Here is a 144179-nt window from a genome sequence, read left to right as displayed (position 1 = left end):
CGGTCTAGAGCAGAGGTCAGGAGAAACTATGTAAGAATCACTTGTTTCAAACACCATAGAGATATGGCAGAGGGGCCAAGAGCAGAAGCCCTCAAGGCAGCACTTGCTTGTCCCTGCGTTGCCGGTCATGAGCCTCTATTGGTGGCCCTCACTCCTGCCTGTCAAGTTGACAGTCTCTCAACTGCCAAACACAGAGCAGGCTAGTTCCCCGCCTGGCCCTACCAGGACCTTGAGATCTGTTCATTTCTGTTTCTCTGCTAGCCCTTCCCCCACGTGGTTCGGTAATTCTTTAGGAGGTCCCACGTACAGACATATGCAAGGTGGCAACTTACTACTGCTAAGGGATGAAGTAAAGAGGAAAGACTGCTGGAGTGTGTCAGGTGCCAGGCAAGAGCTGGCAAGGGCCTTCCCTGTCCCTCACAACCACATTGGACAGGTGTAGTTCCCTCGGCAGTGAGATGTGACAAACCATGTAAAAAGTTGTCTCTAGGTGCTCCAGCTAGAGACTTGGCATCCAGGCGTTTTACTGAGGAATAGCCATGCTATCATCCGGCGGATGGCCATGATATCATCTGATTCCGACATTGCACTGTCTCAGGAGAGCCTGCAGCAGCGGAAGCTGCATGGTCAGAGAAGGACGAGAACTCACTCCAAACCCAAGTTCTAGAGGTCAGCCCAGGGTCAGCTTCACAAGCGGCCTTCCTAAAAGCAGAGGACCTGGGTCTGCTGTGGTCACTCCCTTCTGTACTGTTTCCAAAGTTGCTCTGCCCAGTCACCTCGGCGTGTCGGCTCTTGGCCTTGGCTCGCTAGAGAAACACTGGCCTGGGTCCTCAAGTGTTCTGCTTTGGGAAACGGTCTGGCCTTACACTGACAGCGGGGTCACTCACTGTGTGCTTCTGTCTCTTATCGGGATGACTTGGCCTTCTTGCTCCCATCACCCTGATCTGTCAGTTCTCCTGCATCAGCAGCTTTCCCATTCTTTGTTTCTCAGATCCTGGGATGCTGAAGCTGCCCACAGGCCGGGCAGGCTCGGACCTGTACCACTGCGTGGGAGAAGCCCTAGGTGTAGCTGTCATTTTAAGCCTGCATTTCAACACTTCAAACTTGATGCAGCATTGGGAACCTGGCTGTGGGATTTGAACCTGTTGGCTCTCACTGCTCGTCTGGTTCTGTCTTATTCTCTCTGTGTTTTCTGCTTTGAGGCTTGGCTGCTTGGCTTCAGGAATCTCACATGATCACAGTGTTTTTCACCTTCTTACTTCTTGGGCAGATCTGCAGCTAGCCTGCCCCTCTCACCACACCACCAGTGCCCACCTGTCCTAAAACTGTGTCTCCAGGAAGTACTCAGGCTTCCTGGGGCCTCTTCTCAGGGTGGCTGTCACATCGTATCTGCGATAGATTGGGTGTGTCCTTCTACTCCTACCTTGAATTGAGTCACATTTGTGTGTAGATGACTCAATAGTCTTTTTTTTTTTTCCCCAACAAACTCCCTGTTCTGTGGTCCTTGCTGGGGCTTTTAGCAGACTGGTGAAAGAGGACTTGACTTGACCCTGACAGTGTGTAAAACAGGCTGGTTGTTTGTGGTCTTGGGACACAGCTTCACTCAATATACCTGTGTCTCAGGGATGTCGCCTACCCAGGGGGGAATGGAGAAGGCAAGAAATGTGGAATCCCCTTTGCCTCCCCAAACTGGCTAGTTGTCATAGACTCTGCTCTCCTTCTAGTTGTGTCCTTAAATAGCTCTTGGGGACAAGATCTTCATTGGCTTGGAGTAGAATTGTAAGCTTCACCTACTCCTGCTTTAAGGGCCACAAGAAGAGACGTGTTATGGAGAATTTGCGGCGTGACTTCGGACCGCCTCAGGCAAGAAGCAAGTGTCTGACCTTGGCTGATGCTTAGGCCCATGAGCTATTTTGAGTGGAATAGTAGTGGAAGCCATGTAGAATATGAAACTGATTCTTTTTTTTTTTTTTAAATTTAGGTAGCTGCAGCAACTGGCCATACAGTAGTATTGGTGGACCAAACGGAAGACATCCTGGCAAAATCCAAGAAGGGAATTGAGGAGAGTCTAAAGAGGATGGCAAAGAAGAAGTTCACAGAAAACCCTAAGGTAAGTTCTTATCAGTGGCTAAGGCCATTCCTCTGACGGCTCCACCTTTGTGTGTGTGTCTGTGTGTCTGTGTGGCTTCACCTCATTGTATGCTTGTGTCTAATTGCCTGAGGGGGTCCCTGCAGGTGTCAGGCGGTGACTTGGATCCCTGAGCAGAGATAAGAAAATCTGGTGCAGACTGGCTTTGTCAACCCGGATCAAAGCCAGGTGGGCCGTTGTCAGCACATTTAAAACACTGGACAATCTGGTGAAAGATTTCCAGGTGACAGTCAGCCCAATGCACCATGAAGCTTAAGTTGTGACTACATACAAACTCTTTCACAAAGTACACGTGACCACGAGGGTGGGATCTGTAAGCCAAAGTCTTAGGATCCAGTGTGGGCTCTGACGACAGCATAGAGGTCAGCAGGCCATGAAGTACATGTGACATCTCCCCCTAAGGGTGGGTTAGGGAGGGAAGAGTCTGGGATAATCATTTTGAAGAATTTGGGTGAGGTCTGCCTCTAGCAAAAGCTGGGTGAGGTCTGCTTCCACAGAGACGGGTAAAGATTGCCAGGCCATAACAACTTCTACTCTCAGCTTTCTGGGTGGAATGCAGGTATTTAATGTTGTCTCCTCCACTGAGGAGCCACCCCTGCCTGATTGGCATTCCTGTTCTCTTGGTGTGTTTCTCTGTGGTAAGGACCTCTGGCCTCCAATGGCCTTACAGTTTTTATTGTGGTCTGTATTACATATGCAACTTAAGTTTTGCCATTTTAACCACTTAGTGTTTTCTTGCGTATATAATGAGTTCTACCTTCTGTTACAATGTTTTTCTACACAGACACAGTGAATTTTGATCCTGCTTGCTCCATTACACTCTCTTACCTCCGCTTTTAGCACTTTTAAATTCGGTGACACCGGTTATATTTGTGCGTGTAATATTCTAATGCTGTTTCATGATTTTGACCAGAAACTGTATTCATTAACTCACTCCAGCCCCTCCCCCCAGTAAACAAATGTCCATCACTGCTGCGTTTGTCCACGAGCTAACCTTGGCCTGGTGTCTAGAAGCACACGATGCTCTTGTCTCTCCACGGGGAGGCTGGGAGCTTTCCCGTCTCAGTTCCCAGTGACTTCTGTTGGCTCTGGGTGTGTTGGTCTCTCGGGCCTCCCCCCTGACTCAGCAGGGCCTGTCCCCTTGCCTGCAGGGCTCAGTGAACACTCTCTTCTCCTTCTTGTCTGCCCAGGCTGGAGATGAGTTTGTGGAGAAGACCCTGAGCTGCCTTTCAACCAGCACCGATGCGGCATCCGTGGTGCACAGCACAGACCTGGTGGTGGAGGCCATTGTGGAGAACCTGAAGCTGAAGAACGAGCTGTTCCAGAGGCTGGACAAGTTCGCTGCAGAGTACATAGCTGAATTTTTTTTTTTTTTGGTTGGCTTCTGAAAGCTCCTTCTCTGACTCTTGAGCCTCCCTTCCCGACAGTAGGCCTGCCTCTCTGCTACCTAACACTTCTCTGTCTTAGTTAGGGCTTCTACTGTTGTGAAGAGACACCATGGCAGTGATAACTCTTGTAGAGGAAATATTTACTTGGGGCTGGCTTGCAGTTCAGAGGGTTGGTCCATTATCATCATGGCGGGAAGCCTGGTGGCCTGCAATCATGTGGTGCTGCACAGGTTCCTGAAAGTTTTATATCAGGATCTTCAGACAGCAGGAAGAGGGAGCCACGAGGCGTGGCTTGACCATTTGAAACCTCAGAGCCCCCTCCTCCCAGTGAGCTTTGACACACCTTTTCCTCTAAGGCCACACCTCCAATAATCCACTCTCTTTGAGTGTATAGGGGCTGTTTGCATTCAAACCTCTGCCATTCTGGATCCTGAGAGGGGCAGGAGCAAAAGGGACCTCAGGCTGCGGTAGGCACAATGAGAACAGACTCTCTGGAGGCAGCTTTCGTGAGACAGCTCATTTAATGTGGGGAACAAAGGCTACTTAAACCTTTGGACAGTGGGTAGCCGCTTTTGGGGTGGGCCTGGGCCAGAACTCTAGAGATGTCTCTTTTAAATAAGGAGGAATTCCAGGTGCCATTGGACGTGACCTTATAAGGCAAGAGGCAGTTCAACCTGGCTACTGGGCTGTGTGACCTCCACCAGGGGGCAAACTGTGAGGGCACAGGGCTATGTGCACGGGGACAGACACAGGCAGGACAGAGAGGAGGAGATTTCCAGGCTTGGACTCGCCTCAACCCCACTCTTGCTCTGGGCCGGCTCACCACAGCTCCATGGCTCCCTGGACCCCCCAGCCTCCGTCACCTCTTTGCAGAACTACTGGGTTTCATCCTGTGTTCCTTGTGCACATGAGGGGTATAACTGCCCATGTCCAGTGTCACACCTGTGTGTTTCCTGCAGTCATTGTGGGACACGGGGAAAGTCTTTTTTTTTTAAAAACAGATTTATTTATTTATTATATGTAAGTACACTGTAGCTGTCCTCAGACACTCCAGGAGAGAGCATCAGATCTCGTTACGGATGGTTGTGAGCCACCATGTGGTTGCTGGGATTTTGAACTCAGGACCTTTGGAAGAGCAGTCGGTGCTCTTAACCGCTGAGCCATCTCACCAGCCCCGGGGGAAAGTCTTAAATAAATGCCTGCTGGGGAGTTCAGAGCGGACCAGACAGAAGGCAAAGCGCCTTTGTGCCATTTTGAACACTTTTCTGTTTTCAATTTTATTTGGGTTTAATTGGAACCCGCTTGAGGGCATTCAGTGAACACCAGGCTTCCTGGGAAGGACAGCAGGAAAGGCAGCCATAGCAGGGTCATGGAGGAGTTGCCAGGCTTGTAAAATGGTACATAGGTAACACTGTAGGGTCACACTCTAGGACCGCCTCTTAGTGTTTGACTCTTAGCTTTTGGCAGTTATGATGACTGGCTGGTTCACTGCCGCGTGCTTATGCCCACGTGATGTGTCTATGGCCCATGGCCGACTTGGCCACACTTCCCTTCTTGGTTAGACTGGAATGGAGTAAAGTTACAAGCAAAAGTCATTTTTAGGGAAGCACCGGTGACCCGTGGCTGAAGGAAACACTTGCACATCAGCTTATGGGGCTGTAAACCCTCAGGTGTGTGTCCTGGTGACCTTCTTGTCCCCTGTACAGCACTCTGCTGGTCATGTGCATTTAGCGCTTCAGAAACAGGACAAAGAGGACACCTGGTACTGGGGTTTGTCTCTCAAGTCAGCACAGAGCCTGGGAAGGCCATCAAACCAAGGCCAGTAACAACAACGTGACTTCACTGTTCTCCTGAAGCAGTCTGACCTTGATGCGAGGTCACCTAGTGGCAGTGAGCATCCAACGCCCCCTGGTGTCAGTGGAGGGTAAGGAGAGGATGGGGGAGGGGCAGTCGGGAGGCTAGGCCAGCTCTACCTTACCTGGGGATGGCCCAAAGTTTCCAGCCTGTGACTGAAGGGTCTTGAGGTAGAAGATTTCAAAGACCTTCCCAGTTGGTACCTTGGATTTTTAAAAAGCCCGCCCCAGAGGTTGGATCTGTTAGTGCCTGACCTTAAGCCTCGGATACCTTCGTCCCTTACCTACCTACCCACTTAGTCTACACACACACACCAAAGACGGTCTTCTTCTGTAGTCCAAGGTGACAACCTCCAACCCACAATCCTGCCTCAGCCACCCAGGTACTAGGTGTATATGTGTATTTGGATACTCACAGGCGTCTCTCTTTTCCAAATTACTGATTTCTTTTTGCCCCAGCTGGTTTCTTCCTGCCAGCCCCTGACTTTGGTCAGCAACCCTAGAGAGAATATGGTCAGTAGGGGCCACTGTCCTTGGGTAGTAGGACCAGATCCAACTGTGCTAAAGGGCATCCTACTGGTTTGTAAGTTATCCACAAGGTGGCGCTGTAGGAACGGGATTTGCCTTGGTGCCTTTGGCAGCCTCACTTTATTTCTGGTCTTAGCAGATGAAGTTTTGAGAAGAGAATTGGATTTGGTCTCTGACAGTATGTGATTTGCAAGTTGATAAGTTAAGGTTCTATATGCATAAAATAAGACAAGTGTGTTTTCAGGATAGCCTGTAAAACGGAGGTCTGTGAACATGTGTTTTGTGTGTGTGTGTGTGTGTGTGTGTGTGTGTGTACTCTTCTGTCCCAGGTTGTCTGAGACTAAACTTCCCTTTCGGCCATGTTCAAAGCCTGTGTCTTCATTTCCATTCTTGTCTAATGACCAGGTTAAAGCTCTGCACTAGAGGGGGAACTGTTCTATGCTCCTGGGGGCGCAGCTGTGTTTCTCTGAGGATTGTTTACAGTTTCAAGTGTCTGATCACTTCACTGTGCCACGTCTGGTAGATGTGGGGATTTAAATAGAAAACGCAGTCGCTTGGTTTCAGCCTCTCCTGTTGCTGCACCTTCTGACTGACTTCCTCAGCGGGACATGCGGTGGGGTGGGGAGTGGTGGTAGGTCTGCCTCGGGCACCGGGATGATACGGTGCCGTGATGCTGACAATGGGCTCCCGTGTTTCTTCTCTCCACAGACACACCATCTTTGCCAGCAACACGTCTTCTTTGCAGATCACAAACATAGCCAATGCCACCACCAGACAAGACCGATTTGCTGGCCTCCACTTTTTCAACCCCGTGCCTATGATGAAGCTTGTGGAGGTCAGTGGGCATCTGGTCCTGATGTTGCGTGACACGTAACCGGAACCTGGAAGGTCGATACAAAAAAAAAAGCCCCCTTTGTATATCGGTTGTCACAATTGTCCTCTTCAGGAGAGGAAGAAAGGGCAGCTCTTATCTTGGAAGGCTCCTCTACTTTGTTTTTTGTTTTGTTTTGTTTTGTTTTTTTTATGTGCCTGTGTCAGGGCCAATGACAGTGCTGACAGGGACATCAGACTGGGAGGAACACGAGGTCACTGACATGATGAGAGAGACAGGGGAGACCCATACACCTTCATACCGTCTTGCTGAGGTCAGCTTGCTCCATGCTGGAGATACGCAGGTCTTCTCTGACATGGGGTTCTAGCTCGCCTGTCACTCCTGGTGGGAATTCTGGTCCCATGCAGCAGCCCTTCACTACTGTCTCAGCGAGGCACAGTTCCATGCTGTGATCAGAGCTATTAAAAGCAGCTTCCTGCAGTCTTGAGCCTCCTGACCTCAAAGGCGAGTGGTAGAGAGTAGGGGCCAGGCAGGGCTTGCCGGCCTTCCTGTTTGGATTGCTTCTGCTCTCTTGCTGGGAAGCTCAGTGGAGGGAGATGGAGTCAGGATAGACAGTTGGCACCTAACATGTGGTGGCTTGCCCTTTATAGGGGTTAATTAGAGGGTCTCTGGGAGCGACTGCCATTAAAGCAGCATTTGGTCTGAGGTTGGGGAGTTATTGCCGTGCGAAGTGTGGGGGACGCTGTGCTGTGGAGCCAGGCAAACTTCCAGACACTGGCTGGGGCTGCCCTCAGGCTTGTTGATGGCTGCCCTCTCTGTTAGCCCTTTGCCTTCTGTCTCCCGCACTGCTGATGCCCACCATAAGTGTGTTTTATCAGTTCTGGCCTCTCCATATCCACTTTTTTTCTCAAGTGGCTGGTCCAGTCTTTCTGCAGTGGGAATTTTCCTGTCCTGTGACCTTGTTCCTCTGGTCTTCTAGGCTTCTGCTGAAGAAGTAGAAAATGGGCTGGAAAGATGGCTCAGTGGTTAGGAGCACGGGCTACTCTTCCAAAGGACCTGGGTTCAATTCCCATCACGCACACGACAGTTGACTGTAATTCTAGTCCCAAGGGATACCACAGTGTCTTTGGCCTGTTGGGCCAGGCATACGGGCAGGCAAAACACCTATCTACCTAAACTGGATATTTATAAAGAGGGTGAGCAGTGGGAAGAAGAGTCGTGGGAGGTAGAAGATGCAGTTTGCCCTTGCGCAGCAAAGGTAGAGGTGTTTATTCAGCTCTCAGTGATCCGTCGGTTGTAGTTACTGGGTGACGCGTGTTTGCGTTCTGCACACAGTACGCATTCTGTAGTGCTACTGAGAAGCGCCTGAGTTGTTTCTCCTTCGTCTTCTTGAGAAATGTAATGCATTGGTTAACAGGTAATGCTTAGCAAACGTTATCATTTTCTAGAAAATATTCGATACTATTGAGTATTTATAGTTTTTAATTAATTTTTATTAGTTCTCTGAGAATTTCATAGGATGCGTTTTGATCATATTTCACTTCCCCCACCTTACGCACCCCCCCCTCGTCCCTGACAACCCCTTCCAGGCCCAGCCCCTTTCCTCTCCTCCCAATGGATGTTGTAGCCTCCTTTTAGTAAATGAGATCCATCAAGTGCATGGACTCTTTGGTGTGTGGCTTCCCGCTGGAGCATAATTGACTTATGGGGGTTGGGGGGGGGGCACTGCACCTCAGCTAGGGGTAAGACTTCCTGCCCAGCTCTGCCCTCCAGGACCCAGGCTGGAAAAAAAAAAAGGAAAGCATTCCTCTCCAAGGAACCCACTCCGAGGCACCTTGAGGGGCCCGAGAGCTGGGGCATCTGGGTGGGAGGGAGCAGGTGGCATGGTGAGACCGGTACTCAACTAGGAATCCAGATGACTGTGGCTTAGGCACATCACCCCTCATCTGCAGCAGAGGCAGGTCCCATGCAGAGAACCTTAAGAGCAGCCCCCTTAAGAACAGCCCCCCCCATCCTCCCCAAGACCTCTCCACACACGCTCACACGGACACATACTGCACGAGCTTCCATTAACAGACAGGAAGCAGAGCTGGGGTTTCCTGGGCTCCTTCTCCCACTAGGCGCCATGCTCGGCACGCTACCCCTAGTCTGTCTTTACTCAGCCCCCTGATGTGGACAGAGTGGTTTTAATGTCACTTTAGTCTCATGAAACATGTCCAGTGTCCCATGCCAATAAGGGCAGTGAGCGGTCTAGCCGGGATTTGCCTCTAAGACATCTGGACCACTGAAATGCCCGCAAGACTTCCCTCGCCCCGCCCAGCAATGCGTACTTGAATTCTAACCCTGGGTTTGTGCATTCTGCGAACTCCAGTGTCTTGCGTGGACTTTTGCGACAGCACTCTGCTTCTGGCTTGAGACACCTACTGTGCTAAAACCAAAGGCTTTTTTTGTTTGTTTGTTTTTTGTTTTGTTTTGGCGTAGAGCCTTTGATTCAGTTTCCTTGCACCATTGTGCTTCTCTGTTCCCTCCAGCCATGATCCTTTCTTTGTATTTCCAGGTCATCAAAACACCGATGACCAGCCAGAAGACATTTGAATCTCTGGTGGACTTTTGTAAAACCTTAGGAAAGCATCCTGTCTCTTGCAAGGTAAAGTGTGGGGGGTAATGTTTGGGTCTGTTTTCCGTTACTATAGTAAAATAACTGAGGCAGGTAACTATGAAGGTGGGGCGGGTGAAGTGTTACTTGGCTTCGAGGGCATGTTGCCAGCCAGCATCAGTTGAGCTCTGGGGAAAAGCGTGCTCTAATAAACACATCAACCAGTAGTGCTCCTGTGTACTTTCAAGTAACGAACTACACATGGTTGGGTGTGTGTCCTGCTGCAAACAGCTGGAGACACTATAGACCCCCCCTTGCTGCATCTAGAACATGTAACATGCTGAACATTAGGATGGCCGTGACTTGAGCTTTCTCCTGGGCCGATGGTACAGTTGGATGCCCTCTGTCCCTAAGAGGAACATTTTGTTACCCAGTATATAGCTATATCCACTATCTGTTACAGAAGTATTTCTGATCCTTGATCTTTGTGGCTGCATATATTATTTGGAAATCCCTCCTCAAAAGCTTGAGTAACTCACTCAGAGAGGCTCCCAGAAGGCCTCACTCGGGATATCACACTCTCTTGGCCCTAAAGTTACTGCCTGCTGCCCTGATGAATGTGCGGGTCCAGGAGAACCCCAACTTTGTGAACTTCCACGTCACCCCCACCCCAGGCACTGCCTTCTTACGCTGCTGTGCTTTGTAATACAATCACTATTTTCTATCTTAATAGAGAAGCAGTAGGAGAACACGCCCACTGGTGTGACTAAACTAAAATATTCAGGTGATTTAAAAGAACAAGACAAAACTAGGTGTTGTTTTGTTTTGTTTTGTTTTGTTTTGTTTTGTTTTAAGAAGACTCCCTTCCTGACGTGTGTCCTGAACCCATGAGTCAGCTCTCTTTAGCTACTGGGCCCTCTACTGCCTAATGGCTTGTTCAGAGAACAAAACTACCCTTTGGTTTTTGCTTTGTTTTGCTGGTTTTGTTTGTTTTTGTTTTGGAGATTCAGTATAATACTGAAGTCAAACTTCAGAATACTTTAGAAAGCAAACGAGCGACATCAACCACAACGGTGAGATGTCACGATGACCTATTTGTCAAGCTCCGGACAGTGCAGTGCTCGTGAGCACAGAAAGGCTGTGAGGTCAGGCTAACTAGCTGGGCATCTCTGCCCTGTGGAGATAGTGGCAGGCCCTGTCTTAGGTATGCTGAAGTGAAGGGCCATTTGGACCCTGTTGCCACGGTGGCCAGTTTGTGTGTCGTGCGGTTGGGTTAGCTTAAAGGTACCCAGAGATGTCCCAAGGGTGGCTCCGGGGAGCCTGGCAGTGCCACTCCTTGGTGGAGTGCGTAAGACTGGAGCGACTCCTGACAGGGAAGAGGAGGGCAGGAGAGGGAAGATGCCTTACAAGACAGAGTAAAGAGACTTCAGAACACATTTCAGAGATGGGGATGACAGAAGCGGGGCCGCGGAATCCGGGGTAAGAAGGAGAGGTTCATACCGAACAAAAGGTAGAGCTCAGTGAAGCCCCTTACTGTCTTTCTCTGCCCTGCAACAGGACACTCCTGGATTCATCGTGAACCGACTCTTGGTGCCATACCTCATTGAGGCCGTCAGGCTACACGAGCGAGGTACCTGTCCCAGGCCAGGCGAAGGCCTGCAGCTCTTGGGCTATGCACAGGAGGTGTGGGCTGTGCAGAGCCTGGGAAGGGGCTTCTGCCTTCTAGCTCTGAAGGACTAAGCTCAGCTTTGCCCTGGCTTTAGGAATTTTTATCACTGGGTTCCCAGGGTCCCAGACCTCCCTGTGAGCCTCTGACACAGTCCAGCAGCAACTTCATCGATGATGCAGATCTTCACCCCTGCACTTCTGCCATTAGTTAACAGTTTACTATGGGGAGGGTGGATGGGGAGGTGACTCGGCTGTTGAGATGTGCACTGCTCTTCCATAGGGCCCAGGATTGCTTCCCAGGGTTCATGTTGGGCAGCTCTCAGCTTATGCACACACATACAAGATGCATGTTACACACACACACACACACACACACACACACACACACACACTACTAATAGTAAGTGTTTCTTGCTTTTGAAATAGATAGTAATGGAAAAGTTACCAGGAATGGGAAGTGAATGGCAGGGATAATACATGGTAAAGCCGTGGTCCGGATTGAAAAAAATCAGGAAGAATTGGTTTACACCTCATGATCTGACATGTGCTCCTTCTCCTAAAAAATTATTTGTGTGTGTGTGCTCATGTGTATGTATGTGTATTGTGTGTGTGTGTGTGTGTTTATGTGCTTGTGTATATGTGTATTGTGTACGTGTGTGTGTGTGTGTGTGTGTGTGTGTGTGTGAGTGTGTGATATACACCTGCATATCATGTCATGGCACATGTGTGCAGATGAGAAGACAGCTTTGTGGGGTTTGTTCTCGCCCATCTTTGTTCAGATTCTGAGGGTCAAACCCAGTCTCCCAGCTTGCATGGTACCTGCGTGCTTTTACCTGCTGAGCCATCTGCCTGGCCCTACACTGTCCCCTTCGAAGGTTGATAGAAAATGACTTTGCCAGATATAGAATCAGAACCCTTGAGACGTGGTCCCTGTAATGTGAGGATGGATGCACACTCTCCCTGCCTGACTCTCCCTGTTTCTGACGGGGAGAGTGTGACGTCTACACTGCAGGCAGACAAGCTACAGGGACCCGGTAAATGCAATCGCTGCTGTCGGTGTGAGTGACTTTGTTACAAATACTCTCAAGAGTGACATTTTCCAAACAGGGCATTTACACCAACTCTCCCCAGCAGATGAAAGCACGTTTGCCTCCTCGAAACCGGCTTTAAATATTAAACTGGCCTCCCTGCTTTATGGAAGCCGTCACCTACTTTTACTCCAAGATCAAACCAATGCTTCTATGTTTACCTTCAACAAATGTGCCCGATCACACCTCAGAGAAAATCTGTGGCATTTTGGCCTACCCTGAAGACATTTGGCTCCCCTCCCTCCTCCCTCCCTCCCTCCCTCCCTCTCTCCCTTAAGTGTAATGTTTCAGAATGTAGCGCCCCTTCATGGTGTTTTCCCTCTGAAACACCCTGTCCTGTGACACCACTCCCAAGTGCCAAGTATCTGGTGCTAAGTTGAAGACCATTTTCTTCATGTCCGTTGTCCCTCGGTGTTACCAGCCACCTTCTGTGCTGCCTCAGGAAAGGCAGGACCTGGCCCCCCAGGGGATGCTCTCAGTTTGCTCTTGCTGTTTCTCTGGGTGGCCTGTGGCCTTTCTCCGTTGTACATTTCTGGATCCTGTGTCAGAACATGGGTCTGTCCTGGAGTTGCTGAGTGTCATGTGGGTGCGTTTGCAGATCTTACCCTGTGGTCTGGACTCCAGTGTAATGTCCTCTTATAACGTCCCTTTGTCACTGGGTATTCAGTTGGCCAACTCTGAGGCGTGCTGAGACACATGCCCACTTTTTTGGGTTCTGCGTTTTCATTGAAGCCTTTAGATACCCCCTCTGTTGGTTGCTACCTGTCACCTTTGATCCCTCGATGTCAACGGTGTTCCTCTTCTCTCCCAGCCCCACCTCCTCCTACCAGGCCACCATACTGAGGCTCGGCCACACAGCTATCCTGGTCACTACATGCTTTCTCGGGTCTGTCTCCTACACCATGCTCGCCAAGAAAGTGGAGGACCCTGTTCCCTCTTTTTGTCCGTGTTCCCGGCTGGTGCGCTGGCTTTGTTCCCTGGCTCCTTTAGGGAGAATCTTTCTGTCCCGGCTTGTGTGTGTTTGTCCCTGCAGTTTGGTAAATGCTGTTTTGGTGGTAGAGCCGTCTGATGGTAGAAGGATGTCTGGGAGACTGAGCAGCTGCCGAATATCATGAGTGCCCACTGCACCTCTCGCACCCTGTGTAGAAAGTCTGAGCTCTGACAGCCTCCTGCAGTAGGCCTGCTTTTCACAGCGGTGTGCTGTCCCTGGCATCATCACTTGATGGGTACGGTGACGCCCCAGCTCTGAGGGCAGAGTAGCGTAGGCTTGGGAAGCTGTCGGCCCTGTCCTGAGCTCGCTCAGCTCTGAAAGGTCAGCGAGGGCGTGTGGTCAGCTCTCCTTAGGACGGCTGTGCTGTAGTAGCCTGGGATGTCATGAACTCACCTTCTTGTCACTGTAGGGTGTCCTAGGCACGCATACAAAGTGCCCACCCCCAAACTCCATACTTACCCTGGCTGGAGATAAATAGAACACTCTTCCGTAACTTGTGTACAAGCCCTGGCTGGGAACTCTTCTACCTCACCCTAAGATTCTGCCATCACCTCCATGTACATCATTCCATCAGAGCCCCAATGCTGTCCCTGAGCTCTAAACTGGGCATAATCCGCCATTGCTCTCTCTGATAGCTCTCCTAAGGGCCGTTTGCCTCCCTCCCCTATGGCACGCCACATCTGACTTCCCAGCTGTCGTCTTTCCTGGGGCATGATCAGAGTCCTCATCTTCATGTCCCCAACAGCTCACTCCAGACAGAGTGGGGATTTAGCCGCCTGTCAGGAAGGAGGGTCTGTCTGGCAGGGCTCCGCTCCTTGCTGGTTGGTCCTTGTAGCTGGAGCTTGTAGCTGGTAATGTTGAGACTGACCGGCAGGTGGTGCCAGAGATTTAGACAAGGACTCAACGGTGGCTGCAGGTCCCTGGTCTCTAGCCCCAAGCCTCCAGCCATCTAGGTTTGGAGGGTTTTGTTGTTGTTGTTGTTGTTGTTGTTGTTTTGTTTTGTTTTGTTTTGTTTTGTTTTTTGAGGAAACTTCACCTCATTGTCCTGAGTAAAGTTCAGGGCCACAGTATGTACTCAGGGGAGGTAAAGAGAGTGAAGCGGAGGTCTGTGTGGCTTTTTTGTTTGTTTTTTAAATGGAAGGGCCACCAGGTTCTCAGACAAGTACTGGGCATTGCAGGAATTTAGGTTTAAAGCATGCTATGTGTAACTCCCTCTTGGCCAACGTTTTGTATCTGTTGCTTTTCTATATTTTTCTCTTTGCCTATTTACTCTGATTTGCTTACGATTTTTTTTTAATTGTGTTGACTTTGTATAAGAGTACTGATTTTAAAAAAATACTTTGTGCCGTTCAATAATTTTGGAAATAGTAATAATTTTCAAGTGAGGATCTGAATTGGGAATTATAGTCTTGCCTTTGGCTCTGACTATGGGTTTGATTAAATGACTTTAGGTTAGGTTAGAAGCTGTTAGATTTCTGTCCCCGGGCCGTGTGCATTCTTTTGAGGGGACACTGCCTTTTTAAATGAGCTGTCAGTGTGGCTCTGACAGCTGTGGAGAGACACAGCGATGATGGGTGTTCTGGCTCTTGGGCCTAGCTGCTTCTGTTTCATGCGCTGCAGGGTGGGGTTGGGGGGTGGGGCGTGGGGGAGAGGTTCTGATTGGAGCCATGTGACAGAAGCCTAGAATAAGGCTAAGGCTTGAAGGTATAGGAGGGCTACTGTTCCAGGCCCAGGCCACGGCTTGCAGGAAGCAGACCTGGAGCAGGAGCCTGTAAGGGGGTTACGTCTGGCATCTGGAGGCCACTTTAGCATCGCGCGTCTCCACATCCTGAACAATGTGTGTGCGAGCTGTGGAGTTAGAGCCCGGTCTGTACTGCGCGTACCGGCTCATGTCCTCTGCGCATGTGCTGTAGTGTCTGTCTCCAGTGCCCTTCCAGCTTCCTTTGGGAGTCTCTGCACCCTTCAGAACCCCGGCCTCAGAGGCAGAGGACTGAGCTGGTGAAGTCTGAGTGCTTCTGTTCATCTTTGCCTGCACATCGTGAGCTGGTTTGGATGCTGCAGTGCTTGCCCCCCACCCCCACCCTGTTATGTCACCAGTAGCTTGAACACTTTGCCCATGTCTCATTGCAAGTGTCTAGTGGCCGGTACATAATAGATCTAATACTTCAGTGACGGAACACTTGCTTAGCATGCGCGTGACCCTGGGTTTGATGCCTCACCCTGCCGGGGGCTCAGGAGGGAGAATGGGGTGTTGGAGACCACGGGTGAGGTTCATGTGTGTGACTATTTTTTTAAGGCCCACTACCTTAAATTCAAAGTGTGATTTCTTAGAGGCTTCTAATTCCAATTTCTTAAAGATTTATTTATTTATTTATTTATTTATTTATTTATAGTATCTCTTAGAATAACAGGAAGGAGCTGGGCATTGTAGATGAATACTTGTGAAAACTGCTCTCAGTAATGCACAGCAAGTGGAGCATGGTGGCTCTGTCTGGGCTGTCCTTACGCGGGTGCCTTGACTGTGAATACAGCCCCAGTACAACATTCCTTTGTAAAACAGGAAATTAAAAAACAAAACAAAACATATGCAACACAAACAGAAACCTAAGCATGTGTGAGTTTTTATGTGTGCATATATATATATATGTGTGTGTGTGTGTGTGTGTGTGTGTGTTTGCACATGTGTGTATATGTGCTTATGTTTGTATGTATGTGTGCATATATGTACATGTATGAGTGTATATGTATATATTTATATGTGTATATGTTTGTACGTGTGTACATGTATGTGGGGTGGGTGTATAGTTATGAAGCCCATTTATAAAAGAACACTCTCTAGTATTAAATGACATTTTTGTGAAGGACTCTAGACTTGGCAAATCTGAAGCTGTGAGGGAGGCAGTGCTCCCAGGGCCAGGCTGCTCACTCCAGGAACTGCGCAGCAGAGTCTAGAAGGTTCCTCATTCGTTGCAGTTGATTTGAAAAGCTTAGGACCAGTGTAGCCTGTGATCTGGGACAGAAATCTTACCCACAGCAGCAACATGGGCTTTTGGACATTTTCTGATGTGTGTGTTATACAACCTTGGAGGTTCTAGAGGTGACTTAGGGATGGGGAGAGATGGAGAAAGGTGGTGGAGACTCGGGGCTCTTGTCTCTGCAGGCGATGCGTCTAAGGAAGACATCGATACAGCGATGAAGCTGGGAGCTGGGTATCCCATGGGTCCGTTTGAGCTTCTTGACTATGTTGGACTGGATACTACAAAGTTCATCTTGGACGGTAGGTTTTAAACCTCCTCTTTGTTTTCCCCACTGGGTTGAATTGGTCTCTTAGAACTATAAGTTGTAATGTCAGTTAAGAAATAATTACAATGAACCTTGAGACTTGTCAAAGTCCTGCCTTACCTAGTCCATTTCGAGTTACTGTGACCAAATGCTTGAGGTAGGATACTTTATAAAGGAAACAAATGAGTTGTGTGTCTTTTGGTTCTGATAGCTAGAGATGCTCCAAATGACAAGATGATGCCCCTGGCTTTGTCCCAATGTGGCAGAGAGACTAAGAAGCAAAACAGCTGAATACAGAAGGGTCTTAGGAGTGGGTATAGGATGACCCTGGTTTGTAACTGTCTAACCTCTCAAAAGTAATCTAGTCACTAGACTTGACCCATCTCTGAGAAAATTCTAAGCCCACTTGTGTGGGGAGAGCCCTGTGAGTACCTTTCCAGGCCCCAACACTTGAAGGATCCGCTATACGTGGAATCAAGATTTCAACACATCAGCCTTTGGAGAACAAAGCAAGTCCAGCCATAACAGCAGGATAGAGATTCACACTAATGGACAGCCTAGAAGGAGCAAGATGGCCTGTTGTTGTTCAGCAGGGCATCTGTTTTTAACCTTTCATTTGGATCCAACTATAGATCTATAGGGTTCTATGCACCCTTCAGTTCCCCTCCAATAGGTGTATCTTGAATAACCACAGTGCAAAACAAGAGTCAGGATATTGACAGTGGTACACTTGTGTCACACCGTCGTGAGCCAATGTGTGTTACCTCCATTGAAAGCAAGCTGTTCAGAGATGGAGTTTTAAGCATCGTGGGTTTTGGAGACAGCACAAGAATAATTATTAAGCTGGAATTCTGAAGTCAAATGTATTATACTGCTCCAGTATTTCACCAAAACCTTTAAATATTGGGGGAGGAAAAGGGTTGTTTTAGTTGACTTAGAAAATTTAAAATTATATGAGGCTGCAAACTACCTACGGGAACAACCTAGGACTTAGCTTGGATGTGGAAAACTCTTTTCAGTTTCTGTTTGTGCTCTTAGGTCTTTGCCTTGGTTTGCAGGGAGTCCTGTGTGACAGGGAGCCCTCCAGTGGAGCTAGGCTTCTAGTAGCAAGCCTGCTATAGAGTCAATGTTGGCTGTACCCGTGCAGCCTGCCTGGTGCCTCTGCCATGTTGGCCTGCATGGATTCTGTGCCCCAGGCATGCCCTGAGAAGATCAGAACCTAAGTGAACCTGTGCCCTTTCTCTCAACAGGGTGGCATGAAATGGAGCCAGAGAACCCCTTATTTCAGCCCAGTCCTTCCATGAATAATCTGGTGGCCCAGAAGAAGCTGGGCAAGAAGACCGGAGAAGGATTTTACAAATACAAGTGACACTTCCCCCAGCAACACCTCCAGCCAGCCATGGGACAAGGATGAGCAAGCCCTGGGCAGGTGGTACCGAGGCTTGCCAGGGGCGGCTCAGTGGGCCCTCCCTTGCAGTCTCTCTGAAGTAATCTTTTGACTAGTTGCAGTCATGGGGTTCTTCCACTGAAATGGAATTCTCTAGTTTAGTCTGTTCTCTGACTTTTTCTGAAAAAAAATTACACCCTTGGTGCCTTGGAGCAACATCTTTTTTTTTTTTTTTCCTGAACCTTGCCACTTTTTGTAAAAAGCGTTGCTTAGACTCATTCCCTCAGGTCTTCTGAAAATGAGTATTCTATGTTTATCGGTGTTGAACCCCAGGGGCAGGAGCCACGGGGCCTACAGATGCACCCAAGGGCAGCAGCCAGTAGGACGTGAGGTCTTGCCTGCCTGGGAACATTTGCAGCCTGCAGCCTCGAGCCTTAGCCTACATTCTGGGCCTGACAGGAAATGTTCTGTCTTTCTTTACCCCACACCAGGACTCCTGGAGTGGTGGGCAAATACCTGTGAGCTTGTTTTTTGGGGGAAAGGCCTATCTTTGAGGCCATTCAGATCTTAACCATCACTGTCCGTCCTTCTTGTTTCTTCCGGTGAAATCTGTGCTACCAAGTGCCTATGAATTGACTCTACTAAAATGAAATCTTTTAATTTGTAAACATTGGAATCGGAATAAATAAACTTATATAACTTAAAAGCATAAAATCCTTAAGTAATTATAAACATGGGCCTGTCTTCTCTGAACTCTGGCTGGTACTGAAGTGACAGCACGGGAGGGAGAGAAAGGTGGGGGGCGTGTGTGTGTGTGTGTGTGTGTGTGTGTGTGTGTGTGTGTGTGTGTGTGTGTGAGAGAGAGACAGATCTGTGTTTGGCCCTTCCACGTTCCTTACCAGTAAAATAGTCATAAGGGCACAAAGAGCGGTTTTTAAGAACATCTGTTTCTTCTTTGCCAACAAAGTCAAACAACGTAACATAAGATTCTTTTAATCATTGGGTTGACAGAGTGTCTTCCATGATAGAATGTGGAATTGGAAAGACATCTGAAGCCCTGATGTCCAGTGGCTTCATTAGCAGAGAGCTTAAGGGATGAGTCCAAGGTCATCAGATATTCAGTACCAGGTTCCGGATTAGATCTAGATTTTTGATGGTATAGACAAAAGAATGAGTCTGAACATGCAGATCTCAGCTCTCAGATAGCTCTTCCCCAGAACAGGTAGGTAATTGTAGGTCATAGTTTCATCCTGACGTTCTTGTTTTTCTCTTTCCTCTTTTGTGTGTGCTAAGAGAGAACCTACACATTTTCAATGCTCTGAGTGGATGACAGAGTGAGAGAGTGCACGCTGAGATGCATTTCTGCCTAGCAGCACACGAGAACCTGGCTGGCCTTGCACAGTGCCTGGTCCCGGGAGGGAAGCGGCTCAGGGAGTCTGCCTCGCCGTTTCTAGGTCACCTGTGGCCTCACAGCTCTGCTTGTTCTCAGGCTAGCTCGTAACCGTTGCTGTGACCTCTGGCCCACAGGCTTCAGTTTGTCACCCTCTAACCAGAGTCTACAGAGGATGTGGGCACTCATCCTGAAAATGGCCCAACTCTTTCTTAGCCAGTAAGTTTCAGGAAAGAGCGAATGCTCAATAGTGCAACTGTTGGCTTCCAGGGTGGGCAGGAGCAGAGCGCTGTTTCTGGAGGGTGCTTTTAAATGCACTTGGATCCTTCAACTCCTTTGCCATTGTATAATATCTTTCCCATGCATTCTGTCCTGGGGGACTGACCAGGAGGGACCTGGAGTCTTCTCTTCTCCAATTAGCACTTGGGGAGTGGTCTCCTGTGCCCTTCCATGGCTCTGCCTGAAAATCAACCTTAGTAGGACTCCCATCCCTGAGCTGTCTTATCTTGCTTTTGGTCACCCTTGTTGGGGGTGAGCCTTGGTTCTCAGCTTCTAAAGTTGCCTCCTAATGGTAGTATGTGGATCTTTCATAGCATTTGATAATCAATACAGTGTTTTAGGTTTTTAAAAAAATTTCCTTCCACAACCCCTCCATGACATTAATTCCGCCAACAGAAGTGAAAATTTCAAAGGAAATTCTTTGATTATTTTGCAAACATGTTACAGAACCAAACCTACCGTCTTTTAATGTCCATGAGATTTATTGTTATTGTTAATAACAGCAACTGAGGGGGGGCATTGTTTAATTTACTGACACGTGGTCTGAGGTCTGTTTCTAGGGAACTGTTGATTGATGTAGCGGGGGGTCACGGGGAAGCAGGTGTTGACCCCGAGAAATGCTGGTGTCAGCCAAGTGTGCGGTAGTCCACGCCTGTAATCCCTGAACTTGGGAGGTGGAGACAGGATGATTGTGAATTCAAGACTGATGTGGGCCATCCTACAAAGCCACTCAAAACCTTTTATAAAGGGATTCGTCACTGGGTTCGGCCAGGTGGTTAAGCCTGGCTAAGGTCAGCTTCCAGGAACTCGTTTGAGATCGGGCTGCCTGCAACTGAAGAAAGTAAAATCAGCACGTGAGGGATGGCTGACACACCAGTGCACGCTGGTGGTGCTCGCTCATGGTGAGTTAAGCTGTTCATACACGTGACATGGGCCTTTGTTTGAACCACCTTAATTTTAATCCCCTTAACATTTCAACCTAAGTAACTTAAGTCTATTAAAAATACAAGGTGTGGCTGTAATTCCACGGGGAAATTTTTCTTGCTAACAAGCATTGGGGCAACATAAATAGTAATCTAAAAACACTTGCGTGATGGCATCATTGTTATGGTCCCTCTTATTCCCCACCTGGGGACAGAGACTCGCGTGTCCTGAGCTGATTTCAGATTCCAGATGGAGCCCAGGATAACCTTGAACCTTGATCTTACTGCCTCCCTAGCCCTTTGGGTGCTGGGAACCGAACCCAGGACATACTGTGTGCCTCACAAGCACTCTGCCAGCTGAGCTATAACACCATACTTTGAAAAAACCCACTTGGTGGTGTCCTTTTTTTTTTTTTTTTTTTTGGCTTTTTTGAGACAGGGTTTCTCTGTATAGCCCTGGCTGTCCTGGAACTCACTGTGTAGACCAGGCTGGCCTCGAACTCAGAGATCCGCCTGCCTCTGCCTTCCAAGTGCTGTTTGGGATTAAAGGTGTGCGCCACCACTGCCCAGCTCTATTTTTTTTAATGATGTGGTTGTCATGATCACAGGGTTTCCCCACCTGTCTTGTCACCTTTTCTTAGTTACCCTGTTGAGATGACAAAGCACGGTTTCACCATGGATGATAGAGTGCTGTCGGGGGCACCGATGGTGGGTTTTATTTGCACCCACCAGTTGGAGCTGTTGGAGGATTGTCAGTTCTCTTCATGCCATGGGCTTTGAAAGGACCCCAATGGCTTGTGGTCTTCAGCCTCACTTTGCCTGAGTAACCCGGAGGTGTTCTTATCTCCATGTTCTGGGTAAGGCGGACATGGAGTCGGAACCTCTCCGTGGGGATGCTGATGGTCAGATCTCAAAGGATGATGCTTGTCTTATGGAGTGCAAAAAGACCCACTGCAGAGGAAGCCATGGGGTTACTTTATACCTAGGGAGTGAGCTACTGGGCTTCCTGGCTCCTAATCGATTTCCACAGCTACCAGGGAAGGGCTGGAGGAAGAAAGAGTAGCTGTCATTTAGGTGAGTTACATTTTACATGTAGGGAGTAGATGGCATGCTTTAAGACCGCACGGGGAGGTTGAATGAAGCTTTCTCAAGCGTCTAGACTTGCATGCAAATGAGGTAGCCCGTGAACTTTACCCTACTGTGATATGGTTTTATTTCTTTAAAATGTTCTATGTGTTTTATGTGTGTGAGTGTTGCGTGCGTGCCTTCGGAGGCAGGAAGAGGGTGCAGTTACCCTGCATCCGGGTGTACAGATGCTTAGGAGTCGCCCTGTTGCCCAGAATCAAACTCTGGTCTTCTTGGTCTTCTGCAAGAGTGGATGCTCTCAACTGCTGGGTGGTCTCTCCTCATCCGCACACATCCGTTGCGTTTTTAGACAACACCGGATGGGCTGCTGAGGAGTTCATGGGGGCAGAACTGTGGAGTCCCCAGTAGGCATATTCAAACAAAGGAGGGACAGCAGGATTGTTCACACTAACTCAGGCTGATGGTGACTTGTATTTGGGGGGGATTTGACACTGTAACTGCTTGAAACAGAAGTCTACGTGTGGAAAGGGAAACCTCCAGGTCAGAGTGCTGGTTCAGGCCTTTGGGGTCCTCGGAGACTGTGGGGTTCAGACGCTGTCTCCAGGTCTTGGTAAGATGCTTCAACCTCATTGTTGTAGGTGCCTTTGCTGGGACGTCCTGCCAAAGTCATGTCCTGTTCTCAGGTGAACAGGAATTATGGGAAAGCCTCCAGTAACTGCCTTTGTTGGCCTCACAGAAGCAGCCGTTGACTCAGAATTACCAGGTAGAGATGCTGGAACAAAACAAAACCAGGAGGGGCTGGACAGATGGCTCAGCAGTTAAGAGCACTGATTGCACTTCTGGAGGTCCTGAGTTCAAATCCCAGCAACCACATGGTGGCTCACAACCATCTGTAATGAGATCTGATGCCCTCTGGGGTGTCTGAAGACTTCTACAGTGTACTCATATATAATAAATAAATAAATCTTAAGAAATAAGGAGAAAACTGAGTTTTCTATATAGGGAGGTTTGGGTGACTGAACTGTCCTGCCTCGTTTGGGGTCCGTCAGTTCTGAGAGCCCTCAGCCTCCCTCTTAAAGCTGTGGAGAGGCAGGCTGAGAGACTCTTCCCTCTACCCAGAGACTTACAGTAGGACCAAAGGAGACAGTAAAGAGGCTCTTGCCCTGGGTCACAGTCTCTGCTGCAGTTAGAGCCTAGGTTTTACCCATACTTAGTTGGAAGACCAGCTTCTCTTCCTCATGTGGCCTCGTGGTGGATCTTTGAAGTTCCGTCTGCAACAATCACAGGCCTAAGGGAAGCTTGCTAATACCTACAACCTTTACTTGTTTTTGAGATGGGGCCTTTCTGTGTGGCCCTGGCTGGTCTCAATCCTATTATGTAGACGAGGCTAACCTGCTCTGGGCAGTCTTCCTGCCTTTACCTCCTGAGATTGCCGTGTGCAGCTCACCTGTCTCTATGCACTTTCTTAAGTCTTGGGTGAGCACAGCTAGGTCGGGGATGGCTCTGCTGGACGAGCAATGCTTGGCACCCTTGTATTAGGACCAAAAGGATTCCAAATGTGGAGGTCAGGGGGCAGCAGCTCACAGAGGTGATCTGTAGTTACAGTAGCTTCCTCCTCTTCTGAGAGAGACTCTATATATCCCACAGTTTGTGGTAACATTTGATATCACACATCTCTATTGGCTGAAGACCTCATCTCATGATAGTCTGAGATGCTAGTCTATCAAGGGGAGTGTGGGAAGGAAGGAGAGAGGGAGGGAGGGAGGGAGAGGAAGAGCGAGAGAGAGAGAGAGAGAGAGAGAGAGAGAGAGAGAAAGAGAGAGGGGGGGATGAATATGAATGAGAATCTCAAGAGTCATTGTGAGAAACTTTGAGGTTAAAAGTGAGGGACAAGGGGCTGGAGAGATGGCTCCGTGGTTAAGAGCATTGGCTGCTCTTCCAGAGGTCCTGAGTTCAATTCCCAGCAACAACATGGTGGGGGAAAAAAGTAAGGGACAAGAGGGGATGAGAGGAAGGGAGGGAGGGAGGGAGGGAGGGAGGGAGGGAGGGAGAGAAAGACAGAGAGACAGAGACAGAGACAGAGACTGAGTGGTTCAGTGATCTAAGTGCTGCAGTGGACCCATCTTGGTTCCTAGCTCCCACGTCAGGCCACTCACAGCTGCCTGTAACAGCAGCTCCAGAGGACGCCATCTACTGGCCTCCACTGGGCATTGCATGCATGGGTACAAACCCACACACATCCAGGCAGGCTTAATTAAAAAAAAAAATCTTTTAAGGCCACCTGATGTGTGTGGATGCTCGAGGCCACAGACGGAGGGACAGTCTCCGCTAACTGGAACCTGAGGAAGGTGGCAAGTGTAGCCTGGATGGCAGATGCCAGCAAGTGTCGAGAATAGGCAGGTCATCCACAGTGCACCTCTGGACTGTGTTAAGCTCCCCAAGTAAACACCACACAGACCTCGCCTTGTGAGGTACAGGTTGGGCAAGCCAGACCCGGAGACGCTTGTTAAACAGCACTGAATGAAGAAGAAAACGATGATGCTGGAGAGATGGCCTGCTGGCTAGGAGCACTTGCTGCTCTAACAGAGGACCTAGGGTTGGTTCCTTGCACCAACATGGTGGCTCACAACCTCTGTAACTCTAGTTCCTAGCAGTCTGATTCCCTGTTCTGACTTTCAAGGGCACCAGGCATACACATGGTACATACATGCATACGTACATACATGCATACATACATACATATGTATGTACATGCAGGCAAAACACTTATATCAGGACACATAAAATAGTAATAGAGCCTTAAAAGCCAGGGACAACGATAACTAGGCCAGCTTGTGGGGCTTTCTGTTCAGTTACCTCATCTGCCCTTTTTGTCATGGAGAAAACATCACAGCATAAACTATAACTCAGCAATGCCACTGACGCCAGATTCTGTGAGAAAGGTTGAAAATGTCTGCTCCACTAATTCTTTTTTTTTTTAGAATTAATTTTTTTATTAGGTATTTTCCTCATTTACATTTCCAATGCTATCCAAAAAGTCTCCAATACACTCCCCCCCCCCCACTCCCCCTTTTTGGCCCTGGCGTTCCCCTGTACTGGGGCATATAAAGTTTGCGTGTCCAATGTGCCTCTCTTTCCAGTGATGGCCGACTAGGCCATCTTTTGATACATATGCAGCTAGAGTCAAGAGCTCTGGGGTACTGGTTAGTTCATATTGTTGTTCCACCTATAGGGTTGCAGATCCCTTTAGCTCCTTGGGTACTTTCTCTAGCTCCTCCATTGGGGGCCCTGTGATCCATCCAATAGCTGACTGTGAGCATCCACTTCTGTGTTTGCTAGGCCCCGTGCTCCACTAATTCTGCCATGACTGCGAAGAGACACTGGAGATGACGTGGGGCCACATCTGCAATTCATGTGTGCTGGTCTCCTTCCCATCTGTCCACGTGTGTTTTCTGCCATCATCTCCCACACATCTAATACGAAGATAAATCGATTTCGCTATTAACATCTCAATCTAGATTCAGCAAACTATTTCATCTGTAACCTCAGCACTGGGGAGGTGGAGGCAGGAGGATCGTGAGTTTTGAGGCTAACTTGGGAGCACCTAGTAAGATCCTGCCTAAAAAAACTATGCTGTGGGCCAGCAGACAGCTCGGTGTGTAAAGGTTGCCAACCAAGCCTGGTAACCAGAGTTTAATACCCCGGGTCCACATGGCAGAAGGCGAAAGCTTTTACAAGTTGTCCTCTGGCCTCCCCACAGACCTGTGGCATTCACAGCCATGCAAACACATGCAAAATAAACAGTTACAAGACACACAGATGTTGAGATTTAGTGAATGCACCCACCAGAGTAGGTGACGAATATACCAGCGCCACCTCCCCTTCGTCAAAATGCCAGACCGTTCTTGAGTTCAACACAGGCTGGTTAAGGGCCCCTTAATGCTACCCTGACGAGGACTGTGCACCAGCGTTTTATGGCCACGGTCGATACAGTCGGGACATTTTTACAGTGGGCTGAAACATATTTTCTAACAATTATATTTCAAGGGGAAGTCCATTTCACAAACTTTTACGGGGAGGGGGGGTTCAGGCACCGCTCTGGGCTCTAAGTGCTGAGATTTTGGGTGTGTGTCAATGTGCCTGGCTGACTCCTTAGTACATACACCCTCACGGTGATCCACAGACATGGCAATGAAGGTGTAGCATCATTTCTTCCATAAAGACAAACAAGTAACCACCTCTTCGACTTGGGCTCTTGAGCATATAAGTTAAAGTTCTGTATTGCTATTGCGTATCATGGTCCGCATGGTTATCCTTCTTCATTCTCTCTGAGGATGATGGCGTTTGTTCTTTAAGCAGCAGCGTGAGTTTAAAACAGCGGCTTCCAGGATACCTGAGAAACCCAATGGCATCTTTATCATACTCTACAGGAATTTAGGATCTCGTTCTAGTACTACTTAGAAGTTCAGCTACTCACAACTCCTACTTGAAAGCAGTTCAGGATCATGAGTAGAGGTAGCCAGGGACAGCTCTTAAAACCTCCTGAAGCCTGGAATAGTGGTGTCCCCTGGAGGTCCCAAGTTTGACTACCACTCACTAATGTCATATTAACTCTTTTGCATAAAGTCTTTTCCTGCGCTGTGGGAAGTTTGCTATACTATTGCTGTGTGCTGCGAAGTTACATTTTCCCTGCTGTTGGGATTATCCCATTATCTTACTCCTAAAGGAAAGCCGCACAGATGTCTCAGTGTTGCTCAGCAGAGTTTTCTACATTGTTGCAGCCTTAGACCCGAGCTGTGGAACCTGAGCTGACAGCCATAGTCATGAAACAGTTGGAAGGTCCCTCCCAACTGGACAGGTATTGCCGGTAACCCTGACAACCAAACCAACCGAAACAGGAGGGAAACACCCATTTCCAAGGATGGCTGTGCCAACTGTGACTTCAGGCAAGGCGAGGCTCCCAGAAAGGCTGTGCTCTGTGTTAGCTGCAGGGCAGGGAGACACATCACTTCAAAGATCAAACACAAGTGGCCAGAAGGATCTCTCCAGCCACAGGCAACTTCTGTAATCTGTCTCTTGGAGCAGGGAGATACAAGACTCACCTTCCCTAGGACAAATGCCCCCAGAAAGCAGGTTGGCAAATGACTGCAAATGAGCCTTACCCTTAGCTATATCTTTGATGAACATATTTCCCAGACTCGGAAGAGTTCCCATCTTCCTCCCCCCAGAAAAGTAGACCGCCATGTTTGCTTTCGTAGCTAACTCGCCAGCTGATCACCACGGCAGTCAGACGGAGCGCCCTGAACCACGGATGTTAAGGAGATGATCCCTGAATGGAGGGCTGAATATTAAACCTTTAGAACAAGTAGGACCCCGGAACATAATACGGTTTTTTTCCCTGGTTCAAGTTTAGGATTGAATGAAGAGGAATTGGAAAGGTTCCAGAGGATAGTAATGAAAATGATTAAAGGCCTCATGATGAAAGCCGCCAGGACTCGGGATTACTTAGCCTGGAGAAGAAAAATTTGAGGGGTGATTTAGTGGCAATCTTCAAGTGCAGCACGTGGAGGGTTATTACAAGCATGGGAGCCAGCTGTTGCCCAGCTGTAAGAACGGTGAATCTCAGTAAGGGATTTCAGTTAGCCAGTGACACCAAACTCTAGAGTGAAAGGCCTTGAGAGACCTTCTGCAAAATCAGATAGCAACTCGTCCTAGTCTAAGGAGGGGTAGTGGGGGAGGGGGTTATGGGCTATCCCTAAACACTGAGAAAGTTTGGACTCTGAGGAGCTGGACCACCGGGTGGATGACCTCGTTCACCACTTGGGCCCCCAAGGTTTTGGGGATCCTCGGGTTGAGATCCACTGAGTTCTGAAGAGGGAAGGCACTACGTGAGCCTCTCTACACCAGCCCGAGTGGAGCCTGTGACGTGTGGGAAGAAAGCCACTACTGCAAGGCTCTGGTGTCTCCCTTCTGACTGTGCTTCGCATCTGTGCCTGGCACAGGAGAGAGGATGCTGAGGTCTGCAGGCCTGGGAGGCAGGGGTTGCCCTGTGCACTCACAGGGGCTGCTCCTGGGCCCCACCGAGTCCTGGCCTCGGGTTCAGTTCACCACCAACTCGCAATTATGAGCAAATTTATTCTTAATAAAATGACACTTTTAAAAAAATGTTTTATTACAAAGCTTCTTTTTAAAAAATGCTCAGCACGTTAACTCAAACTGGAATGACAAACGTTAAGATGACAAGTTTGGGGCAGAGGCTGTGCCTTGCTATTTAAAAAAAAAAAAATAACAGGTGCGTCAATGCTCATTTTAACAACTGGCATAAATTCCCACTAATCGGCTAATAAAAACAGATACAAACACAGAACATTTAAAGAAAGAACAATTCAAGTGCTGGGCTTTTTACAGGAGTGAAAAGAAAGAGATTAAAAAAATGAACTGCAAACGGGTTCGCTCAAAGGAGATGTTAAGATCTGTTGTTATTTAAAAAAAAATCAGAAACTAAGTGAGACGGGCTGCCAAATGTGACCACCAACAGGAGTGGGTTTGGCTATCTCTTTAGCTTCATCAGACACTTCACAGGGCAGAGGCCACTGTGTGTCACAGAGAAGCCATTTACTGGACAAGATCTCTCAGGACAAAAGAAAAAAGGAAAAAAAAAAGAAAGAAAAGAAAAAAGAAAAAAACGTAAAAGGCTTCTTTTCATCTTGTTTTTATTTCAAACTCTTTCAGACCTATGAATTTCACTTAAAAGCTCAGAGCTAGCAAAAATATACAAGGAAAATAAAAATTAAAAAAAAAGTAAATTTAAAAATTCCAAGTTAAAAAAAAAGAAGAAGAAGAAGAAGCAAACACACACTTGATCCTTTTGTACTGTTAAATAAAAATTTGGATAGGAAAATGAAGACAGGAGCGAGAGGAGTCTTCCACAATTCTCACACCAGGATACCCGCTCTGGTCGCTGGCTTTCTAGTTGCACGTGACAAGGCAAACACAGCCAAGGTCCTGTCTGTCCTTGCGGAAGGGTGACAGGTCAGCACAGAAGATGCTGGAGGATCGCACAGAGACCGGAGGCAGTGCCGCTCAGTGGGCAGGGCCTGCTAGCCTTCTCACGGGCTGAAAAAAAAATTTTTTTTTCTTTTTCCGAAACAACCGTTTTCGGCTTTCTTTTTGGAAGTCGGCGCTTGCAGTAGACGACAGAAGGAAGAGGTGGCAGTGACTGTGTCTTCGGGTCAGCGCTAGCAGTGACCTCAGGGTAAGGTTGCTGTCAGTGTTCCTTGGGGTCAGCCGGGCAAGCTGTGGAGACAGTCTGGGGTTTCAACAAGCTTCCATCTCCAGAAGAGGGCCTGGGGTCGCTGCCTTGGCTTTGCACGTTGGGAAGGAGCTTCTCTTACCACCTCGAGAGGGAACAAATGAGATGCCATTAGTGTGAAGCTGCCGGAGACAGGCCATAGAAGACTGTGCCTTCTGCTAACAGGCAGCAATGTCTGACCTAGACATTTACCTTACCCATTTCCTTATGTGCATGTTGGCTAAAAATGGATTGCCGGGTGCCAACCAAAAAACCCTGAAATATACCCCAGGATAGGTACTTTTCCTTGGCTTTTATATGTATGCACAGAGTTATGGCATGCATTGAGAGAGTTAGGTCTTAGTCAAACAAACAACAAAACCATGTTTGAAAAAAAAAAAAAAAAACATCAATAGAAAGAGCCAGACAGGAACTGGAGAGGTGAGCAGAAGCCAGGCCAGGAGGGGGCCTGAAGGACTACTGCTGGTTTTAGTTCACTGCAGAGAGCCATGGCAGGATTCTACACAGGACCAGGATATTCCAAACGGCCAGCGTGCTGCAAACTCTCATTCAACAAGCCCGACACACCCAGGATATACTGTTCATTATTACGGTCCAAGGGGGTGGGGACCCCTCCATTTCCACCTAATTCTCAAGACGACTCCCTCCATACACATGAAGACATTTACTGTTTGTCTCGAATGAATCACTCTGCAAGCAATTTAAAACAACGGATGCTTTTCAAAACCAAGACTCCCTAGTCCCCAAAGTCTTAGTGACCTGAGATTTTACCAGTTGATTAAAGGTCAAATGAGACGCCATGACCAATGGAGGCAGAGGAAACCAAAGGCATGGTCAGTTCCTTCACGCCAGGCCGCACTAGTCCCCATGGCTTTGAACCTGAGGCAGAGGTGAAGAAACCCTGCGTCCCATCCGGAACCTGTGACAGCCTCAGATGAAGCCAGCTCTCTGTGTTTGTGGTTGCTCTATCCCCCTTTACAAGTAGACCATTCCTCTAAAAGATTAATTCTAAGTGGTGGGCTCCTTCGGCTCTCACTGAGGAGGGAAAGGAATTGGAACATCAGACGACCTGAAAGAAGCTGTGACCATGGGAAAAAGTGGGTGGCCAAGCGCCTTCCGTAGGATTTTGGTGCGAACTAGAAGAGGGCTCGTGGAGAATGACACAGACGACTGATGCTCCCTCCACAGCTAGCCCCACCCACAAACACCTGATCCAAACTGTGAAGCAACTATATCCACTGAGTTGCTACGGAGAAATAAAACAAACTGAGAAAACCGGGAAGAAACCATTGAAATGCTAGAATTGTGAAGTCTCCAAAGATTTAAAATTCCTACTGTGCAAAGCTAACCTTTTCCTACTAAACAGAACACACTGTTTGGTTGCAGATCTTTGTTATGAACTGAGCAACCTGTCAGTCCTTCACACGGGAGGATCAAAGGGCTAAAAGAGGCAAGGCCTTCCTAATGAGAGGAACCGGACTGGAGTCGGGCCTGGGCCTGGGCCCAGAGGTCCTTGTTTATTTTGCACTTTTGCATGAAGGATGTTCAAAGGCTCGGGCCAAGCTGCTCTTCCTGGGCAGTTTCCCTCTGAGTCTGTGACGGGAAAATATTGTTTCCTAAGAAGGTATGGCCTTGAAGTCCTAGGCTGCTGGCCCAGGCCAGGCTGCTGGGGATTAGAGCTGAATGACCACAGGGAGCGGAGGATGTCTTCTACCATGGCAGGCAACCTGTCCGTCTGCTGGGACCTGTCCCCAACCCCAGCTGTAGGAACCCTTGCTTTGACTCTAATTCTACATCAGAGACACAGCCCTTCTCCTGCCTGCCTGTCTTACCTACAGGCCCCGCTCTTCCTCGAGTCTGGACTTGGCCTCAGTTATCACAGTCAAGTCAAACAAACATGGCTGCCTAGAGAGTCATGTTCCTCACAGACAGAATCTCCTCATCTGTCCTACACGCGCACGGTGTGGCTGTCCTTGCTTCACTATTGTGTTGCCCTGTAACTGTCCCCGACAAGTTGGCTATCCTCAGAGGTCCCCTGCATGGCAGCCCACCACCCTGGGGTTGCATTCCTGATGGGAAACTGTCCTGAAATGGGGCTCTAAGCGTGTTGTTTTACAGATACAAAAATGAGTCAAATCAAGATCCGTTTGAAGGAACCAAGTTCCCGAGATGGGAGACTTGCCACGGTCTGCAGTGGGGCTGGGCTGCTGGCTGGAAAGGGACAGGGCTCCACCCACTGAAGCCTTCCTGGGCAATCAAGGCAGCGATTACCAAGCCCCTAGCATCAAAGGGAGCCAGCGGCTCCCTTACAGATGTTAAGGCCAGTGTCCTGCCATGTGGCCACTTGTATAGAGCAGACACTAGCACAAAATACAATGCCCCACACACCCTGTCCACAGCTGCCTTCCTTAAACAACTTCCAGTCTGACTGACCACCTGTCTACTCAAGTGGTACCAAGACCTCATCTGGCTTATGAGGAGCCTGAATGGCAAGGGCAAACCATGAAGGCTCCTGGCAGATGAACTGTACCGACCCCTAGAGACTGGGTCTCTGGTACAAAACCAAGAGGGATGGAGGAGAGGGGCAGGCAGGAGGAGGGTCCAACTCTATGAAAACGTATGCGGAATTCTATTTAAGGCCTGGAGCTATAGGCAGTCCAGCCCCTTCTCCCATCTACCTTCTCATGGGAAAAGCTGGTACCCCTGTCCACCTGGGCTTCACCAGCTATATACGCTAAGACAGGGGTAGCAAGGAGGGTCTCTAGGGACAAAATGCAAACTCTTGTATTCTTGACAAGAATACAAGAACTGGTAAGCAACCAAAAGCACTGAATCGGGACCCCTCCAAACTCTTCCCATCACCCCACCCCACCCCACTTCTGCCTAAATGGCACCAGGCATTACACCTCAGGAAGTAAGACCTGAATATGTATTCTGTTATGACATCATCTTTGGGGAGAGGGTATTAGACATTAGTTTTGTGAGGGGTGAAAAGAAGTTTTAACTGCAAGAACCGCCTTGTGGCAACACGCCACACCCCTCGCGCCAACGGCTTTCTGCCTGTTAAGGCAGGGCGTGGACTCCTCTGTTGGGCAATCTGATGTGTGTGTGGACGGTAGCTGTGTAGGATTCAGGGCAGGAGGCAAGCATGGAAGAGCCGCCAGGCCTGTCTTTCTGCAGAGGAGACTGAGTAGCCCAAGGTGACCCCTGTAGCCAATCTCCAAACACTCTGCTTCTCTATTGCCTTCGCCTAACTGACTTCAAGGTGACTGTGCATGTCGCCTGCCGGGAGCCTGGCGCTGGGGAAAACCTTCATACAACGTTTCATACCACTGCGACGATGCTGTGACGTCTCACGTATTCGTAGAGGAGGAAATCAAGCCTCAGGGAGGCGCTGTGCTCAACACCCCCTCCTACCACCATGCTTTGCAACGACACCACCATTCTCTTTAACCTTCCCGCCTTCTCTCTGTCCATCACCAGGCGACAGCGCCTTTATCCTGACAATGTGTCCCACGTCTAGAATACCGTAGCTTTGCCTAACCCAAGATGCCACGCTGTTCGAGAACAAACCAGTAAAGAGGCCTGAGCTCAGTCAGCCAGTAAAGAAATCCCAATGCCCTCCCGAGAATCTGCTCTAACCTGGCGGGCGAGCCTGGCTGTGGGTCCTTGGCTTTGACACAACCTGGGGTTTGGGAAAGGGAGAAATGGAAATGTGTGGTCAGCGAGCTTGACACTGAGTTTTGTTTCTACAGCCTTAGTTCCACCCTGAGGACGACTGCATCCCTGACCACAGAGCTGTGGGAGGGAGTCAGGAAGGGGGCCAGAGCCCTGGCTTAGGACTCAGATTAAACCCAGGCAGGATATTAGCATACAGCTTTTTCCTTGTGTTAGCCAACACTGCGACCAGCTAAACAACTTTGGATCAAGGTGATGGAGGCGGACCTGGGATCCATTAGCAATGGCTGCGGGGCAGTCTGCCTTCAATCTAGTCATACAGACCCGCCTGACCCGTGAGGTCACATGTCCTGTGGGAGGCCACAGCTCCAGGGACTGCTGGGTCTACAATCTGCAGACCCAGACATTTAGGGCATGCTCTATATCGGTGGTTCTCAACCTTCCTAAAGCTGCGACCCATTCATTAATACAGTTTTTTTGTGTTGCGGTGAGCCCTAACCATAAGATTATTCTGTTGCAACTTGATAAGTGTAAATCTGCTACTGTTATGAATTGTAATGCAAGTATCTGAAACACCAGATATCTGATATTCAACCTCTGTAAAAGGGTCTTTTGACCCCAGAGGGGTCACGACCCACAGGTTGAGAACCGCCGCTCTAGAGACCAGTTCTGAATTAAGGGAACATATTCCTGTCGCCAGAAACACACCTTTAAATACCTAGTCCACATTTCTCTCATCCTGACAGGTCACCCAGAGAGGGAAGAGGCTAACTTTGTATAAAAATGAGGTGACAGGTTGCACGTCTGCTTCCTCTCAGCTCTAACACTGGGGCTTGTGAAGCAGTTCACGGAGTGCGGAGAAGTGACGGGACACTCGGGATAAGATACCCACAGCACACAGGCCTGAGTCAGGCTGCGATCCAGGCCTCGAATTCATGATCTTCCTCTATTCAGACAATCGCCGGCGGGCCCCAGGCCCCAGTTCCTCATCTGTGAGAAGCAGATCCGGCCTGACCGTGCTCCCAGTGCACGGAGGGACGAAGGAGCACGAGTTACATGAGTTAAGAGTTCCGGGTGTTCTCAAAGGGACAGTGAGCCTCAGCGACTGCCTGGGACTAAAAGTGCATGCGTGAACTCCACCATGTGGCTCAGCAGGAAGTGTGGAAGGGCAACAGCCTGGGGCTCCTCAACGCTGCCCCCCAAGGCTAAGAATGTAGGATACATAGACCATGAACTCGAGGACTAAGGCTACGCAGGCTGGCCAGCCAAACGACACCATTTATGAAATGAAGAGCAACCGGATATTTCTGGGTACAGAATGTCTTTTCAAAAGACTTGGTAGCCAAGAACTACCAAGGGAAATGTGTGGTCAGCGAGCTTGAACTGGGGTGTTTTGGACACTCAGAATTTACCAAAGAACTTATCAACTATCAATTCGGAGCGGAATTAAAACCAAAACCGAGAGCAATCTTGCTTTGGACTTTTCTATCACGTGGTGTATGAAGGAACCAAGTCTCTCTGCTAGAGCTCCAGGTATGGAGAGCAGTGGCGAGTTCGTCTCAAAGGAGCCACAGGGATGCTGGGAAATTCACGCACAAACCCCAGAACATTGTGCATCCATCTACACAGTACCCTGGCCCTTTACTTTTGACTCCTGATTATTCAAATAAAGTTCACTTTTCAATTCTTCAGTCCCCCACCACGTGGCAGAACGCACACACTCCTGACAGAGAGGCGTCATTCCATATTGCAAGGACAGTCACAGAAAAGCCAGAGGCAGCAATTTAGACATTTCATATATTGCTTGGGGACATTTACAGTAGTGCCAAACCATCACACTCCTTGTGACACATGCAATACAGTACGCTCTGTAGCGTGTCGGCCTGAAGTACTAAGAAATTTTAGTGCACCATGCTGAAGACAGGGTTATACTTAAGGTGGTTTTTTTAAACATATATTTTATGTATACGGGTGTCTGACTGCATGCATGTCTCCTGGCGCATGACAGAGGCTAAAAGAAGATGCCAGATCCCTTCCCCAAGAACTGGAGTTTCAGGTGTTGCTGAGCAGCCATGTAGACACTGAGAATCGAACTCAGCTCCCCAGGGTGACCCTGCACCCTAAACTGTTGGATCATCTCCCCAGCTTCCTTAAATCCTTTATATATATTAAAAAAAGAGTCCATGTTTGGAGCTGTGGGTGTTTCACAGTGGTAGAGTCTATTGTCTTAAGAGTTTCTGTTGATGTAATAAAACACCATGACCAAAAGCAACCTGGGGAGGGAAGGGTTAATTCCATCTTCCACTGCCCAGCCCACCGTCCTGGGAAGTGAGGGAAGGAGCTGGAAGTTCTGCTTAGTAGCTTGCTCCTCCTGACTTGTTCAGTCTGTTTCCAGGACCAACTGCCCAGGGTGGCCCCACCCACAATGGGCTGGGACCTCCCCCATCAATATCCAATTAGAAAAATGTTCCTCAGGTATGCCTCCAGGCAATCTTAAGGAAGCATTTTCTCAGTGGTGAGTCCCTTTTCTCAGATACCTCTAGCCTGTGCCAAGCTGACAAAAAAGAAAACTAACCAGGCTTCCTAGAGTGCACACAGTCCTAGGTAAGGTTTAGCCATAGTACCACACAGAAACTCTATCCATGTTTTGACAGTTAAGGGGATAGGACTTGAAGTGTCAGAAGGTGGCACTTCCATAGCTCCAGGTACCCCAGTGAGAAAAGGACTCTATTAAAATGTGTCTAAAGCAATTCCTTATTCGATATTATTTTAGTGCGTAGGTGAAATTGCAACTCAATCCATAAGTATTGGGGCTAGATATCACTTAATCACAAGGGAGGTTCAGTGAGTTCCCTGTGCATCTTCATGCCCAGTTAAATATATTAAATATTTAATTCTAGTATGTGGTGCTTTGTCCGCATGTCTGTGTGTGTGCCTGGTACCGCAGAGGCAGGAAGGGGCTCTGGATGCTCAGGGACTGGAGTTGCAGATGGCTGTGAACTTTCAGGTTGGTTCTGGGAATTGATCTCGGTCCCTGAGCCTCTGGAAGAGCAGCCATCTCCACTGGCTCCTTGGCTAGGTTCTAGTTGCAGCAGCTGACCAGTGGATCTGGCTGCTAGCTGAGTTCTTCTTTCCTGTTCTCTGGCCCAGCAGTAAGATCGCCCTCGGTTCCACTGGATGGTTACATAAGTCAAATGCAAGCTGTTTTGGTACAGTTGTCCCTTGGTATCCACAAAGGGTCCTTTGCAGTCAGACATGCAATGGCGCATATCTGCATATAACTTATGCATGCTCTTCCTGTGCTTTAAACCATCTCAGGCCCACTTCCAATGCAGAACTGGATTCAAGTGTCATGCAAAGGTTGTTTCTCTGGAATGTTTAGGGGACAGCATGACAGGAAGACACGATTGTCACACGGTCAGCCCCACTGGGCACAGGTGAGAAGGAAGATGATGCTCAAGGTTGGAGAGGCCCACTGCAGGACAGTCCCACCTGTTATCACTCTCCAAGTGAGTGCAGCGCTAAAGGTGCCAGAAACCCAAGTTTTGCTTTTTAGAACTTTCTGAAATTTGCCCTGAGAGTCATTAATCCACAGGTATTCCCTCCTACCTCCCTGCTCTGGATGCCTAGAGATCTGACCATGCCTTTCAATTATGCAAAAAGCATCCTGTCACACAAATGACTATGGTGGTTCAAACGAGCAAAGTCTTCCATAGTCTGAGCATCGAAACTCTCAGTCCCCACTTAGTGGGGCTGTTTGGGGAGGCTTAGGAGGTGTGGTATTCTTGGAGGAAGTATGTCACTGGGGGGGGGGGGGCTTCCAGAGTTCTAGATCACTTGGCCCTCAGCTTCCTGCCTCTGCCCTCTTGCTTGCCACTTTCTGCCACATATCCCTGCCATGGTGGAACCACCATCAACCCAAATAAACTCTTCTATAAGTTGCCATGGTTACAACGTTTTATTATAGCAACAGAAAGCAGCTGAGACGCTGACCAGGGGTGTTCTAGACATGGGGGCCGGCTTTGAAAACCTATCGTTCACACAGCAGCCACTATAGCCACACTGACCGTCTCTATGTCAAAACTGTGTGGCCAAGCCTGTCCCAGGGCTGGACTTCCTGAGGGACATGACAGTCAAGAGTGCTGCATCACGGATCCTCTAAGAGGTTTCCACTCATCTGTGACAGCCATTTGCAAAAGAGGAAAGTCATAGGTAGGCCATTCCTTCAGAATGGACAAGCCAGAGACGGGAGCTGTGGAAGAGAGCCCTTTCCAGGCACCAAGATCTCCGGCTTCAAGCAAAGTCTGCTGGGAATTTCAGGCAAGACAGATGCAGCTAGCAGCCCCTTGCCTAGGATCTAAACACTGCACTATGAAGGGAGGCAGGAGGCAGCCTCCGCTAGGGGGCGCCGCTGAGCACAGAGCGACTGTGTGCCTGGGAGATGCTAACTCCAGCTGGGTGGGTACTGCACAGTGACCATGACACCTGACCTCTCCAGACACTTGTTTCCCAGAGTCTTTAACTTCCGCTTCGTACCTTCTGCTTGTAACAATTCCTTGTCAGGTGCTTCCTGTGTGTGTGTGTGTCACAGATGAAAAAGGAGACATCGGGTTGCATATTTTCACTTTCTAGGTCCAGGCAAGAGTCTTCTCTGCTTTGAGACTCTAAACACGTGTTAGGATTTCTCAAGCTGCCTTGAATTTCCCTCTAATGTCACCATATCACAAAAAAAGAAAAAGAAAAAGAAAAACAGAAGTCTGTCTTTGTTTTCTAACTAAACCCCCATCCAGAGGACACCCAGAGACTTGGACACCTAGTGAGGTTGGCCTCATGTGCGCTTGTGCGTAGGATTAGGAGCAAAGATTAGGAAAAAGGCTCAAAGATGCCAGAGTGAGCCTCAAACTATATGGGAAGTAAATGCTTTTGAAAAGACTACTGAGAACGCCTGAGCACTCACTTCCCACCTTGCAGAGGACAGCTGAAGCTGGGGCTGAACGCAGGCTCCCCCCAAACCCTCTGGGCTCTGCCTTCTGGCTCCGTAGCTGGGAGGGTTCTGTGGGAGGAATCACAGGACCCAGGAGCCCTGAGCCTTTAAATGCCATCATCAAACAGAAGCCAGAAACATGGTTTTTTTTTTTTCCCCCAACATAAATCCAAAGCACTGCGCAATTAACTCCTGTAGCCTGTACAGTACTTGCAATTACTTCTCCCACACAGCTCCTGGCCCCAGGGCAGTGAAGGCTGAAGGTTCTACTTAGTGATAAACACACTCCTTCATTTAGTTAGCAAGTCTCTGAGATAAAGACTAAGTCAGAGCCAAATGGGGGTGGGGTGGGTGTGAGGGGGCTGCGTGCGCATCTGCATCTATCTTCAGGTGAACTTCTGTGCCTTTAGCCAGAGGAGTTTTCCGCTGCTAAAAGTATCTTGCTTCTACTTTTAAATTAGTTTGGGGATACTATATAATCAGAGAGACACTACATCCAAACCGTGTGTCTGGAAAATTTTGGCTCTGGGGTTTGTTATACTACACCAAACACTAATAAACTTGTTCACAGGGTTGGTTTTTAATGAATGAACTCGAGTGATCAATTTTCCCGATGTTTCACAAATTCTGATCCTATGCTCACTTTCTCACCCATCTTGACTGAACCAGGAAGAGAGAAAAGTCAGGTCTTTCATAATAATGTCTGACTACCGACAAGCGGTTGAGGTGTTGTAGGTTCCAAATCAAACCCACATCAAAGCCCTAGAAACTCCCAGGAAAATGAAGGGAGCTCCCTGCCCTTCCCCAGCCCAAGAGGCAGCACTAGGACACTGCCAGGAACCTGCTCAGATTTACCGATTTATTTGACAGACTCTTCATTTTTATCTAACATGCTAACTCACAGCACTAGTCATATTCGTTTATAGTTAGCCATCTTGAGCCTACAGCTTCTCATACTGGAAACCCCTCTGGGAAGGGGTTTCCAGTATGAGGTCTCGCTCACCAAGTAGCCCCCTCCCCAGGCACAGTCCTTACCCTGCGGGAGTCACCCTTACAGGTGGCTTGCAGGATACATCACAAGTGCCTGTGACAGACACTGGCCTTCTCGCAGACAGAAAGGAGTGGTACAGTCCCCTTCCCGAGGCCCTGGGCTCTCTCAGCTTCCTGATAAAGGACGGTGAGTCCAAAACAGGACAGGATCTGCATTTGGCTTGCACAGAAGAACCCTCAGGAATTGCTTTCACTGACCCTGTTTCCAGTCTGGACAACAGCTGATCAACAGCTGTTTCAGAGTGAATTTGCATATGGAATTCTCACACATAGTCATTTTGGTCGGTTCACCGTCTCCTCTCCAACTTCTACATGTGGCTTGAAGAGGCCACACAGGGAACAACCCCCAACCTCCAACCCACCCCCAAAACATGGAAGCATAAAATATAATTCATGCATTTTAAGGAGTGGAGGCACAGTGTTTAAAGAGCCTTTTATAGCATCAGAGCTGTATTTTCAGAGGTGTGAACTCGAAAGATCAGTCTCGCTTAACAGGAATTTAATGAAACAGTCTACGTTAGAACCGACCAATGGAATGGAAGAGAGGCAGAAACAAACCCATGAATCCACAGACAACGGAGTCTTGACAAAGATTCCATAGACATATGTTGAAGGAATGACAACTACTTTAAGCAATGGGGGAGGGAAAACTGAATACGCACACCTCAAAGGTTGAAACTTGCCACCAAAGTCCTATTCTATGTAAGGCCTGAAACTTTGAAACTACTAAAGGCAAACATAAAGAGATTGCCACAAGCACTGATCTCAGAACAGGCCTGCAGGATACAGAGAGAAAAGAACTGTACACCGTATTTCGTTGAATTAAGAAAGCTTTAGCAAAGGAGGTGACCTGCACGCCGAAGAAAAAAAAAATCCTTGCCAACTACTAACCTGAGAGGGGTTAACATCTACAATATATTAAAAACAAAGAAGCCCTCTGGGGTCCTGTGAGGGGCACGGTAGGTTAAGAGGCTCTGAGTTGGGTTTTCGGCATCCACATGAGGTGGCGCACATCTGGCTCTAACTCCTGCTAAAGGGACTCAGCGCCCTCTTCTGGTATCCCTGGGCACTGCACTCATACACACAACAACCACCACCCCACTTCGTGGACAAATTTTAAAAGTGACTTGAAAACAAACAAAACCCCTCAAAGACACAACAACAACAACAAAGAAGCAAGCAACACATTTCACTCATGGGTAAATTATATGAACAGATACTTTTGAGAAAATGTCCAGGCTGGTGAGATGGCTCAGCAGGTAAGAGCACCCGACTGCTCTTCCAAAGATCCTGAGTTCAAATCCCAGCAACCACATGGTGGCTCACAACCATCCGTAATGAGATCTGACTCCCTCTTCTGGTGTGTCTGAAGACAGCTACAGTGTACTTACATATAAAAAATAAATCTTTTTTTAAAAAGAAAGAAACAAAGAAAGAAAGAAAGAAAGAAAGAAAGAAAGAAAGAAAGAAAGAAAGAAAGAAAATGTCCAACATCTTAGCTATCCAGGAAATGCAAGTTAAGAGTACACTGAGAATCTATCTCAGCCAGGTCAGAATGGCCACAGTACACAGAACACACACTAGTCATGGCACATCCATGGGGGATAGGAACTTTTGCATACTGCTGGTAGGAAAGTAAGTCAGTGTGACCATCCAGAGGTCAATATATGTTGATTTCCAAAAAAACTAAAGGTAGAGCCAGGCAGTGGTGGCGCACGCCTTTAATCCCAGCACTTAGGAGGCAGAGGCAGAGACAGGTGGATTTCTGAGTTCGAGACCAGCCTGGTCTACAGAGTGAGTTCCAGGACCGCCAGGACTATACAGAGAAACCCTGTCTGGAAAAATAAAAACAAAAACAACCCTAAAGGTTGACAGACTGTATAGCCTGGCTTCTGAGTGCACACCCAGACATACCACAGACATGCCCCCCACATCCATGATTCTAGAGTGTATGTTCACAATGGCCAGAAGCAGCCCAAGGGCTTGGCAACAAATGAATTAGATAAACAGATGTACCCAGTGGAGTACTATTTAGCTATAAAGAATATTGAAATTGAGTCATTTGTAGAAAAAGTGGAATAAACCTGGGGTGGTTATGTTTAGGCAAAATAATCCAGACCCAGACAAAACAATGAGTTTTCTCTCAAATGTGGAAGGTAGAAGTTGTGTAAATAGCGTGAAAGTGGAGAAGAAAAACGACCTGGGGAGGAAGGAGAGAGGAGGTATTGGGGGGAGGGGGCAAGAAGCAAACCAGAACAAAGCAGGCACATGTATATCAAAATGCTGTAGTAGTGGTGGGGCGGGGGCAACAACGAAAATGAAATATTAAAATTCTTTATGGAAACCCGCTACTTTGTAGGCTAATTTAACAAGAAAAAATGCAAACATTTTAAAAAAGAAAATTCCCTGACAACATTCACTATTTTATGTAGTAATCCAAAAAGTTAACTCAAACATTTTTTTTGAAAAATTAAAAGTTTAGAAAAAAAGAAGGAAAAGACCACCAACAGATTGGGAAAGGATCTTTACCTATCCTAAATCAGATAGGGGACTAATATCCAACATATATAAAGAACTCAAGAAGGTGGACTTCAGAAAATCAAATAACCCCATTAAAAAATGGGGCTCAGAACTGAACAAAGAATTCTCACCTGAGGAATACCGAATGGCAGAGAAGCACTTGAAAAAATGTTCAACATCCTTAATCATCAGGGAAATGCAAATCAAAACAACCCTGAGATTCCACCTCACACCAGTCAGAATGGCTAAGATCAAAAATTCAGGTGACAGCAGATGCTGGCGAGGATGTGGAGAAAGAGGAACACTCCTCCATTGTTGGTGGGAGTGCAGGCTTGTACAACCACTCTGGAAATCAGTCTGGCGGTTCCTCAGAAAACTGGACATAGTACTACCGGAGGATCCAGCAATACCTCTCCTGGGCATATATCCAGAAGATGCCCCAACAGGTAAGAAGGACACATGCTCCACTATGTTCATAGCAGCCTTATTTATAATAGCCAGAAGCTGGAAAGAACCTAGATGCCCCTCAACAGAGGAATGGATACAGAAAATGTGGTACATCTACACAATGGAGTACTACTCAGCTATTAAAAAGAATGAATTTATGAAATTCCTAGCCAAATGGATGGACCTGGAGGGCATCATCCTGAGTGAGGTAACACATTCACAAAGAAACTCACACAATATGTATTCACTGATAAGTGGATATTAGCCCCAAACCTAGGATACCCAAGATATAAGATATAATTTGCTAAACACATGAAACTCAAGGAGAATGAAGACTGAAGTGTGGACACTATGCCCCTCCTTAGATTTGGGAACAAAACACCCATGGAAGGAGTTACAGAGACGGAGTTTGGAGCTGAGATGAAAGGATGGACCATGTAGAGACTGCCATAGCCAGGGATCCACCCCATAATCAGCATCCAAACGCTGACACCATTGCATACACTAGCAAGATTTTATTGAAAGGACTCAGATGTAGCTGTCTCTTGTGAGACTATGCCGGGGCCCAGCAAACACAGAAGTGGATGCTCACAGTCAGCTAATGGATGGATCATAGGGCTCCCAATGGAGGAGCTAGAGAAAGTAGCCAAGGAGCTAAAGGGATCTGCAACCCTATAGGTGGAACAACATTATGAGCTAACCAGTACCCCGGAGCTCTTGACTCTAGCTGCATATATATCAAAAGATGGCCTAGTCGGCCATCACTGGAAAGAGAGGCCCATTGGACTTGCAAACTTTATATGCCCCAGTACAGGGGAATACCAGGGCCAAAAAGGGGGAGTGGGTGGGCAGGGGAGTGGGGGTGGGTGGATATGGGGGACTTTTGGTATAGCATTGGAAATGTAAATGAGTTAAATACCTAATAAAAAATGGAAAAAAAAAAAAAAAGAAAAAGAAAAAAAGAAGGAAAGAAGGAAAGAAGGAAGGAAGGAAGGAAAGGAAGGAAGGAAGGAAGGAAGGAAGAGAGAGAGAGAGAGAAAGAAAGAAAGAAAGAAAGAAAGAAAGGAAGGAAGGAAGGAAGGAAGGAAGGAAGGAAGGAAGAAAGAGAGAGAGAGAAAGAAAAAGAAAGATCGATCCTGAAAATTCAGGGGAACTCCTAGGAAAAAAACAAAGTGGAGGAGCTCCAGGCCAGAGGGTTGAGGTGGGAGGGTGGGTACCACTGAGCAGGCTGGGTGTGAACTGGAGTGTGAAGCCCCTGAATGTATGACTGTAAGATACCTATGAGGTTTCCCTGGAGGCAGAGCCTCTGCCCGCACCCTGCCCAGGCCTTGGTGGGTACACAGACTGGGCATTGCCCTCTCAGGACTGAAAGACGGCTGGGGTGATTTCACCTCTCTTTAGAGCGGTGCTTCTCAACCTTGCTGATGCTGTGGCCCTTGAATACAGTTCCCTCACACTGTGGTGACCCCCACCCATAAAATTATTTCCACCGCTACTTCCTAACTGTAGTTTTGCTCCTGTTGTGAATGGTAGCGTAAATATTTTTGGAGACAGAGGTTTGCCAAAGGGGCCGTGACCCACAGGTTGAGAACCGCGGCTCTACAAAGCGAGTAGGTTCTAATCAAGTGCTCCATCTGTCTGTCCTGGGCTTGCTTCTGAGGTGAGATCGGCTCAGGCAAGACAGGACCTTCCTACACCATGGGAGAAACCAAACCCACGTAATCAGTAGTAGTTCTGAGTACTTGTGGGCGCCAGAAAACCACTCTGGGGAGGGGAAGAGGCCTCGGAGGGGATCTGCACAGGAAGTGAAGAACCACACAGGCAATTGACTGTCACACAGAAGCAGTCTGGGCGGTGGCACGTTAGGGAAGGGAGACAAAAGGGTCCCTGTGGCAGCACCACGAGGCGGTGCAGATCAGAAGTTAGATGAATTAATTAGAGGCCCCGGTTTCTCTCCCTACTCTCTCACCCCATGCAGACCCAAGACCAGAGACTGTGAGACCTGGGTAGACCAGTCCTGGGGCTCTCTGCTGCAGCTCTTCCAGAAGGGACTACAGATGACTGTCACAGGGCCCTCCTCCATGGCAGAGTACTTTCTTGAGGTCTTGAGGGCCAAGAACCTTTTTTTGGGGGGTGGGGGTGGGGCGGGTTAGAGTCAGGGTTTCTCTGTGTAGCCCTGGCTGTTCTGAAACTCACTCTGTAGTCCAGGCTGACCTGCCTCTGCCTCCCAAGTGCTGGTATTAAAGGCGTGCATACTACTGCTGGCTGCCAAGAATCTTTTATTTTTATTGCAGCATTAGATTTCTTGGCAAGACTCCTTTGTCAAACACCCTCCAGTGGCACAGGTAGCACATGACAGTGGGGTCCCTCTCTGTCCCATTCGATGCAGCATCTCCAGGTCTTAATAAGCACTAGTGGCTGGCAAGCCCCGGTGCAGGAGTTCTTACAGCAAAGGAAGAAGAGAGGTGTGGAAAGCAAGCATTCTGTCATCACTAATTCACTGGACTCTTTCTGGATGGCCGCCTGGGTTCCTCTATGCTCTGCACATATCTCGTAACTCCCAGGTTTTCTCTGCACAAGACTGTGGTGGTGGTGGTGGTGGTGTGTGAGTGGTGACTTCAAAGACCATGTGGCCCATCCAGGAAACGAGAGAGAGAGAGAGAGAGAGAGAGAGAGAGAGAGAGAGAGAGAGAGAGAGAGAGGGGGGGGGGGGGCACGATACTAGTGGCTTTAAGCAGTAAGTGCAGCAAGCCAGGCTTCACCCAGCAGCTGGGGACTCGAGGACAATGGGGGGGGCAACAGCTGGGGGCTCGAGGACAATGGGGGACAGCGACTGGGGGCTCAAGGACAATGGGGGACAGCAGCCAGGGGCTCAAGAACAATGGGGGGAGCAGCAGCTGGGGGCTCTAGGGCAATGGGGGGCAGCAGCTGGGGGCTCAAGGAGAATTGGGGGACAGGGGAAGGTTTTGTTTTGTTGTAGTATATTCAAAGAAGACTCCTTAACCTTCAGGAAAAAAAAATTAGTGGCGAGAATCTCAAAGATTTCTGTGACTTATTAAAGAAACAGGCAGCTGAAGTGCATTTTAAGACAAAAAAATAAGCAGATTTTACATCAAACATTTTGTATCAAACTCAGCTTTTATATCAAATATATCAAGTATATAATATATACATACATACATATGAAATCATGATTACATATATAATCATGAAAGGTATTAAATCAAGTTCCAACTCTTAAGTACTGCAGTGCATTTCACACGAAATAGGTAGCTCTAAAACTGTTGAAGCAAAAGCTGCATTTAGTCCATGACTGAGAGCTGGCCCTGGGCACACTGTACTTCCGAGGGCCTTCTCCGTCATGGCTGGACATGCAAAGGTGGGGTAAACTATTCCTAAGCGATCAGCAATGAAAAGATCACATTTATAAAACAGGCGTGGTCTCCAGTGCCAGCAAACCACGGGTGGTGGTACATGCCGGTAATCCCAGCACTCAGATGGTGGAGGCAGGAGGATCAAAGTTCAAGGTCAACCTTGGCTACATAAGTGAGTTGGAGGTCTGCCTGTGCTACATGAGACCCTGTCTTAAAGAGATGAAACCAAGAAACGAACAGAAACAATACAAGGTGTGTATATGCAAGCTTCTTTCTAGGTTGTTCATCTATGAAGCCAGATGTATCCTGGGGCTGGGATTATAACCGAATCATCCCCTGTGAACTAAAGAACAAACCTAGGTGGCTGGCTCAGAAGACCGTTATTAGTAGCCACTCAGTTAGGTAGCCATCATCTGTGACTGTGTTACGTTTGGGTGTGATGCCACTGATGTCAAGAGGTGGTCCATGGAAGAAGCCATCGAGCCTTAGGCTAAATCAGTGAGGTTAGGTTTGGATAGAGCAACTGTGGTACCAGCTGGGGATTTGGAAACCTGGTAAGTCAGAATGAAGATCAAGAAAGTTTCTCAAAAAAAAAAAAAAAAAAAAAAAAAAAAAAAGAAAGAAAAAGAAAAAGAAAAAGAAAAAGAAAAGAAAGTTTCTCAAGAGAGTAAGCAGCAGGGTTCTGGGAGGAGGGAGGGGCCTTTCTGAGTTCCTATTGGCTAAAGACAAGTTATGCATTCCAGATGAGGAGACCAGACTAAGAAGCTGACTAGAGGGCCCAGGTAGTCGACTGGAAATTTAAATCTACTTGGTGCCAGTACCCTGGGAGATTTCCATAGGGAAACATCATTTGAAAGTTCAGGACCCTAAGTAAATTCTCAAGCTGGGATGGGGTTCCCTGGCTTGGCCCAGAGCATCCATCCGTACTGCAGGCCATTCTAAGGGATGCTGCCCAGGTTGGTGTGTTCGTAAGTAGAGAGAGCAGGCCTTCCAAGCACAGGGACCATCGTAGGTGGTGCTCTCCATCTATTTGTGCAACTGCTAATTTTATCTGGACAGAGCTCACATGGGTCAGTTTGGAAGTGAGAAGAAACCTTGAACAACTGACCCGAGGCACAGACACACGATAGGGCAGTGGCAGATCTCACCTAGGAGATGCGACTGTACCCTTCAGGCAGTAAGAACTGGCTGGCCTTGAGTAGAGAAGAGACATCATTCATTGGTGTTTCGGAAAAATCCCTCCGAGAGCAAAATGGATAAACTGTAGAAGTAAAATCTGTGGCCATAACACATTCCTAACAGCTACAATAATAGCAATGCAGTAAGGGACTAGGGGCTGGCGGTCGAGGAAGGCAAGAGGTAAAGAGGACCCAAAGGAAGCCCTGCAGGGCTGGGTGACTCTGCACAGGGTTCTAGAGAAAGAACACAGCAGATACATTGGCAACTGTGGTCGAGAATGGATACACCCTGTCAATTCAAACTTAAGACCCAGAATTTACCTAGGAAGCCAGTTTCCTGGGTCATGTGGATCAACATTAAAGACTTAGCATAAAAATGAACAAATCAGGTTTGACTTACAGGTCCTTTGGTAAGGTCTAGCAATGATTACCCATAAAGGAAAACACTCAGTAGAAGATATTTTAAAATAGAAAGAAAATGATAAACCCACAAATCTCCCTCCTTACAAACACACTGCCCACACATCATCTCAACCGAGTCTTTACCATGTACCAGGACAGAGACGGGTTCAAAGGTGACCCTCAGACTCATCCCCACTGCAGGTGGGGGATGTCAGGCTGCTTCCTATATATACATTTTTTAAAGGTTGATTTTTTTCCACTGGTCAGTAAGAAATAGCTGCGAAAATAATATTGAGGGCAAGAGAACAGAGAAATAGCAATATGTATATATATAAAATAAAGGCATAATAGACGTGAAGGCACACTGCGTCGGAAACACACAGCTGGGGTAAAAACCCACGAGCGACTGGGTCATCCGCACTAGACTGACTTGGGTGGCCTTTTCCTCTTTTTGGGAACCATGCTGAGCGGAACTGGTGAGAGCGAGGAGATCCGCAAGCAAGCGCCTCGTTAAGAGCTAAGTCAGCAGCAGGGGCCGAGAGAGTTGATCTTACCATGTTTCAGATGTAGGCAGCTGTCATTCTGGGACCTGTACCTGCAGAAAATTGTGTCTTTAAGAAATGTTTATGGAGAGGTTTCTGTACATTCCAAATATGTAGTAGCTATAACACCATGTAGACCTGCTCGCTTTGCCCTTTGGGTTCTCATGGCGGCCCTGTCTGTGTGTTGTGCAGTGCGTGTGGTGGCCCTTTAACGGACAGGGAACAGGACCGACATGGGCCCTCGCTGACTCCTGCCATCAGTGTGAGACAAGCCCCACTTGTCCTTTAGTATTAAAAACCCCAGACACATGAGAGATGCTCAAGGGAATGCAAGGTAGCATGTTGTACTGTCACCGTAGAAGTGGCATTCTTAAGGACTGTGCAAACAGCAGAGGCAGAAGCAAAGAGAAGACAGACAACAAGAAGGGAGAAAAAAAAAATCAACCACTCCTCGTAACTATGGCTCTGGGGCACAGGGATGGGAAAGGAGTCTCTACAGGCACATTCACACTGAAAAGAAAAGTCTTTTTGAAACGTTAAGGCATCTCAGGAAAGGAAGAAAGCCGAGTTAGGGATCACATGTGACAGTCACAGAATGCAGCAGCGTCTAGGAAGATGCGGACTGTTTACAAGGAGTCGGCAAGAAGCAGGCGCGTCAACAGAGGGCCGTGGGACACCTACCTGAAGTCGACTCCTGTAGCTTCTCTCTCTTCCTCTTCTTCTTCTTGCCCTGGAAGGACAGAGGCACAAGTCAAGTCAGAGAGGGCGGACGGTGGGGGTGCAGGTGTGTGCTGTATGGACAGGACGCACAGACAGAACGAGGTGGCCAGCCAGAGAGACAGGGAGAGTCACTGGCTCGCCCTTTCCTGTCTGTACGGACTCTGCAAGTGCATGTGTGTGGCTCCTGTGTCCCTGCCTCCTTGGGGACTCCTCTTCCTGACTGCCATGCTCAGAACCCACCTCCACTGGTGCCAAGCACGAAGCCTGCTGAGAAATACACTGCGCTATATTTTATGTCTGTGGTGTCAGCCGAGTGCCCAGCACCCTGTGGCGGAAATGCGGTGTCGTAAGCAAGAAAAAGACAGAGGAGGGAGTAGAACCTGGGAAACTGGGGTTGCTGTTTCTTCAGACGGGACACCACGCCGATACAGGAGCAAGTTTAAGTATATTTCGAAAACATCTCAATGACAAAAAAATTGGTCATATTTTAAGTGGCTTAATATCGTCATTTCTCTTCGGAAACTACTGTCTCTGTCTCTCTGCCTCTTTCTCTCTCTCTCTCCCCTTTTCTTTCTTTCACCTTGAAAAGCACTTCCATTTGGCCACAACCAGAGCCCACTCTCACGGATCACAAGAGGTTAGCCTGCGACAGGTATTTTCTACTGACTCACAGAACATTCCTCTGAAGTAATGGCAGCAATAAGCAACATGGACAAAATAAAAATCAGCCTCTCAGAGTTTACTGAGTAAGCCCTGTGGCTCTAGAAAAGCACAGATATATTTATGTGCCTCAGAGCAGTGTTTCTCTCCAGTCACACGGTGACTGAATGAGGCCTTAACGGTTTAGAAAGTTAACTGACACCTTCTTCCTAAACACTAAGGCAAACAGCCTAGCTCAGCGACCATCAAAAACCATCTTTAATGTGAGCAGAGGTGTTAGGAGAAGGCAAACAGAAGAACATGCCTCCTGTAGCCAACAGGGTCCTTCATTCAGAGAGGTTTCCTGCTGTTCCCGTGGGGCTGTTTCACGTTAGAACCTTCTGCCCTTGCCTCACTGGGCTCCCCTTTGCACGGGTCCCATGTCTTGTTCTCCTCTTCCTTGCATAGATCTGGGGCTCTTCTGCCCAGCTGATTCCTTCCTGAGCCTGGGCTCAGGGCCATGGCCCACCAGCTGCACCCTGAGCCCTGCCCTGAGCCTCTCTCCACCCTCCACACCTTGCACACAGCCAGCAAGTAGCGCTCGCTCTGTTGCTACAGCGGCATGGTATTTTATGCATAAGTCAGTGAGGAGAGAGAACCTATATCGAATTTACAGCAAAGAGGGACCAGTTTGGATATATTGATCGACTAATTCACGCAAGATTTAAAAAAATAAAATGTCAAAACGACATGGACTGTATTATCTTGGGAGGCAGGATATCCTCCCAAGAAAATCTATGAACTGTTGCTTCACAAAAACTTCCTTTGTTAGCCCAAATAATAGAAGTAAACTTCAAACTTTCAAGACATTCGGCAAGCAATGTTAAGTGTGTATAAAGGCACAACTTGGCAAAGCTTGTGCACGGGTCAGGGGATAAAGGTCAGGTCCCCTCCCAGGGAAGAAACCACAGCCAAAGGGCTGAGAAGAGGAGGACACTGTGCACCCCTTTAGGAGGGACTGAGCTACCCCCCCCCCTTACAAGGGCGTGGCAAAGGCTCAGGGCAAGCACATGGTAATTACTGCTCAGGGAACAGAAGCCAGTAGACATGGAGCTGAGCCCCAGGAGAGAAGCCGTGCAGATCCTCAAATTCGTATTATGTGGATTTAAATTGCAGTGTAGCGACCTACTCCACGGCCGGGGACAAATGACCTAACCTCCCTGACCTCACACACTGGCTGCCCAGTCCTAAGGATTAGAAAGTGGCAGAGAGAGTGGAAAGCACTCCCTACAGTCAGCATGTGGCAGTTATTAAAGCAACCAAAATAACAGCGCGGGAGCTGCCCACAGGACTCTGTCAAAGTCATATTTGCTGCACACGCTCCAAATGCTGGACAGTAAAGTGGCATTTCCAGGGGAGTATACTCTAGTGTAGAGTATATATTGTATAGAGGAGGAAACAATGTTTAACCCATTCTCAGAAAGATGCCTATGTGTCCAAATGCTGTAATGGCTGTTATGGGCCATGTGACCTCAGACACAAATTGTCATTGTCTCTGTAGGAACTGAAGCTCCTACAGCAAAGGCCATCAATAAACTGTGCACTGGTTCATGGTTTCACATGTGCTGTTGAAGGGACAATTGCTCTAAATCAAGATGGGCCTGAGTGATATTCCTGCGTCTAGTCTCCTATGAGACCAATGTCTCCCCTTCACACTTCCACATTGAAATCATAACACCTCCAGCCACCACCACCCCCCCGAGTGTACTGGAATAAGGTGGAACCTTTGGGAGGTGGGACCCTATGAATAAGGCTTGTCCTTGGTTGGGTAAGCACAGCCTGGTGGGAACACAGCCAACCTGTTGGGTGCCCTTGGTTTCAGATAGCTCAACCTCTAGAAGAGCGAGCAGTAAGTTTTTGCTGTCATAAGGCACCTGTTGTAGCTGTCTCAGAATGATTTTCAAATTATTCTATTAAGAATCTAAACGATCAAAATTGTCACTTTATATAAAAATGACAGAGTTTTAGATATGCCATTCTTGTTTTTGTTTTCCCCCCACCCCGAGACAGGGTTTCTCTGTGTAGTCTTGGCTGTCCTGGAACTCACTTTGTAGACCAGGCTGGCCTCGAACTCAGAAATCCTCCTGCCTCTGCCTCCCGAGTTCTGGGATTAAAGGCATGCGCCACCACGCCCGGTTTTAGATATGCCATTCTTAATATAGAGTTAAAGACAATGCCAGATATTCAAGCTCTCCAGTAAGAGAGCGGGCAACATAAGCAAGAGAGTTCTTGACGATAAGACTAGTATATCCTAGAACATGACAATCCCTACTCTGTTTTCAGTCGAAGAAGAACATAGAATGTGAGATTAAAAAACAAAAACAAAACAAAACAAAACAAAAAAACCCCAAGTAGTCCTAAAACTGTTTCAAAACAGTCACCAAGACATGGGGCAAGATTTCTAAAGCATTTGTCACTTGGAAACAAACCTGACAACATGTACCAAGAACTTTAAATTGCTTTATTTTCTTAACATCCTGGTACTATAAATCTATCCTGCAGAAATGATGGTACCAGCGAAAACCCTTTATTCTGCACAGAAATATTCAATGCAGGGTGGATTATGTGTTTCTGAAGGGGAGGAAAAAAAAACCCAAAAATCTAAAATCAGGAGAAACCGAGAAACTGAGACAGACATTCACTTAGTAGAATAGGGTCCTAAATATCACTTCAGAGGAAAAAAAAATACATTTTCAGAGAATAGGAAACAGGTGATAAAGACATGTATATACAAGCACACACATGCACTTATATTTTACCTATATATGAAACTAAAGACACACAGAAAACAAAGAGGTGGCAAGATTAGTGGTGATTATTTAATAATTAATCTTGCTTTTACATTGTAAATTATAGGTTTTTTTAAAAGATCTTTTTCCTAGTATTTTAATATTTATGTTTTGAACTTTAAAAGAGTTTCGTTTTACAGAGAAAACTCACAGCCACAAAGTAAAAAAAAAAAAAAAGCTTAAAGTTTTCAGAATGCAATGTACTCATGACATCTTTATTACACAGTTCGTTAATTCCCCAAAACAAGAGACAGTACAGACACGTGCATCCTCCAAAGATCCCCTCTGAGACGGACGGGGAGCAGGGAGGGGGTGGGGTGAGGACAGGGAGCAAGGGGGTGGGGAGGTAAAGCCAGGGATAAAGAGGACTCTTACATAATTGTCTCGCGCTGACCAGCCTGGATAAAGCTGCATGTGTAGCTGTCTCTCTTTCCGTGCTAGTTCATAGTATTTGGCCTGCTCTTCCCGGGAGAGGGCGTGCCACTGAAACGGAAAAGGAAACGGGGAGAGAGAACAGGTAAGCGAGGCGGCAGCAAGGCACCTCACGCTTCACACTCCAAGAATGGATGGGTTTACTGGAAGCAGTTAAAGGATGGCTGCCGGCTAACGGGGAGCGCCCTGGTGCTGCAGACACCAGGCAGTCTGGAGGCTGGGGTGAAACTTACATTTTGGTTTCTCTGCCTCGTGGTCCTGTATCACGTGCAACGCATCAAAGCAGTCAGAGTACAAAGACCTGTCACCCACCCTTCCTTTTTGCCAGTATAAACAGGAAAAAAAACCCAAAGTCTTCTCACAGGTGACCCCTGATATCCAGTGTTCTACTTTGGTTGCCTGGAGTTTTACACGGATAACTGAGGCCAAACAACACTTATTTATGCAAAATGTGTTCATTTCCAGATTCCTTTTAGGACAATCATGCCTCCTTCTCACCCAGACTCTCTCCAGACCCTGTCACGTGAACTCTGGAACCCGAATCTTGTAACCCAAACAGGTATGACATCAGAAGCCAGCCCATCTCCTCACACTTAGACACACGTCCACACGTACAGAATACTGATAACACTCTGACTGTGGTGAGCTTCCGGCCAGTAGGGAACAAGAAGCAACATCTTAATTTGTTTGTCAAGAAACTGGGGTTTCTGATAGAGGACACATAGCTGCGGGACATTCTTCGAGTCCCTTCTCTCGCCTTTTTTTTTTTTTTAAGATTTATTTATTTATTATATGTAAGTACATTGTAGCTGTCTTCAGACACTCCAGAAGAGGGAGTCAGATCTCGTTATGGATGGTTGTGAGCCACCATGTGGTTGCTGGGATTTGAACTCTGGACCTTCGGAAGAGCTGTCGGGTGCTCTTACCCACTGAGCCATCTCACCAGCCCTTCTCTCCCCTTTTTAATGTAACCACCAAGTAACAAAATTGTTATTCTGGGGGCAAGGCATCCATTTGGGAATTTGAGGACTTTATATCTTATGTTGGTTTTTTTTTTTTTTTTAATTTTGCAAATATATGTAAAACATTTGCCTGGGTCTCCAGCAGATGGTTTCCTAGTATTTTCCCCAAATCTCCATGGAGATGTGGGCGCTGCCTAACTGGGAGGTGACCACACTCACTAAGATGATGTAGCTGCAGGAGTAAGAAGAATCCTTCCCCCCAAAACGTCTCTCAGGTAGCTGGGAGCCTCTGCCTTCTGCTGTCTGTACCAAGCTGTCCCACTCACTGATTCCAATTCCCAATTCCAGTGCCTCCCCTCGCCCACCCCACTCCACCACCACCACCACCCCCTATCACCAATGACGTAAAAAAGGAAAAGGAAAGAAAAAGAGGGGTGTGGGTGCTTGAGGAGAGGGCGGAAGGGGAAAGCTGCTGAGAGAACAAGCTCCCGCCAGTGTGGCTTTGGACGTGAGGATCTGGCTCAGCATCTTTTCTGCAGGAAACAGGGATGCCCGTTGCTCTGGCAAATCTGACAGGAGAAGCAGGGAGCCACCTCACAGGACTCCTGGCATCTTCCTGCCAAGCCAGCAGAGCCCACTGGCCAGGCAGCCACGCCCACATGTTTTGAAATCCCCTTAAACCCAGCCTCTGGGCTGGATCAGGAGCCATGTTTGTTTGGAATTGTATTAGAAGTGCACAGGGTAAAGTCAACGCTCAGGACACACGGGTGCCTTGATGTGAGCAGAAAGGCAAGGCAGGTGATACACTTTAAAAAATGGTTTTATGGGGCTGGTGAGATGGCTCAGTGGTTAAAAGCACCCGACTGCTCTTCTGAAGGTCCAGAGTTCGAATCCCAGCAACCACATGGTGGCTCACAACCATCCATAACGAAATCTGACTCCCTCTTCTGGAGTGTCTGATGATATCTACAGTGTACTTACATATAATAAATAAATACATCTTTAAAAAATGGTTTTATTATATTTATTTATTTATTTAATGTGTGTGTGTGTGTGTGTGTGTGTGTGTGTGTGTGTGTGTAGGCACATATACCACAGCACACATATGGCAGTTTAAAGACAATTTATGTGAACTGTTTTCTTCTTCCATCATGAGGTTCCCAGGATCAAACTTAGGTCATCAGGCCTGGTGGCAAACCTTTACCTGCTAAGCCATCTCACCCATAGCAATACACTTTGGTTATGAAATAATAATAATTATTATAATTATAATAATACCAATGGAAATGAAGGAGAGGCATGCGTGGGTACCAGTGGCTATTCTGGCCAGAAAGCAAGGTTGCTTTCTTCAAGAGATGCAGCCTATCACTGGAGACCCTCAACAAACTGAACACTATATATACACACACACACACACACACACACACACACACACTATATATATATAAATATATACATATATATATACACACATACACATATACATACACATGTACAAGTAGATATGTATACACACACACACAAATCATTGGTCATTGATATTTACTCACTCTTCTGATAAATAAGTATGAATACCAAAATGCAAAATGTCACTAAGCTGTGTGAAGAGAGGAAGAAGTCAAGAGACTCAGATAAGAAGACTGCCATCTGTCCCTCTACTCATCTGACCAATCCTTTGCCCTGTATCACCATTGACAACAGCAAGATGTTGGCCTAATTATCTATAGTGTATGGAGGCATAAGCTGAGGGAAAAATCATCTAGAATGAAATAGAAATTAACTCCTAAAAATGCAAATCGAAGTTGCATCTTCTCTCCAAACGGCCACTATGTACGCTTCAGGCAAACAATAAGGAAAGAAGACGCAGGCCACTGGTGCTTACAGTGACTTGGGTCCCTGATAATCCCGAATGCACAAAGCACCAGCTCGGGCCCTCCAGCCCAGGTCATTTAGCACACTGACTCGGTAGGTTCCCCAACTGTACCGGAGTTTCGCATTGAAGACAAACATGTTTTAAGAACTAGAGAGATGGCCCTTTATTTCAGGGGTTTCTGAAACACAGAAAGAAACTAAGACTAAGAAAACATTTTTCTAACTCTTTGATTATTGAAAAATATACTTTTAAAAAAAATCAAATTTTATTATTAAGAATTGTCAAGTTGTAGGGGGAAACATTTGTTTACTTTTAAGAGACTGCTAAGACATTCTAACGATCAAGCTGTAAACAGACCTCTGGCAATAGCCCAGTGAGTCAGTTTATTTTAAAATAAGATTTATGCCATTGCTATTTATGATGTATATTAAGAAAATTTTGATTCATTCACATGGCTGGGCATTTCAATTCTAGAGACAGTAAAGATGAATTAAAAAAAAAAATCAAAAGATAAAATGTTCCGGGATGGATTTAAGATCCACTTTTAAGCAGTCTAATCACGCTGGTGTAAAACTTCATGATTTTTAAAGCCAGAACTTTAAAGAGCCAGTAAGCAGGGCTCCGCCAGAGGGGAGTGCTCAAAGGACAGAAAACCTGATCTTAATCAAAGACCCAGAGGCCTATAAATAGAAACAGGTGTCTAAATCAAAGACAGAGAGAGACCCCCAAATGAGAACCATCCTTTCAAACACACATGCTTGGATCTGGGGACCGTTCAGGGAGCCGAGAAAGTAGCAATTGTTGGAAATGTGCATTAAAAATAGGAAGCGTACCTCAAAGATCACATCCTCACCCTCTTGAGCAGGAAAATAATTCCTGCTGCAGGGCCAGGGGGCATCTGACTCAAAGACAAAAAGAGGAAAAGAGCTAAGAGAGGTATTCGAACTGAAATTAAAAAAAAAAGAAAAAGCGCCCACCCCTCTTTGCCTCTGCTCTCTCCCACAGAGTCAGAGAAAGTGGTCACCAGCCTTTGGGCTTTTTAACATTAGAGCCCTTCAGAGCTGATGGACTCGCCCCTCTGCTGAGATCTGGCTTGGGAATCACTGTAATTATCATTATTAAGTGTTTAAGAATCCATAGGGAGATAGGACATCACACTCGGAACACCAAAGACTATAATCTGTCCCTGCGCCTTGCCCTCGAGAGCTTGGCATCTCACAGATTGGAGCTGGCAACGGGCTGAGGCGCTGCAGTGGGAATCGATGACTCAAGGCCTGCTTCTGTATTCTGTGCTGGCTGCAGGCCTCGTCTTCTGAATGTTCTGGTGTACTGAGCGTTACCTGATACAACCTAACACACAATCCTCTCTACGCTTCCCAAGGGTGGGTAGGGCCTCCTCTGAACTTACAAAAAGAAACAGAAAAACAAAAGCCAAAACCCATATACAGAGGTCACAAACTAAGAAGCTGTCACACACACTGGGTGAGCACTGGTGCGTAAAGATGATGCATTCTTTTTCTGTTTGTTTGTTTTTTTGAGACAGGGTTTCTCTGTGTAGCCCTGGCTGTCCTGGAACTCTCTTTGTAGACCAGGCTTGGCCTCGAACTCAGAAATCCTCCTGCCTCTGCTGGGATTAAAGGCGTGCACTACCACGTCCGGCCGCATTCTTCATAAAATGTAGTGCAGCGTCAGTAAAAATGTAACCTTTGAGTTCACTTTACAGCTTTACAGATACCAAACTAAGACCACTTCAGTCCTGCGGGAAAGCACGTGGAAGGAACGGCTAGCCGTTTGGATAGCTGTCGGAGAGGGCATTTTCAGAGTTCCCACAGCCTGGTTAGAGTCTGGGACTCCCATGTATGACAGACAAGAGCTACGTAAAGATAACAACACGGGTTAAAGGAAGGATGCAAGGGAAGAAGAAACCCCAGAACCAGCTCATGTGGACTTTAAGCTGTAGAGTGCATCTCCAGAAGTCTGACTCCTCGTTACTTGATACAACCTAACACACAATTCTCTCTACGCTTAGAATGTTCTTAGAATCTCAGAGCTCGACAGCTCTGGTTCTGCCTGGGAAGGTGTGGCTTCCTCTCTCCTCTGGGCTGGTCTCCCGGAAGCCCTGCTGTATTTTGGGTTTAGAGAGCCCTCTCCCAATCTTCACCCCCCCCTCCACTACCCCAATTGTGGAAATCCACACAACTAACGGCTACTAGTCTTATAATAAGTGCAATGTCCTCAGAGGTTCCTCTGCTGGCCCCTGCTGTTCTTTCTTATGTCACCTTGCTAATTACACCCACGGGATTAATGAACACTTTATTAGGTAACTTGGGGGGAGGGTGCTAGTGTCTATATCTGCTCACAAAACATCATACTCCAGGAAGGTAAAGTTGGCTGTTTTATTCAGCGACTGTTACCAACATCACGACAGACAAATAAATACTTGATAAATACAGTTTCAAATGTCGCAGTGATCAGTTCCAGAAAGTTTTTGTTCCAAGCAGAGTCAACATTGTTTACAGCACACTACCATTGTATCTTGGGTACCACTTTCTTGATAATCATGCATTCAGGTATACGTACAAGTGGGCACACAACACACACGCACTCACACATACACACACACACATGACAAATAACTAAGTCTCAGCATATTTTAAGAAGCCATTCTATGGCAGCCATCAACATCATCCGCGCATCGTTATTACGTGCGCACCGTTACTTACTCTTCTGCCCAGGATCTGGTTGATAGCTGCACTCTCCTTTAGCGTGCACTCAGCTACGACATTCGCTCTCATTTCTTTCATATATAACATGAAAGCATTCAGAGGCTTCTTAATATGAGGTCTTTTGGGCTCCTGCTCCTTTCTCTGTTCGTGTTGAGGCTTCCTAAAAGGTGGTGGCAGTTAGGGAAAGGGGCAGGAGGAGGTGGGAAGAGAGGGGGAAGAGAAGATCTGTAGGCATTGCCAGATTCCGTGTGAGGCTGACCCTCCTGGCTCTCTGGAAGCCCCTGGGACAGCATCAACCTCGAAGAAGAGCCTGTGGCTCACCCGATGAAAACCCAAAGTTGCAAACAACTGAACCCCTTCATTTCCACAGTGACACTGGAGTCGGGTTCCTTCACTCTGAGGAAGCTCCATTTAGGGCCCCAAAGATGAGGCCCTTGGTCACCCCCAAAGAAGCTAGGCACAAACTCTGGGCGGTCATTCCTCTTCTGGTGCAATGGGGGCTCACTTAAGGGACACTTTGCAAAGTAAGCTCTGTGTGTGTGTGTGTGTGTGTGGTGGGGGGGAGCCAACCTTGGGTGTTGAGCCTCAGTTGGCATCAGTAGTGGTTGTTCAGAAACTTTAGAAAGCCTGTCATGAGGCTAATTGGTCAGCAAATCCTGGGGTTCCTCTTGTCTCTGTCTTCCTAGTGAGGGATGATAGGCATGGGCCACCACCCCTGGCTCTTTTTGACATGGCCACTAGGGACCAAACTCAAGTTCTCATTAGGATAACACAACGCTCTTTCCTCTTGACCATGCTCCCCAGACCTAATGAGATTTTGACCCTTCTCACTAAACATACGTATTTATCTTCTTTGGGTTGTCAACACTGCTTGGCCCAGCCTTCTCATACATAATTTCTAAATAAGGGGCACACCTACTTTCTTTCACCCTTTCCTTCTTTCTTTCAATGATTTATTTATTTTATGTGAGCACACTGTAGCTGCCTTCAGACACACCAGACGAGGGCATCAGATCTCATTACAGATGGTTTGTGGGCCACCATGTGGTGGCTGGGAATTGAACTCAGGACCTCTGGAAGAACAGTCAGTGCTCTTAACCTCTGAGCCATCTCTCCAGCCCTGGGGCGCCATTTCTTATTCTTCCCAAACAAGGTATCATAGCTTGGCTCTAAAACTTTGAATCCATGCTGAGCCACTAGGGGATCCCATGCCAGTGGCCACTCCTTGAATTCTGAGCTGCAGAGGACTCCAAAGTGGGTAACTGCCCTTGTCAGTGGTTCCGTTCCCTGAGGGAAAGTCTGGCATGGCAAGGGCTCTACAGTTCAAGATCCCTGGCAGCTGCGTGCAGAAGAACCCTGTTCCATCCTGGTGAGTGCCCATGAAATATTATATCCCCTGGTCTTTTCCAGTCTCAGATTCAAGTCCCTATACTCTGGGACAGCATCTTCCAGGCAGAGTCTCATGGAATTTCAAGATCGGAAATGGGGAGCGGGGGTGGGGGTGGGGTGGGGTGTGGCCTCGGCTCTACTTACACGTGCATTAGGTCACTGTCCGTGTGGGGGTGCTCCTGTTTGACCTGAGGTGTTACAATAGCTGGATGAGGGATGCCAGTTGTGTGGGGGCCAGGGGGACCAGGAATCATATGATGGGAAAACCTGTACAGAGAGATGAGAGAGATGAGAAGACCGCTATGGCCAAACCTAGGCAGAGCTACAAGACAGTTCCCTAACTGCGACTGGCTATGAGTGAAGCCCTATCAGTATACTCCTGAGTATTGACTACTGTCTGGAATGACAACTGTTTTTTTTTTTTTCTTTCAATATTCAGCTGGAAAATATAATTATTCCCTGTAGCTTTTCAAAGTGGCGTTCTTCCTCGGGAGGGCAGCAGGCCCAAGATAAGGGAATTGGATCATTTTCCTCGAAAAGCAATTTTCCAACAAAATTTTCAATTTAATTTTGAGAGAAATTACTGGAAAACATGACACTTTACTCAGATTCAACCAAAGGCATCACATTTCAAAATCGCACACAGAGTGTTCTCATACTGCCGGCTGTGGCAGCAAATTCAGAGGGAGCAATGGGCAGAACGGGTGAGAAGAGACCTCACAGACCCTCGTTTCTAAGGTTTTTGCTCTCACTGCCCAAGATGATCGTCTATACAGGAGCAACGTTTGCGTCTCAGATGGGGCCTGAGGAAGAGCTGACTCTGGACTTAAGGGCAAGGGTTAAATTTAAGGCAGGGAGATTCTGTACCCGGGCAGCATCTCCACCTGCTAATGCCTTTCTCCTGGGCATGGAGAATGTAGCATTCAAAAAGTTAGCCAATCCACCAGCAGCCATGGCAAAGGAAGAAACTGCCCTGCGAGAACAGCTAACGATGTATCTCAGCAACCACCCTGGACCTGCCTACGAGAGGTTTTTCTTTCCAATCTGCTTTAGAGTAAAAGCCTAATTTCACAAGAAAAACATTCTCTGTTTGTTTGTTTGTTTCATCAGGAAAGGAGAAAAGGACACTTGCTAGGATGCCTAGTGTTTCAGAAACAAATGTCTTAAGTATTAAGGAGACAAAAATAAAAACATTTGACCAAATAATGCTGCCCTCCCTGCTAAACGGAAAGATACATGATGCTGGTTGTGTGCCTGTAAGGAGATCTTTGTCTTCAGTTCTCAGTGTTAAAACTATTTAAAAAAGTGAAGATTATTAACCAATCTAGCCATCTAGATTTATTTATCTCTGGACAAATGTGTGTGTGTGTGTGTGTGTGTGCGCGCGCGCAAAAGCGCGTGCATGCATGCACCACGCATGTAACCTCAGATTAACCACACAAACTATATAAACATCAAATCCACATTAAAAACAAAAAGAAAAGAAGAGAAAAGAAGAGAAAAGAAGAGAAAAGAAAAGAAAAGAAAAGAAAAGAAAAGAAAAGAAAAGAAAAGAAAAGAAAAGAAAAGAAAAGAAAAGAAGAGAAAAGAAAAGACTGTTCACAACCGGTTAATAGCTCACCATTTGACTTCTGGCACAGTGACACACTGGCTTCCTCGAGAAAGCCACATGGGACACACAGATGACACAGCACAAAGCTGTGTGCACATCAAGTACACCAAGCACGGGACACAGCATCCCTTCCAGAAGCAGAAGCGCCACACAGAGCAGCCCCAGAGAGCGTCACTTGCAGCATCATGTCCACACAGGGCCTGATTCACACACTAAGATGTACACCCTGCCGGACCACTTGTGGGCACTGTCCTCTCTTCCCCCAAAGGCCTAGGGAGGGCCAGTGGAGGACAGATCTGAACTATGGGGTGCGGCCTCATTAAACTGAGTTTAAGTTTCCACAAAGGAAGCAATTGTAGAACTCAGACCCAACTCATTGTCAGGGTTCCCCCTCAGCCCACCTACACCCCACCCAGTACGATCTAAATCCAAACTCTTCTAACGTCCACTATGGGGGGGGGGGGGTGTCTTTGTCCTCCCACGGTAGGTGGTAGTGAATTCTGGAGTTGCAATGGTTCCTGGTGCCCTGTGACGCCTAGTGTGGGAGCCAGGCACACTGCACAGACACACGCGGGGCTGGGTTATGGGGCTCCTAAGCCAGCCAGCCCAGAGGCAAGCGGGGCGGGGTGCGCACAACGAGAGCAGAGGAGCGACCTGGGCGGTCCACCTCCACCTACCTGGACATGGAAGTGTCGCCTGACAGTGAGGATGGGTAGGGTTGCCTGAATCCACCCGTGATGGGATAAACAGGCTGACCTTGCCTGAGGTCACAGAAGAGAGGAACCCATCAATGACAAAACACGAGTTACCAGCTAGCAGTAAGAGTTTGGTGACAGGACCGAGGAGGTGTGGGAAGGCAGCCACCCCCAACATTGTTACAACTCGGTTTCCCTTCCTCAGCCTCCCCCACCTCAACCATCAAAGCAACCTGGGGCCTCGAAGAAAACCCTCCCTCCCTTAGTTCAGAACACAGGCTGGCTCATCAATCGCTCTTTTATCCCTTTCCCTCACCCAACACCTTTAATGCAAAGTAGGACTTAAAAAAAATGCTTCTTGGGTATAATGCAGCCCACAGAATGGTAAACTATCCCTTCAGAGAAGCAGCTTAGTCAACTCCTTATCCAAACCTTTGAGAATTTAGAAATAGAAAGGGCACCAACTGCTCTATTTACATAAAGTAAATACATATTCCGGGATACTGCTCCACCCGTCCCCCTTATACACAACCCATTCTCTGCAGTTACTCTGCTCCTCTCTGAGAGGGCCTTCTTCTTCCCCTCTCTCACGGTCCAGTCTTTATCTTACAATCTCTACTCCCAGCTGCCAGAGACGGCATAGACACATCGCTCCCGAGGAGCCGAGTTCAGACAGAATAATTGAGCTAGGACTCAAATATACACATAATCAATTAAACTCTCAGACTGAGCGACTTAATGATAGAGGGGGTGGGGTGGGATCCCTAGCCTTGCTGGAGAAAAATGCCAGGATGTCTGGGCGTAGAGATGAAGCCAAGATACGGGGGCTGTGGGGAGAGCAGGCTCAACGGAGAATCGGGAGAGATATCTGTGGGACCCTTGCAGCGAGGGGGAACTGAGAAGGAGCAGGCATGGAGCTGGAGGAGGAAGCTGTGTTAGGACAGCCACACACTGCAAAAATTATACTCCTCAACACGGAGCTTCTTTACTGTCATAAAAACAAGTAAGAAGAACTGAATGAAGAGGCAGCAGCAGTAGGATTGTCTCTGGAAATAACTAGTACAGAGAGGGAAAAAAACTGGCATTCAAGTCTGTCGGGAATCAAGAGCCTAAATAAAACAGACTTCTTGCTTCCTTGAAATGAGCCTGGCGCTTGCTTATTAACATCTCAGAGATGCCTGTGTTCTGTTGATTTCTCATTTAGTCTCATTTAGTTACTTGTCTCAGTTGGTCACTTAGAAACAAAGGTAGCTAACCAGCGAGTCTAAGTTCACATCTCAAAAATATGAGTTGTTTAAAAAAAAAAAAAAAAAGAAGAAAGAAAGAAAACTGGAAGAGAAAAGCCTCGCTGAGTGGTGGCTTCCCACGGCAGAGCTGATGCCCAAAGCCACAAATTGAATCCATAAAACTATAAGCATCAAAGCAAACGCAATGCAGTCATTTTCTACACATATTAGTGGACAGATCCAATCCATTTCAAAGTCTCTACTTTTTTTTTTTCAAATAATCTTTCAAATTGAAATGAAATAAAGTTAGCACCTTGCTTGTTGGTGGAAAAATCTCCTGCATTCCACAAGTGTGACTGCACAGGGAGCTAATCTCCAAGAGTGGGAAGGGGAAAGACACGTGCTCACTCAGCTAAAGGCTACAGGAAGGCTCTTACCAGCCAATGGGTGGGGTGATCTGTCCAACGCCGCCCGGAGACAGGGGGTAGAAGGTGGGGATTTCAGGAGCTGGAGGGTGTCTGGACATGCCTGTTAAAGGGAACAGAAAGGTACGGTGTTTATATTCCAGAGACAGTTATATGGAAGAGCAAGAAAAAAAAAAAAAAAAAAAACCAAAATGCTTCATGTCACTGGTGATTTTGGGGATAGAAACCATCTATCATTCACATCGGGCGAGTGGACGTGTGTCTTCCTTAGGATTTCAGCATCATAGCGAAGGGGGTCTTCAGGTGGACAGTTGCAGCTTAAGAAACCCGTGCAGGGATGCACGCACTGCCAGGGCACAACCATCCCAAGACTCTCCTGATGATTTATCCTGTTCTTATTATTTCACTTGAAGAAAATGGTAGACAACTGTTTCTGTGTAGAATGGCAAGTGACAGCCCTTCTGAAGAAGGTGGCCTGCCGTGGGGCTCAAAGATTAGGGAAATTGTCATTTTCATAGGTTCCCTTCCGGACACATAGACTGGGGAAACATGAGACCTCAGAGGATGGAAGATTAATTAGGAATCCTCTTCAGCCCCTCAGTGGTCACACTTGATATGATTCATTTGTTCCTGGCTGCCATTTCCTCTCCCTCTAAGCTGCTCATCAGCGCTGGTCCTCTGGGCGCCAAGGTCACACTGCTCTGGATTAGCTATATTCTCCAGCAGTGGAGAATGCCACCAGATCGGTCCTTGTGCTTGCATCCTCCTGGGAGCTCAGTGTCCTGCAAGTGTGAGACCTACCTAATCCTTAGTCCCAGAGGACATCCTTTCTTAGACCTCACCTTAGGCACAGGGGAGAACAAAGCTGACAAGACACATTCACACTAGGAGAATGTGACATTTAATGCACTGTTTCTGAAAAGTGCTAAGTAAGCCGCTCCATATGGATGACCATGGCTTCAAAAGACCATTTCCATTTAGGGCAATGGTTCTCAATGTGGGACTCGAAACCCCCTTGAGGGTGTCACATGTCAGATATCCTACATATCAGATATTTACATTATGATTCATAACTGGAGGCTCTTTAAATAGCATGAGGTTTGACTACTTAACCCATCCATAGACTTCGTGTATCTTAAGTAACCAAAGGACCTGAACATGGGAGAGAGACTTATGTGGCACCTTGAGTGTTGACATTACTTGTGTGATTTAGGACCAACCTCCTCTCTGTTCTTACACAAAGATGCATGGACTAGAATAGCGTGGTCTCCATGCGGTACTCAGTAGGGCTCCTGCCTCAGGCCAATGCATAGTTTGCTGTTTCCAAGAATCTCTTGAACTCTCTTTTCAGTTTTGCTTAGGCACACTAATTTCCTTTGATCCCATCTAAGTGGGTCTCCAAATTTGTTCCCCAGGCTGTTTTTCTTGTTTCTGGGAACGGGGAGGGGTGAACTAAGGTTGATGCTTCAGGGCTTTTGGTGAGGGACTTGTTGCTTGCTCCCTGACCCTAAGATGCTCAAATCCTCACATCTCAGCATCCTCTGGGAGGTTCAAGTTAAAAACAAACGATCAACCCTCGCCTCGCACCAAAGACAGCCAGAGCAATGTACAACATTAGAAATGTGAATCTTACTATTTATAAATGAGAATGTTCCCAAAGACAGTTTCTATTTTCTGGATATTTCTGCCAGGGGCTACTGCATGGACCTAATATTTTTGTTTTCCCCAACTAGACAAAGCTGACTAGCCTACTAGGAACATTGACATTGGTGGCTCTGGTCTCTAGCAGAGCTAGAATGAGTCTGTTCAGGTTTTGGGGAGGGGACGATAAAATATGAAAGAATGAAATTATATAAACTCAGTATTATGTGAATAAGCACTTTCAAAGCAGAGGTTCATGGTGACAAAGTACATGATGCTCAGGACAAACATGTAGCTACAACCAGGATATCCACATTAAAACAACTAGAGATGGTGGGTGGAATAGCTGTAAAAGAAAGGCTAAAGGAAGCAGAGAAGCAACCATTCATACCACTAGTCTAGTCTCTAAACATGTCCAGAGAAGTAATAAATTAGCTGTACAAAGCAAGGGAGGGGGAATGGCAGACAGGTGAACACAGGGGAAGCCAAATGTATTTGGTAGGCTATAAACTATTGTTCAAAACTAAACTGTCCAAGAATTCTTCCGAGAAAAACCACAACAGCAGTGTGTTGTTCTCCTAAAATAGTGACTGTTCCAAAGTGCTCAAGCAGAACACAGAACACACCTTTTCTTCCAAAAATTAAACAAAAGTAATAATACTCATTTGGTGGGTTTATTTATTTTTTTTATAGCTGAGAATTTAAATCTCCAGTTTTATCACTCACAGTGGCACAGTCTGCAGATATATGTATATCTTAGACCTGCACTGAGGTTGCGACCCACACTGGACAGCTTAGTTTACATCATGGCCCCTCTGGGGACAGCCCAAAGACATTCCCGTTCACCATGGAGAACGCCATAGTGGCCTTGATTTTTGTTTTGTGCCATCCCCAGCACTAACAACAAATAAAACAACCCAGAGCAAAACACTAGGATCTCACAATTTCCGCAGATGTCCTGTCACCAAGCTACATGCCCAATTCCCGGGCCAACATTCTTCTTACCTTGTCTACAGAGATACCTGGGCTCTACTCAAACCCAAGTCTAACAGGAAGTGTTCTGTTTACCCTAAGGATCTGGGGCCTCTGGTGATTGACTGCTAAGTGGTAAATAGCAGAAAACCAAGTGGACCCAGACACTCTTTTCACACTGTCAATAGAGGTCATCCATGGAGGGGCAGAGGGCAGAGGGCAGAGGGCATGCTTGGCCTCTGTGGTCTGGGCATTCCTGTTTTATTGGGCCTTCCCTTATGGTTGCCCAAAGCCCTGCTGGATCCCAGTCTTGCCCGTGCAAGCCAAGACTGACAAGCAATGCTGAGAGGTCCCAGGCTGAGAGACTCTCTGTCCAGGCCCCCACTTACCGCAGGCAAAACCCAAGTGTTTCAAGTTTGTTCAGCCCTCACACAATGTGCTCTTCTGCAAACGAAGACCAAGCGGAGCCTGTCACTGACGCAGAGAGGCCAAACTGAAACTGTGCCCTTTTGTCTCTAGACAGAGATGGTTTTGCACTTCATTTATAATATCTAAACTGAGGATGGGACATTAAAAGGGACAGATTTGCATGGTAGGAATAAAAAGGAACAAAGAAACCCCAAGAGGCTGAAAAAATAACTCTTGAAGCAAAAAATTCCTGCTTTACTCCGTGTGCGTGCGTGTGTGTGTGTGTGTGTGTGTGTGTGTGTGTGTGTGTGTGTGTGTTATCAACAGGGGCTAGAGATGTAGCTCGGTGTTGGGGTGTTTTCTTACTATGTGCAAGGCCCCAAGTTTGATCCCCAGCACAGCCAAAAATTGATTAAAAAATTTAAAGTGGGGCTGGAGAAGAGATGGCTCAGCTGTTAAGGGCACTGACTGCTCTTCCAGAGGTCCTGAGTTCAATTCCCAGCAACCACATAGTGGCTCACAACCATCTGTAATGGGGTCTGGTGCCCTCTTCTGGTGTGTCTGAAGAGAACAAAGGTAGTGTAGTATATACATAAAATAAATAAATAAATCTTTAAAGAAAACAATTCAAAGTCGCCAACATCTTACACGGGAGTCCCCCACGCCCCACCCCCACTCCAAGTCACAGCTTCTTTCTCCCTGCTCAGCTGAAGTCTAAAGGAATAAATGGGAAATATTCAGAAATGAACAATTTTGTACATTTTTAAATGGAGTGCATAATGAAATCGTTGGCTTCTTGTTCCCTATATAGGATACATACATTATTCGTGGGTCCCATGCCCTCGATGCACACACCACCCAACGATTCACTTAGTTGTTGTCTGGGGAGTCTCGTCAATTGATCTGCCATCCTAGCATTACAGTGTCTGTGTCTGAATAACCCTGATGTTATTTAAAACTGACCCTGAGGGCGCAAGCAGCTCTCCTGGTAAAGAAGATATGCCAAGGGGAATCTGTAATGTTCCTTTTTTTCAGTGGAAAGGGACTGTCCTGGACTTAATGTGAAGGAGAGAGAAATCGCGTTTCGATTTTTCAGATCGGGGCTAAGAGCCAGTTTCCAAGCTGTGACGTAGGAGAGAGGAGCCTTTGTTAGCGTGCTGTACTTCAAGACCACAAGAGTCATGGCCTTAGCTTGTTGGTAAAGGCCCAGTGATGGAGAAAAGTGGTTAAGTTTGGGGCTCACATTTATTCAGTGAGTGTGGAGACCTGGGACTTGAAAAGCATACCCCCACGTGGATACTTTAGCAAATAAATGGCCGAGACTTTTACCGTTTGCACAATCTACTGGCTTGTATTGTGTATCATGTAGGCTTTTTTAAGCCGTCACTTGGAACAGGGCAGTATTATACTTTCTTCTGCTTGATTGTTGTTGTTGCTGGGTAGTTGTTTTTGTGAAAAACTAAAGCAACAACAAATTTGTGTAGATTTCTGAAGAACTGCCAGCCAACTGTACGCACCCATCTTCAGGTGCACTTGGACTCCCATGGGGGCAGACACCGGCACACCTGGAATGGTACCCAAGCCCATGCGACACGGCTGCCTGGTTGGCAACAGAGGCCTGGGCAGGCCGGAGGCGCTTACCTTGCTTGGAGTTGACATCTGACGGGATGTGTGACGGGTGGGATCCCGGAGAAAAGTGCTCGTCGCTGTAGGTGATGAGGGGGGTGAGCGGGTGGACCGCGTGAGAGGGCTGCACCACGGGCACTTTATTTGACTGCAAAGTAACCACAAAGCCAATGGTTAATATGGCGGCCTGACTCTTCCTAGTCCCCTCCTCTTCCCAAGGGGGGTGGGGGATGTCACGCAGGAGCAGTAGGCAGTCATTAAGGGGACAAGGGAGCCAAGAGCACAGTTGCCAGTGCTTCCACGCAAATACCCAAGTTCAGGAATGTCCCACAAGAAGGCTGTTGGGGACGGCACGGGCGGCCTGCAGAGGTTCTCTGGCCACAGTGCTTCACATGGCCCGAACCTCTGCACACGTGTGTTACTCGCCCTTCCCATCCCCTCCTTACGTCCCCTTTGATAAAGGGCCGATAGTGCAATCGCTGTGATCTATACGGTCTCCACTCATCCCACATCTAGCTAGAAGACACCATTCAATTAAAAACATGTCCTTTGAACAGACTACTGACCAAATATTGCCACCCCAAACAACACAGTCGGCACGGACTGATAATTTACAGTCCACAATGCCTTAGCATATCCTTCAGGTCTGTGCTCTGACCGTTTGTGGAATCTCGCCACTGTGTCTGACGGGACTGCTTGCTTTCGCTGCTGCTCAGCTGCCCCCTGCTCCTCTGGCATCCACAAGGAACCCCAACCTTGCATGTAATTTCACGACACAAATCTAACAGTTTGAAACAGCACTTTAAATTGCTAGCCTTATTTATGCACTGTAACAGACTTTGGCAGGGAACTGTGGCTGATGCCTGTGACCCCAGGACTCAAGAGGCCAAAGCAGAAGGAAGGCGTGCTGAAGGCCAGCCTGGGCTACAAAAAATGCCCTCATCTCGAGCACAAACAAATACACTGAAAACAACAACAGGGTTGGGAAGGTGGCCCAGTGGGTGACATCATTTGCTGTATAAGCATGGCACCCTCCTAAGCTTGGTTCCTCATGGTGGAACATGACTGTAATCCCAGCCCTGCAGGCAAAAAGATAGCCAGGTCCTGGAGCTTGCTAGCCAGCCAATCCAGCCAAAGTGAAGAGAGCTCCATCACTCACTGAAAAGCACAGCCACACATAAAAACGAACAAACAAACCCATACTTTATGTATCATATATGTATATATGTATACACACATATATATGTATGATACATGACATGTATATATGATATAACACATGTATACCATATCACATATTTATATACACATATATAAAAGTATACATGTTTTTAAGGATTCATATTTTCTATTTGCATGTCATTTATTTAAAATCTCCATCATTTCGATTGTGGCAAAGTTACAAGTCCTCTTTCCACCGAAGCCAGGTGTGGTGGCACATGTCTTTAGTGCCAGCCTTTGAGAGGAAGAGGCAGGTGGGTTCAGTGAGCTCAAGCCAGACAGTCAGTCTACTCAGTCAGTCTATGTAGCAACTTCCAGGTCAGCCAGGGTTACATGTTAAATGCATCTAAAAAATAAAATAAAAGCTGGGCAGTGGTGGCACACGCCTTTAATTCCAGCACTTGGGAGGCAGAGGCAGGCGGATTTCTGAGTTCGAGGCCAGCCTGGTCTACAGAGTGAGTTCCAAGACAGCCAGGGCTCTTCAGAGAAACCCTGTCTCAGAAAAATAAAAAACAAAACTAAACAAAACAAAAATAAAATTATAAAATTAAATAAAAAATTAACAAAGTTTTCCTTGTTCAAGAACGGGTTCAGAAAATAAACCAGTAGGGCAATAAAGTGACAGGCTCAACTTTAGGATGACCATTTTTAAGGAAACTCTAGCTAGTGACAATAGTGTGTGTGTGTGTGTGTGTGTGTGTGTGTGTGTGTGTGTGTGTGTGTGTCTGTGTGTGTGTCTGTGTGTGTGTCTGTGTGTCTGTGTTTACACAGAGGAACAAGGACAGACAGACATCGGATGAGAGTGAAGGAGGGACAGACCAGGATGTCCTACATCCTCTTGCATCAGGCCAAGCTTAGTGGTATGTGCCACCTTGCCCCATCCCTAGTTGTCTTCCTGAAAGCCTGCTGAGTGGATGCTTAACCTTCAGGAGGTAATTCAGATGTTAATTACCTGGATTTAACCATCCCACTACAAACCATGTTACATATGGTAAGCACATACAACTGTATCCACAAATAACAACAACAGCAATGAAAATAGGGGGAAAAAACCCAAAACAAAACCCTTCCCATTTCTCCCAAAGAAAGGAAAGGTAACAGGATTACACACGTGGAAGGAAGAGGTGGCTGTGACTCTGAGGCATGCACTAATTACAGCAGCCTCAGGAAGGTGCCCGGGTGGAAATATTAGAGTAACGAGCAACTCAGCCTTAAGAGGAAGAGAATGTAATGAACTTGCTAGCTCAGGCATGCCTTCACCGTAATTAGTTTGAATTAGTGACATTTTACTGTACTGTGCCAGGCTAAGATTAATGGGAAATGCGTTTCTCAAGAAGTAAAGAATCACATTAAAAAGAAACTGGGGAAGCGGCCTGACAGGTGTCCCCATGTGAACTGTTCAAATGTGTGGCCATGTCTGGATGGCAAAGGGACCCCACAATATACCGTCACAGGGGGACTGCACCTATGGTGCACTCACAGGAACCTTGATGCTTTTTACCAATTAAGCACCAGAAGGATACGGTTTAATGTGAAGGTTACCCTCAGGAAAATAAGAACATTCATCCCAGAGATCCCTAGGGGTCTCTACGCCCATCATGGCAACCGCTCCCCAAAAGAACCTCATGTGGCCCCCAAAATGGTAACGGCAGAAAGTCACACTTTTTTTGTACAATGATAGGATTTCTACAGTGCTTACTATAACAACCCTGAAAAAAAAATCTTTGTAGATTGTTGGGTAATTATGCTTGTGCTTGGTAATTACCAGGTCCTCTCTAATGGCAACCCTTGCATGGCTCATATAGCCCCTGGCCTTTATTAAATGGAGCACCATTATCAAAGCCCCACAAGTTTTCTCGACATATATTAACACAAACATCTATGCATATGAATGTGTAAAAGGCTTAAAAGTCCTTTAATGATTTTCAAGTGTTAATGGTGACATTTACTAAGTATATAAGAAGGGTCTCTGAAACGCAAGGACTCCAAAATGCCAGAGAAAGCGGGTGGGGGTGGGGAGGCGCAAAAACCACAAATTATTATTTTTTTTAAGGTAGACTAGCAAAATCCTTTTGCTTCCCAAATTTGAAAACGAATACATTTCAACTCTAGCTTAGAATAACTACCCCGACCGTTAGATTGATAGTCTCAAAAGCGGTGTAATTGCCAAGTAATCAACAAAGATATTTTCTTAGGGGTTGTCGTCATCGGTGCTGCAGAGATCTTCTGGAAGGATCTCTGCATTTCACATGCCTTTCTGGTTTCAGAGCACCACCCTAAGGAACGAGTTGGCAGGCAGCACTTCTTAATGTCTGACCTGTCCCTCCAGCCATATGGCTCAGGCTCTGGTGCCGTGAATTTCTGCTAAATTATGCTATCCTCGCTCTCCCCTTAATTTTACGGTTTTCAACACAGATTTGCTTTCCTGTAGGAAGGAGATAAGAGGCTGAGGATTTTTAATTTAAGCTCTGGCCTTGTCTTATATTTTGCAAGATGGATAGCGCAAGCGGGTGGCGCTGGTAGGTGTGGCAAAGCCAGCCCGGATTACGGCCATTTTTGTGGCCGAAAATAAGAGTCACATGAAGTCCCAGTATTATGTGTGAGCAGAATTCTAAGGGGTTTGCCTCTTGCGGACCATGTTCATGACGTGTATGAATGAAGCAATGTGGATTCAAGCTACACAGAAGTTGTCTGCCACATTGCCCCTGTGGCTGCTATCCTCAGTTCTACATGTGGGACATGCTATGTACATGTACACACACACACACACACACACACACACACACACACACACACACAGAAGCAGTCCTGCCACTTTGTTTAAAATCCAGGAGAGAAAACAAATTATTATAGTTCTGAATTCTGCTCTTCTCATCTCCTAATAGCACAGTGTATCCTCTGGCGAGGAACAGATGAGGGGAAGAATCATAAAGGTGCCACCTGAGTCTGTGAGACAGACTTCCACAGCGACACCCCACGCAGCGACTCGAGTACGTGGGTGCAGGTGCCCATTTATTAAGCACCCGAGAATTTCCCAGGTACCATCCTAGCACAGATGCAGGCTCTGTCATCATACAACTTATCTCCCGGGGAGGGGCGGGCATGGAGGTGGGGATGGCCAGCACTGTGGGGAGCGTGTGATGGAGACAGACAATATGGTTAAAAAAACAAAAACAAGCCAGGTCTGAAAGGGAAGCATCAAGTGACCTGAAGGTAGGGGAGGTGGGGAGGAGGGAGGCAGCATGGGTCTCCGTGCCTTCACATCACAGTGAACCAGGCCCCCAGGCACCACTGTGAGGGTACAGTCCAGCCCACCACTCAGTTCCAGCAAACACAGCCGCAAGGGGGCCCAGCACTGTGCCATATGCTGGCTCCAAGTTTTGGGGGAAATCAACTCATGCTTTGACATTCTCTCCATGTTGAGTATCAAGCACACCAGTATTTTGTGTAACTCAGCTTTCTCCAGTCTGCTGTAAAAAGGGGGGGGGGGAGAACCCACCCCAGCCCCCACAAAGGTGACATCTGCTGCTTCTTCATTCAGGTAAATCTTACTTTCCAGTTTTAAAAAAAAAATCAGCAGATGTTCCCAAAATGTGATTATATATATATATATATATATATATATATATATATACCCCTGATGGCTGGGATTTTTGGAGACACCTCCCGAAAGCTCTTTGTCACCCCCAGTCTATTGCTTGGAGATGTTTAGTAACCTCCACAAGGCAGCAAGCGGCAGAGTGAGACCCAATCTGATCCTAAATGTACGCAGTGGGCGAGCAAAGGGTAAGTATTGAGATGGTGGCGCTGGTGACCATGGCGCACCCCTTTAATCCCAGCACTGGGAGGGAGGGCAGAGGCAGGAGGCTCTCTGAAGTTCAAGGTCAGCCTGGTCCGTAGACCAGAGCCAAGTTCCAGAACAGCAAGGGATACCCCTTTCCCGAAAAACAAAAACAAACAAAACCAAAAACAAGACAGAAAGCGAGCACAGAGGCCAGAGGGTGAGAACGGCTGTCCTGCCCGTGCTCAGCACTAATAACACATGGCGGTTTAGGAAAATGTCGGAAGCCTGGAAGGCTCACCACTGGGCCATTCTACCATGCTGAACAGAACAGTCCTGGCAATGGCGGCTACTGCTGACCAAGTGCACGCTGTTCCCCGGCGCTTTGTCGGCAAGCCCCTCTGGTGCCGGTATACTGACTTCTTTGACTCTTAGGCTCTTGTAGATGAGACAGCCTCATGGGGGGCACTCAATACCTTTCCCGAGGGCATGAGGCTAGTGTGGCAACGTATACAAAGGCTAGCTCTGGGAGCCAAGTTCGTTTCCAGCATATTCCGTGGCCTTGGACTCTGACCATCCTGGTCATAGCTGACGGCGTGTGACATCTATGTGCTGAGTCTGTGGTCGATGTCCCGGGCGGGCACAGGAATTGCCTCAGACAAAGAGGCACCTCAGCAGTGGTGGTCAGAGCAGCGAGACTCAACAGCCACATTTCTCCCCACAGCTGGAAACCATCCCAAGGCGGGCTGGCTGGCTGCCACCCAGGCTGGACCCTGCAGGTAGGAACGGCTTTGGCATCACAGCCAATAAAAACCCACACCTCCTGCGGATATGAAGTGGGTGCCACTTAGGGATCTGAGTGCCGTCTCCAAAGCCAGGTTCCCAGAAATGACCCGCTCACCACTGCCTGCCACCACGGGCTGGCACTGGGGTGTCCTCAAAGTCGTCATTCTCTGATAATGTGGTCTGGGGAGGACTGAATGTGGTTCACCTCCCTCCCAGCTGAGGCCCTGGGCCTGCTGGGAAGTGGGAGAGCTCTGTGAGTGGCTGGTACTCTATCTCCAGGTTGCAGCTAAAAACCCACAGCTTGGGCTCTCACCGCACGCAAAATTGGTACCTGCCATAAGAGCAGCCTGTGCGTTTTACCAGCGGCGTTCCCAATTATAACTTGAGTACAGGCATAACTCGAATAAACCAGCTCACCAAGGTGAGAAATGGCACCTGGCCTCAACCCCCATGGTGGGATTTTACTTTTGAGTAAACTCCAAATAAGTCCGGTGCTCCCTAGATGCAGCTGATTGTCATCAGTGTCCTCCGTGCTCCTTCTAGGAGCCAGAGGCCCAACCTTCTCAGAGGGGCGAGCTAACCTATGCCCGGGCCACATTGAGCGTCTCACCAACTAGGTAGTGTTTTGTCTGCAACACTCTCATCCATCCTCCAAGGCTGAGTGTTGGGCTCAGGTCCAGTGTGGCTTTTCGTATCCGAGAGCATCCCTACTGTGAGACAGGGGCCTCTTCCAGGTAAGGAAGGAGACCCAGATTCTCGACACTGCATCCTCGCCAACTTCTCACCAACTCTGGAGCAAAGGGAGAGCCTAGAGGCCTTCCTCACCACCAGATGTGGAGGCTCATTTTTTTCTTTTCCCAGAGAGGAGCCAATGAGTATGGACCAGATGCCCCGCGAGTGCCTGCCATCACAGGAATGCGTTCAGATGGGCCCTGGCACGTCTCCACCCAAGTGGCTATCATTACCGGGAGTTTACAGATGAAGGGGCTGAGCCCTTTTGAACACAGAGCTAAGTAATAATTAGTGGACAGATGAGCTGTACTGGGGTTGGTTTGATACCAAAATCCTTGTTCTCCCTACACCAGACTGCGGTTTTTGCAGTTCCTCTCTCCACCTCTCTTCTAAGCTACCGGCCAGGTGAGTGTAGCCTGCCATGCATCACGAATGTGTTTAGTTTAATAAAAACATCCCGACAGGAACAAACGGTAGCTTGGAGAAAGCCGGTACCACCACCAGCAGATCTCCAACAGACTAGTGAATGTGCTGCTTTAAGACAAAGGCAGGAAAAAAAGCACGAAGCACCTATGACTCTTCATGTTGTCAGAAGGTGATGGAACCTGGCCAGCCTTATAGGAAATGCTAAGATAAGTCCTAAGATAGATCATTTATATATGATTACACAGAACCTTAAGTTAGACAGTCAAGATAGATCTACAGCTTGTATACTGTAGATCAACACCAGGTAGGCCTGGCATCCTCTGGCTGTCACGTGCCAGCCACCAGGAACAACACAGTTTAATATTAAGACATGGAGGCACTAGGGCAGAGTTCAAATCCCAGCGTGCAAGTGCGTGTCAGTTCTTACACTTGGTAATCCCCTTAGTTCTCCAAAATTGGTTTCCTCGTTTGCAAAAACCAGCAGATACTGGCTGACTGGATTACAGCAAGGATTAATGAGCAACACAATTAAAGTCCTGCCACATACATCTGCTCAGAAAGTGCTCTGCGGGGTGGATACAGGGAAAAGGACCGACAGATAAATCTCTATGTTCCAAACCTCAAGCCGCACATCTCTGAGACAATCTACCATGGGTTCTAGAATTCAGACTTTTTTCTTTTTTCAGGTGAATTCCCACAAACAAACTCTCCTTTTCCGCTCTAAAATACTTTTAATTTGCACCTAAGTTTCAAGAATTTTCCTCTGGCCACTGCTTGTTGAAGTTACCGTGCCTATCCTGTAGGGCCAACGGTGCCCTGTGCAGGCAACCTTAAACGACCCCCACCGTCTGCTCCATATCTCACTGCTGCATGCAAGTACAACAGCCAGTTACTGAACTTGCCTTCTCCCAGAGTAGAAGGACCCATTTGTGCCTAGCTTAGAGGCCCTTTCAACTGTTTTACTTGGGTAAACTTCATAGTCTTAAAAACAAAAACAAAACAAACAAAAAAAAAAAAACCACTTGTTGCCAATGAACCTTGGTTTATGCAGATTTATCCAGAGACAGTTATCATATTCAAGATTATAATAAAATCTAAAAATATTTTAGCACACCTTAAGAACTGCAAGCCTACCAGGAAAAACATTTTATGTAAAACCCTTTTTTTAAATAAAAGCGAGAAGTGTTGTTGTTTACGTATTTTTGCCCCTTGTCTTATTAGAAGATATGGATTTTCATTGTCTGTTTTTAGATTCTGATCTTCTCTAGGGCATGTCATATTTCAGCCCAACTTGACAGATACACTGCCACAATTGAGATTATTCTAGAGCTGTATTCAGACAGTTGTGGATTTCCTTTTCTGATACTAGATCAAAGCCTGACAGGTGGCAGAGACCCTCCTGGGGTTTAGTCACAACGCACACCATAGTACTCCTCTTCCACTCTGAACTCACCCACCCATGACTCTGTAATGTGATGCAATGGTCCTTAGGAGAGTTCACCAGATGGAAATGTTCATTTACATAGTGTCAAAGCCTACTCATTAGTGACCCCACTGCCAGAGCTTTAAGGATGGAGACGAGAGACCAAGCTCACAGGAGTGAGCATCAGTTTTCAAAATTCGAATTTTTGTTTGAAAGCTACCTTTTAAAATCACTGGTAATAAACGATACCGAGTATTTTCACTGAAGTGACAGCTGCATTTTGCTCATTTGCGAGAAATATCTGTCAGACACCAACGTTGGAGGAATCATAGCTGCCCTTCAACTACACGCTTGGCGGTCAAAGGTTAATGAAGTTGATCATGTTAGCTGACTTATATCAGTGACATTTGGCCTTCCTGGCACCGTAGTGCAGAATGAAGCAACTAAACATCTAATTACCAGCTGTTTTATCCACCCTTGGTTTCGCATCACCATAGAGACTGGGATGGGGCTAGGGCTGGGCGTGCGTGGGGGCTCTGTTGCCCTGACGACTGTTTGACTCCTAGACCCTAGACTTAGAGCTGAGAGCACACTTTGGGAACTGACGTTTTGACAGCTGGATGAACGGTGCTATTCAGAAGAGTTCAGGGAGCAGTGACTTCATGGTTTACATAGTTTGGAATGATTTTGGATAGGGAAAGGATTGTATGTATTCACTACCTTGTACTGGTGCTATGTGCCTGGCTAGCTGCCTCTTCTCACTAGGAGGAGGTTGTAATTACGTCATCTATCCCTAACATCTAACTCAGGTTCTGGCAAACCCAAGACTGTCAATGTCTATGTCACGTGATCGCCTGAGCAGGCTCTCAAGGTCAAGTCAACTCCTTTTAAGGAGCTCGTTCATACCTTTATATTACAAACAGGAACTTCCATCTATATTCTTTTTCTACTGTTGCATGAAAATTTAGAACACCATTATCTACCTGCAGTTTCCCAGGAGGAGAACACTGGGCCAGTTTGATCAGGTCCTCTGCTCCGTATACCACAAGGCCAAATTTTGGCACTGGCCAGCCCGAGTTCTATTGTTAGTAGAATTCGGTTTCTGTGCTTGTTCACATTTATTTACTGGATGTTTGTGGCGGGGAAGGGGGAGCTTCCACATTTCATATCAGGGTTCTCTCCATCAGAAAGCCAGCAGTGGCATGCCGGATCATTCAGGTTTTTCAACCTCTAACTTCCTTCTCCATGACCAACCAAGAAATCTCCAAGTGACACTCCGAGGCCACCCTAGAGGACAAAGGAAAATGGCGGCCACACCAAGACAAGTCAAGAGCAGTCTGGGGAGATGGCTCAGTGGGTAAAAGCACTTGTGGATCACACTTGGGGACCGAAGTTCAGAGCCTCAGATGCTGGTGGGTGCGGGGGCCCACCCGTAATCCAGCAAGCAGAAGAAAGAAACAGGGTTCCGGTAGCAAGCTAGTTAGCTGCCCAACTCAGGGAGCTCAGCCTCAGCACATAAGGTGGACGGCAACCAGGGAAGGCACGTGCACGCACGTGCACACACACCTGCATACATGTTCACCCCCACACAGAAAACATCCGTTTTCCATTTTTCCCCCGTTACCCTCCTTTGCAGGTAAAAGCGAACCGCTGCTACACACCATTCGATGCTGTAATTATTCTGATGGCTCTATAAAGTTCTGAGGCCACCTAGTTTTCCTGTTTGTCTGTCTTTGTTTACTCAGAAGCTGTAGCGTCCTTCAGGTGTGTGCCACCAAAGCCATGCCTCAGGAAGAAAGGACAAGAGGTGGGATGTGCGTGCCCTCCCATCCTCCCACGTCCGGGAAAGCTGGCAGAACTGTGTGTGTACAGGGGCCTTCCACATGAACTGAAAGGTCAAGGCTCAAGGGATGGATGAGGGGGGTATATGCACACACACACACACACACACACACACACACACACACTTTCTCATTTAGAGTAGAGTAAAATGCCACCACCAATAGAAGCTTATTTAGAAGAAAATTGAGAAAGATTTTAACGTCTCTTTGGCTTGTTTTACGCAGCATTTGGGGCTCCTGTTTGCCTTCTAGGGAAGGTGATGTCAGAGATTAAGCCTTAGCTTAAACGATCTGACCCCTTTAGGACATCGGTTCTCACCCTGTGGGTCTCAACCCCTTTGAGTCGAGATATCCTGCATATAAGATGTCTACATTACAACTTATAACAGGAGCAAAATTACAGTTATGAAGTAGTAATGAACTAATTTTATGGGTTTCGGGTCACCTAAACATGAGGAACTGTATTAAAGGGTCAAAGCCTTAGGAAGATTGAGAACCACTGACCTAGGGTAACTGGAAAGACACAGAATTGTGCTTCCATTTTAAGAGAGGAGGTGTAGGGAGGAGTTAAAAGCCGGATCAATGAGACAAGAGGAGGTTAAAGTCCCTTACTTCTCTCTAGGGAGCATTGTGCTCAGTGTGTGCACAGTGTGAGGAGGTTCACACCCTAACTCCACCACTGGACCCCTCTTTAAAATGGTTCTTTATTGTATCTTGCTCCAGTCTTCCTATTCAGCAGTAGTCTAAGGGCTCACCTTGCCCACGCCCATTCACCCTCCCAACGAGCTACCTAAGGATGGCTTTCCGGGAACAAGCGTGGCCCTGTAAAATTTCTGTCTTCAAGGGTGTGTAAGGATTTCAAAGCAGACTCCTCGTGATGCAGCCAAAGCCCATTCCGGGTAAGGCAAAGCCACAGGCCTTCTTGCTAAGCAATAAAGAAGCGGGGAGGGTCTCACGGCCCCTCCCAGGCAGTGAGTGTGTTATTATAATCATGAAAGTTAGAGCAAATTAACCTTTACCCTTCAGGTTCTCAAAGGATTTCTGTGAGCTAGGGTCTCGGTGTGTGTGTGTGTGTGTGTGTGTGTGTGTGTGTGTGTGTGTGCGCGCGCGCGCATGCGCGGGCATCCAAGGAGCATCCAAATTAAAAAAGGAGAGAAGTAGGTGCACAGACAAAGACTGGAAGCCCCTCCTTGATTGGGCTACAGACAGGAAAGCATGTGTGAACAGAGCCCATGACACACACTCTGGAGGACACAGGCTATGGGCGAAACCCATGAGGGATCAGAGCTCATACGCTAAGGTGCTCTTTCGAGTGTCTTCCCACTACACTAGCAACTCTGGGAGTGCATTGTTTGTTTGTTTGTTTTCTTAATGAACTTAACCACTGGGTCTGTAAACAAAGAGACTGGGGTGAAGACTAAGAACCAGGAGCGGGGCAGTCATGAGAACAACACTCAATGGTGTGGTGTGGGTTGTGACATCCCATCATCCAGGCTGACCTCACAGCCTCTGGCCCACCCCTAATCCTCTGAGTGCACCACTAAATTCCATCAAGAGTCAATCAAGATAAACAGCCAGAGATGAACCAAAACAGACCTGAGGTTTACCGTGCTAGTGGTAAAGCACTCTAGGAAAGGGGACACAGTGGCGTGTTCTGAGGCCAGGTGAAGGGACTAGGCATCCCTTCACTTGAAAGGCTGACCAACATCTTAGGGGACAAGATCACCAGGATCACCAGGAAGAGAGCTGGGGACTTATGGATGCCTGTAGGTAGAGGACCTGTCTATGGTGAAAGTCGGGGTCACACAGCAAGATATCAACGGGTCGCAACACGTTCTGCATCTTGGATACCGAAAACCTCATTTAATCACAGATCTGTGGGTTGGATTTGGGGGATGGGTGGCTACAGTTTGCTTATCCGTGGACAGGGAACAGAATGGCCCACAGTCCCTTGACTACAGAACACTCTATATTCAGAGAGAGAAGTGCTTAGCTCTTTACTGCATAGTAAGTCATCAAGTAGCGACATACTCAACTTTGGTCAGTTTGGTGACAGCAGTATTTGTAGCCAACTTGAGTCACCTAGAATAGACACTCAACTGAGGAACTGAGAAGGCCCAGGCCACTGTGGCTAGTACCACCCCAGCCAGCAGTCCCAGGACTGCTGTATAAGAAAGCAAGCTGAGCAAGCAAAAGCCTCCCTTGTCCCCACCTTGAGTTTCTTGGCTTTCCACCGTGATGGACTGTAACGAATAAGACAAACCAGCCCTTTCCTCTCCAAGCTGATTTGGTTATGATGTATTATCACAGCAACAGAAAGGGGGAAATGACGAGATAAACAAGCCAGGGACGGCTTAGGGGAGAAATACGGAGGCAGAGCTCCCCCTGGTCCATGCGGGGTTCTCTGGCTGGATTTTCCTTTGCAATCCAGGGATCTCCCCTCATAATGATACTGGGTAACGGGGAAGGGCAGGATGCCAGCCCTAAAGGGCCCTGCTCTGGGGTAGAGGGCGAACGATCGCAGTCAACTGCAGCAAGTTCTTCCCTAAACCCATCAGCCCTGCGATGATCCAGCCGGGATTCATATAGAAAGTTAAAAACAACAACAACAACAACAACAACAACAACAACAACAAAACACCTCTACCATCAAAGACAGCAGACTCACAGAGTCTGAAATCCTCTTCCTTGCTTCTGACTTTCAGAGGGTGGAAGACCTCTCTCTGTGTGGCATTCAGGATATCCACAGCGAAAGGAAGAATGTTCGGAGCCTGAGAGAGGACTATAGATCCCCTGAGGTGGGGCAGCCAGCTGGAGCTTACCCGGGGTCAAGGTCAGAGAAATCCCACAGCTACACAGATGGGGAGTGCAGACTGGTGTTTATATGCTTGGACTGCAGATGCATGGTGCAAAATTCCACGGGGGGGGGGGGGGGGGGGGCAGCAGACTTACACCTAATTATGTCACAGTGAGAAGGGCCCTCCCCACTGGCCACAACTATAAAAAGACCTCGCTTTACTCTAATTGTTTTTTATCTTCCCGTCAGGTGTGAGTTGTTGACGTGAGGGATGCTTATGTAAGAATGTGTCTTGGAGCCTCCGTGACTGTGCTAAGAGTGATTGGGTCTCAAGCCATCTCTTACTTATAGCTAGGTGCTTGCAAGTGGAAAGACTCAAGCTTGAGTCTGTGGGGTCCTTATCTTTTGTGGAGAAGTCGATGAAGAGCCTTTTGCAAACAAAAGGAGGAAAGTCTCACAGATTACTTCCACTAGACGGTCTAGCGGAAAAAGTGTACCTGGAGCTAATGCAGGCTGACGGAAGACATTTCCTGTGGGCACTCAGACATGCTGCTGATCTCGGAAGACTAGCACTGAGACTCTCTCATACAGGCCGGCACTAGCCAGTTAGCACTGAGACTCTCTCTCATACAGGCCGGCACTAGCCAGTTAGCACTGAGACTCTCTCTCATGCAGGCCGGCACTAGCCAGTTAGCCACTGGCTGGGGTTCTGCAGGTGGTACGAGCTGAGAGGTGTTGTTTGTGTAAAATATGCACTAGTTTGAAACACCGTTGAGGTTGCACTATGTTTTTTCTTTAAAAACATTTTTTGAGGCAGTAGTGGCTATGCTGAGGATTAAACCTAGGGACCAGCCCATGCCAGGCTGGTTGTCCCACTGAGCCACACGGTCAGCATTTTTTTTTTCTTTTTTAAAATATAGTGTATTAACTAAAATCATGTCAGTTTTTACTTGTCTGATGTTACACATTTGGCGTGGCTATGGAACAATTAAAAATTACAAATACACCGTGTATTTGTTTTCCCTGCTTTTTCTTTCCATGCGGAGGCTCTCCTCATGTTCTGAGTATATGTGAGTGAGTATATGTGAGTACACGTGAGTACATGTGAGTATATATGAGTATATGTGAGGAGACTGCTCCCTTTGCCTCATGAGCTCCAACTTGAGTCCTAAAAAGTAATTATGTAGGGGCCAGAGAGATGGCTCGGTGGCTAACAGCACCCATGTGGCAGCTCACAACCATATGCTAACTTCAGTTCCAGAGTATCTACACCCTCTCCTGGCCCCTGTGGGCACTGCACGCACATGGTACACAGACGTACACACAGGCAAGGTACTTCAACAAATGCATGAGTGAATGAATGAGAAAGAAAGGTAGACAGATAGATATGTTAGCATCAGAAGCTGTTTACAGCCAGCCTCTGAATCCGTCATCCCTAGAGAACAAGGACCACACACCCACCCTGTGTGTCTGCTGCCATGGCAACCACTGCACACTCCCTGCACATGTTTCATCTGCATCACCTGTGTGCGTCATCACCTGGGTCACCTACTTCACAGCCCAGATAAAAGACAGGGACCCAGACCACCACCCCTCTTTTTTTTCCTCTCTCTTCTTCCTCGTTTCTCTCCCCATCCCCTTTCAATAAAGGGCCTCTTTTATGAGAGCTGTGCTGATATGACCAGGACTGCACCATTTTCAACTAACAAGATGGATAGAAGGATAGATAGCATTTAAACATAGTTGCATAACTACTGTCTAGGTTTCTCTTTTATGGAAAAGGGAAATTATGGATAAAGAACTGGAAATCGGCAGGACATGGCATCACATGCCCCTGTGTGACCCAAACACTTGGAGGATGAGGAGGAGGTCTGAGAGTCTGAGGCCAAGCTGGCCTCCACAGAAAGACTCTCATCTCAAAATAAACACACAAACAGCAAACGAAAATTCTACCAAAGGATAAATGAATAATAAATAAAAAGGAGTGAGGGGCTGGAGGGAGAGGGAGGAGGGGAGGGGAGAGAAAGAGAAAGCATGAACAATATTAATCTAAACTTAGATCTCAAGTCTTCTTAAGGAGCAGTTCAGAGACAAGCTAATTCTCTAACAAGCAGCATAAAGTTATATTATAACATTTTCTGCACACCATGAAAAGAGCATACACTACTCGGAAGCAGTCTTGTACAGCTCCAGTAACCGCCATGAGGGAACGCTGTGTGCTGTGGGGGATCCTCCACTAAGGTGCAATATGATTCAGAACTGAAGGCCCCTTCCCCTCCCTTCCCATCACCCACTCACTCTACCTGGGCAGAAAAGACGCTTTGCCTTGAGGGACACTGTGACGTCACTCCTCTTAGGATGCGCTTATGAGTCAAGGAAAAAGCACCTTTGGTTTTGGATTTAAAAGCACAAAATCCTGAAATGAGTTAGAGGTGGAGGCCGAGCAGATCTCAGCCCTGGGGTTCTACAGAATTCTGAGCATTCTGAGTCATTTCCAATGCCCAGATAAGTCAAGCCCAAACATGCTCCTCAAAAAGGAGTGCGCGCATCTTTTAAAAGACCTTCAATTCTATTTAGATATGTTCAGAAAACAGAGTTTATTTTCCACACACAAAGTCCCTACAGTAGCAAAGATGACAACAGCTATTCCTTATGTGCTAGTAAAAAAGGACACTCTGCTGCGACCGCAGAATCAAAGTCAAGTCCCATGTGTGTCACTCAGCATCAATGAGAATGGTCCTTCCCTGACCCCACCTTGGGGTTCCCGGCCCTTTTAGGTGCACATTTGAAGAATTCAGAGAAACACTGAAGGTCTGGTCCATGGATCTTTCTCAGGGGCAATCTACACAGTCCTGGATATACAATGTTGGCTTGTTCTCGTGCGTGGAAACTGACCGCTGGACTTTTGAGAATTTTAAGAGCTTCTTATTATGTAGAATGGGACTGACCATTGCAGGATTATCTGCACTCCAGGAACTGGGGAACATGCAACATGCCCCTCCCAGAAGCTGATCAGCTGGTAAACACTAAACTCCACACCATGGTACTTGGGTAACACTCTTTCTCAACTTATTTCTCTTGGTGACAAGCATCGGGAACAAAGTAATGACCTTTGTCAAACTATTTACGAACAGAGAATCACAAAATGATCTTTCAATTCTATTTATATATTTTAAGAAAACAGAATACAGCATGTGGTATGCAGATATACGTGCATACATTCATATGTGTATAGTGTATGTGTGTTTGTGTGTGTGACCTAAGACCTAGAATGCCCACTCTCTACTGCAGGGGATGTAGCTCTAGCCACAGGTCCTGCTCTGCCAGGCCTTCCCTTGCTGCTGGGGGCTGGGAGCACTGAGGCTAAGCTCCCATACACTACAATGTGTGTGAGAAGAGATTTGAAGGTTTATGGGCAGTTTCTTCCCTCAGTTTTTAAAAGACTTATCAGAGGAATAAATGTAGATCAAACCCAATGAAAAGCCCTTGTAAGTGAAAGACTGGGACAACAGCCCAGGAGGTGGAAAAAATACCTGTGATGCACAAGCCTAAAATACCGTTATATGCCCTGAACCATTGGAGAAGAAACGAACAGACTCCTGAAGGCTGTCCTTTGGTCTTCACGAGTATGTTGTGCCATACACGTGCCGCCCCCTCTTCTACACACACACACACACACACACACACACACACACACACACACACACACACACACACACACTTTTGTCTGCATGTATATCTACATACCACATGGGTGCCTGGTGCCCACAGAGGCCAGAAGAGGTGTTGTTTGTGTTACATACGCTGTAACTTGCGTTCCAGACAGTTTTGAGCTGCCTTGTAGGTGCTGAGAACAGAGCTCTTCCTCTGGAAGAGCAGTCAGTGCTCTTAACCACTGAGTAACTCTTTGTAGTTGAGCCAGTTCTCTGGCTTGATAGCGTACACATTTTAAAGTTGACTGTGGAAATAAGGTTTAGAGCTTTGGGGATCAGTTGGTCAAGTGCTTGCCACAGTATCAGGAGAGACCTGAGTGCAAATTGCAGCACCGGAGAGAAACACTGGACATAGGCTATCTATAGTGCTGGAGGAAACAGAAGGATTGGTTCAATGGCTGTGCGACCTAACCATATCAGTGAGTGATCTCAAAAAGCAAGGGGAGACCAACTGAGAAAGACACTTGACATCAACCTCTGGCCTCCACAGTGCACATCTGCACACGTGCTCTCATACGTACATGTACACATATGTACATGAAGAAAGGGAAATGAGATTCACATAAAGATGGAAAACTGAGACTATTTCTCTTGGTCACTCCATAGATGGACATGACTTTAAAACTTGGTTGGGGTGGGGTGGGGCACATCAGAGCAGCTGCCCAGGTCAAAGGCACAGGGGTGGATGCTGACTAGAGAATACTAGAGAGGTCTGTTGCTTTGCGGGATGTTGACCCCAGAGAACAAATACTCCCTCCAGGGAACAGGAGAGTTGGCTTAGAGAGTTTTGAAACTCTCGAACTTTGTATCTTGGGGCGAGAGACAGATGAGCAAAATTACTCTATGGCCAGGATTTGAGGTTCTTGTGCCTCCGACTGAATGTGAAGGTCTAGAACCTAAGAGTACTTCCTGGTTCTGCCTGGCTTGTGTGTAACGCCCAGTCAGTGTCCTGCCTGGCTTTGTGTGTAATGCCCAGTCAGTGTCCTGCCTGGTTTGTGTGTAACGCCCAGTCAGTGTCCTGCCTGGTTTGTGTGTAACACCCAGTCAGTAACTTCTCACCCTTCTGAGCTTCACCTTCTCTGCTGAATGAGGGGAATTCTTTGCCCACACTGGGTTTGTGTCAGGATCAAGGAAGAGCCCATACAGAGAGCACATTGGCCTGCAAGAATGGGACTATGGTGTCCACTCCATTCTGGCCTACCGGAAACCATTAAGGCCACTTCCCACATTGAGAATAGTCAACCAACATGTACGTCCTCAACAAATACCAAGTAAGTCTAACTTTGAATTTTTCTGAAGTGGTTATAAATCTCCACTTTCGAAAGACAACTTTGTGGGAGAATGTGTTGTCTATGGAACAATGTGGTCTATCTACGCCGAGCTACATGTCAGCAGGGCCATCCAAATGCCGTAGTTTAAAGGCACTCGAGTGGAAGACTAGCCAAATAAGTTTAATCAGAAAGTGGGAGAGCAACAAACACCAAGAGGAGCCATGAACATTAACAGCTTGCGAGAAAGACGTGCTCTGGAGAGAAAGCAGGTAGACAAGGCCTTGAGGGCAGGAAAGTGATGTCCGGGGCCACAGCCGGAGAAGTGGAGTCCCTCAGGTCAGGAAATGGTAACACATAGGCACTGGTCATATTCCCCACAGGCTTCCTAGTTCCAGTGGCCCCATGAGCATCAGTTAAAAAGTCCTGTGTGCCAATCCTCTGATGAGTCTGTAGCTTATGTCCACAGCCAGAAGTGACCCCAAAAGGAAGAAAAGATGCTCTTTGGTGAGGAGTGTCTTCAGGACCGGGAGTATTAACAACAGATTTTAAGACAGATCACTGCCACCAGGAGGACCATGACTTGACGACAGGGAGCACTGACAATCTAAAGGACCACAACGGAGTCCACAGAAGAGATGTGACTTGTCATTGAAGCATCTCCATTGTCCGCAGGATGAAAAGTCCAGTTTCTTCCAGTAGAAGAACCCATTAGGTTGTGTTAATATCCTAAAGGCTGAGGGATGGGACCTCCAGATGAGATGCATTCATCCTGCCCCAATAGAATTTCAACAAGAACCACCGCAGACAGAAGTCCGTGAACACTCCTACGCCCTGAACCTGCCCTGAACCTACTCAGATTCGAACCTAACTTCCCACAAACCCAGCTGCCAGATCTGTGGCTCAGCAGGGCTGCATTGCCCAGACCCAGGGGAGGGACTAGGGGTTTGGGGAAGGGGGAGGACACCCATCGGAGCTAGCAGCAACAGCAGCTCTCCCCTCTGATGAGGATGGCTGAGCTGAGGTGTAGGGCTTATAAACTCCGTGGCTTGAATGCTTGCAGAGCATCGTGAGTTCCAGAAGTACCTGTGGATGAAGAGGCCCCATCACATCCCAAGAATCTAGCCTGAAGGCCTTGAGTCCTTCATTAGCAAGCGCTAGGAGCAAGATCCTGTCTCAGAACAGAACAGCCATTCCAAGGAAAGGTTGTACAAAAAAAACTTGGGCTAGAAGCTGGAAAGGAATCACAGCACCACCTCCAGATGTACAACACGACAAAGAGGTTCACCCCTGTAGGGTAGCAGTCTCCTCAGAATGTTCCGTTCCAAGAGGAGACACTGAGACTCTGGAAATAAACCACTTCCAAGTCTTAGGAATCCCTGAGATTACAAGATGCACAAGCCCTTCCCTTTCCAATTTTATATCAACAATCAAGACAGCTACAGAGCGGAGACAGCCATACCCTTTGCTGAGTTGTGTAGAGAGAACCCCAGGGGGCAGGGATGCTGCCTGTGTGAGCCTCACCGAGGAGGGGTGGACCTTTTGGATGGTGCCACTGCTGTTGAACCCACATGGTCCTGTGAGTAACTGCTCACCCACGTTCCCGTAAGGAGCCCAGTACATTCTGGCGAGTTGGGCTTTGTGGGGAGTCATTGCTTGGGTCTATCACAGGTTCTCTGTTTGGGGCAGAAGGATACCTGTATATCTATCTGTTCAGGGTCTCCCAAAGGAAAAGTCACCAACACTGTCTCGTTTAGATTTCACTATCTCTCGGTAAAGAAGGTATTAAGAGCTCCATGTCTCAGAGAAGAAAGCCCCAAAGTCCAAAAATTCCACAGAAAGCACAGGGCTAGACTAATTCCAGTCCCTTTTCATCAAACTACGATGCAGCCTGCTGCTTGCCTTCTCAAGCATCAGGGTCTCCCTAGGACAGCTGCAGGGGCAGCTTCTTTCCTCAGACATGCCACTGTTCTCTGTGTGTATGCTCCAGGAAAAGTTGAGCAAGGTCACCGGAAGGCAGCAACCCCTGGGATCACCATTCAAGAAGTCACTTGCAAGTCCCACGCTTGAGCCGAGCTCACCAGTGAACATCAAGAAGAGCTGCTCTGTTTAGGAAATTCCTGAAAGCAGTGCCATTAAGAAACTTTCTGCCCGGGGATGGAAAGACGGCTCAGAGGTTAAGGGCACTGACTGCTCTTCCAGAGGTCCTGAGTTCAATTCCCAGCAACCACATGATGGCTCACAACCATCTGTAATGGGATCTGATGAACTCTTCTGGCGTTTCTGAAGACAGCAACAGTGTACTCACAAAAATAAAATAAATCGAGAGAGAGAGAGAGAGAGAGAGAGAGAGAGAGAGAGAGAGAGAGAGAGAGAGAGAGAAAGAGAAAGAGTCTGCCTCCCCTTCATTGCCCAGTTCATGCTAAGAACGACTGACCGTTCATCAGACTTTTAATGAAAGTGGTGCTCCAGGCTCCTGGTCAACTCTGTAACTGTTAGTTAAATAATTTTAAAATAATTCAACCTTTATGTTACCAGAATCTGAATGTGTCCAAAGGAACCTGTGGGGACACATTTCCCTACATTTAAATCCAGTTTCAATCTTTAAATGTGAATATACCCTAAGACAATAGTGAAGATTCGCCTGTTTAGCACGCCTTGTGTTTGTTGGGCTTTCCCTAAAGCATTGTGCTTGTTCGATCTTCACTTCTTTATTTTTTTAATTGGTTGATGTTTAAAGCTTTAAAAATATTTAAAACAGACAGGAAAACTATTTTACAGTTCCTCAATAAGTTAAACATGAGTTACATGACTCAACAAGTTTATTCTTAAGATCCAAGAGAACTGAAAGCATTTATTCACACAAATATTTGTATATAAATATTCATATGCAGGGGCCTGGAGAGATGGCTCAGCGGTGAAGAGTGTTGGCTGCTCTTCCGGAGGACCTGGGCTCAATTCCCAGCCCCAACATGGTAGCTCACAACCACCTGTAACTCCAGTTCCAGGGGATCTGACACTCTCACACAGACATATATAACTGGCAAAACACAGATGCAGAGACAAAAAAAAAATCTTTAAAAAAAAATGCATATGCAGCACTGCATGGAGTAGCCAAAAAGTCGAAACACAGAAGCAAACAGTGAGATGTATATGCAAAATAATATTACTCAGTCATAATAAGGAAGGACTGACATATGGTTGATGAACCTGGAAACACGGTAAGTGAAATAGACCAGATGCAAAAAAGGAGCATAAATTGTATGACCTCCTTTATAGACATGTACACAAACTCTGAGAGGAGGGAGCAGTGTGTGGGCTGACTGATGAAAATGTTCTGAAATTAGATGGGGGAGATTGCCGCTTCAGACACCCTCCATCTACGGCGGGACAGCACTGTGTACACCTCCCGGGCTCAGCCCGGGACTTGTTTTCAGCCAGGTAGATAGATGGGCTGACACAGGGGGAGCTGAAGGGAGCGGGATTTTCAGATTCCAATGCCCAGGTTACAGGAAAGGCATACTCGGGCCAGATATAAGTTGTCTACATCACCCCTGAAACCACACACACCCAACCGAGGGCTCAGAACCATGACTTACCCTCCCCACATTTGGTCACAAGAACACTTTTTAAAAACTGAGACGAGCTCAGCTTCACATGAATGCAATTTCCATCCTCTAAGACAACTACAGACGGAGACTCGAAAGTGTAGAGGTTGCTCTTTAGGAATTTTAAATAAAATTATCTATCCCCACTTTCACTAATAGTTTCCAAGTTAACTTCAGAACTGTTCCGAGTCATGCTTTCGGTCCAGGAGGACACGAGTGGGAGGTAAAGTCGCCAACTTCTTTCTCTAGAGTTTTTGGCCCAAGTCTGACTGAACCATGGCTAAGATCTCATCTTCTCTGATCTGGAATCTCTCAAGGCCCTCCCTAACTGCCTGTCTAGAGATATATGCAAAGTGACCTGCGAGCTTGGGATAAACCGTCCAAGCATTTGCTATGAAAGGGCCAACACTGCCCCTTCAAATCCAAGAAGTATAAGACAGTTTGCTGATAGAAGGTTCTAGAGCTTGAGAGAGCTGGAGTTTCTATGATACCGCCCTCCCATCAATCAGGGAACAGAAGAGTGATGCTCACGTGAGAGAGGCAGCTGAGGCCACAGTGGCATCCAGAGCTGCACCAGGAACTCCAAGCTCCCGCCTGACCCTGTTGTAACTGCCCAGCGGTGAGCCCGCGTGAGCCCGCTCTAGTCAACACAGCTCGCTTCTGAGCGATTTGGAAACACTGTATCAGACACCTTCTGTGTGTGTTAAAGGGCTGTGCCAGAAAAGAAAGAAGGGACAAGGTGATAAGATGAGGACACTCTTTCCGCTATCCCAAGGACTGAGTCTCTACTTGGAGACGGGTGATGGATTTGCAAATAAAACCAATCAGGAACGAGGAAAGCAAAAGCGGGCAACTAGGGAACAAGAGCGCAGGCGGAAAAAGGCAGCGGCTGCGGGATTGAACTTGCAATCCACTTGCTCAGCCTGCTGGGATTATAGCCAAGTGGCTCCATGGTCAGCTATGAAGTTTTAGGTACAAGGAATAGAAAGGGTGGACTAGCCCTGACACCAACACTCCGGCTCCACTCCCTACCCCCACCCCGCTGCCTTCTGCTACCACTCTGTGACTGGGTCAGAAACCTGCATGGGGACAGGACTGTAGGGACGACGGCCACATGAAGTTTCTTGAAGTGGGAGCCAGGAGCCAGCATCCAGGATGCCTGGAAGGAGAGTGGCTCTCCCTCCTGAACATCACAGTTAGCAATGCAGAGACAGGCATCCACAGAGTTAGGCCTGGGGAGCCATGGCAGGTGCCTGAAGAAGGGAGGGGCGGAGTAGGAAGGGGACACATCGGTCTTCACATCGAGAGAAAGAAGGTGGTTCCCACCACCAGGGGCAACCACCCACTCTGGCTTTGGGAAGAGCACAGAAGCCACGCCCCTGACTTCCACAGGCTATGATGGCCTGCCTGTCCGTCTGTCCTCCCCACTCATCAAGTTTCCCAAGCCAGCCATCAGGAGCAAGTAATGACTCTACCAAGAGAAAGACTTCTGTCAGTAGTCAGTCTAGCCTGGTACCTTTCTGTCTTTCGGGTTCTTCCGGGTCTCATCACTCCCTGTAAACACCCTCTCTTCTTGAAGCCTTGACCTGGGTTAATAGGCAGAGCACTAAGGATATTTTTTTTTTCTGGACTTGGTTTGTCCAATCCAAATAAAAGCACGAGACAAACTCCCATTTCCCTTCCTTGCGTGTACAACACATTATATAAAAGGCAGTCCTGGAACTGGGGTCACTTGCGTCGGAGCAAGAGCAAGCACCCTCAGGAAGCCCTGAGCTGTGAGGTAAGACGCCCTGGCCTATCTGACAGATCTTTCCCATGTGGCAGAACAGGATGGTGAGCAGCACCAGCGCAGAGTCCAGCCTCCTCGGGTCCCTTGCTTGACAGGACGCTCACTTTGGCTTAGGATGAACAGCTCAACACAAGCCTTTAAAAATAAACCGAACAGAAGCAAACAAGCCCTCCCCTGTCACACCTCAGGTCCCCCGCTCCCTCCACTCCTGACACTATTAACCCCCTTAATTACATTAGAAGGAATCTGCAGTGAGATCTTACACATAATTAGGGTTGACTGCTGTGTGTTTTCCATTTTCTATCTGCAGCCGAGAATACAGGATGGGAACCAGGCCAACTGTGGAATTCGGCAGAGGCTCTTCCCGGTCCCAGGTTTAGCATACAGACTTGGGTGTCTAAAATCTTGACATTTCTATCTGTGTATTCCGGCTTGTTAACAAAGGGACTTGGCAGACAGAGGGGCAACTTGTTAGATCTGTTTGTCTCCATCTACGCAGCCTTTAGGTACATCTGCCCAAACACCTGTGTGGATGAACCAATTAAATCCAAAGCAGGAGTGAGACCATGCAGGAGGCACTGGCATCGGAGCGCCTTGGGCAACTCTTCTGGCTCCATTTGTCTCTGTTGTTAACAGGTGAAAAGCGGTGACTGGCCAAGGGCTGGATTGTCTACGGAGGCTTCTGAAACTCTAGAGGGACAGCCTGTCTACCAGGACAGCAAAGATGAGTTGCATGTCCCCTTTGCCAGAACTGTAAGGCCAGTGCTGCCATCACCAGCAGGGTGGCCACCGGAGAGTCACTCCGTTACTGTTTTCCTTCGTTTGGACAATAGGAGCGAGACCTGGGGGGGCCCAGAGGACTTAGTGGAGGGCACATGTTAATACGGACAAACCCCTTACAACGCTGTGCCGTCAGCATTCACGTAAAGGCAGGTATGTAAAGTGCCAAGACCCGGGGGCAGCAACCACCAGAAGCCGCAACCATCCTGAACTGGTACACACTTTAATCTAGAGACCAAAACTCAAACATTCAAAGCGTTTGAAGACATTCTCCGCTGTTACAAAACCATGACTTCCTGTTTTACATACAAGATTTTGAAAAACCAGGGAAGTCCTGTTTTGTTTTGTTTTGTTTTGTTTTTCCCTTTTCTTTTTTTGCTTTCTTATCCCCACCAAGTCTCAGGCCCTTGGCTGAGATGGGGGCAGGTACCATAGTTCTCAAGCCCCGTAATTAAACAGGAAGCCACCAATGGTCAACACCACTCCATTGAGATTCACTGGAGCTTCACCAATACAAATTACTTCCCACCAGTCCTTTCAAGCAATTATCACTTTTAAAGGCTGGAGGGGGAGGGGTGTGAAAGGGAAAGTAATGAGGATTCCCAAGGACAAGGTTCTCCCTTTCCAAAACTTCTCCTCAGCTTGCTGGCAGCTCCTACTGAGGCGGAGAAGAAGAGAAGGATGTAGCTCTAACCAGTTGTCCAGGTAGAAAATTAACAACTGCCAAACAATACTTTGTGTTGTGTGTGTGTGTGTGCCTGTGTATGTGTGCATGTGTGAGTGTGTAAATGTGTGTGCATGTGGATCTGAGTATATGTGTGAGTGTGAGTATGTGTTATGTATGAGTGAATGTGTTTGTGTGTGTATGTCTGTTGTTGATCCTAGGTAGTACAGAGATGGAAACTGCTCAGCATCGAAGTCCTTACCTCTGAGCACTTTCACTTTCTAAAAGTAATGCCTCAAGTGAGTTTATTCTGATTCCTCTGAAGCTGAAGTCTCCTTTAAGTACCATATATACTCCAGGCACTCACAGTCTCCACAATGGAACAGCGTTGGTTTGCCGCCTATGGTACAACTGCCTGTCTGTTCCTAAAAGACTGCTAAAAAGGATAATTGTCTTCGAGATGGAACTTGTGTCGAAAGGAACGACACAAATGCCATTTCCTCAACCTCCTGATTCAGTGCTCAGCCTTTGGCAACTGTCACCGGCGGCACCCCCTGCAGGGGCCTTGCTGCAGACCTTGTGTGACTGGCTTCCTCTGGAACCCTTGCCTACCAGCTTAAACTCTGCTTCTTCAGCTGTAAAAGGAGACGATTGTGTGTCGGTTACTGCAGGAAGTACTAGAGACAATAAACTCGTAAGCCAGGTTTAGTGGTTCACGCCATTAATCCTAGCACTTGGGAGCAGAGACAGGTGGGATTCTGTGAGTTCAAGGCCAGCCTGGTCATCATAGTGAGTTTCAGGTCAGTTGGTGCTATTGAGTGAGGCTGTTTCTAAATAAGCAAGCGCATAAATAAAGCAATAAATGCAAAAAACAGAATACTTATAACATTCACAACCCTTAGTCGCTGCTCGGTAACGACACGGCTATCTGCACCGGTGAGTTTTTACTGTCAACTCGACACAAACTATAGTCACCCGGGAAGATGGGATCTCAATCAAGGTTCTCAATCAAGAAATTGCTTCCATCAGATTGGCTGTGGGCGTGTCTCTGTCTCCTGGAGCATTTTCTTGATTAGTGATTGAAGTGGGAAGGCCCAGTCCATTGTGGGTGGTGCCATCCCCTTTGCAAGTGGTAGTCCTGTGTTGCATAAGAAAGCCAACTGAGCAAACCATGGAGAGCAAGCCAGCAGTGTTCCCTCATGGTTTCTGTTTTTGTTTCTTCCTTGAGCTCCCAGCTCCCTTCAATAATGGACCCTATCTGGTAAAAATATAATATAAACCCTTTCCTCCCTGAGCTGGATTTAGTCAATGTTTTATCCCAGCCACAGGAACAAGTCAGGACAATCCTTTGTATTACTGACCACTTGGATGGGTGCTACCATCAGAGCATCTTTGAGATTTGTCCAGACTCTGGGTAGCAATTTGCTTTATGTTGTTTCAATGAATTTGAAAGGCGATCAGCTTCATGAGAAAGATAGTACTTCTTCATGGAGAAAGATGGCCCTAACAACCAGGTCAAATTAGGACCAGCAGCCTTCCTGAGGTACTTTAGAATCTAAGAGATAATCAACTCCCCTCCCACACCCCCAAAGGGACCAGCAGAACTTGAGAACCAGAAGTGACAGTGACCTGAGCCAAGCCCTATAAAAGTCAACGAGGAACCTTCTGAGATGTGTCAGGTCAATGAGATATCAATGAGATATCCACCTCTGCCTTCAGTTCCCCCATTTTCCTCCTGAATGTGTCTAAAGCTGTGTAATTCCTAACGGTTTACACACATTTATCTTGCTTCCCACAGGCTGGTATTTGAGAACAACAATTGCTGCTTGCTGAGTATTTCAGAGACTCGGCCATAGACGACTCAGGTGGCTTAGTCACAGAGCATCAAGCAGGCCAGCTGCAGTCTTGGGGGACAGGGGATGGAGGGGAAAGCAAGAGGTGGCTGGTTCACCCCTTCCTCTGTTCCCAGAGACTCAGCCCCAACTGTTCTCTGTTCTTGACTAACAGCTGGGAGAAGGGAGAAAGGATGCAGGGAGGACCATGGGGCAAGCAAGCAAGATGCAGCTGGCATTCAAGAAAGATACTGCCGGACAAGAAAAGTATAAAGTGGGCTTAGGCCTGGTGCCTCACCGAGTTTTCAAATCACATTAATCTGTGCTCTGGTGTTTTGATAGAGACAGATGGGACCCATGTGGCGATGGCAAGAGGTGTGGCTACTGGGGAGGAAAGCCACACGGGCCCCAGCGTGACAAGCCTGTACACAAAGAAAATGGATTGGCGAGGGAGTGAGGGGCAAAGCCAGGGCGCCCATCCTGCCACAACCACACAGCCTGCAGGCAGGCTCACCCCAAACATCCTGTTTTGCCACACAATGCAGGCACCCCAAACCCAAGACTGCTTCCAGGGCTGACAAAATACCAAACATCCTCTAGTACGCTCTTGAGAACTTTCTGGTACTTTTTCAAAGGGTCAAACAAGGTGACTGTGACCCTGTGGGCAGAGAAGGGCAGGGCAGGGTCAGGGTGGGGGCAAGAGGCTGGTGGGGGCAGGAAGCTCTGCACAATGACACATGAACCCGAATGTCACCAGGCATTCACCAGGAACAATCACAGAGTCAAACCCAGAAAGATCCAAGTCCATTTCTGTTCTATTTTCAGCTCTCAAAATCTAGCTCTGGACCCTAAACTCATTTTTAACAAAGTAAAATAAAATTCCCACTCTGAAGACTAAGAATGAAAGACAGCATGCAAGTTAAAAGCAATCTGAGGTTCTCTTTTTCTCTCTTAGTAGAAAATAAGGGGAGAACCTGGCAGCAGAGGTGGCTTTGGGGCCTGGATTGGGACCTGAAGAGCTAAGCGGACAGGGGGACCAGGAGAGACCCAGCTGACAGAACCCAGGATGAGTAAAAGGGCCCAAAGAGGCCATGTCCACTTTATATAGCACATTTGAGCTTAGTGTCCTGACTGAGCTCCACTATGGCTGCACATTAAATAAATAAATAAATAAATAAATAAATAAATAAATATCAAGCAGCAACAACAAAAACAAAAAACCTTCTAACTTGAACACACACACACACACAAAACCCCTCTAACTTGTACACTCCCTGCTGAGTTCCAGGAATCTTAGCTCAGTGAGCACTGTGGAGCTGTGGTAGACTCTGGGGAAAGAACAGCCTGGGGCTGAGCCCTCGGCTTTGCTTCGGGGCTGGGGGGTGGTGGCTGTGTTGCCCAAAGCTATGATCACCTCTCCTTGGCTCAGTTTCTGAAATGAGGCCAGCTGCCCTCGCCCCGCAGAGCTCTGTAGAGGAATCCTGAACCTAAGAACAGTGCTGGTTGGATTGCAAGCACCCGCAGGGCCTCGCAGGGAAGGGAGGGGTTACATACCAAAGCTCGGAGGCCGCGGAAGCCCCAAGGTGTGAGCCTGTGAGCACAGGTGCCCTCAGCGTGAGACAGCCCTGCACAACTCACAGGCTTGCATCCTCTTCTCTGAAGAAGTGAAAAGTCCCATGTGAGACAATCTGGTTTCTTTCTTTAAAACTGAAAACTCAGCTGTACCTTCTTAATTCGTGTAAAAACACACAGAAAATCCAAATGTAACTAAAGAAATCTTGGCGCTGTGCTGAGGACAAAACAGCTTCAATAGAGATAAACACCTTTTCTTGATCTGTTATAACTTCCTGTGTGCAATCAAATTAGCAAAACTGTGAGGTGGGGTAGGGCGCACCCTTGCAATCTCGGTCACGTGAGAGATGAAGGCTGCAGGACCCCTGCAAGACCTGACTTTGAGAACAGACAATGCAATCCTACTTTGTATTCTGAGGTTGTGTTATACCTATTTTCCTTTGACCATGTATTTTATCACCTTATTGATGGCCGCGATGTCTGACAGGCTATAAACTGCTTGTCAGCATCTTTCCAGTAAGATTTGATGAGCTTCTTTCCAAAGGACAACAGAAGCCTAGCATAGCTTTTTGATGGAGGCCCTCCAGGCTCAAGTTTCTCCTCAGCTCAGCTCTGCCCCAGTTTCTTCCTTTCCCTCAGAGCAGGAGCTGCCTGCCCTGAGGAGGTGAGGGAGGGCCAGCCAGCTCAGGGTCACTCCAGGCACTTCAGGAAGGCCTGACCCTTCTGGGGCTTTGATCTATGAACCTCTCGCAGAGCTCTAAGTGGTGAGAGGAGGGAAGCGACACAGACAACAGCAGGAGAACAGGGAGGAAGACCGCAGCAGTGTGAAGGACCCTTCTCTGCACAGCCACAAAAGGTCCAGGGAGGTTGATTCAGGCTGACTGGAAATGGCCAGCAAACCCCGGGGCAGCGGGGTGGTGGCTGAAGGCAGGGAGGAAAACTAACCTACCAACTCCCCATTTTAGAGATCAGGGCACCAAGGTTTGGGAAGACAGCAAGAGCTAAGGAGCACTTGTGAAACACAACTTCCTACTAGCGTTCATATCAGCAGATGGTAAGACCTACAATTTCTGCCATTTGGGGGACCAGGAGCCAGGCACTATTCAACAAATGTGTAATCCTCGTTGACAGCCCTTCTCAGTGTTTTAGGGAGGGGGAATACCGAGCCTTGCAAAAATGAAACAGGTTGTCTGAGACCATCATGGCTAGAGACAAGTAGGAATTAGGACCCATTTGAGACTCGCGGGAGAAGCCCATGCTCTGATCAAGCACAAGTTATTTTTACTAGATAAACTCAGCAGCCTTGACTGCAGATTTCGGTGACAGAGAGTCATCATTTCACAGCGCCTCAGGCTTCTGTCTGCTCAGGAGTGGCATCAGAATACTCAACGCACCAATTGGCCTGTGGTCAGCCCCTCTTTGTAGGGTAGTGGTGCTGGGAACTGTCAGGATGTCAATGGAAGGGGAACCTCCAAGTCCACTGCCACAGCTGAACTAACCAACCAACCAACCAACCAACCAACTAACCAACCAACCAACCAACTAACTAACCACCCAACCAGCCAGCCAATCAACCAACCAGCCAACCAACTAACTAACCAACACCAAGATAAGACAAGACAGCTGTCCGTCCCGTGAGTGTCTGTCCATCCCTGTGAGGCCACTTCGGGTCTTGCGAGAGGCGAGAGGGCCGGGGACTCCGTGTGTGTAATTATAATGTTCCTCCTAAGTTGATTAGCAGGTGGAAGGGGAAGATTTCAAGTAGCTTATTTACTTATTTTTTTAAAGGCTCTCTCTCAGAATGAGTCATGTGAACAGTTTAAGCAAACAGCTGTGGCAGGCAGGAGAAGGCCACAGCCACCTGCTCTGCAAGTAGGATGCGCTCAATCTGTGGAGTTAATTAGATCAATCTTGACTTGTTTTCTTTAATGAGACGCTGCAGAGCCCAGCATCCACCAGACCTGTTTTCTGGGTTACCTTCTCCTGCTTGTTGCTCCGTTCCTTGAGCTTTATTTTTGGTTGGGGCAACAAAAATTTGTTTTGGTCATTATTTTTTTTTCCAAACACAGACTTTCTGTGAGTACCTTGACAGCTATTACACCATTAGGAAACAGCCCCGAGAGCCCCAGCACCAACTTTCTGACCAATTAATTATTCTCCAGCAACTCACACCAAAGAGGTGCGGGGGGGGGGGGGGGGGGGAGTAAACATTTACAGTGGGAGAAGGCGAGAATATTTGCCTCTGAAGCATGTCATCTACATAGAATTTACTTTAAAGTGGCTTAATATGCTTCTTTCTGGAGCGTAGTAAGGTGATTTTCTGTCTTCCTCTAACCTCTGCAACTGTGTTTTGTTTTGTAAGATTCTGAGGCCTAGGGGCCCAGAGGAAAGATGTGATTGCACCCTTGCCTGGTGGCAGGCAACTACCTCACACAGCACAGGAGCCCAAATGTCAAGCCACAGAGCGCCCACCACACCCGACAGAGATACCCGAGTCTCTGTGTTAGAAGTCATTTGCTAAATTTGTTCTTTGAGCCAGAATTTTATTCTTGGTGAGAATTGCAACCTCTAAAGCCACAGGCCCCATTCTCATGGTTTTGAGAAGACAGCCTACCAAACAACTGAACCCCATATTCAACCTGTCAATCACTTACAAAAAACATTAGGCCCAGGTGTGTGTTTACCAGGACAATACAAGGACGTGTATTCAGGGGCCTTGGTAACTTCCATGGCTTTGTTAAGTGACACAACTTCTTTGGGAGTCCACAGTAATAAAGAGTTCCCCGGTATCCTCAGAGCTGGGGGTCACTGCCATGATTGGCGAGCGCTCAGTCACCAGAAGTTTGGCCGGTCATTGCTTTCTTAACATCAGTCCAAATGTCAACACTGAAGACTGAAGGGAGAAAGATGACATCGGATTGTTGTGAAGACAGCTTTGATCTTGTGGGTCCTCTGAAACTGACTCTGGGATCCCAGAAGTTCAGAGAGCAGACTTAGAGCATCTGTGTCCTAGAGTGAATCTGTTCACACTGATCAAACCTAGGCTTGGGAGAGGGTCTCGCTGGTAAGCGCCTAGCTTGCCTAGAACAGCAGAGGCTCGGAGAGACCCTGAATTTGATCTATGGTAAAGCACCCACACCCATACATACACACATACACACACACACACACACACACACACACACACACACACATGTTCATACATATATACACACACATATACACATCAAAAAGACTGACACACACACACACACACACACCAAAAAAGAACAAAAAACTTGACTTTGTTGGTCTTTCCTCTCTTGACAAAAAAGGCTGACATAGCAAAAGCATAAAATTGTGTGACAGGATCTGGGCAGAGCCATGCCTTCCACTTGCATGTCTTCTAGGCCATGCATGAACATGGATGATACTTTCTAGCCAAGATCACCAAAGACCTCCAGTAAAGTTATTGAGCAGGGACCAGCATCCGCCAGCAAAGGATGCTGGCACCAACCTGCGTTCACTCCTATCACCCGCCTCTCCCTTTTATCTGGTGGATTTGGGCTCCGGCTCTGTCATTTCTCTCTCATTTGCCATGCTACACATAGAACACTGTGAGTTTCCCTCTCACACCCCCTTGTTTACCACTGGTTCTGATTCATAAATTTCTTATTGTCATTCAGACTTGAATATTTGCTTTGACTTTGGGGACCCTCGGACAGTGTTCTTCACTGAGAAAAGGGCTTCTTTGGTTGCTTTCTCCTAAATTATTGACTCTGTGATCAGAGAACATGGTGGGTTACAGTTAATCCTTTGAAGTTTGCTAACACATGGCTCGTGGCCCAGTGTTTTATGTCCTGAACTATTCGAACGTAGCAATCCATATGATATTTGTGAGCACACATACTAATGGTGCACACTAATGGTTGACATACTTGTTCGATAAATAACATTTAGCGAGGGAGGGCTTGGTGACTTATCACAGCCACTGGAGAATTCAAGTTAAAATTCCTTACTAGGAAGTACACTTCTCTATATTTCCTCGTGTCGCTGTCATTGACCTCAGAGCTCTTGTTATATATGATGCTGTCATTGACCTTGGAGCTCTTGTTATATATGTGAAAACGCAGAACCACATTCCCTGTGATTGACATCGAGGCTCTATCATGACTGCTTATCCTGCCTGGTTTGCAAATGCTTTCCAGATCGTAGTTTTTAAAATTGTCCTTTTTGTCTCTCCGTAGGCTATGCCTTTTCAGTTTCTATGTTTCATTAATTTACCTAAATCTAGCCTGCTATTAAACCTATCCACTTTAGTTTTTCCTAATTTTTTTTCTCCCATAGGATGGATTCTGTCTTTCAAACGTAGGTGGCCATTTTTATAAAGCTACACTGTCTCACGAGTAGCCACGTACGTCTCACCTGGTATCTGTGTCTCTGTAGTTCCGTGCCTGTTATCACATCCATACTGAGAGATAAGACAACATCAACTTTAGGTTTTGGTGTCTGGCTCAGCTGAATGTCCCAGTGGTGGCTATCGCGCTGTGATTTTTACCATTTCTTACCCATGAGCATCCTCTGGTCAGTTTCTCTACAGATGTTCTTGGAGGGAAGTGCTGCTGGCAAAGACTTTTTCTTCTCCCCGTATGCTAGTGACCATCATCAAACTGGAGGTTCCTTACAGACAATTAACAGGCGGGACACTTTCATTCCTCCTTATTCATGTGCACGAGCTCAGAGCGTAAGTCTCAGCGAGGGTCAGCCGTGGTCACAGATCCCGGGGGCATAGTCTTCCTCCTCAAGGTTGTACAAACGTGTGACACACTTCTCTGGCAAAGTGTGTTTACATCTAGTTCACCCCCACCTAGAGGCTGGTCCGTAGCCCTAAGGAGCCCCACTTTCTGCTGGAGTTTTCCTGCTAAGTGTCCACTCTAGTCTATCTCTTGGGTTATTATGGAAGACCTAAAACCACCTTTGCCTCACCACATGCAGCCAACAGCAGCCCTGGTCAGGCTGGTTACACCCTGGGCCCCCACTTCCCCTCTTTGCTGGTCTCTCTTTGTCCTTTGCCCTCCTTTCCAGTCAGCCCTGGGATGCATTCGAAATGTATATTGTTGAGAAAAATGTTTTATAGACTGGATATACACAATCATGTCTCTGGCTACAGAGGACATATATATGTGCACATGTTGAATGTTTGTATAAATGTGTACATATGTAGACTATGTCTCCTGCTTTCAGTTCTTTCATGTAGAACGCTGGCTTATCTCGTCTGCCATGATGGGAGACCACAGGAACCATTTTAAGACACCCGGTACTGATTTTAAATCTAAAATTAATAAAGCCACCATAAGTTAGCTGTCTTGACTTATTACACATCAAACACTGTTTTGGAAACGCTCTTTTTAAAAATTAACTTGTTTTGTTTTTCGAGACAGGGTTTCTCTGTATAGCCCTGGCTGTCCTGGAACTCACTTTGTAGACCAGGCTGGCCTCGAACTCAGAAATCCACCTGCCTCTGCCTCCCAAGTGCTGCTGGGCCACCACTGCCCGGCTAAAATAAACTTCTATTATAAAAAACAAACAAACTCACAAATAAGAAACATCACACAATAAATGGATCCAGTCCACAAGTCTGTCTATCCATCTCCGTGAACTTACACGGTGTGGGAGGCTGTGGGACGTCCCACCGGACTCCACAGTTGTATGCATTTATCCACCATCAAACCCAAAAACCCACGACAGGGTTCAAACTAGAGCACAGGGTTCAAACTAGAGCTTTATACCCCTTTCATAACTTAGGTTGATTACCTGCACATACATGGTCCTTCCTTATCCCTTCATTTTTAGCCTCCAAAAACCCACGACAGGGTTCAAACTAGAGCACTGGGTTCAAACTAGAGCTTTATAACCCTTTCATAACTTAGGTTGATTACCTGCACATACATGGTCCTTCCTTATCCCTTCATTTTTAGCCTTTCTTGTTCTTTTAGACCTTGAATTTATACTAAACCTTGCCACGCAACCTTAGAAAGGAAAAAAAAAAGTTGTCTCCTTCATAGGCAGAATCGAGCCAATAATGTATGTACATATGTAAACAAATGTGTATGTGGATGCTGTATATCTATCCTGTTTTTGAACTGTAAAAAAGTAATGAACACTAACTGTTATTTCAGAATTTAAGTAACCTATGCATTGATAGCCACACAGTGGAATACAAAATCAAGATAGAAAACCAGCTTTGCGTGATATCACATACTTTTCTGTCACAGCAAGCATGGTGGCGCATGCCAAGCATCCCACCACCTAGGAGGACAGCTTTAGCTAGATAATGACAACTTGTCTCAAAAGCAAGCGCTGAAGGGACGGCTCCGTGAGTTAAGGTGCTCGCCACGGAGCAGGGTGGGAGGGGAGAACTCATTACTGCAAGTTATCTTCTGGCTTCCATACATGTGCACTAGCAAGTTAATGCCCGCTCGCACACGTGCACACACATACACACAGTGTATTAAATTTTTACAAAACAGAAGAAAACTCCATCTGTTCCATCAGAGAAGCCACCTAGAACTATTAAGAGGTCAATCACTGATGCTCTGTGTGTTGTGAACTCTCAGAGGCAACGAACTTCACTTCACAATACCCATATACCTGAGCAGGACAGACTGAGCACAGCACATTACATAACTCTTCAGTGAAGGCCCGAGCAGCAGTTGGTTCTCAACATGAAGGTCATGGCCCCTTTGGAGCCACAGGGAAACACAGATATTTACATTACGGTTCACAATAGTAGCAAGGTTCCAGTTATGAAGTAGCAACGAAATAATTTTACGGTTGGGGGTCATCGCAACGCGACACACTGTTAAAGGGTCTCTCTTGGCCTTAGGAAGGTGAAGAACCACTGGTTTGGAGAGTGTAACAGGTCACTCAGATACTTCAACTTTTTCTTAGTGAAACTCAATTTAAAAAAAAAATCACATTCACTGGTACTGATAAAGAACAGAAAAGCTCTCACATCATTTTGAGGAGGGGTTTCCACTTTCACCACCAAATATTTTGGAAGATGTCTTTAGATTTCAGACTTTGTAGATTTTGACATTCTTTTATCTACAAGTAGCATGATCCTAAGACCATGGCCTCCATCGCCAGACACTGCTTTCTAGACAGGCCAGATCTGTGGCACATACTTTAATAAAGCAATGATGACACTAAGCTTGGGGAGACATTGCTCTTGCCCTATTAAATCTCATGTGAGTCGTCCACACAGAGGACTTGGTTCCTCCTGACTGAGAACATGAGAACATCAGCATAGACAAGTGACACTATTTCTCTGTAGAAGTACGCTGAGTTTCCTGGTATTCGTTGCAGTAATCAATTCAATATAATTCAGCCAACAAAATACTAGTATCATTGAAAATGATAGGGTAACAAGTTCTTTGAAACATGTTTCTTCACATGCAATCTTTTTTTTTCCAATGTCCTACCATTGCAAGTAGGATCCTCACAGATCTGTTTTAAAACTCATTGTATAAACTAGAAGATATTTATGTAAGATCAGCAGGTATGTGCCAATTACATGACACATAGTGGTATGTGTAGGGCTTTGAGATCTCGTAGAAAAATAATCTGCTGCATAACATGACATCACCAAATAAAGTTTTTAGGAACATTTTTTAATGGCTTACTAGTAAAATTTTAGGGGCTGGCCCACAAGATAGTTTGTATAAGTGCAATAGGTGGCGGTATAGTTTCTCTCTCATCAGGAACTTGAGGCTACAGTTTATCTGGGAACTTAATGTAATCTATAAAAGATGGTTACTGTAATCTATGTATGAGACAACCTGGAATACATTAAAGTTTATTCAAAAGTCAAAAAGTTACTAACTGTAGCTATGTTAACACTCATCAGATTTTTCATGGCCAAAACTCACAAGCAAGAGCCATGCCTTCCAGTGGAGAACACACAGGCTCTCAGGCTGCATAAGAAGTAGTAGCTACTATTACTGCCTTCCCAGTGAATGATCCTACTGCGTCCAGTGGCCTTAATTAGGTTCAAATATGTGCTTCTGATTCTTCTAAGAACTTAAAGGTCTTTACCTCCTTTTGTTTTTCAATCTGTGCTGAAGCAACAATAGAGAAAATACAAATAGTCCTTCATACTCGGCCTCCTCTAACAAACTGATCACCCTTCACTGGTCAGTGCAATTCATAAATGCAAGTATTTGATATGCACCGGCATGTAAGAAGTCAACTCCAGAGTTGTTCAAATACGGGAAAAAGAGCTATTGTGAGTATGTAGCAGTGTCAGGAAGCCTTTTAGCTGACTGCATCCACCTCACTGAGCGCAGGGTCTCGGGTCCTAAGCAGGACCTAAGCAGTTAGATCACAGTAGGAACTTTTAGGCTGTAACTCAGTGGCAGTTTCTTGTGTGGCCATCACCACAGAGACAAAGCAAAAACCAACTAGTGAAAGAGATGCAGGGTTGCGGTGCAGCACCTGCATTTATTGAAAGGGTAGCCATTATTATCCTCTTGATTGTTATCTTAACACAGTAAGATCACAAAATAGGCAAAGTTGATGCTTATTGGCCAAGAGTAAAAGGACTGACCAGTGAAGGGTGATCAGTTTGTTAGGAGTTTGTTAGGAGTATGAAGGGCTAATTGTATTTCCTCTATTGTTGCTTCAGCACAGATTGAAAAACAAAAGGAGGTAAAGAAACTCACAAAATACCTATCATAAATGGTTGCTATAGCAATCAGACGGATATCATGACATAAAATAAAGGGCATTTCCCAAGTCATGAGCCATTCCCTTCAGAAAAGAAAGCCATGTAAACAAATGCTCAGCAGTCTACTGGATGCCAGTCGGACACTCTCTTCCTAACGCGTGGTGCTGAGCCAGGACCTTCCTTCTGGAGTCTCCCTCCCCTCCACTCTCCTCTCCTCCCACAGCTGCTTCAGGAGATGGAACTGAGCAAATGGAGAAGTTGTTTCTTCGTCCCTGACTTCCTGATGACACTTCTGGACAGTTCCAGATATTTCTACTGTAACATACAGCAGAAAGTCCAGGAGCTAGTCTGTATAAAGCCTGTGTGTCATCTAGTCAACTAACAGAAACCACAGACCCTCCCCCTTCCCAAGAAGCAGTGGCCAGTTGCTTCAGTCTCCTTACCACTGCTGTTCCAAAAAAAACTGCAAGTCCAAAGATAATTGTAATTTTAGGGGAAAAAGAAATCACTAAATCATAGTTTCTCTGAACCCCGAAGTCCTTTGCCATACCTACTAAAGAGCAGTTAGCGGCTCATACTATGTATGGATTGCATGGATTTTTGCATGTTCTACCTGTTTATAAAGTTGTAAAAATAAAAAACACAGTAGTTTACAAATAATAGAACAGGAGAAAACAATCCACGTCAAACATTGCTTCTTTTTAATTCTAGAAAATTCTCCACGAGACTCCCCACTGGAGTGTTCCACTTACCAAAACCAACTAGGCGCCACGTGGCTGTTTCCTTTATTCTAAATTTTCAACAGCAAAGTACTCAATAGTAATAAGATCAGGCCTTATCGTTGAAAGTGTTTGGTAAATGAGACTATGCTTACAGTGTCTGTTAGGCACAGCGGGGTAGACACACAACAAGGCAGTACATCTATCTGTTGACTCACATGGGGGAATTCATGTTAATCAGACTGTGTGTTCCCTGAACTACGTACCTAGCGGACCTGGAGTGCAAATGACAATTGGGAGCGTTGGGTAGCGTTGCTGTTTATAAAACGAACAGCAGTCCATCTTTCATGCCTTCTCTTTCCAGAAGGTACTGAGTTCCAATGATCGCACCTCCAAACTACTCCTTCATAAATACTTCTCTGGGGGAATCTCAGAGTGCGCTAACATAACCCATTAACTTATTCCCTTCAGATTGGGGATATTTGAGAAGCAGGGGGTCAGAATCATTAAGCTTAGAAGAGGAAAGGGCTGGGGAGATGGATCAGTGAATACATTGCTTATTTGCTCTGTAAGATGATGACTGGAGTTTGGAGCCCTCGAACTCGCATAAAAGTTATTAGGTGCAGTGACCTTAGTACTGGGGAGGGCAGAGATAGACAGATTACCTAGAGCTTGCAGTGACTACACACACACACACACACACACACACACACACACACACACACACACACACAGAGAGAGACAGACAGACAGACAGAGAGAGACAGAGACAGAGAGACAGACACAGAGATACAGAGACAGAAAGAGACACAGAGAGAGACAGAAAGAGACACAGAGAGAGACAGAGACACAGCAGGGATTGTTTAGTGAGTGCTCTGTAACAAACAGGTCTTGGGTTTAGGTAGACCTGGAAGGACATTGCAGACACAGGTTCAAGGTTCTGGCTGATGATCTCAATGATCAAACCAGGAAGCAGACAGTTAAGGATTGAAAGCAAAGGAGTTTAGACTAATGCACTGCCCATAACAAGGAGAAATGGGGTGAGGTCTTTGTATCCACAGGATGGGAAATGGAGTCCCATTTGGTACCATTTGGCTGGCATTGTATCTCAATCTAGGCAAGAGAGGGATGCCATTCTAAGTCTGACCCCTCAAATCCAATCTGCACTTCTCACAGCTCAGACTTCCCAACAGCCCTCCGCCTTGGACCAATTATGCTTTTTTCTTTTTCATTCTCTGGTACTTTGAGTGTTGTACTGCATACTGCCCCACCCCCTACACATAGTGGGTAAGGTAACTTAGACCTGTTTTCCAAACTTTCTTTAAGACTCCTTCATGAAGAATACACAATGCTTACTAAATTAGCCTGCACCAGGATGGGCTGGACTGATTAGTAAAACACCATTTCTTTTTTTGTTTTTCTTTTTTCTTTTTTGGTTTTTCGAGACAGGGTTTCTCTGTATAGTCCTGGCTGTCCTGGAACTCACTTTGTAGACCAGGCTGGCCTCGAACTCAGAAATCCGCCTGCCTCTGCCTCCTGAGTGCTGGGACTAAAGGTGTGCGCCACCACGCCTGGCTGTAAACCGAGATTTCTAATCCTTGGCCTACCGAGTTCTTAGAAGGAGCTTCCTAGAGGGCTCCCAGGCACTTGGGGAACACACTCTGAGACCCACAATGAGTAAAACCGGCTTCTGAACCGGCTTTATCAGACTTCCATTTAAACTTTATCATGAGAACATAATCAGGGGAGTCAAGGAGGAAATGTAAAGCAGTGGTGGGCTCCTCCTTGGGGAGGCGTTCTCCACATGAGAGTGCTGGCTTTTGCTCTCAGACTGGGTCCAGGCTTTGGGCTCTGTCTCCAGAGGAACCTTCCTTGGAGCCTTTGCCCCTCCACACTAAATCGTCTTTTAGATTAGTAACAGGGCTGGAAGGGACCCTGAAGGTATAGCTTCCTACACAAAGGCTCTTCCGGTACCATCCTTAAAAGATTCGTAGGACTCCCAACCGTGAATGCTCTGTTCCTGGACACCACCCCCTTGGAAAGTCATCTCATTCTGCTGTCAATGACGTGGAAGAAGTCTTCCTTAAAGATCCTGGTATTTGTCTTGTCAAGATGTCCATCTACCCAGTGCAAGCCCATAACCTCTCACACTGGAAAAAAAGAATCACCTCATCTTATTGTCAAATGTGTCAGGGAAATCTTCCCTACACACATGGGTACTTCTCTGGTCAAGATGTCCATCTACCTAGTGTGGACCTGCAACTTTTAATCACATACCCTCAAGGGCCATTCGTCACATGATTTTAAATCTCAAGTTTAGAAAAGTCACGTGACAAGCATACTTTATAGTATATGTTGCTCTTAGTGGGGCTCTGGGCATTTTTTTTTTTTTTTTTTTGCAGTGGATGTATGGATCCTCACAATTAGTGGAATGAATGTTTGTGTGTGTACACACACACACACACACACACACACACACACACAACTTCAAATTGATGAGCATAGGATTTTTTCCACTAAATTTTAAAATCCTCTATTTCTAGATTCTCTGTCAACTGCAAGGCTACAAACACAGGATGTGTGGCCTGCTACTGCTCTGCTCTCACTGAAAACACTGATACAATTACCTGCTTCTTCACAGGAGGGGTCCTGCACCCAGCTGGGATGGCTGTCACCCTCCTTCCCCTGTACCACCACTGTCCCATTGTCCTGCTAAACTAATCCATTGCAATGAAAGAAAGCTAGGAAACAAAGCATAGCTCCATCCCAGTCCACTTGGTGCCTTTACAGTTCAGAGGTGTAGGAAGCATAAACTTATCTGAATACCTCTAGACAAGTTCGTGAGTCACTTGGTGTGGTTACAAAATAGGAAAAGCGTCTACCTGGCTACCATAATGCGTTAGGCAGCTTGATGATCTATGTGCGTGCATCTCATCTTTACACAGCTCTGTGAAGATGGTGATGGCATCGTTCTTTACAGGAGAAAATTAGGAGCCTGGGCAGTGAAGTTTTTCAAAGTCATACTGTAAGCCAAAGGCAGATCCAGGATTCTGAAGTAGACCTGGGACTCTCCTGCTGAGCTGTCCCCTGTACCTGCTGTCAGCCTGATAGATACACAGTGGCTACAGAGGATATGGATGCCCCACATGACAAGAGGAAGAGAACAACTGACCGTGATCACTTGACCCAAAAAAGACCCAAAATGGCTAAGAACGACTGAGTGACGTGGAGAAGTTTCCCTAAACTTCAGGTCGGATGATGTGATGCTGTGAGGTAATGCGCCCAAACGCCAGCACGGCAAACAAAGAGAAGCTTCTAAAAGCTGTCCAGCTGTCTAAAAGGCCACCACTGCATCTAGGGAACTCCATGAGGGAGGGACACTTGATGCCAGCCTTGCCCTGGAGGGAGTCAGATCTACTTTCAAATGCTCAGGATAGTCAGAATTGAGTCAGCATAGAGGGTGTCACACAAAGAATTGCCAGACCGGCAAAGGGTTTGAGCAACATCAGGGCTTAGAAGACCAAAGTGTGTCCTGTCCAAACAGTGCCAGGCAGCAAAAGACAACATCCTCCAACTCACAGGGAGAGTGGCTTGGAGTGGTTTTAGTGATAGCTCCAAAAATGCAGACCACTCCCCCTGCCACCCCACTCCCACCTGGCTTCCAGGGCTAGAGTCGGCTTCCCACCAGGTGGGGAGTAAGCCTGCTGAGTGACACTTCAATGGCCTGCCAGCAGAAGGGTTTTAGGCAAGTGGAGACTTGTGGGCCTCCTCCAGCCACCTAGTGTAGGTAATTGCTCCGCGCTCCGTGCTCCTTCAGTCCTTCAGGGAATGACCTGCTTGGATTCTCCGATGGTTGTTCCTTCCTCTCCTCCCCCCTCCACTCCTCCTGTCGCCTGGCTCCAAGGAACCTTTACATTTTGGCTCCACTCCCTTCTTGAACCCTGCCCAGATGGGAACATACATCAAACAGTGTAATTAAAAATCCTCGAAGCCAACTTCGTCTTACTCAGCCTAAAAGAAAATCGTTCATGCAGTGGCCAACCTAACTGGTCAAATGAAGACAAACTGGCCTCAGTTTGCCTGGGAGCAACACAAGTGCAGAGAAAGGTTGGGATGTGGTGCAGAAAGAGGCAGGTCCTCCAGGTGCTGGATTTCAGGTAGGAAAAGAAAACTCAGCCGGGTGAACAGGGACAGGGGAAGACTCCATGCAGAAGAACTTTGAGATGATTGTAGTAAAAGTTTTAAGTTATGAATCAGGATTCATCTTTTCTGATACAGAAGCCAACATGTATGTACCATAGAGAAGTCTCATCTATTAAATCTCTATTTGATACTGGATTTGATAAAAGTTCCAATTTACTGAGTAATCCCTACTTTCTCCTTCTACTGAATAAGTCTCCCAAACTTTTACAGATAAGTCCCCTGGCGATTCAGTCAGGCACCCGAAAAGTAGAGCAAAGGAGTGGGGTGAGTGGGTTTCTGGTTTCTGTCCCCCCAAACATCTATGTTCTGCAGAGCATGATGGCAGCTCAAATACTTGTAATGAGACAACATCCACCTCCTCAGATTTCCTTTTCGTAAAACAGAGTTAGGTCCCTTGCTATAGAACAACAATTCCAGATTTGAATGCTCTGCCCACATTAGGGGAGCTGTGCAGCACACATGCTGGGCAGTACGCAGAGGGTGCAGAACACAAGGGGTGCAGTGCACAGGATGTGCCAGGACACATGATGTGCCAGTGTACATGATGAGCCATGCACACGCTGTGCAGTATACACAATGCGCAGTACACATGGTGAGTTCTGGAAGTCAGCCTCTTCTGCATCTTGCAATAACAAGTCCAGTGTCATGGTTTACATGTTGCATACAGGAAACAACTTAATTCTTGGTGTGCAGGAATAATAAAATTTTTTAAATCTAGGATCATTTACCCTCATTAATTTTTCTTTTGCTTAGAAAACATCAGTATTTGTGATTATTTATCAATCATACTAAGTTTGAGAAATTTTAAAAATGATAATGTAACTTGAAAATGCAAGGGCCAAGGAGAGTATTTCCAGTAATTTTTAATCAAGTTATTACAGAGATGTATAGTCATTGAAAACATTGTTACCAGTGAAACTCTAAGTGTCTCTTTGAAATAATGAGTTTTCTGGTACAAGTTTGCTGTGAATATAGGTGCTTAATTTAAGAAAGAAAGAAAGAAAGAAAGAAAGAAAGAAAGAAAGAAGAGAGAAGGAGGGAGGGAGGGAGGGAGGGAGGGAGGGAGGGAGGGAGGGAGGGAGGGAGGGAGGGAGGCTCAGAGAGCTGACAGCAGCAAGAGGGTCCTGGGCAAAGCCAGGCAGCTTCCAGCAAGGGGGGCGGAGTTTTGTGAGACCCACGGGGCGGGGCTTGTGAGGAAGGAGGGGGCGCTGCTTAGGCTAAACTTCAGGTTCAGGATAGATAGGGTTTTATCTCAAAAGACTGAAAATCTGTGACCTCCTTTTCTGTTTGTGACATCTGCCAGCCCTGCTGTACCCTCAGGGTATGTTTTAGACCTTAAACTCCTATTTTACTTGTTATTCAAAAAACCTGAAGACAGCTTTCTTTTTAACTATTGCAATATCTAGTCAACCACACAGGAATACTCTATATTCCCCTCTACACATAATATGCAAAAATATAGTACTTGTGTAATTGAAAACTACTTTCTGCTAAAAAATATATATATAGCTAACTCCCCTTGGGTGTATGAAAAGGCAGGGAGAAAATATAAAGAATGGTTCTGCTTCCCTAAATCCAAATTACTGGACCCTAAGAGTTTAAGACATTTGGAGGTGCACATATGCACCTATGGCCATGAGCCCCTAGGAATACAACCCAAATCTGATCTTTCTTCAGTGGAAATACAGGCTTAGATGGCACATGCCGGACTGCAAGCTTCCGTCCTCAACCCTGGGCTCTACTCTGGAAACAGATCAAATGTGGAAATTCAAATATCAAGCAAACAAAAATAAATGATAGTATATCTCAAACAACAACAACAAAAGAGCCAGTAATGGGGCTGGTGACTATATGTCTGTCTTTGGTTAGATTGTTTGTGAGTGCTTGTTGCTTTTGCGGAGGACTCAGGTTCAGTTCCCAAAACCTAACATGAGTGGCTCACAACACCAGGAACTCTAGTGTTCCAGGGCCCAACTCCCTCCTCTGATCTCTGTGGGCACTGCACACACATGGTGTTCAAACATGGTGCATATAATGGCAGGTGCACATGCCATTGCGCACACACTGAGTCATTTTTTTTTTAACGTAGTAAGTTAGTTATTTTAAAAAGTGTACCTAACAGGGGCTGGGAATATGGCTCAGCAGTTAAGAGCACTGACTGCTCTCCCAGAGGTCCTGAGTTCAATTCCCAGCACCGACATGGTGGCTCACAACCATCTGTAATGTGATCTGGTACCTTCTTCCGGTGTGTCTGAAGACAGCTGCAGTGTACTCATATACATGAAATAAATAAATAAATAAATAAATAAAGTGTATATGACAGAAGCCAAGTCTTTTTAATTGTATGGCAAACAGAACTGTGTTTTTCTTTCAAGACTGGGTTTCTTTGTATAGACCTGGCTGTCCTGGAACTCACTTTGTAGACCAGGCTGGTCTCGAACCCAGAAATCCGCCTGCCTCTGCCTCCCAAGTGCTGGGATTAAAGGCGTACCGCCTGGCAGGACTGTGTTTTTCAACAGCACTAACAGGGCATGCCAGCATCCAAGGCTGTTTTGCATTTCTCTCTCACCTTGATCTACCTGAGTGCTGGCAGTCTGTCTCCAGAGCTTTAAATACTGCATTTACATATGCATGCTTACAGGCACGCATGCGCGCACACGTGTACACAGCTACAGAGGTGACTTGAACTTAGAGAAGGCTTAAGAATAGCAGTTTGGTTGGTACAAGGAGTTGGGTGTTGTGCCTTGAAGACTGCTTTTAGTTAGCAGTCATCAGCGGTGGCTCAGGACCCCTCTGGAGATTATGGAAGCTCTCCACTCTTTTCCCAACCCCTTTGGAGACACCGCTGAATATTTAGGTGGCTGACAGTGTGGGGAATTTGAAGGTGTTTCCAAGCAAGGACAGGAGGGAACTTGCTGCACCCAGAGCAGCAGGCATGCCACCTCGCCTCACTTCCTTCCTTGCGGGTCAACGCGAAGCCACTTACAACAACATCCTGTGGCAGCCTGGAAGGATAACAAGAAGGGATTACTGATAGGAAATGGTAAGAGACTGGCGTGGAAATGCTGGCCGCAGCCAGCCTGAAGGAGAGTCGGAGGACAAAGACCTAAAAATACAGCCTGAGATTGCCCCATCTCAGCTTCCTTTTAAGAAACCAGAAATAATCACACCTCTCTTGTCCAGGCCTAGGGCACACACCGCCCAGCTTCGAGGTTTACTCTAAAGTACAGTCATTAATGCTTTTTTTTTCTCTTTAAGACGTATGGAAATGGCTCTGCCACTGTTCTGCTCATTAACTCCACAGTAGGAAATAAAAGTAGCAGCAGACAGTGTGCACGGTTGTTTTCCATTTGAGTTTATTTAGTTTTCAAAACAGTGAGTCATCTGAGCTATGCAAATGAAAGTTGGGATGGCTTTACTCAAATGATTAACTATAGTTATATATAGAACACCCGTTCCTGAAATAGCAGCCTCCAGCTCTTACCGTGCCAAGATGACTTCCTTTTCTCCTGTAAAACCTGAAACCAAAATCCTGAAGGGCTGTGAGCTCTGCCACTGCTTCCCTGGGCTCCCATGGGGTGGGCAGGACAGTAGCTAAAGTAGTGGATGCAAGGCCAGAGCCTCACCCTGCCGTGCCCATGGTAACTCAGCTCACTGCTCTTCTCCGAGAGAGAAGGATGAGAAAGGAGACTGGGAACCATCTGGGAACCCTCAGGGAGTCAAATAAATGCACTGTGTCTTAGCTAAGGAACTAATAGGTAAAATGGATGCTATTTTAGAAGACTATCCTTAAAATGTGAGCTTTTTTTTTCCTGTCTTGGACTCATCAAAATACAGGTTGGCCCGTGAATTGAAATGCTGGCCAAAATAGCCAGTGACTATTTTCCAGTTATGCCTGATATTAGCCACAAGAAACAGGGCAAGTACAGACATCTTAAGGGGCTTTCCGGCTATTAGAAACCTGGCCACAGAATGCACACGCGGTGTAGAGATTTGCCTAGCATTTCATATAACCCTCAGCTTTCAATAAACACGCACACAAAACACACAGACCCACCACCCTCGATTTATATTCAAAATACCAAGGGATTATCAAAACCTCTAATTCGCCCCTGCAGTCAGTGGCGAGTTTTATACACTGGGTGGAATGTGATCCCCATTCCAAGTTGATTGTATTTAAGATGGGGAAAAGTGACTTTATAGAAGCCGATGCTCCAGGCAGCCTGGGACCAGACTGGATCCAGTTTGAAGAGAACTGTCAACTGACCCTCAAACTTCTTGATAAGATAACAGTCCACTGATGCTGGCTCACAAGAGGCCCACTTCAACTCGGACTTGTCCTCCATGTTTCTCTCCCTAGCCTATCTGCTCGCCTCCTCTTATATCTGCTTTAGCATAGCCTCGCTTTTCTCTTTTATCTTTCCATAACTGCACCCAGGGACCGGAGGGGGATTGATTTTTTTTGTTGTTGTTTTGACTTATTGTTTGAAGATCTGTAACTCAAAGCAGGCTCTCACGCCTCTGATGTCTAAGCTGGAGCCGCATAAAAGGTAAACCCAGGGCCTGGGTATCAAACTGCGCAGCAGCAATACCAAGTTTTATAATCAGCTATCCAGGTTTTCATCTTATTTTTGTGCTGCCCTCCCCCACCCCGACCCTACCCCTGCGCACCTCAGCTAGCTAGCCAAGTGTGAGGTGACTCCCCTGCTTCTGTTAGGTGTCAAGAATGAGTTAAAAATAAAAATAATTAAAAAAAAAACCTCGACGGCTTTGTGTGCCAGGGCTGCGAGATTAAATAGACCTCTACTGAAGGCAAGAAGTTATTTCCTATGTAGAAAATCGGCCTTGTTTTTGTCCACAATGAAAGGAAATTTAGAGGCTTTTCACAAGGTTTGCTTTATGAAAACAAGGGAAGATGGTACAACTGACAAAAAAAAAATCACTTTCCAGAAGATTCATGCCAATGAGCAAGCACTAAGGCCTTTGTGAGACAGATTAGCAGATTCTAAAACACAATGGTATTCTTGAATCAGATGTCTAAAGACTGACCCATGTATTAGGTTAGAAATTGTGCCGGCATAGTACACTCCAAATGAGCCAATACAACCCAAAGTTAAAGTTTCTTTCTTCTCATCTGGCACAATCCTAAATTATTTGGATTATTTTGATCTTTGATCCTGCCGATAGCGAAGTCGCATGCTAGTACACAGACAGAAGCATGCAGATATTCACGGGAGTTTTTAAGGGTCTATTCCCTGAAGTTGTTCAGCTTGCTGAAATATGGTTACATATGCAAACATTATCTCCCAATTGTAACCTCATTTTCTGCTCTGCTGGACAGTGTGACCAGCATTTGTCACTGGGCCTCCCCCGCCCGCCACATCATTCATGTGTCTATAATTGTCATCGAGATGTGGCATGTCAGCGGGACTCCAGTGTTCTCTGCTCCCCGTCCCCGCACAGTCACTCAGGTAACAAACCCGGTAATCTCGCCCTGTTTTCATGATGGTTGAATTACACATAATTGTTTCTGCACAGTGATTGATTTCTGCCTGAATAGAGACCTCTGCCTTTTTTCAATGTGAGCGAGTGGCAGCCAAGTCTCCCCATCTAGGAGGAGGCAGCAGCCTTTGAAGAGATCAAAGCCAAGGCCGCGAGCAGTTGTGCGCCCTGGGAATATGGAAAGCCTTTATGCTCTCAACCCCATTTCCAGCATCATGTTGGACTGCAGCTGCACGGTGTTCTGCCAGCATTCTTAGTGCTTTTAGTATTGACTCTGACATCACGATAGCTGTTCTAAAGTAACAAAAGCTGAAAGATGACTTATTTTCACAACTCCGTAATTGGAACATGCAAAGGTGGGGGTGGGGCGGGAGAGCCAGAATGAAGGGGAGGGAAATACATTTGCTTTTAATTTAAAGCAGCACAAAAGAGAGAGAGAGAGAGAGAGAGAGAGAGAGAGAGAGAGACTGGGGAAAAAATTATATAAGTTTCCACAAATGAAAAACATGCTTTTCATATGGAAAAAACCAGCAGGGGCATTTTATAACTCAGACCACACAAAATGAACTGATGGCTAAATACACACTCTTCCAAGCAGAAAGGGTAAAATGAAGACGAGGGGGTAAGTGGTTCAGATTGGGAGAGGGACCCTGACAGGCAGGCAGGGATGCAAGGTGGAATCCCAGGGCCGGCTCCTCCCCCTAACCTGTTCCCTTTTCAGTCAAGGAGGCATAGCTGGCATCTGCATTCTGAATACATCACGGGCTTCTCTGGGAAACTGCAAACAAACACGTGATCCCTGATTATCAGGAGGAGGACCAAAATCAGAAGTTGTGCCTGGCTCCAGACGCAGAGCTGCTAATCAGTCTGCCAAGACCACGCCTTCCCGTTTGCAATTGGAAGCTTAAATATGCCGAGGAACCTCCTAAGGTCATGGGGACCAAAACACATCAGCACTAATAGTCCACTATTTCTTAAAACAAAATACACCCATTTCTTATCTTTAAAGCATATTGGACTCTATCATAAAGAAGTACATTTTGTATTTAACTCGTTATTACATTTACAATCAACATAGACCAGCAGGTCAAATACTATTGTCTAGTGTTTTATACAGTGCTGTTTGTGTCTGCTAACTGCCACTGTCTAGCAAGACATCCTTTTTTATGTTCCTATTTACTTGTTGAGAATTTCATACAATATATTTTGATCATACTCTCTCCTCTTCCCAACTTCTCTCAGGTCCCCCACCCCATCCCTGTGCTCCTAACTTCTCCTTAAAAAAAAAAAAAAAAAAAAAAAAAAAGGACACCCACCCAAAAAGAACAACATATAGAAAAAAAAAAAAAAAACAGAAACAGAAACACACAGAGTCTAATTCGTCTTGGGCAGTCACAAGACAACTACTGATAACTGCGATTCCAACGTTTAAATTGATGCTTTGGAAAAATACCTACCCTAGTGAACACATCCACCTCAATTCAGGGACTTCGAATATAATGAAATGACAAGACTTTTCTATAAAGAGTGAGAAAGGAGAATCTGGAAGGGGTTTTTGAAATTAACTGCGTTTTGTTCAGTAAAGTCCTGTCTTAGTACTGTGAGTGTTGACAGTAGCCAATGGATCCTTCATGGTTGAACTTTTCCAAGTGTGCTAAGTTCTAAATCTCACTGACACTGGAGAAATGGCTGCGACGGTGCCCGCCCCCTTTCAAGCTGCACAAGACCTCTTAGTTCTGAAAGACCAAGTAATTGACCAACAAAAGCTGCCTTTGTGTGGTAGGATTCGGAAGCAAGAGACCTGCTTGTAAGGTAACCAACTGTAAATTTTCTTTGACAACTTTGCCGGGTTGGTGCCGAGCTGGGAAACCCTTGGTGTGTACTGCCTGCTTAGCTCAGTTGACTAGGTTACAGCTTACGGGGCAATCGTATTTTGTTTTGCTTTAGACTTTAGATTCTAGAGGTCTACACACTGCACAAACCGGGAGACCAAAGGCAACACTAAGCGAGAATCAGAGTATTTTCAAGTCCAGATCTTTTTCTTTTGGAAAAATGAAATCGTTCAATTTGTTATCAGTCAAAATGTTGACAGAATGACCCATTGGTCTTAAATGTTTTTTTTCTCTAGCTGCATCCTCATAATCTTCTTCGACTTTCGGCAACCCAGGACCCCAATCTAACTTCCGGTTATCAGCCCCCAAATCACTTCTTTTATGTATGGTTCTATCTTTAGTAGCCAACATGCAGTAAAGCACCCAACAGAAGGGTCAGTAAGAGCAGCTGGGCTTCTCACAGACACCTGAGGGAAAATGCTATCTGGCTGCTCACAGCCATGCGTTTGCCTTTCCCCTAAGTTCTTCTCTGTGTGCCTAAGACTCTTCAGGGCTCACCTCAGAAAAATCTGCATTTAGGATTTTTGTCACCTCACTGTGGGGCTCAAGCACCATTTCCTCAGCCACCAACCCTTGAGCCGCCACTGAGCTAGGCAGAGACAAAGCAAAAGCACACAGGATCAGTAGCCTCAGTGGCTGTGGGCACTGCACACGCTTAAGATTGCCCCTCAGCAGAAACCGCCATAATTGAGAACGGTGTGTGTGTGTGTGTGTGTGTGTGTGTGTGTGTGTGTGTGTGTGTGTGTGTATGTGTGACAGTTCTGTAATAATGCACAGGAGACTCATTATATAGCATAATCTCTATGCTGGCCTAGTTATTATCCCCTTCAGGAAGGGATATCATCTCTTCAAGGACCTATAAGGTCAGGTCAGGGTGCTGCTCGCCAAGGCGAGGAATGAGAAGGCAGAGCACGCGGGGGGGGGGGGGGGGGAGGGAGGGGGAAGGGCAGCAGGGCATTCTAAGCCCTAGGTCCCTCCAGGTGACCATTTCAATTGCTTCAGACAAACACTGAGTTTTAAAACCTTTAGATAATCAGGTTCTGTGCTTGCCTTTCACAAACCTCTCCGATGCCATTAACCCCTCCCTCTGAAGTCATTCTCCCAACCTAAATTCTAGAAGCAGCTGAAGTCCCGTTTCCTTTGGTTCTTGCTTCAGTGAGGGGCAAGGCTACTCACAGACTCCAGTGATAGAAACAGTCTCTCTGTTTAGAGATCATTTCTCTCCTGCCTGCCTACGCTCTCCAGGGCAAGTGGCAAGCTGCCTTTTAAGGTAGACAGACACCCCTAGGGACAAGGTTCTGTCATCGATGTTGGTGTGAGGAACCAGCTTTACAGATCGCCTCTGGACCCAGCGATGGTGGTGATGTCACCCGTGCATCTGTTGCCATGGCAATCATCATACATCCCCAGTGTCCATTTAGTTTATCTCCCACGTTTACCTGCAACCAGTTACGTCACAGCCTAAATAAAAGGCAGATCCTCTTGAGCTTTGCTCTTTCTCTCTTTTCTCCCTTTGTCTCTGTCGCCCCCTTCCCCCTCCCCCAACAATAAACCAATCTCACATGGGGAGAGATGGGGGAACAGACGAGAAGACAGCAAGAGAGCAAGGAGGGGGCAAACAGCCCCTTTTATAGTGGGTCAGGCCTACCTGGCTATTGCCAGGTAAATATGGGGTGGAGCTTAGACAGAATGCTAACAATCAGGACACACAAGACTAGGTCCAAAATTGAAAACTAAAACCATAGTGTAATCCAGCCATGTCTCCTCTGGGGGGGGGGGGGGGGCTCCTTCCCAATGGATCCAGAGGCAGAGCACAAAGGTATCTGTCTGCACAACTATGGTGTGATTTATAGTGGCTGAAGAAAATGTGGTATGGATTACACACAAAGGAGTACTACTCGGTCATAAAGAATGAAATCGCACCATTTTCAGGAAAACCAGACAAAACCAGAGATCTTTTTAGTAGAGGAAATAAGCCAGACTATGAAGGACAGATAGCACATTTTCTCTTACAAATGGAATCTAGATGTTCCTTTTACAGTCAAGAAAATAGAAGGTTAGATATGTGGAGGGAGGGAGGGAGGGAGGGAGGGAGGGAGGGAGGGAGGGAGGGAGAGTGATCAGGATTAATGTTGGAAGTATATGGTATACATCAATGAAAAATGTCATAATGAGACATCGTTTTATGCATGTAGTGCACACTAATAAGAACTATGTAGGTCTGGGGTTTAAAACAGGATTCTCTAGGCCTAGAAAATAAGAGGCTAGCCCCCGTGGCTCAACCAGCTTATGAGAACCTCCTTGTCAGTGGCTTCATCACCCGCACAGCGCACCTACAGTTTAGTGGTTGAGTCTGAGCTGGAACCAGGAGTACAGGCAGACAGCAGGGTTCCCACACAGCTGCTGGAGAGCAGGGCCATGAGAAGAAAAACTGGAGACACTCTGGGGGTCAGGGTGGGGCGGACTCTCCCATGATGGAATTCAGCTAGACCCCCCCCCCCACCCCCAGGACCAGGACCAGGCAGAGCAGCATATGCCCACAGCAAGCTGGAACCAACAACCCATGTGACCCTAGACAAGCTTCAAAAACTAAAACAACAACAACAACAACAAAACATCAAAGACCAACCAACAGCCAAAGACCTGAGCAGCACTGAACCACTGACCCAACCAGAGGAAGAGCAGTCTCCTGGCGACCATAGTGTGCTGGAAAGTTCCTTCACCAGAGCCAGACACAAAGCACTGGCACTGGCAGAAGTCTTGCACTCAGTGGGTTCTCTGGCCACCCATCTAGAACAGCTTGAAGACAACGAGGCACAGGAAGAGAATGTTGCGATCCCAGCTTTCCATAGGGAACGTAGAAGCTTTATCGAATGTGTAGTATGTAGATTATCACCACCTCCTTCCCCTCATTTGCTTTGCCTCGGATGACCAAGAGTGGGCTGAAGGGGGCGGGGTGGGGGGTCTAGCAGCCCAAGATAAACATCAAGAAAGAGGCAAAGGTGACAGTTCTTCTGATATCAACTCTTTATAGATTTATATTCACACCAAAATCATGGAATTGGCAAGGAGGCAAGAGGAAAAAAAAGGAAATGGTAAGCTTATGGATAATAAGATTTTTTTTTCACTTTCCATCACTAACGTTGCCATAGGTATATACTGTGATCTGATTAAAATAATTAGACAGTTATGTTCTGAGGTGGCAAGAATGTTCTATAACTGACGGTGTTGATGGCTTTGAAACCCTGAGTTTCAATCCCAGCACTTGGGAGGCAGAGGCAAGTGGATTTCTGAGTTCGAGGCCAGTCTGGTGTACAGAATGAGTTCCAGGACAGCCAGGGCTACACAGAGAAACCCTGTCTCGAAAAACCAAAACCAACCAAACAAACAAAAAACAAAAAACAAAGAACAAAAAAACCACCCTGAGTATACTAACACACTCCCCCTCCCCCTACCTCAAATGGTGTACTTTGAATGGGTAAAACCTTTGTTGTGTGAGCAACTCAGTAAAAAGTGGACCAATTAAAAAAAAATAAGAAACCTAAAAAATAATCTACTGATCTGACCAATGTAAAGACATCCCTTGTTTTCTTGTTAAAATGAAATAAATCCATTAAATTTAAAAATAAACATAAAGGACAGCTACAAGGGAAAACTCCTGGACATATTCTCCAAGAGTAAAATTATCATGTGGCTCACTCCATCCCAGGGAGCGCCCCCACCCCCCCACCTAACCCCACCCCGGAGAAAGCTAAACACAGGGCAAGGCCCGGGAACCCTGGCACTTGCCTGAGGGGGGCAGGAGAGTGTGCAGGGGTCCTTTTCATCCAGCGGTTAGATGGGACAGGTTAGGTTAGATGGAATCACGTTAGCTTAGATGGGACAGGTTAGGTTAGATGGGACAGGTTAGGTTAGATGGAATCACGTTAGGTTAGATGGAATCACGTTAGCTTAGATGGGACAGGTTAGGTTAGATGGGACAGGTTAGGTTAGATGGAATCACGTTAGGTTAGATGGAATCACGTTAGCTTAGATGGGACAGGTTAGCCTTAGGTTTCTTGCCTGATGTGGTTGCCTGAACTTCTCTCGTAAGACTTGCCACTAATGCAGATGGCCCATTCCCCGCTTCACACACCTCTGCTTGCCGCCTTCCTTCCTTTGAGTTTCCCCTCCAAAGCATAGAAGACCTCCATCTCACAAAACACGGATGAAAACACTACAGATGGGGTTCCTTCTGTGAGCTGGTTTAAATATCGGGTACCCAAGAGTTCTGGGGGCTTTTAAACCAGAAAGCATTCGGGCTGGAATGTGCCTTCCTTAGTTAGTGTAACAGCCCTTTGCTGTGACCCCTTTCCAGATAAGAAAACAGCAAGAAAGAAATGATTCAAGACACACAGTGGGTGCTGGAGAGATGGCTCATCGGTAAGAGCACTGACTGCTCTTCCAGAGGTCCTGAGTTCAATTCCCAGCAACCACATGGTGGCTCACAACCATCTGTAATGGGATCTGATGTCCTCTTCTGGTGTGTCTGAAGACAGAGACAGTGTACTCACATACACAAATAAATCTGGAAGGGAAGGGAAGGGAAGGGAAGGGAAGGGAAGGGAAGGGAAGGGAAGGGAAGGGAAGGGAAGGGAAGGGAAAAATTTAGCCAGGCAGTGGTGGCACACGCCTTTAATCCCAGCACTTGTGAGGCAGAGGCAGGCGGATTTCTGAGTTCGAGGCTAGCATGGTCTATGAAGTGAGTCCAGGACAGCCAGGGCTACACAGAGAAAGAAACCCTGTCTGGAAAAACCAGAGAAGAAAAGAAAAAAAAAAGAAAGAAAGAAAGAAAGAAAGAAAGAAAGAAAGAAAGAAAGAAAGAAAGAAAGAAAGAAAGAAAAGAGAAAGAAAAAGTTTAAAAAGCCTTTGGAATGACTTTCTTAAGCAGCTATTATTTTCCAGTTTCATACTGCATAGACATCACTGAGCTCATCTAAGAACTACTAAAATAACCAACAAGAATGAGAACAGACAGTCCAGATATGCCTGCATGGTGACTTGTCTCTCATCAGCACTGTGGATGCCACAGTTCTTCCACCATTCCTGGGGTGTCTGCTGTTTCCAGAGTCCCAGCCAGGTTAAGAAAGGTCTTCTTTTGAAACACAGAATCCGTACTTACTACAGTTGGATAGATTAGGCCCTCGTGGAGCCTAATTAATTTAAACTTGCATTATTCAACTTTACTCTTAACTTCACACTTATTTAAAATTAATTTTTATTTTATGAATGTTTTGCCTGCGTGTATGTCTGTGTACCATGTGCCTGCCTGGATCTGATCAGGGCATCAGCTCCCCTGAAACTATATTCATAGAGTTGCAAGCTGCTATGTGGTACCAGGAACCAACCTCAGTCCTCTGCAGGGGCAGCAAGTTCTCTTGACCGTTGAGCCATCTCTCCATCTCAACTTCGTATTATTAAACAGTACGGGAGACATAAAATCAAACACCTTCAGACCTCTACCTAGTCTGCATAGACCAAAGCTGGCATTTTATGCCCAGAAGTATTGTGCTTTCTTGGCACGGATCCTGACCAAGTCCAAGTTTTTCTTTCTTTTTTTTTCTTTTCTCCTTTTTAAAAATCAACAGTAACTAAGTTATACCATTTTTTTAAGCAGTTATTTTTCACACATCCCCAACCATCTTTAGGATATCAAACATTTTTTGTATTCGAGAGCAGGCAATGGGAACAAACTGCTTATATGCGCATAGAAGCGACAAGACAAGAGACAGGACAGGCAGCTGTTGCTGGTTGGGATCGAGCGCTGAAGCTGCCTGGCGTGAGGCTCCAGGGAAGTCACAGTAAGGAAGTGACACCCGCTTCCCTCCTGAGGTTCTGAATACTCAGTTCCACAGGGGCCATCAAAACAAACAAACAAACAAACAAACAAACAAACACCAGGAGGGGGTCCCAGTTAACTTGCAGTAATAAACTTGTTCAAAGGCTCCATAAATACCTCTGCGTTATTTTCTTAAGTCATCTTGGGTTAAGATGTGTGTCCTTTAAAATACATATATATATATAACATGTATGGGTGCTTTCCTTGTAAGTAAGCACACATGCCTGGTGCCCAAAGACCAGAAGAGGACATTAGATCTTTTGAAACTGGAGCTATAATGGTTGTGAGGTACCATATGGCTCTGGGAATCCAACCCGGGCTGCCCTCTGGAAGAACAGCATTGCTTGTAACTGCTAAGCTAACTCTCCATCCCCACTCATGTCCTTTCAGTAGTAGTAGCAGCAGCAGCAGCAGCAAATCCCAATCTGCTTTGCTAGTTGAGCCTCAAATTTATTATCTACAAAATCATTTCAACAAGTGACTCAGTCGGGTGTGCTGGTGCACGCCTTTAAAACCAGCACTCGGGAGGCAGAGGCAGGCGGATTTCTGAGTTCGAGGCCAGCCAGGTCTACAAAGTGAGTTCCAGGACAGCCAGGGCTATACAGAGAAACCCTGTCTCGAAAAACTAAAGAAAACAAAACAAAACAAAAACAAGTGACTCAAATATTTTTGACCATACTTCCAATTAATCATGCTGTCCTGGATTCAGGGAAAGAGCGACACACACAGTCAGTTCCACAAGCCTGTGGTAGCAGGCTGCCACATGCCAGGTCCACAGCTGTGTCTCTGCTCCCTGCTGCCTCTCCAGATCCATCCGGTCTGCCCTATGCTGAACTGCGGGCCCCTTGAGGGTCTCCAGGATGGGACTTATCCCACTGCCAAGACAGGGTCTTCGGTGAATACGGGTGAAAAATGGAGGCTCTTAAGTCGCGTAACATTCTTTGGTGCCTGTCCATTCTGCAAGAAAACCTAGCCAACCCCAAGCTGTTGGGTAGATTCAGGTGTTTCCATTTACTGTCCCATCCTACCAAGGTCAAAGGACCTTTCCCAGTCCGGCTCTCCTGAGAGAAGATGTAAAGAGAGAGCCAAATGAAGGACGGGAGGCATTTCTCTTGTTAAGGTCCTGACTGTCTGCACAATATGGTAGACCTCAACTGTGCAACAGTCAAGAAATGGAGAGGCGGCATACATTTTGCACGAAGTAGCTTTGAATCATTTATCCAGAGTACTTGAGGGGATCAGAGGCGGGAACCTGTGCCTAAAACACCGTTATCTCCAGAAGAAGAGGCAGGAAGATTATAAATCTGGGCCCGCCTGGTTACGTACATAAAAAGACCCTGTCTTAACACGAGAACAGAAACGAACAAATAAAACCAGTAATTAATTTACAGTGTTAATAGTTACTAAATCAAGCAAGATAGGAAACAGTAAGCGACACGGACAAAAATAGGTTCTAAATTCATTTTGACATGACTTCATTGAGGCGTTAGCTAAAACTAATCAGATCCCCTCCCTAACAGCCAAGACGGAAGTTAAAAACAGTAGGTGACAGTCAGCACGTACTGCTGAGATATGGGTCTATATTTATTCACATAGGAAAATAAGCACATGGAATTTTGAATAAAAACAAAATGATTAGTAGAGAAGAATTCTATGAGTTCGTGAGTAGCTACGAAGACACAGGTAACTGTTATGTCTGAATGGCAGAAATCTAGGTACTTTTTCTTTATTTTTCTGTTCTGTTACGGGTTTCCCCCTGACTTTATATATACATACGTGTGTGTGTGTGTGTGTGTGTGTGTGTGTGTGTGTCTCATTATATATGTGACAAACAAGGAGGAGGTGGAGGGAGAGCAAAGTGAAGGAAAAGGAGAAGAGGAGGAGAAAATTTCCTTTTGAGAGGAAAAGACTGGTCTTAATAAATAGGTCTTTAAAAAGGTTTCTTCGCTTCTTAAAGCAGCCACTGCTGCAGTGCTTTGGGAACAACCATGGTTCCCATTACTATTAAATTAAATTCTGTTATTTACCTTAATTTTCTGTGATGACATCAGAAAACCCAGCTGTAACTGCTGGAGGTGAAGCACGCCCTACAACACAGTCACTGGCTGTGCAAAAAACAAAACAAAACAAAAACCACTCTTTGCAAGAGTTCTGTGTGTAAAGGCCTGGCTCCTATAGGATTCATTGACCAAAGAATCCGAGCATTGTGAACTGTCCGCACGCACAGCTATTTGATTAACTTGTTTAGTATTAGTACTGGGGGCCAAGTGAACAATTAAGATCTCCTTTAAAATAATATGCAAGCCAGGCTGTGGTGGCGCACGCCTTTAATCCCAGCACTTGGGAGGCAGAGGCAGGCGGATTTCTGAGTTTGAGGCCAGCCTGGTCTACAAAGTGAGTTCCAGGACAGCCAGGGCTACACAGAGAAACCGTGTCTCGGAAAAAAAAAAAACAAAAACCAAAATAAAAAAATAATAATATGCAAAAGAAAAGTGATATGTGAAATAACCAAGCAACAAATGTTCCCCGAGGAATTTTCAAAGCCATACGGGGCAATGACATGGTTATGTGTGGAGTGGATCAGATGATAGTCTTCAAACATTCTTAGCATCTCCTATTTAAGCCATCCCTGAAGGCTAGCCATGTACATTATCCCAAAGCACAGTGGTCATTCTCAGTGCTCAAAGAAGTTTACTGGAAGTCCTCGCAAGGCCCTTCGTGCAGAGCATTAGCTTAAGGGTAGGTGGGGACCTGTCTCCAGAGGCAGACACTTGTCCCCGAAACCAAGCTTTCCCGCTCGCTGAACTGCATCTCTACAGACAACCAAGTAACCTCTCTGTGCCACAGGTCCTTCATGGGAAACATGGGAGCATTATCACAAGCCCCTCAGTTTTGTAGTGGGGATTTGACACAAAGCATGTACAAAGTTCACTCATTAGCCAGCAGTGAACGTCCTAGCCTACCGATTCTACTTCTTGCGTCATCCATGGGCAGTGTGCTTGTTTCTCATGACCACACATAAACAGTCAAAGATCAGGAAGCTTCAGAGGTGAGTGAGGTGACTTTGTGAGGTGTCACTAGCTTATATTTAAGGATGGACCAAAAGGATGCTCATAACACAGATAGATGACTTGGTTCTAGACCTCAGTTTTGTTGCTGTTGTTTTGTTTTGTTTTCTTGACGTAAAATGAAGATATGGGGCTGGAGAGATGGCTCAGTGGTTAAGAGCACTGACTGCTCTTCCGAAGGTCCTGAATTCAAATCCCAGCAACCACATGGTGGCTCACAACCATCCTGAATGAGATCTGACACCCTCTGGTGCATGTGAAGTCAGCTCATATACATAAAATAAATAATTCTTTAAAAAAAAATGAAGACAAGCCGGGCGTGGTGGCGCACGCTTTTAATCCCAGCACTTGGGAGGCAGAGGCAGGTGGATTTCTGACAATGCCTAAGCAAAAGTCATGAATATACGTCCTACAAACCTACTCCACATTATAAAGCCACTATTTAGTTAACGCCCCTCCTCAGCTACAACACTCCCCAACTTCTTCCGTCTCCTCCCCCGGCTTCTTGTCCACCCACACTGTAACAGCTCTCACGGTCACACTTTCCCAGAGCGTCTTGTTTATCATCACACGCCTCCCTGTGAATCATTTCTAATGATAGAGCCGCTGTCCTGAATCTCCTCCAGCATCTCCCGGGTACCAGTGGTGATGAGAGCAAAGGCAGGGATCAGCCAGCAGTGAGAGCTGAGCCTCGGTCCTACTGATAGCTCATCTACGGGCCAGCTGTGGTTTCCCACTTCTTGACTTTCTCTCTGTGCCTCAGTTCCCTCATCCACTGCCGAGGGCAGGTGCTGAGGCCAGCACTGACTTGCCTTGAGGATGACATGGCCTCATGTGGATGGGGTAGAGAGCAGCTCTGGCATGGAGCACATACTCAAAACTGATGGTGTAACGTCAACGTCATGAATATTGTCTCATGGCGTGAAAGTTTCTAAACCCAATCTTAGCTTTATGATTCAGCACAAATCTATACTTTTTTTTTTAAGAGTTCTCGTTTAAATATGGACTGGTATCTGGTATTCGTACCTTTTACTCCTAAAGTTGAAAATTCCTGACCTATTCCATTAAACAAACATCTGGAGAATAACCTGGACCATGGCGTGCAGTATAAAAAAACCTGTGGATAACAAGATTAACACTTGCTCCCTATCCTCAAAGGGATTCACAATAAAAAAAATTAACATAGAGACACCTAACTCATACATCTCAGAGGATAAGAGTGCTTATTGCTTTTGTGGAGGATCTGAGTTCAGTTCCCAGCACCCACTCTGGGTGGCTCACTATTGCCTATAACTTCATTTCTAGGAGGTCCCAACACCTCTGGCCTCTTCAGGTACCAACACACACACACACACACATGCACGTATAACATGTTCCTGTACATACACACACACAAACACATACTAATATTCACATACTTACACACATGCATATACATACCCACACACGTGCACATAACCTCACAGACACTCAAAACATGCACAAGATTTTGAAAAAACCATCTTAAAATGTATGAAGAAACAATGAAGATCCAATAGCATTGCACAGGAGAGCAAGGCCCTCCTAGTTGAAAGGGACACAATCAGATGCTTCATGGAGGTGGCACCTTCTACCCTGGACCTTTAAGTATGGACAAGAAGATGAGCTGGGTATTTCAGGGACACTGGGTCACCAGAACCCAGAGTCAAGGATCTGGAGTAAGGTTTAGGATACGCGCCTGGAAAAGCAGCTGTAGGACCGAGAAGCCAGGGGGTGAGGTCTACAGGGCAGAGGTTCCAGACTGCAAGAAGACTTCCAAATGATGCTGAGCAGTGTGGGGTTTGCTCTGAGGTCATCAGGGCAAGGCACCTTGGGAGAACCCCATGCAATCTGACTGCAGGTACCCACTGCCTGGGCTTCATCAGGACTGAATGGTGAGAACATGAGTTTGTAGACCCGGGGTGTCTGACATTGATTGAAGGGGCCCAAGACTCACTGCCTTAATTTATGAGGGAAGAAAGAGAATCTCGAGGGCTGCACAGGAAGGCCTTTTAGTTAAAATGTTTCTTTTATATTCATTTAAAAACCAAAGCAAAACAACAACAACAACAACAAAAAAAAAACAAAAACAAAAAAACAAAAAAAACCAACAGTTATTTTGAAAAGAAATTTTGAACCAAACCAAGTAGCTTGGCCTGATACAATTTTTTAATCCTTTGATGCAAATGTGACTATTTTTAATGACAATACACAAGCCTTCACCTAAGAAAGATCCTGCCTGTGAAATCTATTCTCTATACCTAAGAAAGGGCCCTGGAGATCTACTGAGCTAGTGTGGGCTCCTTCCCTCCTTAGGTGAGGCTTGACTTTAACATAGCAATCTTAACCCACACCTCTCATGGAACCAGTAAACTAAGGTATGAGGTAGTAGGTTTTTAAAATCTAGCTGCTTTCCACTGTCACTATTAAGTATAAAACAGTGATATGTTAGCCTAAAGCAAAAAAAATATAACTATTAGGCTAAGGATTTTAATATATTCATAAAAATGAGCACACAAACACAGTGAGCAATGTTTGAGGATTTATTCTCTTGATCCTACAGGCATGCTGAATGGTTCGCCGAATGGTGGTAAGTGGGAAATCTTTTTTTTTCTCTTTTTCAATTTTGGTACTTTTGGTTTGCTTTTTTTTTTTCTTCTCCTTTTCTTTTCTCAGATTTTAATCATTTAAATTTAAAGTCTAATACATCTAAGATAAAATAAAGTTACAGCGCCTTTTCCTTTCCTTTCTTTTTTGTAAATCTCTCTGTAGTACTGGTTGGAAGTCAAGTCATTGCCCTTGCTGTGTCTAACGTCAAGCCAAACCGTCATCTCCTACAATGTCTTTTCTATGATCCAAGTCACCGGAGCTAGTCTCCCAGGGCAACGTTAGAAAGTGCCTTATTGCAAGTGACATCAGAGAAACTGGAACTTCCCACACACTGGGTTGTTTTTTTTTTTTTTTTTTTTTTTCCCTCTATACCCAGCTAACCTGTCCCTTCAGCTTGATCTTGTTTTTGGTACCAAGAGAGCTAGAAAGATGCAAGCCAGAAGAAAACGTAATGAGAAAAATGTAGCCTGGCCCTTGTCCTCACATTCTCATGGTCTCAAGTTCCTCTCCACGTAATTTCCCCTGCGACAGGGGAAAGAAATCCAGAATCTAAAGGGTTAAGGGGGAAACCCCTTCTAACTCAAAATATACGCTCTCCCTATGCTGTGCAAGGAAGTACAGGTTATTTGATAACTCCCTATCAAATGTTGAAAGGATAAGAGACGTCAGCAAGAATCTGGACGCCTATTCCCTTGCAACATCTCATTTCCTTAGAGGGGAGAGGGGTGTTAAGGAGAGAAGGGGGCTCTCCCTACATCCAGGAGAGAAAGAAAGGGAGCCGGAAAAAAAACACCACAAAGAGACGTATCACAAAGATTACAACATTTCTAATATCTAAAGATGCCCTGACTGTTAGTGAGAAGCTGTCTAGCTGGGTTTAGAGTAATCGGCAAAGCATGAGTGACATGATTCGAGAAGGCACTTCGGTTCTGGGTGTCTTGGATGGTTTTTGTTTTTATACAGCTGTATTTTCATCTCAAGTATTCTTTGAGGGAGAAAAAAAAAACCCCCAGCACGTTTCTATCCTCTGCATTTGCCCTAGGTTTCAAGGATCCAGAGACAAGAATCTTCCTCCTGAGGCTCCGGTCCCATCCTTTCTATTCTTCCCATGAGCTGGTTTCAGGCATTACTTGAAACAGAACCTTCTACGAGATACGGACTTTCATTGAGCACAGCGGCCGGTCTAATGGCGCCTAACAACAAATAAGAGAATAAAGAAAATACGACATACAAGGCAGGGTTACTTGGCAGATACTTTCAGAGACTACATTTCATAAGAAACTTGGTTTGATAGAAAACGAGCGTACGAGAAGTATAAAAGTAGAGAGAAGGATGTATACAGGCCCTGTTGGCAATTTATTGATTAGGCAAGCTGACTGGGAGCATCTCTTCTGGTCAAGGCTGATGTCACTATCTCAGTCCCAGATGAACTCATGACCAACTCATGATCAACTACCATCATGGCTGACAGTGTTTATGACAAAGCTTAGCAGATTAGAGGATGGAGAGATGGCTGTTCCAGAGGACCCAAGTTCTGTCCCTAGCACCTATAGATCAGGTGGCTCAAAAGCATCTGTGACTACAGTTGCAGGGGACCTGATGCCTCTCGTCTCATGTGTGCACACCTGCATGCAGACACACACACCTACATGTAATAAAAAAATTTTTTTTTTAAGTTTAAAAACTAAAAATCAGATCAGATTTAACGTCTTTTGTTTGGTTCAGAGGCTGACAGCCATTTTTTTCCCAAGTAGGGCATCCCTAGAGGCATCCCTCTCTTCACATCACAGAGCCTCCCCACATCAGCTTCTCCATTCTAGCTTTCTCAGGGTTGCGTAGCAACAACCTCCTCCATTCGCTCATATTGCCATCCTGGGTACTGAGCCCAGGGTCTCGTGCATACTGGACAAGCATCTAGCATGGGCCACTCCCAGCCCTCCTTTCCCTTCTTTTTTTTTGAGACAGGATCTTACAGATTTTTTTTTCCAGGCTGTCCTGAGAAACTTGCAAGTTTCCTGCCTCAACCCCTTGAGTAACTTGGACCACAGGCCTTTGCCTCCAGGCCTGGCTAATCATCTCTACTGAACCAAACTTTATATCATCTCAGTAATTACTTAATGATGGAGATCAAAATGTGATTTCTGCAAAACTGTCACCAGGTGCCGTAGAGGATCACTGGTGGGTAGAAGTCCCAGTCAATGACCAGAACTTCGAGAGACTCATTGCCTGTAGACAGTCCCCCCAAAATTGAAAATGTCTACCTTTAGACTTTCTGTGGTGCATCTTCCCTACCTCTGACAGGAAGTGGGAGAGGCAGCGCAGATTCCTCCTGCTTCCTGGTGCCCCAGAGAGCTTCCCACGGAGACTATCATTGCCTGTGGGGCTTTGGGATGATACACACAGCAAGTTCAGGATTCCAGTGGGCTTAGCCAGAATGGACACTGCACTTCAATGTCGTCTTTGGACTGCACGCTCTTCCCCTATCATTGGCTGATGGTTAGAAACACACACGGCTGACTTGCCAGAGGCTGAGTTAGTGGTCCCCACTTGCTGCACAGCCTCTGATTCAGAGCCCTGGTTCTCCACCCCTATTCATTTCTTCAAGCGTTTGCTGTTGGGCATTAACTCACTTTTTTTTTTTAGCTTTGGGCTCCCAAATTTTACATATTGGATTATTTACATCTTTAAAATGATTTGCAGGGTTATAAGGAAAACTATGATTCCTATATTGTGATTTCATTTCTTAAAAAAAAATAATCACAATAGGACCAGCGTGAGATGGCTTAGCAAGTAGAGGCACTTGCTGTGGCCATCTAATGACTTGAGTTCAAACCCTGGGGTCCACAGTGGAAGGAGAGAACAAGAAACTTCCCAAAGCTGTCCTCTGACCCCTACACACACACCCGTTGTGATGTACACATGCCGGAATTCATTGGTATGCACTTACACATGAATAAAATTAAATTTAAAAAACTGAAGTTGTAGTATTTAAAAAGAAACCATGATTTAATGTATGTACACACACACACACACACACACACACACACACACACACACACACACACCTACCTTGCTCTGCTGACTCAGGCTGGCCTTGGACTCCTAAACTCAAATCTTCCCGCTTCAGCCTTCTAAGCAGCTATGACTACAAGTTGTGACTTCCCACAGCCTGGACCAGCTTGTCGAAGTTGCTTAGATACTGGCTTTAATGAGATCCACTTTTAAATGGATGCCTCCATTGAAAAACCAACCTTCAGTCTCATGACAGCATCTCGTGTGCTATGTACCTGGAAATAACACACGTGTGCTTTTCCTGCTCGCCACAGGCAGCACGCAAATGTTTTATTTTTAATCTCTCAAGTAATTCTCCAAAATCAAAGGGGGCCCGATCTGTAAAATCCTGATCTTACCCAAAATATGTAAATGGAGAACAAAGGAGTCAGGAAGGAGGAAAAGGGGGGCGGGAGTGGGGCTGACTGCCTACAATTTTTAAGTAAATAAATCCAAAATGGGTCTGCCTACAGAATTAGCAGAATTACTTTTAAAATCTCTACATGCGCCGGGCGTGGTGGCACACGCCTTTAATCCCAGCACTCAGGAGGCAGAGGCAGGCAGATTTCTGAGTTCGAGGCCAGCCTGGTCTACAGAGTGAGTTCCAGGACAGCCAGGGCTATACAGAGAAACTCTGTCTCGAAAAACCAAAATCTCTCCATGCATGGGAGAGTCCAGCTCTGCTAAACATTCTAAGGGGTGTGCTGAAGACTGAGCTAGAACAAGGAGGCTGGAGAGAAGAGAGCCAAGCCACGTGGGGGCTGAAGAAACGCTGCCCGTCACGCCTTTAATCCCAGCACTGGGGAAGAAGAGGTAGTTGCATATCTGTGAGTTCGAGGCCATATATAGTAACACCCTGTCTCAACAAAATCAAAACCAGTCAAACGACAGCAAAAGATTTGCTCCCAGTGTGTGGTGGTCTTGAGTTAGTGAGATCACTACATTAGGGGTTACCCTCATGTCCTTCTAAAACAAGCAAACAAAAAAACCTGCCAGGGGCAATTCAAAAGACAACGACCAAGTGAGGGACAGTGAATCAGTACATACGGCATCAAGTCCTGGGATTGAGGCTCCCTGGCACACTACAGTAAGCAGAATCGTTAGAGATTGGAGCTATCTGAGGGGAGGGACGGTGACTGCTCCAAATTCCTGTCAATCATAAGTCTTCCCCTGCTTTGCGGTCGTGTCGTGAGGAAGGACCAGACAGAATGTCCAGGGACTCTGAAGAGGAACTACCCAACCCGTTCTCCTGATAGCCACATGCAAACATTACACGAAATACACTTGAAAAATATATCCTATGCTTGAGGGTAAAGGGGGGAAAGCCCGCATACTTAGCTGGAATGAGAAAATTCAAATGAATTCATCAGGAAGTCAAATCAGGTTGCTCCTTGCAGCACGAAGAGCCTCCCTCCTCAGACTCCTCACCTGAGGCGTGAGCCACAGGCATACAATACCTACCCCTGGGCTACTATCTTTTTATTTACTTATTTATTTTTAACATTTGTTTTCAAAGCCATACAACACTGGCATATGGGTGTTCAGAAGCTTCTTGGAGAGGCAAATCTACCTCAGTCCCTTTGTCCCAGAAGTGAACGGTGACAAAAATCAAGTCGTAGTTGTTTGTAAACTTAATACAAAAGTCAGAGGTGGGAGATCTACTAGACTTCGATCTGTTCACTGGAAACTCAAATGTTTATTCCCTAAAAGAAACATACCAGTCAGCACAATGGAGCTATTCTAAATAACTAAGAGACTGAATAAATAAAAGCCTATTACATTCCGACAGCTATTCCCACTTTAAAAATAACAATTTACAAGGCAGCTAAAACGAGGCCATAGACGTCTTTCCCTCTCCTACCCGCAAGGTCTCTCTGAGGAAGATCATAGAAAACTGGAAAATTCAAGGTTCTCCTGATTCAGAGCTACTGTGGCCCGGGCCCACCAGGCAGCTTCCTGACTCTCCCAGGCCTCAGGAGAGACATGGAAGGCTTCTCTTGTAAGGTGTTAACCATTTGGGCTGCAGGAGGGACAAATGGAAGTTTGACACCCAGGGTGATTAACTACAGGATAATCTTACCCCACGGGGACCTTTCCTATGTTAAAGCAGCTGTGCTCAGAGCTCTTTCCCACCGTGCCAGAACACTGGGCTCCACCACTAAGACTGGGACACAAGGCACTGGGCTTTGGTGTTTGTTGTTGTTGTCTTTATAACTCAGCAATGGCTTTATTTTCAAACATAAGCTTCAGAGGAAGAAAGGTTTGGAAGTATGCTTTTAATAAACTTTCCTGGGGTCCTGGTTCTGAAATATTAGCAGGCTTGCGCATCTCCTCAACCTCTGTGCTTGAAGAACTTACACTGACGCCAAGTAGGTCACCATAGCTGCCTTCTTGTTTATTTGAACTGAAAACTCATATTTAGTTAAGATTCCAGGAGAGACTCGTTCATGAGATACCTGGTATTGATACACTCCCTTAAAGGTTCCAGTTCTAAAAGGAGGTCCCAACTAAAATGTCCTCGCAGAAGGGAAAATGGTGGATGGGCAAAGGCAGTTCTCCTGAGTAGGTACCATGATGTCTGACCTGGCTGAAAACAGGAGCAAGGGCAGATGGTTCTGGGGAGACTTCAGAAGAGGACTCCCTGTGTGTGCCACTTGGCCACAGCTGGAATCTCAGGACAGCAGTTAGTCACAGAAAGGAGAAGGGCCCTGTTGGTGCCTCACCCTCCCACAGATGTTTCTCCCCAGTTCTCACAAGCAGCAGATGCAATAAACCGGAAATTGTTTGTAATGCAAATTCAAGTCACCAGGCTGCTCCTACTTGGGAGACTCAAACACAAATGGTCCACCAGCTCCTGACACCCTCTAAGAAAGTCTACCTTCACTGATGTCAGTGACACAAACAGTCCTGCCAGGGGACAGAAAGAAGGAGGAAGAGAGAAGTGTGGTTAGACCGAAGAAGAGAGGCTGCCTTCCTTCCGGTTAAAGTGTTTTTGATCTCAGAAACATTACAAACAGCTGTTAAATATTAAAAACCAAAGATTGTAACTCACTTCAGTTGGACTCTTTAAAAAAAATTGACATAGCCTTGTGGTTAAAAATGAAAGGCTTCTGGAATTGTGCAAACTGGAGGGTCTCTCAATAAAACATACCTGACACGAATGCATTTTCACATGTACGGGGATTCAGCACAGACAACAGAAGAGAGAGGACAGGTTCTCTGGACAGAGTCTACACCTCGTGACATTTGCTCAGCCCACAAATTGTCCCTAAGCGATGACTGATGACACAGATGTCAACAGTTCAACACATGCATAACAATAAATAATAAATACCTTGCATTCTACTGACATTTCAAAATGGTGCTGAGTTATAAGGTGCATAGGCACGTGTGCATGTGTGTGTGTGCGCGCGCGCACACACACACACACATATATTCGCGCGCGCGCACACACACAAGCACACGCACACCCTAAATATACTAGGCGATCAGGGGAAAAGACTACAGAGACCAAAGCTTAAAGGGGAAATGCTCATTTTTAGTACTTTTTAGGTGCTGTGTATAAATACCAGGAAGATTATGACACTAATTTCCCACATTTCTTCTCTGCCGAGAGACGCATCCGGTCTCCCTGTGGCGTAAACCACCATTCAGTACACACTGTGCTCATGGATAAAACGTAAACGGTTTGGGAAGCGAAGCGATCTTCTGTTACCAGAACTCTAACTTGATTGGAAAAGACTATTTGTTGACCTTTTAGCCTTTCCGTAGAAACCTTCAACTGTTCCTTACCCAGAATGCAGCCCATAAAAACAAACAAACAAACAAAAAAATCTGCACAGCTATTAAAAAAAAATCAGATATATTTCTCTATATGGCTCAACAAGTTCTCTACAAGTTTTAGAACCCAGGAGTGCTTTCAGTGTTTGGGGAGGTGGGGGTTAAACTCTAAACAATAGACTATGATTGCTTTATCAGTTCATCCACAGTTCAGGTAGAAGATCCCTCACACCACACAGGCATTAAATATCATTAAATACTTGAAATGTTTTAAAATAATGGGGGGGGGTTATTCCTTGTAACCAACGTCACAAAAATCTCCAAGATTTGATCCCCATGAGCCCCAGACCAACTGCTTTATGACAGTGAGAAAAGCCATGGTCCCTGCCCGAGTTTAAATATCCACCTGGAATTTGCTGAAAACCTCTCACAGTGAGTCTGCAATCACAAGGCCCACCAACTCAACATGGCGGATCATTGTAACCATCGAGGGCTTGCTCACTCCACTGAGATAACCCCACAAGCTCTCCCTCCACTTGATGGCCAACCATCTCCTGGGCTGCCTCTTTGGTGACCCTCCCAGCTCTCAAACTCTGTCTGCCATAAGGCATCCCTGACACCCTTGCCCCAAAGGGCTTCTGAGGGACTTTTCAGCAACGAGATTCACCCCAATTCACCCCCGAGAAGTCACTCAGGGAGACTCACTCCTCTGTGTTCTCACTGGGCTGGGGTGGTGGAGGCGTGGGACTGGGAACAGGCAACTAATTATGACCGCCCCAGCAGCTTCTCCAAAAGAGGGGGCGGGGAGGGGTACACTGGGTGTGTTCGCCAGTGTGATCACGTGTACACCCTCTACAAGTTATCATCCACTCGTTCTCAAGACACAGGTGCCATCTTACCCCAGTTAAAGAGACATGGCACCAAATACCACACGTGACGTCCGTGATGTTGTACACGCCAGCATAGTGCAGTTGTGCGACACTGCATTTTTTTTCTTACAACTTTAAGTAAATAACGAACGAAAAAGCAACAACTTCAGATATTTCCCCAGTTGACAACAAAGTGAAAATGGCTCCCCTGTGCCTCCCCTTTTAAAACAATAGCTAAGGTAATGAAGCAAGACATTTTCAAAGGCCAAAATAACATTCTGAATGTCTAGATCCAAATGAGCCTCAGCAGCTCTGACTCTAAACAGTTTAGGGCTTTGAAAGCTACCTGGTCCTTAGTTCACGGAAAGACGGAATCCACTTCCCTCCACTCATCAGCACAGAAACACAGAATATATATATATATATTTTATATATATTTTATCATGGCTCCTCCGACTTGGCTCCATTTGATTTCGTAACTCATGAATCTCTACTTCATTCATCTCAGCCTAAATCTAAAAATCCAAACGGGAGACATAAAACCAGCACTGTTCTCAGGCTGCCACTCCACGCACAGCTCTTATGGAACGATGGGATGACTAAGTCTCATGCAAGGATGCCTTGGGCAGTGCGTTTGAGGAAATAAGCATTCTGTTGAAACACAAATTAATTTGCACGTCTGAGAATAATTTTCAACATCAGCATGTTACTCACTGTCCTCGGGATGGGTGGAGAAAGGGACCCATTTGACATGTACGGGTCGCTGTTCATATTGGGCATCATTATGTAGCCAGAGTAACTGGAGTAGGAGGGTCCCTTGTTGTACAGGCCTCCGTCTGGATGCTTTCCTGGGAGAATCCAAAGGACAATCAGAGATGCTGCATCAGCACTGCTTTTACATCACACCGTCTCTCATCAGAAAATCTTCTGCTGCTAAGACAGCCCAGACTTTACGCAAAATATCTGCTTAGAAGATACTGTAACTGGACTACTAGGCTCTATTTTAGAATGACAGTATTGACGCTCCTCAATGGCTTTAACAGCAAACCAGATGCTTTAAAAAACATGTGGTTCAATTTATTTCCACTACTGACTGATGTTTTTACAAAAATAAGTGTTATTCATCTAACCTAATTTGTTCTAATGCTAACAAACTGGACTGAGAAATACAGAAACACAAGGGAACACACACAGAAACTTAAATACTGAAATGTTACTATACAAGGCCATCTACCCCTGGCACACATACACATTTACTATACATTGAAGGGTTCTTCTTTTAGGCAAATTCAAAAATTCCTCCTATGCCTCTGAATTTCTACCAAATAGACTTTTATTGAGGGAGAAAACTGGACCTAGTGTACAGTTAAAACCCAAATTTGTAGTGAATTAACCTTTGGAAATAATAATTTCACCCCTAAATTTACAGTCTATCAATGAAATGTTTCTTACTTTTAATTTACTGCATGCAAGGAACTTACGTACTTTGCATTACTGCATTTATTTTAAAATACCACATGTATTTTAAGATGCTTTCCTGGACTGACTGTATGGACTTTATTTATTTACTTTAACTTATTGTATACAAGTTACTGCATCTGCTTGTTGCCAGAAAGGAAGGCTGATATATGATATAGAGCTTTCCCCTGCCACCTGCTTTACACACTGAATGCACGCACGCTCCATTCTAGACAGGCCAGTTGTTAAGGAATTGCAGGAGACCAGAAATGCCAACTGATTAAGTAAACCCTATGGTGATCCGATTAAACATGGAATAAGCAGAGAGAGAGAGAGAGAGAATGAATAAATGTGTATTTGGGAGTATATGTTTGCATGTATGTTTGGGTGTTTGAACATGTGTGTATATATTTGTATGTTTCTGTGTGAGCATGTGATTTTTTTAAAGTGTTGACAAGAGTCAACAATGAGAGAAGTGCCTACCATCTAATATATGTAGCTTCTAACAGTTTTCTTATTTTACAAGCTAAGTTACTGACTCTGATATATCTGCCTACACACTGCCTTCCTTCACTGCACTGAGAACCCACAGGCAGCAACTTGTAAATGAAAAATACTCTTTAGAAACATCCCTTCTCTAAGCATCTGAAAGCCAATAGAAACCCAAAGGCCCAGACTCATGCAAGGCATGTTTCAAAAGAATGTGGTGTACACCGTGAAAAAGCTTTGAATTTCTGGTCATTCTGTTAAAAACAGTATGTGGGGAAGTCTTGCATATCTGGTTCCACCCTACTCAAACAGAAGTATCAAAAGAAAAGCAGATATTCCCATCAGCCTGTGCCCTGTGGTAAACGTGGGGGAGAGAGAGAATCTGGCTTACCTTCATCAGGGTGTTCTCTGGCCTTGTCGTGGTAGGGCTCCTGAGAGGACGGGGCTTGTCTGACCACCTAATGGCATGAATAGCCACCCACAAAAGAAAGAAGATCACCTTAAGAGTTTGTAACAGATGGGTCTGCTGTTAATTCAAAGGTAAAGATTCAGGTAAAACTCGATTTACTCATTTGGTTAAAATTAAGGACAAACTAGATTTGAGTACTGGAAAATTTTTTTTCCATGTGTATTTTTGAATGATTATTAGGTACTCTGGATCAAAAGTAAGGTGGCAAAAAAATAAGTGAATTTAGAAATGATGTGCTCTGTTCTAACAACCCATCAATGCTTGCAGGGTGCCCAGCTTCTAGGATGGGTAAGCCTCTTCAGCCTTGGTTTACTCTAACAAGACCTGATTAAAAGGTCACCAGAAACAACATTTTGTAATGGAAAATGAGATCTGGAAACGTAAACAAAAGAACTACTTTGCTGAGGTCCTAGGGACATTGCCTGAGAGGAGTCCTAGCTGAAACTGCGTTCACTTACAACTTTCAGGCCGAGTGCTATCAGGCTATCAGAGTAGAACTGGTCTGTGGTTAATGGGAGGGAAAATTGAGAGTCGGGTTATAGACATCTAAAAGGTAGCCCAGTTAATATCGGTTTTGGTAAGCACTCCCGACCCGACTCAACCACGTGCAAATCAGTGGGCTAAGCCTTACATCTTCCGGGGCTCTCTGCTCGCCCCACTTCCACCGCGGAAAGATGAACAGTTCAAACACCCAACCCCGGTAGTTGACAGTCTCCTAAGCATGGCTTTTCTCCTCAGACTACAAAACCGTAGAAATGTGAGGTGGATTGAAATGTGTAAACTACTCCAGTAGAAAGAAAGAGGCTACTCTACAGTCTGGTCAAGAATGAAACAAACAAAAATAAAAAACCACCAGAGTTTAGATGGTATTTCAATCCCTCGTCCGGAGACCCTTTTTACCTGACTTTTAATGCATTCTCGCCCCCTTCCTCTATTTTTTTTTGGGGGGGGGTAGGACTTTGGGACTAGAGAGGGTCCTTATATTTTGGAATCAGCCCCCCAGCCTTCCCAGATGCGTACTCACCCCTGCCATCGGGACAGAGAAGGTAACTCTGAGGTGTTCTTAAAAGCACTCTTTAAACCCAAAATGTCCCCGCCCCCGAAACCACCCTTTCTTTGGGTTGGGGGTGGGGGCAGAAAGTTGCCATTTAAGGAAAAGGCTATACTCTCCAAGTTTCTCTGGAAGGAAAAAACGTTGGGCACATCATTTGGGTATCAGAACTTTTCTACTGGATGCCCCCGTGAGGTTTCCTCAGCTGCTGAGACAGAGTGGCCGCTAAGGTGTGGGCTGTGGGGATCTACGCCCATCCGATGCTCGCGCGCGGCCGGGCTCCCCGCTCCCTCGCGCCGGCACCCACGTGTCTCTATTTACTCTACTCGGGTTACCAGCGCCGTCGCCTTCAGCTGGCCCGGAGATCTGATAAAGCGCGTCCCTCCTCCCTAGCCGCCGCCCGGCTTCCGCCGAGGGCTCGCCTTTCTTCTGCAGAGATCCAGGGCCTGATCCCAACCCAGCCTAACCCCAAATAAACGCTTTTCTTTCCACTTTAAACGCCGGGGTTGCGGGCGGAAGGACTGCGGTATCGGTGCCGTTGGCTGGCTCGGATCGGCTCGCCCACGGCTCCCGGCAGCAGCCTCTCCTGCTGTGGGGACCCGGCCCCGCAACGCCCCCGCAGTTAGGGCGCGCGCCCCGGCTCCACGGCGGTTGGGACGGCCCCTTCTGCGAGGCCCACGCCCGCCTCTCCTTCCTCCCGCCTGGGGCTTCGCTCCTTGGAGCCCTCGGTGGTTTAACGCACTTCTGTGCACTGTACCGAGAGAGCTAGCGGATGCACTTTGTTTTCCACCCCATGATAGACTTCACAGTTGTGTTTAGACATCCCTGTTTTAATGCACCGCGTCCCTCAGAGCCACCGAAACGTCGGAGGACGAAACCGGTCCGGTATAGGCCAGCGTTTCCTGCCCATTTGCCACCGTTTAGCCATAGAAACACTTGGGATAAATTTCCCTGCCCGCTGCTCACACACGTGCGCACCATGGACTAGGGGCCGTTATTCCCCACCCAGCCCGCGAGGGACCAGGGCTCAATGGCCACCGTGGTCGCGCACCCTGCTTGCTTCCCCTCCGCTTCCCCGGGACCCGCCACGCCTCTCCGGACAGCTGCCCACTCACCTCATGCCCGTTGCTGGCTGGGATGATTTCGGACTCGTTAACCAAAGATGACTTGATGTCGGCTAAGTCGCCCTCCTCTTCGGGATGACTGATCTCGGCGAAGATCTTCTCCTTCTGGGGATCGCCTTCGTCCTTGAAGGGGATCATCTCATCGGTGGCGCAGAGTTCCGGGTCCCCCCCGCCGCCTCCTCCGGAAAGTTGGGGCATCCCGGCGGCTGTGTAATCTCCGCTCCGCTGCGGGAGCACTCCGAGACAGCAAGAAGGGAGGGTCGATGTGAGGTGGGGGAGTTGGAAGACTGAGTGCGGGAGGACTGTGAATGGAAGCCGGGTGGGCAAGCGAGGGGCCCACGGCTGGAGCAGCTGCAGGAGCCTCTGCGATTGCCGCGCTTTCCCACTTAGAAGGACGCCGGCGCCCGGCCCTGGGGCGAAGGGCACCAGACTGCGAGGGCGGCAGCCGCCGGCGCCTCTGAGAGCGTCTACGCCGCTCCGCGTGCACTAGGCTAGGCTGCCAGGGCTGGGTGGCCACCCCACGCCGCACTCGTTGCTGGGGTCTGTGCTTCGAGGACACCGGTTCCGGAGGGGACACGACTTGCCAAAGTGCAAACGAGGGTCCCGTGGTGCGTCACCGTGCAAAACCTCTCCACGGATTCCTCGGATGCTGATTTCGGTGATTTGGGGTTTTGTTTTGTTTTGTTTTTGAGAAGAGGAGAGCTGGGCCAAGAGGCTCCCTTTGCCCCAGCGGAGGTACGAGAAGAATCAGAAAATACCGAAAAGTCCACTTCCTTCAGAGTAAACAATAAAGAGCCACCGGGCTGCAGACGTCCGCGTTAGAGCTTCTTTCCTTCCCTTTCGCTTCGGTTTTCCTTCTGGAGGAGCATTTAATCTGCTGGAGGGGGAGGGGCGGAGGAGGAGGGGAGAAAAAGAGAAGTTTGCCAAGAATAAAGTTTGTGATGATGAGCGCTGGGAATCGGCGGTGGCTGGCACGGCGGAGTCTTGGGGAGTCACAGCAGGAGCTTCGGGCCCAAATGTTCCAGCCCGCAGCTCGGGCCGATACACACACTTACACACACACACACACACACACACACACACACACACTCGAGCCCGATCCCTCTTTGTTCCCGGCTCGAGTTTCTGCCTGGCTCGCCTCTCTCCCCGCCTCCCCTCGGTCAAAGCAAAGAGCTGCCGGTGGCCCCTCGGCTCCTCCGGGCAGACCGGCCGGGGAACACCCGGAGCGTAGCCGCTTGCAAGGCTCCGGGAATGTCCGAATGCCAGGGCCCACGAAAGCGCAGCCCGGTCCCTCCGGTGCGCGCTGCCCCGCAGGTGAGCGGTTGCGCCTTCCCACCGCTTCTCCTCGCCGCGCCTAGCCGGCGCTGCAAAGCTATTCACTTGCGTCGCTTCTCCTCCCCCGCCCCTCCCCCGCCTCCTGCTCTCCTTGGCTGCCTGCTGGAGGGGTGGGGAGGAGGGAGTCTGTTAGGAGGAGGAGGAGATCCAGGTTCTCTCCCCCCCCCCCCAGCCCTAGTTCATTTCCTAGCACCCAAAGGACGAGTCATACTTGGGGGGGGGGGGCGCCGTGGGGGTGCGTATGTGTTTGCGCCCGCCTGTTCATGCCTGGGGGGGGGGGGACGACACCATACAACCTGAAGATAGACTGGGTGCTGTGTGTAACCCAACCCCAAAGAACAGTGTGGCCCACGTGAAAATTGACGAGAAACTACGGGAATGGCTTAACTTCATCATCTGAGCATCTCTTCTTCTCTTGCCGACCCCACCCCACCCCGCCCCCGGCGCCTCACTTCTAGTCCTTTGCCAGTCTTTCTTCAACCTCCTTCCCGCCGCCCACTCTAGCCCCCTCACTCAGGCAAGGGGAGGAAGATGAAAGAGAAAGCCGCTGGCGCTGTGGTCGACACCACATTGATAGATGCTCTGACAGAGGGAATAAGGCGAGAATTAGGGACTAGGGGAAGGAAAAGGAGAAAATGTAACACATTGCTCACCTAACCAGAGAGAAGAGATTCAGCAAAGGCAAACAGAAGAGTTGTGACTCTACTAACCGTGAATCACACACACTTCGGAGACAAGGGCACACCACCCTAGCGAAAATAAAATCTCCAGGCTTACCAGGGGGGAAGGATCAGTAAGAAGGGTGTGGATGAAGACTGAGCCTTAAATATCGCTTCTACGCTATCACATTCATTGTGCCTTTATCACCGAATGAACGTGGGTTTTTGGAGATTCTCGACTCAGCGTGTAGAGACCTCGTAGAAAAAGGAAAATACATCCCAAAAGGAGGGAGAAGAACAACCTAGGAGAGGCAGGCAGCACTGGGCAGTTGCTGACATCCTGGAGACTCCGCTGAAAGGGACCTTTAAAGGATGGATGTAAATACGAATCAAACCTCAAAAATTCTCCGGTTCCCACTGTCTCCTTGGTGCATTTTGGACAGGACTTTTAAGGGCGACGCTTTGTGAAAGTCACTGTGTAAGTGGGGCTTAAGTTTGGAAACACATTGTCTTTTAGCTCTCAACCCCTCCCCTCAAGTCAAATATTCAGGCAAAATCATTAGACCAGTGAGGCAGCCATCTGTAGAACCTGGGAGCAGTAAACAGGAAGAATTGTATCTCCATCTTACTTAAATGGAAAATAAGACTCCAACGAATCGTGTGTTGGTTTCATTACATAAGAACGCTTAGGACAAGAGCTCTCTTTTAAAGGTGAAAGTGTGGGCTATTGGGCATTGTAGACTTTAACAGTTCTTTAAGTCAGCATTTAAAACTTTGCTTACTGATAACTACCAGTTTGGGAGCTGGCTAGGAGGTGGATATATATATATATATATATATATATATATATATATATATATGTTTGAAATATATGTATAGTTTGGTTTGCTGCATAGGACGTGGTTGGTCATATGTAATCTGATAGATTTAGGTACAACAAGGGGCTGGTGAAAGAAGTCAGAATAACAAAAACTTTTCTTTAAAAATTAAATAATTGTCAAGACTATACCTTACAAAAGCCAAAAATGGCATTTTTCCTTCAGGGTACCAGGGAGAATAAAAGGAAGGTTGGGAATAAATCCATTTTTAGAGTGAATCTATGCAGCCTCCAGTGTGATAGGGTGAAGAGCAAAGGGACATAGTTTCAGACGTTTACAGCTCCTGCTAACATAAATTTAACAAAGTCAGAATTCCTCCTCTGAGTGAGCCAATTTGACTGAGCACAAGAACCCTTGGAAGATGCAGCTTCATCAAAGAAGTCGGAGTAGACCGGTCCTTTTCATCAAACCCAGAAGGGGGGAGGGGGCAAGAAGAATAGCCAGAGGGTATTTTTTGAAAGCCAAGAGGAGATTAAATGACGAGTCTACATCTTCCCTGTTTAAGTGTTGCAACTAATTCGAATTCTCATTTTCTCCTTCGCGTTAATTATCTGTACTATGTGAGTCATACGAAGCTCAGCTCTAGGTGTCCCAGAGATTAGGAGCTCGAGATGGGAATTTTTGGAGCAATGACTAGTGAAAATGCTTTATTACAAGGGCTGGAATAAGTGGCTGCATTTGGTACCTTGCTGTAACCCTCTTTGGAAGCATTGGTTCTAACGAAATCTCCAAATGGCCTCGCTCTGCGTGAGTGGTCTCCGCAGTGTGCTGTCTTTAGCAATGTTGCAAACCTTAAACAGGGCTACCCTTAAAACCATGCGCCCACGTGTTTTAAAGATCTGTCCGTAAAGGAGGTTGACATTTCCCTGTGAAGTAGTCTCTCTTAGAATACAAGGAGTCACAGGAGGGGCGAAGTAACCCCAGGAAGTGGTGTCTCTGGACTTCGCCTTCCTGGCAAAAGCATTCCAGCCGCCGGGCAGTCTCTCCTAATTCCTGTGGGGCTGTTATTAGCATAAGCGGCAGCTTCTTCGCTTCTTGAGATTGGGCGAGTGGGATCCTAGGTC

The 144179-nt window shown here is 46.8% G+C and overlaps 2 protein-coding genes and 1 long non-coding RNA gene across 11 annotated transcripts in view; 2 read left to right on the top strand and 1 right to left on the bottom strand.

Moving 5' to 3' along the window:
* The window catches only part of Hadh (hydroxyacyl-Coenzyme A dehydrogenase), a 38683-nt gene extending 20189 nt beyond the window's left edge, over positions 1–18494 (top strand). The window contains exons 2-8 of the mRNA NM_008212.4: positions 1982–2110; positions 3340–3497; positions 6627–6753; positions 9308–9397; positions 10904–10976; positions 16254–16370; positions 17626–18494. Coding sequence (NP_032238.2) covers positions 1982–2110; positions 3340–3497; positions 6627–6753; positions 9308–9397; positions 10904–10976; positions 16254–16370; positions 17626–17744 — 813 coding nt within the window. The 3' untranslated portion in view covers positions 17745–18494. The remainder of the gene's footprint in view (positions 1–1981; positions 2111–3339; positions 3498–6626; positions 6754–9307; positions 9398–10903; positions 10977–16253; positions 16371–17625) is intronic.
* A 9061-nt stretch (positions 18495–27555) lies between these two features.
* Positions 27556–141616, bottom strand: Lef1 (lymphoid enhancer binding factor 1). Of its 9 annotated transcripts, none has more exons than NM_010703.4 (12): positions 140235–141616; positions 137991–138057; positions 136367–136500; positions 67138–67270; positions 62488–62578; positions 60807–60890; positions 58662–58784; positions 57126–57288; positions 51511–51618; positions 47609–47657; positions 46940–46980; positions 27556–28837 (listed from the first exon to the last, which is right to left on the bottom strand). In NM_010703.4, the coding sequence occupies exons 1-11, from the start codon at positions 140439–140441 to the stop codon at positions 46946–46948; spliced, it is 1194 nt and encodes a 397-aa protein (NP_034833.2). In that variant the 5' UTR covers positions 140442–141616; the 3' UTR covers positions 27556–28837; positions 46940–46945. The 9 variants fall into 9 exon arrangements, with proteins under 9 accessions (NP_034833.2, NP_001263332.1, NP_001263331.1 ...); NM_001276403.1 differs by lacking the exon at positions 140235–141616 and adding an exon at positions 139093–139122; NM_001379059.1 differs by lacking the exon at positions 46940–46980 and having other exon boundaries at positions 27592–28837; positions 140235–141590.
* A 2318-nt stretch (positions 141617–143934) lies between these two features.
* Gm36603 overlaps positions 143935–144179 on the top strand; it is a 6340-nt gene continuing 6095 nt past the window's right edge. The window contains exon 1 of the long non-coding RNA XR_376077.3: positions 143935–144179. This exon is cut by the window's right edge and continues 1776 nt beyond it. This is a non-coding gene — a long non-coding RNA (predicted gene, 36603).

The sequence above is a fragment of the Mus musculus genome, chromosome 3 (genome assembly GCF_000001635.26).
Source record: "Mus musculus strain C57BL/6J chromosome 3, GRCm38.p6 C57BL/6J".
Classification (NCBI taxonomy): Eukaryota; Metazoa; Chordata; class Mammalia; order Rodentia; family Muridae; genus Mus; species Mus musculus.
Note: the sequence above shows the minus strand (reverse complement) of the source record. Positions and strands in the feature narration are given on the sequence as shown.

What these genes read in the sequence shown, in the direction of transcription:
- Lef1 (NM_001379059.1), bottom strand. Translation starts at nt 140,441, where the DNA reads ATGCCCCAACTTTCCGGAGGAGGCGGCGGGGGGGACCCGGAACTCTGC. An exon ending in CTCCACCCATCCCGAGGACA is followed by an intron (nt 67,271 to 136,366) that starts GTGAGTAACATG and finishes GTTACTTTGCAG; the next exon opens with TCAAATAAAGTGCCCGTGGT. An exon ending in AGATGTCAACTCCAAGCAAG is followed by an intron (nt 62,579 to 67,137) that starts GTAAGCGCCTCC and finishes TCCCTTTAACAG; the next exon opens with GCATGTCCAGACACCCTCCA.